The 130315-nt window shown below is 37.7% G+C and overlaps 10 protein-coding genes across 14 annotated transcripts; 6 read left to right on the plus strand and 4 right to left on the minus strand.

Moving 5' to 3' along the window:
• The first annotated feature begins 10928 nt into the window (after nt 1-10928).
• Nucleotides 10929-38261, plus strand: LOC134822928 (dipeptidyl peptidase 4-like). Its single transcript, XM_063834205.1, has 23 exons — nt 10929-11124; nt 15565-15657; nt 15859-16124; nt 18194-18285; nt 18864-18949; nt 19222-19261; nt 19400-19523; nt 21201-21284; nt 21433-21527; nt 21768-21839; nt 22293-22424; nt 22604-22748; nt 22888-22990; nt 23182-23373; nt 23486-23702; nt 23848-23969; nt 28380-28562; nt 29158-29326; nt 29538-29642; nt 29846-30007; nt 32138-32201; nt 36725-36852; nt 37006-38261. The coding sequence occupies exons 1-23, from the start codon at nt 10937-10939 to the stop codon at nt 37336-37338; spliced, it is 3195 nt and encodes a 1064-aa protein (XP_063690275.1). The 5' UTR covers nt 10929-10936; the 3' UTR covers nt 37339-38261.
• LOC134823064 (dipeptidyl aminopeptidase 4-like) lies at nt 24295-25173 on the plus strand. Its single transcript, XM_063834413.1, has one exon. It carries the CDS (start codon nt 24295-24297, stop codon nt 25171-25173), a length of 879 nt encoding a protein of 292 aa, XP_063690483.1.
• Nucleotides 38262-42047: 3786 nt separating the features above from the next.
• Nucleotides 42048-73033, plus strand: LOC134822537 (tyrosine-protein kinase SRK2-like). 2 transcript variants are annotated; one of them, XM_063833646.1, is made up of 12 exons: nt 42048-42159; nt 42740-42919; nt 43101-43274; nt 44061-44224; nt 46437-46535; nt 46782-46912; nt 47740-47861; nt 48444-48591; nt 56317-56454; nt 57793-57979; nt 60184-60403; nt 71447-73033. In XM_063833646.1, the coding sequence occupies exons 1-11, from the start codon at nt 42104-42106 to the stop codon at nt 60393-60395; spliced, it is 1611 nt and encodes a 536-aa protein (XP_063689716.1). In that variant the 5' UTR covers nt 42048-42103; the 3' UTR covers nt 60396-60403; nt 71447-73033. The 2 variants fall into 2 exon arrangements, with proteins under 2 accessions (XP_063689716.1, XP_063689717.1); XM_063833647.1 differs by lacking the exons at nt 57793-57979; nt 60184-60403; nt 71447-73033 and adding an exon at nt 56699-56870.
• Nucleotides 73034-75047: 2014 nt separating this feature from the next.
• Nucleotides 75048-78119, minus strand: LOC134823248 (uncharacterized). Its single transcript, XM_063834644.1, has 3 exons — nt 77972-78119; nt 76786-76903; nt 75048-75754 (listed from the first exon to the last, which is right to left on the minus strand). Exons 1-3 carry the CDS (start codon nt 78103-78105, stop codon nt 75620-75622), a joined length of 387 nt encoding a protein of 128 aa, XP_063690714.1. The 5' UTR covers nt 78106-78119; the 3' UTR covers nt 75048-75619.
• Nucleotides 78120-78754: 635 nt separating this feature from the next.
• Nucleotides 78755-89813, minus strand: LOC134823347 (epidermal growth factor receptor substrate 15-like 1). Of its 2 annotated transcripts, XM_063834773.1 has the most exons (15): nt 89690-89813; nt 89416-89560; nt 87328-87443; nt 86842-87150; nt 85916-86011; nt 85600-85738; nt 85041-85204; nt 83466-83623; nt 83043-83267; nt 82475-82733; nt 82145-82307; nt 81823-81984; nt 81380-81500; nt 80845-80976; nt 78755-80708 (listed from the first exon to the last, which is right to left on the minus strand). In XM_063834773.1, the coding sequence occupies exons 1-15, from the start codon at nt 89796-89798 to the stop codon at nt 79245-79247; spliced, it is 3762 nt and encodes a 1253-aa protein (XP_063690843.1). In that variant the 5' UTR covers nt 89799-89813; the 3' UTR covers nt 78755-79244. The 2 variants fall into 2 exon arrangements, with proteins under 2 accessions (XP_063690843.1, XP_063690844.1); XM_063834774.1 differs by lacking the exon at nt 86842-87150.
• Nucleotides 89814-89962: 149 nt separating this feature from the next.
• LOC134823348 (N6-adenosine-methyltransferase subunit METTL3-like) lies at nt 89963-96733 on the minus strand. The gene is made up of 11 exons (XM_063834775.1): nt 95867-96733; nt 95607-95765; nt 95251-95466; nt 94913-94997; nt 94595-94677; nt 94305-94477; nt 93488-93623; nt 92992-93139; nt 91591-91691; nt 91249-91372; nt 89963-90722 (listed from the first exon to the last, which is right to left on the minus strand). The coding sequence occupies exons 1-11, from the start codon at nt 96086-96088 to the stop codon at nt 90637-90639; spliced, it is 1533 nt and encodes a 510-aa protein (XP_063690845.1). The 5' UTR covers nt 96089-96733; the 3' UTR covers nt 89963-90636.
• A 3173-nt stretch (nt 96734-99906) lies between these two features.
• Nucleotides 99907-111320, plus strand: LOC134823349 (venom allergen 5-like). Of its 3 annotated transcripts, none has more exons than XM_063834776.1 (9): nt 99907-100018; nt 100223-100327; nt 101492-101618; nt 101863-102044; nt 103727-103776; nt 106185-106274; nt 106462-106604; nt 109080-109236; nt 110024-111165. In XM_063834776.1, exons 1-9 carry the CDS (start codon nt 99997-99999, stop codon nt 110153-110155), a joined length of 1008 nt encoding a protein of 335 aa, XP_063690846.1. In that variant the 5' UTR covers nt 99907-99996; the 3' UTR covers nt 110156-111165. The 3 variants fall into 3 exon arrangements, with proteins under 3 accessions (XP_063690846.1, XP_063690847.1, XP_063690848.1); XM_063834778.1 differs by lacking the exon at nt 100223-100327 and adding an exon at nt 100780-100814 and having other exon boundaries at nt 99978-100018; nt 110024-111161; XM_063834777.1 differs by lacking the exon at nt 100223-100327 and having other exon boundaries at nt 110024-111320.
• On the minus strand, nt 106780-107651 carry LOC134823066 (uncharacterized). Its single transcript, XM_063834415.1, has 2 exons — nt 107513-107651; nt 106780-107156 (listed from the first exon to the last, which is right to left on the minus strand). The coding sequence occupies exons 1-2, from the start codon at nt 107649-107651 to the stop codon at nt 106879-106881; spliced, it is 417 nt and encodes a 138-aa protein (XP_063690485.1). The 3' UTR covers nt 106780-106878.
• A 2789-nt stretch (nt 111321-114109) lies between the features above and the next one.
• Nucleotides 114110-115593, plus strand: LOC134823475 (histone-lysine N-methyltransferase SMYD3-like). Its single transcript, XM_063834944.1, has one exon. It carries the CDS (start codon nt 114120-114122, stop codon nt 115428-115430), a length of 1311 nt encoding a protein of 436 aa, XP_063691014.1. The 5' UTR covers nt 114110-114119; the 3' UTR covers nt 115431-115593.
• Nucleotides 115594-115771: 178 nt separating this feature from the next.
• On the plus strand, nt 115772-129451 carry LOC134823476 (structural maintenance of chromosomes protein 3-like). The gene is made up of 23 exons (XM_063834945.1): nt 115772-115824; nt 115964-116078; nt 116202-116421; nt 116587-116776; nt 116967-117088; nt 117232-117409; nt 117525-117653; nt 118649-118817; nt 118977-119197; nt 119391-119540; nt 124716-124852; nt 125489-125630; nt 125750-126076; nt 126267-126392; nt 126531-126644; nt 127060-127143; nt 127345-127514; nt 127782-127950; nt 128052-128180; nt 128295-128465; nt 128610-128925; nt 129060-129127; nt 129277-129451. Exons 1-23 carry the CDS (start codon nt 115810-115812, stop codon nt 129385-129387), a joined length of 3573 nt encoding a protein of 1190 aa, XP_063691015.1. The 5' UTR covers nt 115772-115809; the 3' UTR covers nt 129388-129451.
• Nucleotides 129452-130315: the final 864 nt, after the last annotated feature.

Consider the following 130315-nt stretch of genomic DNA (forward strand, 5'->3'; position numbering starts at 1 on the left):
TGATGTCCGAAATGTGACGGTTTTTGTTCAATTTCGCCATATTTTCGGACTGCCAAAATTTCGGTCGTCGCAAATTGGTCCGCCACAAAAAAGTCTTGTAAGGTACTATATAAGTGAGATTCTCACGCTGCATTATCTTGCTTAGAGATAATTTGATATAAAAGAGCAAGTTTCCTAATATTTTCTGCAGTTCATTTCTGGATCGTATAGTTAGTTCGTTCCCTCCAAAACCTCGTAAAGTTAACCCGGAGAACAATGATCTGGACAAACAATATGAGTACCACAAACTCGCCTCCTAGTACCTCATTAATTGTGGACGGTCATGACTGGGGCTTTCAGTATATATCGCCACTCAATATCACTATAGCTATTTATATCATAATCCAGAACACCATGATTGTATATGATTACCACAAGGACTGGTGAAGGATTTCGCACCTATTCTTCATCAAGGTTGCTGCTGTGGACATTGGAAGTGCATGTTCAGAGATAAGACGAGGCTCAATATCACTGCTGTGCTTGAAGGACCCGTCTTTGAGGATGCATCCTTGGACTCTTCTGGTCTGCCAAACGTTTGGTGTACTCTGCTATGTTACTTCCACATATTTCGTTCTTGCGCTAACGGTTGTGAAGACTATCAACATAATGCGTCCATTTTACAGTCTGAATAACCGAGTTTTGAAGATATTCCTTTTCATTTACCCGTCCATTCTCCTAGTCCTGTGCATTATTGATGTTTGGTCCTTGAATGATTTCATAACTAGTTTTAATGATAACCCAAAATGTGCTGTTATCGTAGGTCCATGGAACGTGATGACTGACATAGACACAATCGGACAATTCACAACACATCGTGTATTAGAGTTGATGATACGTTACTTGGCATTGTCTGATGGTGCAGCAACGCTTATCTACCATATCATGTACATAGTCGTGCCTTTAGTTCAGTTTAGTCTGCCTTGCTTGATCGTGCTTGTATGCATGATTCTTCATATGATCTATATAAAGAAAGCCTTTAGAGGTCACGAAAACCCACAGCTGAACACTGCAAGTTAACTTAACAGTGTTTCTAATCTCGTTACTGTACTTGATTAGCGTCTCTTTGTATTTATACAAAGTCTCTATGTCATTGTAATTTTGCATGGCTGAAATGTAACGCTTGATTTATATATATAATGATTAATTGAATTTTCAAATAATAAAAAAAATAAAAAATTGTGTGAATACAATCGCTGTCCGGGAGAAGTATTTCCTCCCAACACCCCTCGTGGTATTTTTACAATTCACCCTTCCCTTGATAAACGCAGCAGTGTTCCCAACCATCCTGATCCTTCGTAAACCAGAACTGAGAGCACGGTACAGAAAGTACATAACAAAAGTCCTGCTTCTACCACTCACTATCTATGGAAAAGTTCGTTATTTGGCTCAAAGAAGACGAGGATATACAGAGATCTGATCAGAACTACCTTAAACATGGTTTTCAATCTATGACATTGGATAATTTGACTTCCACACTCAGTTTTCCACATTAAGTAACTATTTTTGTTTTTTAATTCTGATTATGAAAATGATTAATAGATGATAAACAATAAAAAGTATGGGGTAAATTTAATTTAGATGGTTAAATTTTTCAAAGAAAGAATAGAAAAAATAAATTAATAGAAATTTAAAAAAGAGATGTATGATTGTTAAAATGATTGACATTGCATCGATTAAAATTATAATGATATAATAATATAATAATATTATAATATACCTTACTAGACATATTTATAACGTACGAAATGTGGCGGTTTTCCGAAAATTTCGCCATATTTTCGGACCGCCAAAATTTCGGTCGTCGTAATAGAATCCGTCGCATTATCTTTTAGCTTATTTCAATGACTGTGCCTTCACTGCTTTATTTTGTTTCTAAAAAGTAATATCAAGTAAAATAAATAAATAAATTCTGGCATCTTGGGACAAATTATCACCACACCAATGACGAATTGAATGTCAAGCAATACAGTTTAAATTTGCATTAAAATACATGTAAATGTGCTAACATGAAAGTCTTAATGATATCGGTTCAACACAATTTATATTTGGATTCATTTCTGTGCTGTTTTGTAAATCATTTTACGAATAAAACGTTATCTCCGTAAAACTATAAAAAGTTATTTGCTATCAGCAATATTATTTGAAAATTAACTGTTCAATGTTTTTGTATTGCATTAGACTTGTTTCTATTCATTTAATTGTTAATCTCTAATAATCACTATTTTTGCTTGGATTCTGCAATCCTTACGGCATACCATATAAATATTTTAAATATATCAGTACTAGTATTTTAGTATATATACTTAAACTTGATTCACGATGATCTACCGAAGGTGGTTGCGAGAAGAATTATTTGATGCGCGGCGCGACCCAGTAGTGCATCGCGCTATACGATGTATATACTTAATTGACGATGACAGATGTCAATTCATCGCAGCTCGGCGCGACACACACAGGAGGAGCAAATGGCAAAGTGCAAAGAAACTGCCACAAGCTGCTATTAACTGCTATAGCTACAAACTGGCACTAACTGCCACAAACTGTAACTGCTACTAACTGCTATAAACTTTGTATCACGTGGTGACCCCCACTGCCCATGAAAAGTTACCGGCTGGTGGTGGTACTAGAGTTGGTTTAATTTAAACAGACGGCTTGACCTCGCGCGCGACAACAAGCATGATTTGCACGCGTGGCGTATTCCAATGTTCAAGCAGCTTCCACGTGACACAATTCAGCCAACCAGAGAACAGGAATCCGCAAAGTTAAAGTTGCAAACTTTTGATCGGCCCGAAAGGGGACTTTTCTGGAGATTTTGAGATAACTCAACAATTACGTTGTCTTGAATTTTCCTCCTGGAGAGGTAACGTTACTTTTAAAAGAGGAACATGTTACAAAAAACCGGAAGTCTCCAACTCTTCTACTTTCAAAGTTAAGCCCCATCCGGTCAGGGTTCCTGGGTGCAGCTGGCTGACGCCGAGTAGGGTGTTTTGGCCGTTCTAACTTAAGACTTTTAAGAATTAAAGCAGCCGTATTGATCTTCCAAACCTACAACTTTCAAGGGCTAGAATTCGCTGTATTTTGCCGTTAAAACACAACTTGTACTGTTTAACTTCATGACTGGGCCGTAATTCAAAAGCAAATTGGCAAGAAGTGGTGCTCACGGTCTCACTTAACGTCACTTATCGCTCAGTTAAGAGCGACCATGGTCTTAAGCGACAGACAGCCTGCAGGCATATGATCCGGATACGAAATATCCTTGTGTTCGGCATTTAGTAGCCCTAATTGGTTACTTCGCACCCAGGAAAAGTTACCGGCTGGTGGTGGTACTAGAGTTGGTTTAATTTAAACAGACGGCTTGACCTCGCGCGCAACAACAAGCATGATTTGCACGCGTGGCGTATTCCAATGTTCAAGCAGCTTCCACGTGACACAATTCAGCCAACCAGAGAACAGGAATCCGCAAAGTTAAAGTTGCAAACTTTTGATCGGCCCGAAAGGGGACTTTTCTGGAGATTTTGAGATAACTCAACAATTACGTTGTCTTGAATTTTCCTCCTGGAGAGGTAACGTTACTTTTAAAAGAGGAACATGTTACAAAAAACCGGAAGTCTCCAACTCTTTTACTTTCAAAGTTAAGCCCCATCCGGTCAGGGTTCCTGGGTGCAGCTGGCTGACGCCGAGTAGGGTGTTTTGGCCGTTCTAACTTAAGACTTTTAAGAATTAAAGCAGCCGTATTGATCTTCCAAACCTACAACTTTCAAGGGCTAGAATTCGCTGTATTTTGCCGTTAAAACACAACTTGTACTGTTTAACTTCATGACTGGGCCGTAATTCAAAAGCAAATTGGCAAGAAGTGGTGCTCACGGTCTCACTTAACGTCACTTATCGCTCAGTTAAGAGCGACCATGGTCTTAAGCGACAGACAGCCTGCAGGCATATGATCCGGATACGAAATATCCTTGTGTTCGGCATTTAGTAGCCCTAATTGGTTACTTCGCACCCAGGAAAAGTTACCGGCTGGTGGTGGTACTAGAGTTGGTTTAATTTAAACAGACGGCTTGACCTCGCGCGCAACAACAAGCATGATTTGCACGCGTGGCGTATTCCAATGTTCAAGCAGCTTCCACGTGACACAATTCAGCCAACCAGAGAACAGGAATCCGCAAAGTTAAAGTTGCAAACTTTTGATCGGCCCGAAAGGGGACTTTTCTGGAGATTTTGAGATAACTCAACAATTACGTTGTCTTGAATTTTCCTCCTGGAGAGGTAACGTTACTTTTAAAAGAGGAACATGTTACAAAAAACCGGAAGTCTCCAACTCTTTTACTTTCAAAGTTAAGCCCCATCCGGTCAGGGTTCCTGGGTGCAGCTGGCTGACGCCGAGTAGGGTGTTTTGGCCGTTCTAACTTAAGACTTTTAAGAATTAAAGCAGCCGTATTGATCTTCCAAACCTACAACTTTCAAGGGCTAGAATTCGCTGTATTTTGCCGTTAAAACACAACTTGTACTGTTTAACTTCATGACTGGGCCGTAATTCAAAAGCAAATTGGCAAGAAGTGGTGCTCACGGTCTCACTTAACGTCACTTATCGCTCAGTTAAGAGCGACCATGGTCTTAAGCGACAGACAGCCTGCAGGCATATGATCCGGATACGAAATATCCTTGTGTTCGGCATTTAGTAGCCCTAATTGGTTACTTCGCACCCAGGAAAAGTTACCGGCTGGTGGTGGTACTAGAGTTGGTTTAATTTAAACAGACGGCTTGACCTCGCGCGCAACAACAAGCATGATTTGCACGCGTGGCGTATTCCAATGTTCAAGCAGCTTCCACGTGACACAATTCAGCCAACCAGAGAACAGGAATCCGCAAAGTTAAAGTTGCAAACTTTTGATCGGCCCGAAAGGGGACTTTTCTGGAGATTTTGAGATAACTCAACAATTACGTTGTCTTGAATTTTCCTCCTGGAGAGGTAACGTTACTTTTAAAAGAGGAACATGTTACAAAAAACCGGAAGTCTCCAACTCTTTTACTTTCAAAGTTAAGCCCCATCCGGTCAGGGTTCCTGGGTGCAGCTGGCTGACGCCGAGTAGGGTGTTTTGGCCGTTCTAACTTAAGACTTTTAAGAATTAAAGCAGCCGTATTGATCTTCCAAACCTACAACTTTCAAGGGCTAGAATTCGCTGTATTTTGCCGTTAAAACACAACTTGTACTGTTTAACTTCATGACTGGGCCGTAATTCAAAAGCAAATTGGCAAGAAGTGGTGCTCACGGTCTCACTTAACGTCACTTATCGCTCAGTTAAGAGCGACCATGGTCTTAAGCGACAGACAGCCTGCAGGCATATGATCCGGATACGAAATATCCTTGTGTTCGGCATTTAGTAGCCCTAATTGGTTACTTCGCATGCAGCTGGCTGACGCCGAGTAGGGTGTTTTGGCCGTTCTAACTTAAGACTTTTAAGAATTAAAGCAGCCGTATTGATCTTCCAAACCTACAACTTTCAAGGGCTAGAATTCGCTGTATTTTGCCGTTAAAACACAACTTGTACATACTGTTTAACTTCATGACTGGGCCGTAATTCAAAAGCAAATTGGCAAGAAGTGGTGCTCACGGTCTCACTTAACGTCACTTATCGCTCAGTTAAGAGCGACCATGGTCTTAAGCGACAGACAGCCTGCAGGCATATGATCCGGATACGAAATATCCTTGTGTTCGGCATTTAGTAGCCCTAATTGGTTACTTCGCATGCAGCTGGCTGACGCCGAGTAGGGTGTTTTGGCCGTTCTAACTTAAGACTTTTAAGAATTAAAGCAGCCGTATTGATCTTCCAAACCTACAACTTTCAAGGGCTAGAATTCGCTGTATTTTGCCGTTAAAACACAACTTGTACTGTTTAACTTCATGACTGGGCCGTAATTCAAAAGCAAATTGGCAAGAAGTGGTGCTCACGGTCTCACTTAACGTCACTTATCGCTCAGTTAAGAGCGACCATGGTCTTAAGCGACAGACAGCCTGCAGGCATATGATCCGGATACGAAATATCCTTGTGTTCGGCATTTAGTAGCCCTAATTGGTTACTTCGCACCCATGAAAAGTTACCGGCTGGTGGTGGTACTAGAGTTGGTTTAATTTAAACAGACGGCTTGACCTCGCGCGCGACAAACAAGCATGATTTGCACGCGTGGCGTATTCCAATGTTCAAGCAGCTTCCACGTGACACAATTCAGCCAACCAGAGAACAGGAATCCGCAAAGTTAAAGTTGCAAACTTTTGATCGGCCCGAAAGGGGACTTTTCTGGAGATTTTGAGATAACTCAACAATTACGTTGTCTTGAATTTTCCTCCTGGAGAGGTAACGTTACTTTTAAAAGAGGAACATGTTACAAAAAACCGGAAGTCTCCAACTCTTCTACTTTCAAAGTTAAGCCCCATCCGGTCAGGGTTCCTGGGTGTCGCTTCACTATTATAGTGAGCCTCATTGAGTACGCCGCGCGGCACAGTTACGCATCGCGCTACAAAGTGATTTCATGTATAAATGCGTACATTAACTCTGAATACATTGCAAAATAATTTATCTAGCTCGATTCACGAAGTTCGAAAGAAGTTACAATTATAAGCGCAATTTGGGGAGTGTACTTTTGGCAGATATATAAACTGCGCCCATTTTTGTTGTTTGTAAGGCGAACATTTTGCAATTAAAAACCGAAAATTTCTATCAGCTGTTTCGCTTTTGGAGAAAACCTTACTGGCTCCAGCCAGTACACAGTAAGGTTTTTTGGGTCTTGCACGCGAAACCACCTTCGTTAAATCAACGAAATGCATACCATTGGGCCACGCTGAGCTATAAAGGATTGACATCGTAGTGTACTTTGTTAAACTACTAGTAGCTATTCCATTTAATTTATTGAATATCCGAAATTTAAATTGAAGTCAAATGGTTAAAAATTATTTATCCTTTATCATTACAAAGCTTAATATAGTAATAGTTTTTTTGCCTGTTTCCCTCCTATTCAAGATTGGAAAAGAGCGCCGCACATAGGGATAACATTTATTTAAACTATATTTGATACATAACGATTGAGGGCACACCATTGATAGCAATCTTAAACGTTTTTCTATAATACAACTTTACTTTACTTAAGTTCCAACTACGATCAGTAATAGGTAATGCATCAAAAACTTGAATTTTACAAAAACTATGACATATAAAGAAAATAACAACAACTCAAATATTACAATGACAAGACTTTAAACATCAAACGTTGACGTATATTATGGTATGTGATAGGGGTTCATTCATTATTATCAAACACAACGTATAAGCCTATATATATAATAAGCCCATATATATTAGCCCACAATAAGTGCAAGCTGAATTACTGGGCAAATTACGATGTACCCTAACAACAACAAGCTATTTCATGCTTCCAAATTGTAGTTAAACAAAAATTTCACTTTTATGCCATTTATTACCTCACAGCAAGTAGACCAAAGTGGCTCTTGCTTGTGGAAGGTGAATCAATTACCTGTCCAAACGGTGGGCTGGGAGTCCCCCCCTGGGATCATTTTGTCTGTAAGTGTGATAGGGTATGAAATTCTGGGTGACAGCAGTGGTGTAACGCTGCAGTGACGTAAATAAACAAATAATATAAGCTACTACTGTATTTTATGTTTTAAGTATTGATATGTTTCAGATTTTGATAATCCAAGACTGATAAAATATCATAAATTAGGGAAAAAATGAATGTTCAAATTTGTCGCGCACGCAATTCAAGTCCAAATTTTCTGCCTAAATGTTTTATATTCCAATTTATTGAACCCAAACTTTTGGCACACAAATGTTACAACAAAGGTATGTTATGTTTAATGCATTCTCAATTATATAATAATTACAACATTTATAAACCGCCTTATAGCTAAATCATATAACTCGATATAATTTAATCCTGGAGATAAACTCCAGTGCTTTCTAAAGCGGCTCTTACATTAACTGAGCTTAGTTTAATTGAAAATTAGACATGACAAGTTCATTTTACCTATGTAAATGCAAAATCAATCAAATGCTAGAGAAAAGAAGTATGTTTTAAGTTTGGTCTTGAAAAATGTAACTGACTCAGCTGATCTTATGTCGTATGGCAAGGAATTATATACTTTAACTGCACAGTGACTAAAAGCTTTCTTGTAATGAGGTAACTTTCACAATCAAGGAGTGCAAAGAGACAAAATATCTTGGCCTCATTCTAGATAGTAAATTAAACTTCAAAAGCCATGTAGATTATATTATTAGGAAGGTCATGAAGAGAATTGGTGCCATGTATAGAAGTAAAGCACTGCTACCCATTAAATATAGGAAAATGTTTGCCAATGCACTCATGTTGCCACAATTCGATTATTTAGACACGATCTATTGTAGAGCTGGCAAGACAAAACTTGCTGAACTTGACACTCTGTACAAAAAGGTAGCCAAAATAGCTCTCAACGTTCCAAAAACAGAGAGCAGCCTTAATGTTTATAGAGACATGGAATGGTTACCACTCCATCTTAGACGACAACTCCATCTGTCAAATTATATGTTTAGAATCATCCATGACAATTGTCCTACAAACTTTATGAACAAATTTAGTTACATATCAGGAGGTAGTAGGAGCGGCGAAAGCTGCAACCTTTATGTCAATAGATCAACATCACATAAAAACTTTCAATACTTGGGGGCAAAATGTTGGAATAATGTTCCAACAGATCTACGAAATCTGCCCGATGTTAAAAGCTTTAGTGATTCGTATAAGAAACAGCTACTATCATCTATAACAACAGACCCTAATTATACCGTCGACAATTCATATGACAAATTTTACACTGCAATCATAGTCGCCGATAACTAAGTAACTTCTAATTCTTTTAAATCTGAGGCATATATAATTGATGTATCGAAAAGATATTCCCTTTTTTACCACCTTACCATTCTGATTGATTTTGCACATGACTGACATGTTTTAACTGGAGAAGGGGTTCCCACAGTGGTAGTTTTATAAACCACTTCTAATTTATTGACCTATTATACTTAGTGGTAGTTTTATAGACCACATTTAATTTATTAACTTATCATACTTAGTATTTTTTTTTGGTGACTGTATCACCCAGTTTTAACATTTGATAATTGTACAGTTTATTGACGACACATTGACTGAATGTTATTTTATATTCTAATTTATATTCTAGATATTTTATTTATTTTACAACAGACGACAACTTCCTGTTTTTTCTTCTATATTAGTTACTCATATCTCTTGTACAGACTTTTTTACAAGGACATTGACAAATGATACTCACATTAGGCATTCATTATTGCATCTAAATTATTTCACTTGCATTAGGCTTAGAAATTTATTCTCTGGTCAACAGATTTCAAATGTTTAATTAATTTGTAGTATGACAGTAAGGTATATAAGAAGTTATTTAATTTTGCTTGGGCTATTATATTGACTAGGTATTGAGGTTTAATGATGATATGGAATTTGAATTCTATATAAATTTACACTATGTGGTTGGGGCATTTTGCATAGTAAATATGGTTACTACTCATATATATCATATTATTTGATTGGTATTCGATTTCTGATTATTTCTCTAGGAATATGATTATTATATCTCAATTTGGCTTTAGGTAGGGTGCCCCGCTAAAAGAACTGGATTCTTCCAGGAAGCATCCCGTGCACAGAGCTTGGTCTACATATATATTAAATTATTAACCATTCATTCTGTATGTGCACGAAAATTTATTTCAATCAAAGCTTTCTCTGTGTTTACATAGTTAGGAGAGGGCGGAAAACTAAGGTAAAAATAATCATTATCAAGACGTACATTTTTAAAACTTTGCTGCCTAGGAGATATCAACTCTTTTAAGTAAGGAGGAGCTATATTATTTAAACACTTGTAGGCAAGTAGGGCAATCTTAAAATCTATTCTAAATCTAACTGGTAGAAAATGAACGTTCTTAAGTAGTGGAGTAGTGTGTGCCTTTCTTCCTCTCCCGAAAATAAATCTTACAGCAGAATTTTGCACCTTCTGTAAACGACTTAAATCATAAGAGCTCAGTCCAAAATATACGCTATTGCAATAATCAATTCTAGAGAGTACTAGAGCATGAACAAGCTGAATCTTAAGGTTAAAAGACAGTTTTGATGCAATAAACCACAAATTTCTGATCTGAATATTACATGCTTGAACCACTGACGTAATCTGATCACTCATTGAAAGATAACTGTCCAAATACAGCCCAAGACTCTTCACAGTTCCACTAACAACATGTGGCTCTTGATCCTTAACAATCTGTAGAGAGGCTGGAATATTTGTTGAGTCAAATTTAGAGGATATAACGATGACTTCAGTCTTAGAAGAATTCAGTTGAAGGAAATTGTTTGTCATCCATTTCTTGATATCAGACATACAGTGTTCCATATTGTGCTCTAGCTGTGATGGGTCATCAGAATCAAGAGTGAAATACAGCTGGGTGTCATCAGCATACAAATGAATACAGCACCCATGCATACTTGCAATGTTCTCAAGATCTTTGGTGTACAATATGAATAGCAGGGGGCCAAGGATTGAACCTTGTGGCACACCTATATTAACAAATGTGTGAATTCCCACAGTGAATGTCCTCAAATTGATCAATTCTAAACGGACGATTAATATAAACAGTTGTGATATGTCTCTAGAGACTATTTTGCGCTAGAATAGACCAATAGGTCATACTCTTTTCAGCTTTGGTTTCTCCCAGGTATATACATTATACACACTTCAAAGTTTGGCAAATTTGAATAAAAAATGGCAGATATTGTTCAACATGAATCAAATTTTTATGGATAACCAATTAAAACTGAATGATTTTCAAGGATGGACAACAGATATGGGGATGATTACAATGGAAGCTACATTCCCAGAGGACCGCCAAGTTATGCAGGCAGTAACCCACCTCAGGTGAATGGTAGCTATTCAGGGAGCATACCAAGAGGTCCACCAAGCTTTGCTGGAAGTGTACCTAGACCTTATGACAACAATGAAAAAGAGTTTGATGCTAACAGGTAAGAAATTTAAGTTCCAAAATTATTTTGTTTGATCCTTGAATTGTGTTAGTCAGATTCATAAACATGTAACAGGTAATGTTAACATATCTACAACAACAAATTCGATTCCATGTTATGTACCATAATGATTAACTAACTAGTAACTATGAACAACTTATTCTTGCAAAAATCATCTTTAATCATGCTATTGAGGGTTCACTTGCAATAGTTGACTCATTCATTTTCAGGATTCCTTATGCACAACCATCACACAACTTCATTCCTTTACCACACGGTTACAGTGCAGCACACAGTAACATTGTACACCCTCCCTATTACACTCAGTCAAATTGGTACAGTGAGCACAATGCACATCACAATTTGAATTATCCCTATGGCCATGGCCATGGCATCCATCCTCAAGCAGTCTCGCATGTACCCCAAAAACCCACATATTGGATATCAATGTGTGTAATATGTGTTGCAAGTATCCCAAAACACTTACCTAGTAAATGTCCTACAGAAATGGTGGATAATACATACATGTGGCCTTCTATATGTTACAAATGCAAGTCTTTTATTCCAATACATGATCATAAAGATTGTCCAAATGCTAGATCTTTGACTTGTACAGCTAAGAGCTTGGACAACTTTTTGCACCATACTCGTACAACAGAACAAGAAGCTATTGAAATACGGAAGAAATGCAATCGCAAGAAAGCTGTTAACTCAAGAAAGTCATCATTTAAGATAGCTTCAGATGAAAGTGTCACAGGAACCACATTTAACCCTAAAAAAACTAAGAAAACATTTGTTCAGAAGCCCCACGGTCCTAATCGTCCGAATTTACCTCCAATGTCTTCGTTTTTACAACCGATGAATGAAAATAAAGACTGTAACGGTAGAGAAGCATTTGCCACTTGCTCAGCTGCTAATACACTGAGAACTCCATTTGTTGTCGGAGATAACACTGGTGATTACACACTGCCAAATATTGAGAAAACAAAGAATAACACATACACCACAAAGCTTGATTTTGATGATTTGGAAGAGACACGGAGCTATAAGGAACAACCTGTTAAAGTTAACAGAATATCTAGAAAGTTTGTAAGGGCCAGGATTATCACAGTCTCTAATCCAACAGTACATTCAAACCATCTAGTAGCTTCCAAACAGGAAACCCATTCTCTGGCCGATGTGAAATGTTCAAGCTTGATAACTAACAGTGATGTTAAAAACAAGGACCAGCCAGTTGTTTGGAATGATCTGTCGTTAGTTTATTCTCAAGAGTCTACCAAGACAGCTGAACGAAATTCGTTTGAGGGAAATGATAAAGAAAACAAAATTCCTGAAGCTCAAAACTATCAAGTTATGCCAAAGTCACCTCTCCCAAGAGCTTCACGAAGCATCATAACCCTTGGTTCTGATTCAGAAGCAGATCTGTACTCTTCAAACGATGAGGAAGATGTCCTGATGAGCCACTCATTCTCACGCGTTAAGAATCTGAAGGATAATGTCCATGTAAAACCCCTTTCTTTTCCTCAGATAGAATCACCTGATTCACTGTCAAAGAAAGCTCTTTCTTATATTTCTCCTATCGATGAACAGACTTACGACCATAGATACTTAAATAGCAACGAGAATTTCCAACTACCTTTGGAGTCTTCAAAAGTCAGCCTGCAACAGTCAAAAAACAAAAGAAAGAAGAATGGAAAAGGTCATCAAATATGCAATTTCAGTAAGAAAACCCCAGGTTCTAGCTCTGTCTTAGACAATTTACTTTTACAAGCAGGTTGACACGATTCTGTTTTATTCCATTTTCTATTTGTTTAAAACAAATTTTGTTTCATTTGTTTCGTTACTTCGAATCAGTATCAAAGCACTATATTATAGTTTGACGATGTTATGTCATGAACTGTCATCCTGTTACTAATATCATGTTACGTGCGCGGTGCAGGAGGTTTTTAGTTTCATAAGTTCATAACATGGCCATCAGATGTACGTTTAACCAATAGACGACGTATTTGCCAGAATATTCGAGCAAAGAAGGCCAGTAATAGTGTTAAAATCGGGCCACATTAACCATCATTTTAACAACAAACCAAAATCGAAAACAACCGAAAAAGCATCCTTTCTCAATTCGAGAGCAGCTATGAACATTGAACTGTAACATGCATATTTTGGCGGGAAATGGTTTCTACAACATCACAAGCAGGGTCTAATAATGACAGATTAGCATCCTCCTTTAATGTGAGAGCCGCAGTACATTGTCCACCAGCAAATATACACTTTGTATTGTTGTGGTTCCATGATGTGTACTCCCGCATACTTTTAACTCCTGTTTTTCTTCTTGCTGCATTTTTGTGTGTAAGGTTCTACAATGATGTAATAAAATAAGAAAGTACATACCCCTCAGATACATATATATATATATACGATTAAAGTCATAAAATACTGATAACCTTAAATGTGCTTTTCTGATCGTCTCAGTCGACCTTTTGTAACATGAAATTAGTTTGATAAAAAATCCACTGAAATTAGCAATAAGTCACATTCCACAAACTGCACTTATTAGACGAATACTTAGACAGTAATACATGTACGTCTGCAACACTGAATATTGAGGGGTGTGCATTTCAAGTGTAAGTGTAACAGTCAACAGTAGTCAGTCGCCGGAAGTGGCCATTTCCCTCTGTCCCCCCAACATTTCATTTTGTTACTTTTCTGCGTTGTAAGACTTTCTCGTTATGAGCGGTTTGGATGGTGAGGGTTTTAGCGGGTTAGTGTCTGGCATTGTGTTGCTTTGTATACCAGGTTATAAGCCTTTCAGAAAGGAAAGAAAACTCTTGATTCTCCAAATATTTCTTTCAAGTAGAATAATAAAATCTTCGGTCATCTGCCATGTTAAACTCATAAACAGAAGAGCAGTCACAGATCTAGAGCTCAAGAACAAGCATAAGTCACACGAAAGCAAACGAAAATACGGCAGATTAGTATAAGTAATCACACGGATCTTCATCATGCATGACATTACTGTAAGTGTGAGCAGTCAGCAGAGGTTGCGTTATTGTGGTTACATGAAGGAAGGTAAATAGTTATCTAAACAATCCGCACACTGTACTCAGTACTGTACTGTACTGTCCAATGTCCATGTGCTTACTTGCTGTGTAATACAATAACTCAGGACTTCGTTTTAACATTTGACATCAAGTCGTTCCGATGATTTTGATCATGCTTAACAATGTGCTAACTTTGCTGACGTTCTCGTTCTTTTCAAGATTGTTGATAGAACGGATCTGCTCTCAATCTATGATAAGATAAGGCTGTTTGAATATTGCCACAGATTGGCCACCTTGACATTTTAGACTGTGCCCATGCCTCCCTGGGGAACGTCAAATTTTTCACGCATTAAGCGCAACCAAATGGTTTTGGCGTGCATCCAAGCTATGTAGTATGTAGGACCTAATAGATCTAATATTATACCATTATACCATCACTTATCATACCAAATAAGGTAAATTGTTTTAGATCCCCGTTTGTTCAGTGCTAGCTCTCTCTTCCCATCTTATTGTATCAGTTAAAGTTGTCATTTCTTGGCATTTGTTATGTTTCTGGCGACTTGTCCTCCACAATATTAGTTAGTTATGTTAGCAGTTTTCCTGTGAGCAGTGAGTGTGATGAGGTTATATTTATATAGTTATTTATTCAATAATCAATCTATTTCATATTTCTTTATATAATGTAATTCAATATGTTTAAATGTTTATTGCGTTATTTAAATGATTGGTGTTTCTGGTACCTTTCCCATTAGGCTGGTATTAAATGTATGTTTTATTTTCAAGTATGAAGTGTTTAAAACTTTTTAACAAACGTGTTCAAATGTTTGTATTTTTTGACTGAAACAGTCTTTTTTGACTGAAACAGTCTTCATATTGAAATTTAGTTTCGGGCTTTTATGTCCAATTTATTTTTTGGGTTTCTTATGATTTTAGTTGATTTGGCACAAGCCTAATATTGACTTTTTATTGAATTACTACCTGTGCAATTGTTGATATAGTTGCCTTGTTTTCTGCTATCCTATCATTGCATATTTTGATAGCTTATTAACTTATTTTCAATATTCCACACAATATCATTAATCATGATCCGTGTTTTCTTGCTTTTCCCCCGTATGTGTTAATGATCACACTACTATACACAACTCTTACATAAACACTTATCTTCTTCTGGTCGCTCAAAACAACAAACATTCACAATGTATCATACATAGTGCTATTTATATCGTACATCATAAATCATACACTGTGAGATGATTTTTTAGCTAAACAAACTTATGAACAATAATTTCCTAATATCTTGAAAATTAGGGGCCATCTTATCACGGCTGGAGGATACTAATTGATAACTAATTGATAACTAATTGATTGATCGTTTTCTAATCGGTGTTATCATTACAAGTCATCAAAGTAAGGATATGAGCCGCTATCCACGGGATAACAAAGGCGACTACACCCAATATAATCCGCACGATTCTGACAGAGGCAGCAACAGGTTAGCTTGTAATTAGTAGATATTTAGTTATTATTAATTATTAATCAATCGTATAAAATACTTGCTTCGTTTATTATTTATGTTTTTATTCAACTTTTATAACGCAACTCATTGATCTCTCGATGACTATAAATTGAAACTGAAATGATCTGAAATTTAAAATTTATTTGATTCTATGCATAAACGAGTTCACAAAAACAGGCCCGATAATGACCGTTACTACAACGATCGAGACCGCCCTCCAATGGAGCCCGGACGTGATTCTTACGACGACCACGGTTCATACAGACGGGACCCCAACGACGACCGTCGTGATCCTTACTACGACGATCGCGGGAGAGAACCGCACCGGGATGACAGGCGATATGATGATCGGAGCGAATCGTACAATGGTAAACCGTACGATCAGGCATCGTACAGACAGGACTCAGGGTCCTACAGATACGACGACCGCCCTCCACCTAGAGGTGAGTTAGTCCTGAAAATTTGTTTGTAATCAAGCAGTTATTTCCTCTGCTACTCCTGCTGCCTTTCGGTTGCCAATCTTTCTAAAACCTTTTGTAACCTCTTTTACTCTGATTTCTTATCACTTTTGCTGGTTCTGTGACTCGATAATGAAAACATCTTACCCTCTTCCTCAGACTATGAAGCGACCAGGGGTACAGTGCACGTTCCACCCCCAAATACCCCCGCCTCCCTCATCCCCTCCCACCACTTCTCAAACTCACCCCGCTCACCCTCACACAATATCCCACCTCACAACCACGAGACAAGATCCTACGAGTTCACTCCTAACCAACTACCTGAGCGCTTCTTTGAGAGGACTGACTCCTACAATTACCCCACAAGTTACCCCGAGTCTCCCGATATCCAATCCCCGCCCGTAGGTTACGGTTTTAGTTCAAACTCCAACTCTCCCCGGTCTCCCTCCACCAAACTTCCCCCCAAATCACCGGGCTCGAGAGCATCTGGCTCGGTGTTCCTGGCCACTTCACCCCTCACTTCACCGGGGATCAGATCCACAGGCCGTGTTAGGTCTGGGTCTCGTGACACAGCACGTGACACAGCACGTGACACAGCACGTGACACAGCACGTGACACTGCACGTCCACCCTCTGTCAGATCTTCTAGCAAACCGCTGTCAGGTGAAACTCGGTCAGCTACCGTGCAGCTATAGTGTTGCTATAGTGTTGCTATCGTGTTGCTATAGTGTTGCTATAGTGTTGCTATAGTGTTGCTATAGTGTTGCTATCGTGTTGCTATAGTGTTGCTATAGTGTTGCTATCGTGTTGCTATAGTGTTGCTATAGTGTTGCTATAGTGTTGCTATAGTGTTGCTATAGTGTTGCTATAGTGTTGCTATAGTGTTGCTACAGTGTTGCTATAGTGTTGCTATAGTGTTGCTATAGTGTTGCTATAGTGTTGCTATAGTGTTGCTATAGTGTTGCTATAGTGTTGCTATAGTGTTGCTATAGTGTTGCTATCGTGTTGCTATAGTGTTGCTATCGTGCAGCTATAGTGTTGCTATAGTGTTGCTATAGTGTTGCTATAGTGTTGCTATAGTGTTGCTATAGTGTTGCTATCGTGTTGCTATCGTACTGCTAGATCTGTGTAGCTACTGTTCTGTTTAGATATCGCCGGCTATCGTGGTGAATGGTTACCCTGGATTGGTGTCAGGGTTCGGGCCATTAACGAAATGCCATTTTCAGCATTTTTGTTGTGCCCTCTGGCTAGATGTAGAAATAATCACAATTCATGTATCGTTATATACATATTACATATAGTATAGATGTATCGTTTCATGTCTTTCTCATTTGTCAATTCATTTCCGTATTAGTTTGGCCTAGACCCAAAATTGAGGTCTCTGAAAATTCGTATATTTTTCACTTAGCCTTGAATTAAGTGCCACAACCTAAAGATATGAACAAATCAAAATTGAAATAACATTGCTACATATGCTCAATTTGCAGTGACCACCTTTCAATTCGTCCTTTAAAACATATCGATATTCGTATACTGTATCTGCTGGCTTTATGTGCTCAGTACAATGCAGATGTACACTATACACTGTTGTGCACTATAAACTGTACACTATGCGCTGTACACTATGCACTGTACTCTCTACAATGTACACTTCCGTCTTAACTCTACACTATATTATAATATAATGTACATTGTACAAGGTGCACTGGACGCGGCTGGACGCTATACAATACGCTCCACACAACAATAACTATAATTACACTGTGCCTCCTACTGATAGGAATGTGAAAGTGGAAGTTCCCGAAAGCAACTCATAGCTAAAATTTCAATGTAGCCTGTGTTATCATAATCTTTTTAAGAAGAAGATTGAATACGTCACTGAAAAGCTGCAAGCATTTAGTTCAGCCCTATTTCCTGCATAGTAGAGATGAAGAGCTTCAAATACTATATGATAGACCCGCACTGCACTGTATTGGCCAATTAGTAGCTTTTATACCATATCCTACATTAACCCGCCCAATAAACCCACCCAATAAACCCTCTCTCTCACCCAGGCGGAGGTAAAGAATTCTCCCAGTATGACGACGAGTATGACAGTAGAGGCGACCCCCGCTCCAGAATACCCCAGGAAAACGGAGCCACCGAGGTATGTGCGGAATCTGCGGAATTTCATCTCCTTAATTAATTAAACTAATTACCGCTAATCTGGTCTAAATATGCACTACTGCACTAGGTAATGTATCTAAATTGTTTATGATCCGAACACCTTGTTTCACTTTATTATACAGCTCAGTTCTACAATCTACATGTGTAGAATGTGTGGAATGTGATATCATCCTTGAACACTGTGTTGTGATGATTAATGATCCCGCGCTCGGTGTGGGTGTAATTCAATCATTTTCTGTGTGGAAACTTGAGCCTGTAGCAGTGAAATAAGGGGGGTTGATATTCAAGGGAGTGCGGTAATTTTTGCACTGTGTATTGTGATTATTGACGAGATATTATATCACGATCTGACGATGGTGTGAATATTCTGGAAACGAATATCCCCGAATCTGAAACTAATGTGATGATTCAATAACGTTGGTTGTATCATAACTTATCTGACTTGTAATTTCGTTATTATATTGGTAACCTATGTTATCATTGAGGGGAAGATATGATCATGATATCACGTACTTTTATTATAAAGTTTATTATAAAGTGTATTATGAATGTTTTCAGGTAGATGACGTCAGATTAAACGAACGTGACGCAAACCCGCGCTACGCTGCTCAGACCGGGGCCGTGGAACTTGCTTACGCGCCACCGTGAGTCACATTACGTCACGTGACAATGAGTCACATTACGTCACTTAGAAAATATGTCATGTGACATGACATGTTTATCTTATTTATTTTGTACTGATGGAAGGAGTTACCATTACTCGTCAAATTGAAAGTTCATCTTAGATAATTAATTAGATGGTAGGTTGGAGGTTGTATTATTATACTCGGAGTGCATCCAAACTGATACAATAACAGCGTTTTTCAAACCCTGAATTCTTGTTAAATACCCAAGATTCACTGTTACTCTTTTACAGGGAAGCAAAAGCGAAGAAAAAGCCTGTTCTAAAAGAGTTGGTAAGTCAGATAAGTGAACCAACTTAAAGTTAAACTTAGAGTTAATCTTCGAGAAAAGTTGGTCTGAAAAAATGTATTGGCCTGATTTGCATTCTGAACAACCCCATTTTCTCATACATTACCCTTGTTTCCGCTCAGAAACCGAAAGTGATAAAAGAGAAGTGGAAAAATAAACCCCCTAGAGAAAGAAAGAAGTACTGTGCTCTGTTCACATTCCTTATTCTTGCTGCCATATGCATAATCGTCGTCCCCATGGCTATATGTAAGTTATGTTCTACTGATTTATTACATTAAGCATATAGAGTTCTTTCATTTGTTTTGTAAGATTTTGGTATGATATAAGAGGAAGGTTCATCGACGACTGACATTGTGTTCAAATATTTCAAATATTACGAGCTTTTTATACCCTGCCGTTAAATCAGTCGTCCAGATATCTCAGATTTATTGAATAAATGAATTCTAGTACTTATACCAACCTTCGAAATTAATGGTTTCAATCGAACTTGAAATTCCGAAACATTTGCTGGTTTAGTTATTAAAGTAATCGAACAGTCTCATTTCGAAACGATATCACGATCGTGAATCTGTGATTAGACCGAAAAAAGCAGGTAGCATACATTACATGTTGTCATCATACCACTAGTGTACATCACGTGTATAAAATACTGTTGTGGGCCATTTCCTACTTTGTCAATTGGTAGAATGTATCTTTAGTTTCGTTTAATGCTTGTGTCAAGTTCGATTATTGCACGTGCAGTATTTACTTTACTTCTCGTCCCAAGTAAGTGTTTATTGCGCGTTTCGTTTAATTTCGTGAAAGGAGTATCTGTTTGGCTATTTTGTATTTTGTTCGGTTGAAATTAATTTATATTGAACTTCTGAAAACAATTAAATGCCACCTCAATGCAGTTTTTTGTTGGAATAGGTAGCCTCGGGGTTTTCGGGCTGGGGCTGGGACTGATGCTGTTGTTTTTGTGTGAGGGATATGGTTGTTGTGAAAATTGAAGGATGTAATAATTGTATGTCGAACTTGAACCGCACCGTCCACGGTGGAAATGTTGAGCTGAGTTCTTTATACACCCCTACAATGGTATGTGGCAGTTCCTTGTGTAGAGCGATCTATCTTATCTAATCTAATCCATTCATTAATTGTTACACTTACTATAATACACCATATCATTATATTTTTCTAACCTACAATAAAATGTGCCGAAGTGAAGTTATCATCACATCATGACCTTGTTATAAGTTATTACCATTAATATTTAATCTCGTTATAATATACAGTGCCCTGTCAACACTATTACTGATATGACACGTCGCTCAAATCCCCCAGGAATTGCACTATTTCTCTTTTATCTACTCAGCGTTCAGTTACCCAGCACTCTTAATATTTGTATAAATTGAAGGTTGAGTTATTAGCTGAAGGAGTTTAAATCTGCCTGCAGTGCGTATTATATTAGGGACATATAGATGCGCATCAAGTGTTGCGTTTGGTGAATAAATAACAGTTATTGTGTACCGACAGTTATTAGTTGCAAGTAGTGGACACCATGAACCGAATAAGAATGAGACAAATCAGGATACAGGATAATTCAAAAAATTCAAAATTGAATTTGTTGAACTGAGTATTGAAGTTGATAGAGGCCTCTGTGTTTCCTTTTGTTAAGAACTCCATAACAAACAAATACCTGTGCTTAAGAAGAACAACCTTCAATAAACTATCGACTTTTCATACGCTTCAAAGTTTAGAAATTGACTTCATTTGACTGTTAAACAAGGTATTTTCTTGAAACAAGACCGAATAAACAAGACCAAATTGCCAGTAGAATATGTTGACGAGGTTATGAGGGGAGAGCTGGATTCTCAAAAGTCAAAAGAAGCTGAAACAACAATGTGTAACCTGTAACAACAACCTGTAACAACCATGATATTTCAGATGTAAGACTGTGGCACAAGTTAACGTGGCAAGACATCAGGAACCTCCAAGTGGAACCACGGAATATAAAGTGGGGTCAGCACGGTAAGTGGTGACACAATCCTCCGTAAGTAGTGACACAATCCTCCGTAAGTGGTGACACAATCCTCCGTTAACTTTAGATCTGACTTCAGTTGTTTTCAGTTGTTTTTTTCTCTTCATACTTTTGGTGTTCATTTTTTGTAACTTCCAGGACAATATGTGTACTACAGAGATTTCAGTAACAACGTCATTGAAGTTGATTTGATTAACCATAGCTGGGACCCCATCTTTACATTTGAACAATGGGTAGGTTGTTTTTTGATTGAGCGTTTTCTTAATACTAATATTCCCAATTACAGTTGTCCTCTATTCGTCCAAGTTCGTCATTTTTATGTGTGAATTTTCTTTCTGAATCTAGCAATCCGGAGATTGTTAGACCAACACATCAGGATTCCAATATAATTGGTTCTAAATTTCGCAAAATGTTCTGTTTATTACTACCTCTGTACTCTAATCGATTCACATCCTCACAACTCCTTATTTTAGAACAAAGCTGGGTATGATGATTTCGACGTAACAGGACACAACAGACTTCTCATCTTAGCTAAGAATAACGGGGTGAGTGGACTTATATTCCAAACTAATTAGAATATTCATAGATATTATGTATTCTTGATGACGTGCAGTAAAGATTCGATCACCGGAGCAATCTAAGTATGTCACGACTCACGATTTGAAATTTCAATGTTCCGGAGTTTAATTGGTCCGTTATGTAAATTCAAGTTTTTTAATGATTTAAATATGACGAAATACCGGAAGTCAACAGGTTCAGACTTTTGGGGTTGTTTATCAGCTGTTATCAGTAATGACACAGTTCTGTAGTTCGGAGACGGTTAAGTAGGTATTTTCGGTAACGCGCGATAAACGTTTTTGTAATAAAAGTAATCATTGTAAACATTATTAGCGCGCGTTTTGAACGAAATTTGAATTACAAATCTTCGATCCGCCATGTGAAAATGCATGCGTACCATGTGCAAATTGGATGAATTAACGACCCACTTGTACTTTCAGACGAAATTTCTACACATGAACTTTGTTGATCTTTACAAGTACAAGATCGGAGATACCAACAACGAACCCCAGAAGTTTGAGAGAAATGTCGTCCATTGGTCGATTGCATCGCATTCCTCCGAGGACAGATTGGTAAGAACTCTTAACCAACGTTAAAAGATTAAAAAACACATTTTTCTCTGTCAAATGCCAGAGTAGAATCTAGCTCTCGTGATCATCCCGATATATTTATGGTAAGACTCCTTTACCAAACATTAAAGTATTACATATATTTCTTATCTAATGCTCGTTTCAATGTTAACTTTGGACAGGTATTCGTTCAACAAGATCAGCCGAGTAACTGTTACAATATCCGCTTACATGAGCTGGGTCCCGTTAGTAGAACTCTCAAGAATATCGGAGAGGTGTCCACCAAACCGTCCGTAATGCGAGGAGTCCTCTCATACCTCTATTCCGGTTATTAGCAGTCTTAATAGTTGTTGCACTGTTGCAGTGATTTAGCTTGCTGTTTAATTGTGCCATTTCATCCTATATATAAGTAATAGCAAAGAGTTTTGTGGATTAATAATTAACATGATCCGGGTATTTATTACAGAGGAGTTTTATGGGAAGTCGTCACAAGGATTCTGGGTGTCTCAAAATGGAGATTACATAGTTTACATGATAACTGACACCAGCAACATGAGTCCTATCTCTGTGTAAGTGAGACTTCTGGTTTATTGATTAGCTGTAGATTAAAGTCAGAGGGAACTTTTATACCTAATTAATATTGTCAGAAATTTTGCTACGGATAAAATGTTTCCAGAGCGAATGGATACCAATTTTATGTTTGATTAAAATTGAAATAATTGATCCAAGAGTTAGCAAATAATCCCCTTTTCCACCACAGACAATCACCAGAGGATCCTGAGAAAGAGATCGTGTACAACTACCCTACGGTCCAGAACAACAAGAACCCACTAGTCCGACTGCGAATGTACGACGTGTTGCGCGGTGAGATAATTACGGGAGCCGACGAAGCGCTCAACCCACTTGGGAAACAGGATCGGGAATACATCACGTCTGTTTCTTTCCCAAACGCGTAAGTTCCTTGGTGTCAATGTGAAAATCACGTCGGTTTTTTAACCATCAAAACTAGAGGAGATAAATTCCACAATCCAAAAGGCAAAATTAACCCTCAAACAACTCTACAGGAAGAAGCTACTGGTAGAGTTCATGAACAGAGAACAAACCCGGGCCACCACAGAGGAGTGCACCTTGAACCTCAGCCCGACATGTGAGGATCTCCGTGTCTTGAGACGGAACAGTCACTTGGGGTGGCTGCCACGGTATCCGGCCGTTGCGTTCCCTGCCCAGGAGGATCTCAGTACACAGCAGTATTACGTGCTTAGGCCAAGGGTTGATAAACAGGTACGTTCTATAATCTATACTGGTTCATTTGTTTGTGTGCTGAGGTGAAAAACATTTTTTTCTGGTGTGTGATCTTTAAATTGTGATTTGAAACTTTCATTTTTACGCAATTACCGAGTTGTTCATTTCTAAAATTTCATTTCAGTTCAATTTCACCCATCTCCACAAATACGAGACGACGAACGACCCAAACAGGAAGATAGCCATTACCACCGGGGAGTACGCTGTCACTGAACTGATAGGAAACGACTACACTCGCAAACACGTGTAAGAACTTTATTTTACATCTGTTAGTTTTTTATTGACCATACTGACAAACTGACTTATTTAAGACGGAAACACATTTAAACCGCTGAAAAACTGACAGAAATAATAAAATATTCATGTTGTTATAAACTATGACCGACAAACCGACGGACAGACCGACAAACATCCCAGGTACTACATTTCGACGGAGAGAGGACCTCACACACGACACCTGTACCGCATCACACCCTCCACCGGCTCCAAACATTGTTTGTCATGTGGAGTAGGCTGCTCCTGGGTCTCAGCCTCTTCCACCGGGATCTCACGTGACCTGCATCACCTCAAGATGACCTGTCTTGGACCAGGTCCCCGTAATCGTGTCTACCTCTTCAAAACTAGTCAGACTAAAAGTTTTATGATCATACGAACAAAGCCGGACAAAGAGTTGAAAACTCAGAACTCTGTAGTTGAGGAGATAAAAAGAGTCAAGTTGGGAGAAACGTGGTTTTACGTCAAGTTTTACAAACCGAGTAACTTCAACCCGAGAAAGAGATACCCGGTGGTGTTTGACGTGTACGGAGGACCCACTATGAACAAAGTCAGCACCAAGTATAAAGTCGGATATGACCACTATTTTGCGGGACGGTATAACACTATAGTTGTCACCATGGATGTGAGAGGTACTCCCGGAAGGAGCGACAACTTCCAACGAGCTATTTATAAGAAATTCGGCACTGTCGAGGTAACTGACTCGATTGAAGTTATAAAGTGGGTCAGTCGGGAGCCGTACATAGATTCGTCTCGCATGGGTATTATGGGAGCTTCTTACGGTGGGTACCTGGTGTTGAAGATCATTGAGGCGGAGCCGAAACTGTTTGTGGCGGCGGTGTCGTCTGCAGCGGTGTCAAACTGGCGGTGGTACGACACGGCGTACACGGAGCGGTTCATGGGACTGTACGACAGGATGGTGTACGAACGTGCTTCAGTGGTACCGGACTTGAAGAAAATACCTAACAACGTGTTACTCCTGTTACACGGACTATCGGACACAAACGTGCTTATTAGACATCACTGGGCAGTGGTCAGGGAACTAAACTTGCGTCATAAAATATACAGTCATTACGTGAAACCAGGCCAGACTCACAGACTAAAACGACTGTTTCACACTTTACTTTGGTTTAGAAAGAGGCTTTGGAATCGAGGAAGACGGTGTAGATTCGGATAAATTTACAAAACAATGTAACATGCAGTTATTTTTATAAACCGTACGATAACAAATTTACAAATCAATTATTATTATTATAAAACAGGATCTTACCGACAAAAATGATTCTTAAAAATACCTTAATGCGGTAAACTGTACCCTTGAAAAAGATTTTCCCAACATCTGTTGCATGCAGCTATATCTTTAATTTCGTTCAATTCATACAAGTTGTCCATTTGCAAACTTCTACTATTTAAATCACTTCTTAAAACCGATAACAAGTTCATTCTAGGTCTCCCCAATCTTCCAATGAATAAATTATCTGATTCAATAGCAAATGAGAGAGCCGTTTGGGCTGGGGTGTTCTCCATACTCCTGAGAATGTGTCCAAACATTTTCCACCGCTGGTGTTCAATACGCTTGGATAACTTTTCAACTTTGCACCTTTCATACAATGCTTTGTTGCTTATCATACCTTTAGGCCATTTGATGTTTAAAATGGACCTGAGGTGTCTACGATGGAGTGTGTCCATTTTCTCCATGGTTGCTTTCTTAGGACTCCAACTATTTGAGTTGTAAATCAATACAGATACAACTTGAGCATCGTATAACCTCAGCTTTCTTTCAAGGGATATTTTCTTACCAGACAGCCTTACTTTTTCAAAGTTCTTAAAAGCAATCTCAGCTAGGATTCTTCTTCTTTGAATGTCCTTCTCAGTACACAGTAAGGAACCTAGTGACTTGTTACTTCTCCATGGTTCGTTATTAGCTAATGGCTGACCGTTTGTATCTTTATCAGATTTTGTCGCTAGGTAGAAGGTACTGAATTCAGTTTTACTTTCATTTACTTGGAGGTTCCAGTCTTTGAGAATCCCCTTCACTGTAGGAAGGAAAATTCTCAGTTTCTCGATGTCCTCGTCAGCAAAGTCACAATCGTCTGAATATTCCCACTCAGTTGGAAAACCTAGTTCTGATACTGGTGGGTTTGGTCTCCCAGATACAGCTCTGAGGTGGTGTAAGGCTGCTGCAAGAATAAGTGTGAATAGCTTTCCAGATAAACTGTCACCTTGAAAGGCTCCGAGTAAACTTTCAAACTCTTCCGACAGTGAGGAGTTAACACGAACTCTAAGGAGAGTATTCGATAGAAGGTATTGAACTAAACGAATGTCGTCCTCCGAACAACCAGCATCTTTCAAAACATTGATGATAGTGTCCCTTTTCACGGTATCAAAAGCTCTACTCATATCAATACCCATTTTGCTAAATGTCCATTTCTTCCTCATTACAACAGATATGAGCATTCTCTGAGCCCACACAATGTCAGAGCAGCTCCTACCTCTCTTGTAAGCACTCTGCCATGGCATGGTGTAGTTGTCAATTCTACTCTCAACCCGTTTTAAGGCAATTTGAGTGAGCATCTTCCTCGATCCGTTTAACAGTGTAAGTGGTCTAAGGCTTGTGAGGGGACCCTTAGGTTTACCGGGCTTCTGTAGAGGAGTCACAATACCTTGTCCTATCGAACTTATGTATTTGTTCCCACTAAATGACTCGTTAATTGCCTCAGCATACTTCTCAAAAGTGATTGGATGGGCGTACTTTATCAGCTCATTCTGGAGATTATCTGGACCACTGGCACGGTTTGATTTGAGTTTACTTGCAGCAAGTTTAACTTCAACTGGTGTGATGGGGTTATCAAGTGGTTTTGGATCGCAGGTAAAAGGTTGCAGGCCAGCTTCAACTCCTTCTGTTAGTTGTTTTTCGAAGAAAGATTTCGCTGTGTTTGCTTTCCCTAAATCAGTACCAATAGGGTTGTTGTTGATATCATTGACCACTATGTTACCCGACTTTCTTATTCCAGCTAAAGATCTTGAAGCTTCAAACATCTTTCTAGCATCGTCAGTGTTATTTATTTCTTCCGCTAGAGCGTCAGCCTTCATGTTATTTATTTGCACAAGTCTCTTAGAAATGCTATTTTGAATCTTTCTAACTTCTCTCCTATCTCCACTAACATCACTACCATTTGGGGCTGATTTGATCTTCAGAGTCTGATCACGCTTTTTTGCAACTAATGAAGCTACTGTTAGATCACTGGAGAAATTTTTTTTTAGAGGATTTCCCTTTCAGTGGTATAGTTTCTTCAGCACACGCACGTATGTCACTAAAAAGTTCATTCATTTTCTCATTTGGGTCATCTGGATAAGTTTTACCCGATAATCTTTCAGCAATCGCACTTTGATATTTCTGTCTGAGTTCTTTATCAATGTAGAGAGTTGAACAGTCAAACTGAGTGCTATCTGATTTTTTGGTTTTGTGAATGAGAACATGATTTTTCAGCGTTAATCGAGTTACAACAGGTTTGTGATCAGATCGTAACTCAGCGCCTCCGTATGATCTGCTGTCCTTTATTAAAACCGTAGACCTCCTCCTGCAAAGCACATAGTCAAGTTGAGCGTATATAGGAGTATTTCTCTTAGTCCTGTGTTCACCAGTCCAAGTTAGTTTGTGCCTACTTGGATGATCAAACAAAGTATTGCATGCTGCTAGGTCTTCTTTAACCATAAATTCAAGCAAATGCTCCCCATTTTCATTTCTAGTCCCAATACCATGTCTACCTATCAAACCTTCCAGACCTAATTGTTCATCAACCCTAGTTCGTTTACCCAGCTTTGAGTTGAAATCTCCGCAGTGGAACATTTCCCATTTTGATGGAGTAGAGGATACATTGTGTAAACCCCTAACATTCCAAGAACAAACAGCGAAAACAAATAGCACAGCACACAGTGTTGATCCCATCTTGATTTTGGGCGTATCAAATCAATAGTTGAATAATACCTCATTTACATGTTTTTCAGTTATAATTAATATCTTGTTTGTATAGCAATTGGACCTTTTATTTCTGCCAAAAGAAAGATTACAGAAAACAGGATTATGACTAACTTCCGATTGGGAGATTTAATTGACTTATTGTTCACTATTAGTATATTTCGTTATTTTGTCCTTTAAAGGTCCATTATCCATGCTAACAATCAAGTAAATGCCAATCCACTTGCAATCACTTTTAGACAACTTTGTTGTTCGACAGACCCCCAAAACTAAACCAAATACTTCTCCTCCTATTTCAAAGAAAAATCTAACTACTTTGAGCGATGACAGCCTGGTACAGTTCACCAAACTTGCTATTCTCAACATATCACACAGTGCACACTAAGTAACCACTATACCGACAGATTGTACGTGAGAACGGAAGTGCTGAACCCTACCCACGAGCGAACCGCCTCCACCCGTAAGAGAATGTTGTGGATGTACAATGACTCTGCGAGTGGTGAGGCCCAGCACACTTGTATCTCTTGTTTGGAACCTGATGATAGGTGTGAGGTTGCCACTGCTACCATCGACAGTTCTATGCACTGGTCAGTTGGGTTAATTAGTTTCTTGTTAGTTTCTTGTTAATCGGCTTAGTGGCTCAGTTGGTTAATCCGGGCCTGGTATTGCTTGAGGTACCAGGTTCGATTCCCGACTCTGTCACTAGCCGTGGGGTGAGCGTCGTCGACGCTCAGCTAAGGATCCTGAGTGGTCTATGCAGCCCCCCGGTCCACTCAGCCAAATACTCGAGAAATCGGGTGTGAGGGTTAAATGAGGAGCTGCCCATTGCAGCAAAGTCTCGGGCGAAGAAAGTATGGTACACACTACCTTAACCGTCACTGGCCTAATGTATAATTGAATCCTTCGGCTTCCTGTAATTGGCTGGTTACACACTTGTGTAACAATGTGGCTGTTGGAATGTCCGAAGTAAAATAAGAGTTGAGATAAAAAAAAACGTCATGGCGAATGTTTTTATTTTGTTATTTTTGTTAGATTTTTGCACATTATTAATGAAATTCATATTGTTGGAATCGGTCCCTTTCATAATAATACAAATAGGTATTGTAGTGACCATATAATCCAGATTTTAGCCGTACAAACTGATAATAACCCCCCATTAACAAAATTCCACTTACGCTTCAGGTACCAGATATTCTGCCTAGGACCCGGTGTACCGTACGTAAGAGTAAAATCATTCGCCAACAACACATACAACATCTACGCAGACGATCAGGCTAACATTCAATACCAGGATCCAAGTAAACAAGCCCAGCTTCTTCAGAAGAAGTCACCTTCTGTACAGTACACTCAGGTATTTATTGTTTGTCTGTGGGCTAAGTTTGAAGTTTGAATATTATGTCCTTTCGCGTCGGCCACACTTCCTCTCCCTCTCATTTTACCTTTTTAATCAATATTTAAATCTTCATTAAGTATCCCTAGAATCCCTAGAGAGTACTGTGAAATTTAAAATGTCATGTTTATGGTGAGTTGCCGCAGGTTTTCTAACATTTCACTATTTTCAGGTAGAGCTGGATAAGAACACTAACATTTACGTGGCTGTAAAGAAGATATTCCCACTGTACTATGTTAAACACGCTAATATTCTTAAGTATCCGCTCCTTATTTGGGTAAGTTTTTTCCAGACCTACTTTCCTTATAAAGTTAAAATGGACATTTTTTCTGGTACACAATGTTACAATTTTTACAATCATAGCCCAAAAAGTACAGTCAATTTCATGGTAGTTTATCTATGATAGAACATCTTAATCATGCGAATTTACATGTTAATTAGTAATTAGTAATTAGTAATTAGTTAATCCCTGTGCCATAGGTCGACCCTAACCCTGAAGGCAACATGGCCATGAAGAAGTACAAGTTAGATCTGGCACAGTGGTTGGCGACCTCCAAAGACTGTGTGGTCGTGTATATGGACGTGAAGGGTACCCCAGGTCGGGGCCTCGCATTCCATCACTGGCCTTACAAAGACTTTACCGTAAGTCTTTCCTAAGTCTCTTTTTAGTTTCCTAGTGAATGTTTTTGTTTAATTGCAAGACTATTTGATTTCACTTTTCCGAAAAAATATCTTGTACGAAATCTAAATTCATCATAAAGTCGTATTTCGATTGGGCGACATCTGTCCGACAGCGACATCTGTCCGAAAGCTGAATTAGGGATTTCGGACAGATGTCGCTGTCGGACAGGAGTCGTTTTTGGCGACATCTGTCCGAATTTCGGATCATATTGTAATTTAGGTTCACATTCGCATTTCACAAGCTCACAGGTAATCTCGTGACGTTCTAAAGCTGATGTGATCCCTTAAGATCTGATCCATCGATACGTGATTGACTAGTTGAGAACAGGATCGTGCTAGCCGTACCCTAACAAGCTGTCGATCACATCACAGGACATGAGTACATGTAGGACAGCAGTATGGAGATCACTTATCGCAATCCACAATGGCAACCAATCTTCAGTTTATCCCTGGACGCAAACAAGGCTCGGAGAACCCTATCCTAAATGGCTTCAGATACGTCTTCGACAAGCGAAGTAACGACACCTCCTACTGGAAATGTTCGGAATTCCGAAAGGGTTGCAGAGCCCGCATCCGTACCGTGGACAGACAACTGATCACTCCTACTCCTGACCACACTCACCCTGTCCACCATGCTGAAACGACCGTCCACGTCAGCAAACAGAACTTGAAAAGAAAGGCTTCTGGTGGAGATCAACCGACGAAATACCTCGTATCTGAAGCAGTCGGTGGATTGGGTTACGAATCTAGAGCAAAGCTTGGCTGCCAGCTGTCATCCCTCAACAGAATGGTACAGAGAAGCAGAAAAGCAGCTAACAGACACCCTTCTAACCCGAGAGATCTGGAAACGCTCTCCATTCCTGCAAACTACATCCTCTCTACCGACAACGAACCAATGATGCTCTGGGACTCTGGATGGGACGAACGGACTCGTCGATCTTTCCTTTGGGGGACTCTTAAGAACGCAGATCAGATCCTGGAAAAACGACGACCCTCTACCGCAACCTGTTCGAGGAGATAGACACCTGGGCTTCTGGGGGCTACCAACCACAATCCATCCTCATGGACTACGAGCTCGCCATTCACAACGCAGTTGCTTCCGTGTGGCCCTCCACTACCAGACGAGGATGTAACTTCCACTACAAGAAAGCCCTCCTGAAGCATGTTAAGCAGACCAACATCTGGGAGGAGTACCTGACTCCAAACTCTCCTGTTCGGGATTTCTTCGCGATGACTGGAGCTATTGCCTACGTTCCGGAGACTGACGTCCCTCGAATCTGGAGACACCTGAAGCCCCTCCTTCCTATAGACATGGCTGAGTTTGCTTCATACTACGAAAACACTTGGATCGGGACATCAACCACCAATCCTAACTTCGCTCCCCACATGTGGAATCAACACGAAGCTGCACAGATGAGGATTCCATTCAATGCTGTCCTGCTCGAAGCCCACAATTTGGAAGTTCCTTGATTGCCTTAAAGCAGAACAAGCCCTTACAGACGTGAAGAAAACCAAAAGAGACGGGCGGGAACTACCTGAGCCACGTGCACCCAAATGGATCCGTTATGATCGACAACTTCAGAGAATTGTAGATGATTACGACAACTACAGCAACCCTATGGATTTCCTTAAAGCTATCGGAAATTTGACTACGCTTTAGATTTGATTCTGTGATATTGTATTATATTGAATTAATTTATAACATTTAAATAACATTGTCCAATTTATCGACATCAAATTAAAATAAACTGTGGTAGTAAACTATGGCTCAGATCATATCTCAAATTGGACATGTTACGTATACAATTTAGCAAGTAACAGTTTAGATCATGTCTCTAATTGGAAATGTGTCGTATTGAAATCAGGTCACAATTTCGGACAGATGTCGTTTTTTTCTGGTACCCTGATTCGGACAGATGTCGCTTTCGGACAGATGTCGCTGTCGGACAGGAGTCGTGTTACCTCGTATTTCCAATGTTAATTTCATGTTGTAATGGCCCCCTCTCTCTCCCCTCCCCCCCCCCCATCTCTACTCCTCTTTACCCCTCTCTACCCCTCTCCCACTCTTTGCTAAACCTGGGTACTTTACAGAGACTCGTCAACAAGGCTGAACAAGCGATCAGAGATATCAAGATGTACTGGCACGTCAACGACAGTGAGTAGTCTTAACTTCTTTAAACCGGCTCTTGAGATTAGCACTCACTCCAGTACGCGCATTTCTGTACAGTTGACACTGTTAACTGCGGAGTCCTTTTCTGTAAATCCCGAAATGATCGTTAATCCATAACAACTTTAATTGATACAACTGAATGATAAAAAACGATTCGAGAACCAAATATGGGAACTGGGATTTATCATTTAAGCTACAGGGTGGGCCAAAAGTCAGTACCCATAGGTTGGCCTTTATAGCTCAGTCACTGAGTGCCCAATTTAAATACTTCTTTCTGGTATGACTTAGTACCACCACTGGTTCGAGGAATTTGTCAACTCGAAAAATATTCGCGCTCATTTTTTTCAAATGGAGGTTCATTTTCACATTTATTTGATAGTTTGGATAGTCGGATCAAGCTAAATGTTATTGAATTGTGTTTGGCCATTCGAATTACGTTTGTCCTGAAAGAATTAGAACTGTAGCTTCTCAGATGACCGAGATATGAAGCATAACGAGTTTATTCATTACGTGTGATCAGGTGATTGGATTACCTAATCACGTGATAAGGTGCCCCCGTTAACTACCCCGTTAAACATTATGGGAATTGTTAAGGGTGCCCAATTAAGGTGTCGTGTCACGGTGTCACATAATCACCCAGTCAATATTGTTAACGAGATACAGAAAATGCTTGATAACTTCGTCATTTCTAATCCGTTTTGCCTCATGTTTTCAGATCATATGCAACATTTAATAATCTACCGTCTCTAAAAAATTAGGCGTTCAGCATGTTCAGAGAAAACAATATAGGTGTTTTAATATTGAATGGGCGTGGTCTAAAATATTCGAATTTTCAAATTTTGACGACAGAATCCTCGAACCAGTAAGTACAGTATGCCATCTGCAAAGCAACAGCTCTCAAATATAAAACACGGCGGAGCTATTAAGGCCAACGTATGGGTACTGACTTTTGGCCCACCCTGTATTTTATAGCTTCGTCTAAAATATCATACTTAAAAGATAAAAGCATCAGTTATATCATCAACCACAAAGTAAAATAAAACAGTACAAGGCAATTCATCCCAATGTTGATTCACAAAATATTTGAATCATTAATCATTGATAAATTAATATGGTTTGCAGTTAATAATCTGTATTTTAAAATTTGAAGTTTTAATGATATCTTACTTTAACATAATCTTTTAGTTTACCAAACAGACTACTACTATTTGTCTCATCAAGTATCGTATCATTAGAAAAATTAGGAAACATTATTACTGTGCACTTAACTCGTGCTCTTGACATGGCAAGATATAAAAGTTCTGGAATAGATGAAATTATACGCTTCTCAGTCAGTGTCTCGTTGTTATGATCAAAGAACGATTGCAGTGCTATAACTGCAGGCCATTCTTTTGAATATGTTGACATCACCCTCCTTGGTGGAATATTTTTTGAAAACAAAATATCTTCCAAAGTGGATTTAAGTAAATTGTCTGTGTCTGTAAGAGAGTGAAGAATACCCACATCATTACTATCTATCTTAATATCATCAAATAATTCATTCAATTCTTTGACTATAATATCATTTATAAGTTTCTCATCAAACTTTGGCAGAACATGTACGGTAGTTGTAGGTCCATGTATATAGTGCCCGGGGGCTTGTAAAATGGCGAAATCATTTCTAAATGTTGATACAATAATGTGTCCCTGCTCAATGATATGTTCTCGAATTACTGACAATGTTCTCGACAAATCAGAGGTGTTTCTCAAGTTCTTTGATAGACTTACAAGCTGTGTAGATGATAATGTGTCGGTAAAAAAATTGACTAGTCTATAGTTGGGTCTTAAAGTTACCTTCTCAACAGGAATCATAAGAAGAGGACTTTGTAGCATGTCACATGATATCCAAACGTGCCAAGAATGTGACAGTTCAAACAATGTTTCGGGTAATCCATAGTCGAAATTATTGTTTTCTAGTAGAGTGGAATGTGTATTGCAATCGAAATGTACCCGAAAATCGTCGTAAAAAACGTTAATTCCTTCAAATAAACGTATAATATCACTTTGTGAGCTATTTCCAAGAATCTTGAGACCATAGCACTCCCTATCATAATTAGCACTCCTTATCATGATTATGACAACTTGATTCTCTTCAAGATAGCCTCTTATTTTACGATATATTTCATCAGCAGGTTTTTCTGCCATTTCTGTAGCAAAAATAGAAAGGTTCTTAACATCTGCTTTGTCTAGCGGCTTATGTAGATGCTCTGAGGATGTCATCTCGTCATCAATGTCATATGTTTCAAGGAATAGCACAATTTTGTTGTCTTCGCTTGACAATGCTAGTTGTAGCATCTTAGCTAGTAGTACAACAGTTTTACCGGCTCCAGCGGGTCCATTGATCCACAAGAAATTCTCACTTGAATTTATCAAGTCGTACTGTTGTTTAGTCAAGTTGTCTATTCCTAAAAAGTCCTTGACGATCTTGGGTGATGGAATAACTAGAGGGTTATTGCTCCTGAAGGTAAATCTTCCTGAACGCAGTTGTTCGTCGATTTTTGCTATACACTTTCCCAAACTACATTTGGACTTATCACAAATGGTCTTGTCTGTGCACCATATAGCTAACAATAAGTTCCTAACATCTTCATGTTTGGTCCGAAACTCAGGATGCAAAGGCTCATTCAAGACAAAATCACTTATATTGTCTTTCCACCAATCACTAAAATATTTCAAATCTTCTTTGAAAATTATTGATGAAAGTTGATCTCTGCTTAGCTGAAAATCTTTCTTGGATGATTTTTCAAAGTTGGGGTAAACAGTAAACTGGAGAACTGTGAACCGCTTACAAAATCTTTTAACAAATTCTACCATCTTGTTCCTCTGGTCCAGTGATTTCTGGAAAGTTTTGGCAAATGCTTGCGACTGCAGGTGATCTTCGCTACAACCAGGGTCTAATTGTCTCCCGATATGACCCATATTCTTCACTTCGATTATAACAACGTAGTTTGGTGCTATCACTACAAAATCGCATTCGCCTTCTCTGTTAGTTGCTCTCTTCTTGCACTCGGTACATCTTCGTTTAACATGGGTTAAATCTCCCAGATAATATTGGAAATGAGTATATTCAAAACTGTGGAGAACAATCAAATCTTCACCACTCAGACTCTCTAAAGCTCTGTATACAATTACCTCAGCCTCATAGTTGAGTTGCTGGTTTCTGTCGTTTTCAAAACTGCATCCGGGCTGATCTTCAGGGTAAATGTCTATATACTTTTGTTGAGGAGCTCTGGGTAACATGATGGGATGTTTGTCTCCAGTTGAACAGTAGGTTTTAAATATCTCATTCCCATTCCGCAGGTATTTCTCGTACTGTGTTTCATTGGTCATTGCTCTCTTCGCCATCTTGGGGGCGGCGCCAAATCGTAGTTTTAATGTGGGACAATTTTGAAAAACTTAACTTAGGTACTAGCAAAACAGGGGGAAGCCTTTTCGGCGGGGGGTGCCAACAGGCAACGTTACGCCACTGCTTTGAAATGCACTGTAAATTGATAAACACAACACTAACAGCAAGTAAGTAATACAATAGAATAGTGGATTGTGCACGATCCGCGTGTCAAAATTCAAACTCAAAGTTAAACAAAAGTAGAAATGGCGGACAATTTTAATACGCGTGTTCGATGTTCGATCGATCACATGCTTGATTTGTTCCAGACTAATCTTGCGCATGTGACATTAAGTACGATCCTATTATTATGACGATATAAATTAAAATGAGGCGACATTGATTTAGACGTGTACGCTGTCTTTTTCAAAATTTTAAAAATTTATAACTTTTAAAAATGACTCATGAAATTCAACCGTTACGTATAGGGATCGTAGTCTGGAATTTTGTCATTGGGACCACTATTTAAAACAAATCTTTTCTTGTTTTAATGTTAGCAGATACAGGCTACAGCCTCGTATTTTTACACTTTTTTACACTACACTTCTTTTTCTGTGTATGTTGTAGTGAAAATTGTAGTAAAAAAGTACACTAAATTACATTTTTCTTAAACTCTTCTTTTTTCTATTATTTTCCCATCAGTTTTCACATTGTACATTTCCAAAGGCAAAACAGGGGTAAACGATACTGTTTGTCAGACAAAAATGTCACTGAATAACACTTTTTACAAGTGTAGTGAACTCGATATATGTGGAACTGGTTTGGGGTTTGGGCTATAGGAGAACCCGACCGGAAACTGCCGGATATTAATCTCATTTCCGGTTAAACGGATCTTAACTCTAAGAAACCGAATTGAGGGTCAAACATTTTATGTAGAATTAAAGGTGCTAAGAGATAAAGAGTAACCCGTACAAAGAAAAGAAAGACAACCTTGACCAAAGGTTAAAATTAATAAACTCATTAAGATTTTGTCTCTCACTTTTATTTCTTTCACAACTTTTATATCTTTCACAACTCTACCAACAATTCTAATAATGTCCCTCAAACACGGCTACAGTAGTAAACTAACGCACAAATTGCCCAGATAAGGTTGCGATAATGGGAGAGAAGATGGGAGGTTGGTTGGCTCTGAAGATGGTTGAGAGACAGCCTGACTGGTTCAAGGCTTCTATCGCTGTTAACCCTATCCTTAACTTTGAGCATTACATTCAAGTAAGCATTTGTATTGTGAAATGTTAACCGGGTGATTGTTATCATTTTTCCAAAGGCCTGGAATCTAGCACATTCTCCAACACAACAGTTTTATGGTTCATGACCATGTTGATTAAAAAATGCTACTCATGATTAATTATCGGAACCTTCCAGGCGTTCTCTGAGCGGTATCTGGACAAGTACACCGCCGGACAAACTAGCTCAATCTACCCCTCCGCCGCCATGGACTTAACCAAGTTGAGCACAGAAATCAGGAAAAAGACGGCTATATACTACGATCCGCGAAACTACGAGGTACCCAGTACCTACCAAACCATGAAACCCTTCCTGGAGGGTGATAAAACCACTGACTTAGAGAACTTTAACTTGTTTAACATTATGGATGTGGAGGAGAGTTTAGAAGATAAAGTGCTCGGTGACGTGTTCCTGGATATTGGGCTGAATGTCACTGCATTTTTGGAAGAGAGCCCGCATAATATTTTCTAAGTTTAGTACTCAGCTTATCAGAGGGGGTTGTTTTGTCGTTTTAGTGATGAGAATATTTGTTTTTCTGTTGATTTTGTGACAGACATCATTCAAAAGATATTGTACGCCGTGGTCAGCACGAATGCTCGAATGATATCACAAATTTTATATTTCATTTAGGTCTGCTTATATTTTAACCATGAGTTGATATTATCGAAATCAGTTATTTACATTTTTTGCATTTTCAAAGTGTGATAATTTTTCAGTATATTTGCGAAAATGAATTATTTTTTGCCGGGTAGGGAGATTTGTGACATGCTGAGGTATTGAATAAGGTGTAAGGTGATCGTGAATTTAGCTTTTATTTTCATTTTAGTGAAACTTATTATTTTGATCCGGTTCGAAGAATTCCCAGTTTGCGTTCACCATTAACGAGTACAAAATATATTTTATTATGAACTATTGTCATTGATTCATGGTATTGTGAATCGAATTTAAGTTTTGAAATTTCGTGCTAAATCATTCAGTTTACAGACCTTAGAGGTGGTTATTTTATGATTTTTATTTCTTTTTATTATGGAAATTCAGAGTTTTAAGATCTTTAGTTCAGAGCTACATGGTTTGTAGCAGTATTACATGATTTACAGTTTAGTTCAGATGATTTAATACAACCAGCTCTATAATTTTAAGATTAACTTGCGTTGAACGAAATAGGTTGTTAAACAGAGTTTTTTTATTCAGCAGCACAGAAGATGTAGCCTTTCCAAATGATTTGGTTTATTTTGAACGGAAACATACTAATACTATACCATTAACAGATAGAACAAGTTATTATTCAGATGATTTCAGAAATATCTAATAACGTTTCAATAATATTACGATGTATGACAATAGAATACAATGTTAATGTAAATACTTTTGGTACTTTTAGAAAACCATCAAAATTATCGAATTTGACTTTTCTGAACTACTGTTTAAACGGGTGATACTCGTAAAATATTTGTTCCAAACTCGACGCGCGTCCTGGTAGGATATATAATAAACCTACAAAACTACTGGTGTGACGATCACTCTATCTGTTTAATTATATTTATATTTGTATCCGGACAACTCATAATGATTCCAAAATCCCTGTTGAACTTATGTTATAGGCCCTATTAAAAGTAAAATAACTCGTCCAGATCCAGTCTAGTCTTAACAGTTAACACTTAACCTTAAATTGGCTTTAACTGTTCACTTGTTGAACTAGCTCTGATTGTCGTTAACGGGTGATACTCGTAAAATATCTGTTCCATAGTCGACGAGTCCAACTCGGCGCGCGTCCTGGTAGGTTGTAAACCTACAATGATTGTCGAGGCACCAACCCTTTTTGCTTTTATTTTTTCCCGATCCATGACTCAAAGTGCCGAAGGCACAAAAGAGTCAAGGACAAGGGTTAGCGATCGAGGTTTTTTTTGTATATGGTAGCTTTGCGACCGTGCGTGCGTGCGTGCCCTCGCCCCCAGTCTAGTTATCGCCCACGTGTCTGCCTGCGCAAAGTTATTTTGCGCAATCATCTGAATTAAACAATTGTTGGCGCGCGGTGCTGAAATGTTCAAGTACATTGTTAATTTTACCATGTACGCATCCCGATAGGGACTAATTGATAGCATTGTATTATTATTTTGAGTTAGTATTACTATTTTGCACAGATCCGTGTCAGGTTGCATAAACAATAAACATATAGTTACATAGAAATATACACGATTTTCAAATTCAATATAGAATTGAATTATATCAACTGGGCGGCGCTCGGCCTGTCACTCCGCCATATCTGCATGCTTATAAACAGCAAAGACTGGGGTCCCCAGGTGGTACTGGTATGGAATATGATAGAATACTTCATCCCGGATCGGGAAATTGAGCGGCCATCCACAAAAGAAAAGCGGCCGCATTTCTTGTTAGCTGGTAGATCTGCTGCGATCTTTAATGCTTCGAACTCGAAGTGAATCAAGTATGATATGCGCGCGTCGAAACGGCAATTTCCTTGTTCGATCCGATCCTGCATGCGCCATAACAAAATAAAATCGATTATTGCCAATTCCTGCGAAGGATTGACATCGAGAATCGTAGCATATGCATATAATCTAAATCAGCAAAATTTTAATAACATAAATAAGATAGTTTGAACCTAACCGCTGCGCCGCGCATACGATAATATAATATTGTATTAAATTGAGCAAATCTGAAACCCTTCCATTTCTTTGGGTAAAAATGAAAAAAGTAGTCAAACATCAAAACTTGCAAACTTTCTGCGTGCAATTACAAATTAATTTTGCTTTTGTATTTTGGTGCTATATTATGAGCAAATTTTTACATGATCTGTGTTAACAATAAACTTATTAAAATGTATGTAACACAACTATTGCCAAAAATTATTTTAAAATGAAACTAAAATTGAAGTCGCGCCGCGCATATTTTCGCCAATATACATTACAGTATGAAAATCGAGCGCTGAACCAAATACTGTCATATTTTCACAAAAATATTTCTTCGGTGTTATTGTTGTATCTCAGAACTACCTATTACATATTTTCGTGCATTCTCATTGATTAGATGTGGAGTCTCATCCATACTAATTCCTTGTCTGGGGATTTGCCTCAAAACCTCTTATAGAATCTCTTTTTGCTAAACAAAAACAAGGTATGAGGGCAGTTATGGCCGGAAATGTGAACTACTACTACAAGGACGGAAAACTGCCAGAGCACACAAAACTAGCATTTAAAGAACACGAGGTCTTAACCGTTCAAGGGGTTATCGTTAAAAACGCACTTATTTTACTGCACAAAGTTCGAAATATGTCTAGTTTGTTACCTAAATCGATTTCAGAACTTTTCCCTCCTAACACACCCAAACAAGGAACGACACACGAACAAAACTTAGACTGGTTATCAATTTACTCACAGACTGACCTGAGATCTAGCATCTTTTATAAAGGCCCAATGCTCGCTATTTCAGAGCATAACACTCGCATCACATGCCCATCCAGTATATTTTCTATCAACATATATAAGAATTCGTCAAAAAAAGTACTACTAGACTTACAAAGTGCTGGCTGCAACGACGAATGGCCACCATTTTTACTCCACAACCTACCTGGATTACGTAAATCACAAAGAACATTAATATAGTAATAATAGTCAATAATCACTCAAAACCAAACTCATACAGCTCAAATTAAACAATCTGAATTAGGACAACATTTCAAACCACCTGCCATTCTAACAGCACATTCCTTATTTCACTGCCACATAGCGCATATCTACACTGATAACACACCTAATTGCGGTGAGGCAGCATCATAAAGTTACTAATATCAAATATGTTTGCAGATCAGGGCCAGTCGACTCGACCAATAAAATTTTAATTGATTAGTTTTAAAGTTTTAATAGATAACATCACAATTATAATCTGCGTGCCCCTCGGGGATGAATATTTAACTTATTTCAATTATATATTACTTTTGAGTAAACATTGGCTGGTACTACGGACCAGTCCCCCAATCAATCAATCTATCGTTTGATCATTTGCTTGCTTTATCCATCAAAAGTCGACTCTTTGTGTGACATACTTTTTATCTTCATATAGTGAGGTAATGACATTTATTAGGAAGAGAGTAAGATTTGACCTTTTGAGAACAACAGTCATAGCTCTTAGAGGAGAGAGAGGGTTATAAAGTAGTAGTGCAGTAAAAATAGCAGAATTAGATATAAATTTGGAGCCAGTTCTTTAAACTGGCTTACTTATACTACTTAAAGGGTGTTTATTTAGTTTTCTATTGAATTTATATTGAATTTTTATATAGGGTAATTGTTATATTATGTGTATATTGTTTGAATAATTTTATCTTCACCATACTTTGTGATGATTTATGTTATTTTATTTTGTTGTTCTGCAAGCCTAGAGAAGCCTTCGGATAGTTTACTGTGGATTTATTTCTCAATATTGTTTTGTTGGGGATTTGATGGTGGCTTACGAGTCACAGTATAATGTGTTAATGTTCCTGTAGACGTTTTGAGCAGTTCTATCTACAAAAAATGTTTCTGCTTGGAAAACAAAGTTGTTCTTTCCCAACTTCTCTAGCTCTGCATATCCATAATGTTTCTGTGGGTCCATGAATTTGTAAATATAATTTTACCAAGAGCATGTTATTGCCCACTAGAAGTTAGTTAAATTATCAGCTATCCAAGATTTAATTACAATGTAGCAGAGGTTTTACAGTAAAATGTAACTTGACGTTTTCTTATGGTTTTCTAAATCAGGTACATTGTACAATGACTTGATCAGTATTTTTGCGTGTTAGATATCGATGGACTTCAAGTTTCGTGACAGATATTTTATCAATTATCAGCATTAGGGGCTAGGTGGCCTAGTGGTTAGAGCATCCGCCTTCTGCGCAGAAGGTTCAGGGTTCGAATCCCAGCGTCACCTAGTCTAGGGAGTATCTAAGGATCCATTGGATCTATGTGATCTCCTCGGTCGACTCAGCCGAATGATAGGAAACTTTATTGAGGGTTAAATGAGGAGGGGTACCTGTTAAAAGTTCAAGAAACTTCCTAGGATACCCCTTCAGTGCATACTGTAAACATAGTACTATTAACTATTAACTACTATTATATCAAAAGGGAGGTATGTGCTATATTTTATGCACCTTTTATTTTTATCGTATTATAACCTAAAATTACTACTCCAGGCCATGTAGAATTTTAGTTTGAGATATCACGAAATGTAACTGTAGACAGCAATCATGGGAAATCTTTTGTCATCAGAACGCAGGCCAACTTTTTCTTTACCCAGAAGGAGGTTTGATATTATAGAATACTTCATTAATTCATATTCTGTTTTGTATATCTTGCTTTAATTTTTTCCTTTTCACCCTTTTGAAAAAAGGCAATAGTGAAAGGTTACGAATGGACGTTTTTGCAGAAAAACGTGGATTTTGGAGATAGCGGTAGGTGGGTCAAATATATGTCGTGTTCCTTACTTACTTACTTGCTTCCGTTCGTTACCATGTCAACTTGCCGCGCGCACGCGCACAGGGATTGCTTGCGGAGATGTGGTGTATAGCTAGTCTGTGGTCAATGAATGCGCGGCACGAGCGTATTTTAATGTATACTAGTAATGTATAGTATTTTGTAATAAGCCCAACTTGAATGTGGCACGCGTAGTCTACTGATGTTTCAATATTATTATTATAAGGTGAGCTGATTATAGAGCTTATATTAATAGTTATAGTGAAATGGAAATCTAGCGTCCGCCAAAACGAAACAACGGGCGCAATTCTTGTTGATGATCAATCACATTACTTTTGTACATCGAAATCCGCCACTGATTGAATGTTCTATATAATACTCCTAGATGCTAAATACTTTCACTCTCTCAGATTATCACTAAAGAGATCTCGTAGAAAATCAAGCAACAAAGCTACAACATCCTCTGTATCCGGACCAGTACAGACAAACAGCAAGCCATGCCCTGGCCCGCCCAACATTGCTCCCCCACCCACACCCTCACTTGTTCCCCCTCAGAACCCAGCTGAACAGCTTGAAATTGTCATTGCTTTGTGAGTTTATAAATGGTTGTCATCTTAGTTGATTTCGCGGTGAGGATATTTTAATAGTTTTTTGATAAAGCACATTGTAACAACGCTAATTTAAGATAGTAATTGTTGAAATTAAGTTTAAAAATTAAGATAAATTCATTTGACGAGATAAATTCATTTGACGAGAGGATCTCCCGTCCAGGTACGATTATACACCCAGAACAGAGGGAGATCTGACTTTCAAGAAGGATGACCGAATGATTATACTAGACAAGAGGAATGGTGGCTGGTGGAAAGCCAGGAATCTTAGCACTAATATCGAGGGGTATATACCTATGAACTATGTGGCTGATGAAACTACTTTGGAGGCACAGAAGTTAGTGGTTTTTTTTTCCTTGACAGAAGTACATATTTTCAACTCAAAATAATTGTTTTTTAAATGTTATAACATATTATCCAGGTTCGTGATATAAAGGTAATGTTGTACTCTTTTCTTATCATGCTCTACTCATTTCGTAACTTGCTGGCTGCCAATAAATTTCTTCAGAATCAAGATCATATCCACACGGTCATTTCTTAGAAGTAACCTTGTGACTGTTCACTGTATTTAACACACAGTGGTGTGGTTAACACAATTATATGCCGTTATGTGAGCTGTAACCTTATATCTTCTTCTTCTTGCTGTGTTGAAAAGCAAAATGTCACGTACTACCCCTCTGTATTCTGTAATCTCCGCAATGTCTTACTGTGCTAAATTAGCTTATTTGGGGTAGTTTAATTACTTTAACACTGATCCAAGGTGTTGTACAAAGCTCTAATTGTGAATGCACGGGTGCTAATTCTGGGTGATTTTACTCTGCACTTAACAACAAATTGTCAAGTTTATATATTGTCAAGTTTTTAATACTACCGACACGAGTTGACCCTGGCCTGGCTTGTAGTGTATCATTCAGTGTTATAACCCTATTTAGGTTGAATATTGTATTACAAGTATTAATATCTAGCTACCTGCTACAATCTACATGCACTAAAAATAGCACATAAATCATATATTTGTAACAAATCTTGTCTTCTACAAAAACTCGATCTTTTAGCAAATTCTATTATCATATTATTTTAAATAATACAATTATTGACAACATCATAACTTGTCCCATTTCAGATGGTATTTCGGGACGTACAAGAGAGCAGAGGCTGAGAAGTTGTTAACTCAGTGTTCACAACACTCTGCGTTTATAGTGCGGAAGAGTGAGACTAACCCACTTGACTTTTCACTTTCCGTCTACGATTACAGCACTGTCAAACATTATCGCATCAGAACTTCTGGTATGAGGGAATTCTTTTAAACATCCTCCCGCCTCCCCATTTTAACAATAAGATTTTTTTCTTTCCTTAAAATACTTATTTTAGAAAATATGGCCGAAAAACGGTTTTTGGCTTGACGCAGTTCATAATTTCCGTGATTTTTGTATTTTAGCCCAGAAACGTCGTAGAGACTATTCCCACAACCAAAATGTGCCTAATAGCCATATTTATATACAACTTATGAAGCAATGTATACCTTAAAATACTTATTTTCGGAAATATGGCCGAAAAACGGTTTTTGGCTTGATGCAGTTCACAATTTCTGCGATTTTTGACATTTCCGCCTAGGAAGGTCGCAGAGACTATTCTGATACACTGAAATGTACATAATGGCCACATTTATATACAACTTATGAAGCAACATATACCCTAAAAGGCTTATTTTCGGAAATGTGGCTGAAAAACGGATTTTTGCAGAGCGAACAATGACAATATTCACAAATTTGGGCTATTGGACTGTTAACTAGAAAGGTCCTAAAGACTCATGAGCAACATAGCATTTGTCACAAGATGTAAGATGACTCACTTTGTGTCCAGAAACACCTAAAAAAATTGGAGAATGATCTACTTTATTGGGCATCTCTCTTAATGGGCCAAGTCGCTTGACCAATGACCAGTACCCCACTTTATAATTATAGTTGACTTCGCTGCCTCTACCAATATTGGTCTGAAATCCCTGGATTGTGATCTGTTGGCCGCAGACTGCAGTTTAATTTAGCTCATTTACCATAATAGTAATACCGCAAAAATAATATGGGGTCATTCTGAAGTAGGAACCAAACCACTGCGGTATTATAGGAAATTATCTAAATTTAACTGCGGCCAACAGATCTCAATCCAGGGATTACAGACCAATATTGGTCGAGGCAGCGAAGTCAATTATAATTATAAAGTGGGGTACTGGTCAACGGTCAAGCAACAATCTGACCCGGATCCATAATTTAAATTTAGCTATTTTCCTATAATGCCGCAGTGGTTTGGTTCCTACTTCAGAATGACCCCATATTCATTTTGCGGTATTACTATTATGGTAAATGAGCTAAATTAAATTGCGGCCAACAGATCTCAATCCAGGGATTACAGACCAATATTGGTCGAGGCAGCGAAGTCAATTATAATCATAAAGTGGGGTACTGGTCAGCTGTAGTCAAGCGACAATCTGGTCCGGATCCAGTGCCGAATTATTTTAGGTCCGGTATTCTTAGTACATGTCATAGTTTCATGGAACGAATAAATTAAAAGTTGAATTTTTGTCATTAAATTTTGGCTAAATTGGTGCCTATGAAAAATTGTTGGAGTTTTCACAAATCATGCAGTAGTTAAACTTATTTACTAATCACTCCTAAACTGAGCGTTTTTGAGTATATGTTGTGCAGGAGTCGGCAATTGCGAACAATTTGCTGTTAGCAGCTGACCCTTTGACCTTTACTTTGAAGTTTGACCTTTACTAAAGGACCCGTAATTTTGAAAAATTGCCCTTTCGTAAGACACAAATATGCTGCTGGCCAGGCCCATTAAGAGAGATGCCCAATAAAGTATATCATTCTCCAATTTTTTATAGGTGTTTCTGGACACAAAGTCAGTCATATTTCATCTTGTGACAAATGCTATGTTGCTCAATGCTCATGAGTCTTTAGGACCTTTCTAGTTAACAGTCCAATAGCCCAATTGTGAATATTGTCTTTATTCGCTCAGCAAAAATCCGTTTTTCAGCCACATTTCCGAAAATGAGTATTTTAAGGTATACATTGCTTCATAAGTTGTATATAAATATGGCTATTAGGCACATTTTGGTTATGGGAATAGTCTCTACGACGTTTCTGGGTTGAAATACAAAAATTCGAGTGACCGTGAAACCCTGAAAAAGGATGTGGCCGAAAACGCCCGTATTGCATTTAGTACAAAAATGCAATAGAGTCAAAATGTTTTAAGCATCATCTAGAGAGGTAATAACCGTCGAGAAATCGCTTTTAATACGAAAAGCTAACATGAACAAGATGGCCTTTTAGAACGGTTGGGATCCGACAATTGGTTGTGATTGACCCTTTTTTTCAAAGAAATAGTTTTTTAATAGATTTTAGATCCTTTCGATAATTTATATATTTCTTGACTTCTTATATGATTTTAAATTGAATTAACATAATTAAGCAGTAGTAAGTAAATTTATTTTCAGCTAACAAGTATTACATAACGCACAAAGTGAAATTTGAAACGATCCAACTTCTCATACAACATTACAGCACCAAAGAGGATGGCCTCTGCGTAAAACTGGGTAAAAACAGCTTCCTTCTACAATTCAGTCAATTAACTAGTTAACCAATGAACAGATAATTAACTTATTAAGATTTAACAAACATGCAAGACACAATATTCCTCTAATTCCTTCAATGTTATTCTGTCTATATTCTATAACGCACGCTTTAAACAAATCATTACTTTACACACTTGACACTATACGTTAACCAAGTGTTTTGATAAACATATACTAGTCCTGAAACCCCTCTCTCTCTCTCTGCAGGACAACCCCCTATAAAAGGACAAAGCACTCCTCAAACCCTGAGTTTGACACACAGCACACAGGATGAGTGGGAAATACCACGCTCTTCTATTAAACTAACAAAGTGCCTGGGTGAGGGACACTACGGAGAGGTAGGGGCGTGGGGCCATTTACAGTTTTTTTTTTGATTATTCGATTATTAAACACCATCTGGTACATCCGTAGCCACATAATAATACCTTATACCTTCTAATATCATACACCTTACACTGCACAGTGTTTTACTTTTTAGTGCCTTCATTTACTCATCTGGGTCATTATACCAAGTATGTGACTGAAGTTTAAGTAAGGGTCTAAGTAGTCTAATGTGATGAGTGGTTACTGAGTGGTTACTGCGATGAGTGGTTATGAGTTGATATAGGACACTTTCTTACTGTAGCTTTGGGCTTTTGGGTCGATGAACGACTTTTGAACGCACTACTTATAATACTTAATAAGTTAATATTTAACAAACAACAACATGATCCATCTATCTATGCACATATTTCCACTCTTCTTTCCCAAAGAATAAAATCTTAATTTCTCAAAATGAAGAAATAATGAAGTAAATTTTATGACAATAATTATACCCCTCCAGATTAAGTTGATCTGACCCTATTTCGTAACCAAAAATAAAGTATCGATACAAGTCGTAAAAATTAATTTTTCATTACCAAATGTGTTTAAAATCCGCACACGTACCCCACTCTATTTATTCAGCCATACTCTTTTCCAGCCTTGAATAAATCCCACAATTTGAATAGAATAATAAATATTTCCCATCATTATAATATTACGAAGAAACCGGGTATATTCTACATATTCTATATTATATTATCTCATATTTTACATTGTAGTTTATACGTTTTACAAGCTACACAACAAGACTACACACTGCTAATACAAGACTACACACTGCTAATACATGACCCTATTGCAGGTGTGGCAAGGTGAGTTTAACGGGACCCTGGCGGTAGCAGTGAAGCAGCTCAAGCCGGGCAGCATGTCACGTGAGGAATTCCTTAAGGAGGCGTCCGTCATGAAGAATCTCAAACATAACAAGTATGTAGAGTTACATTCTGGCCAGCTTTAAAGTTGGGTCGTGTTAGAAATGTGGCGGGGGAGGGGGCCGGGGGGGGGGGGGGGGCGGAATATATTGGTACATGCCAGATGCTTTATGAAAATGTCATACACTTTGCATTTGATACAATATGATATCATTGTTTTAAGCGAAATGGGCATTTTTATGATGCGAATTTAATAACGTTTAAAAGAGCTGAATTGACATTTAATTAATTAATTGACATTGGTCGTTTATTGGACAATTATGAATTTCCGATCATGTTATTTGCGAAAGAAAAATACTTTGGAATATTTCCAACGTTAATGTAATGAATTCGTGCGCTACCAGATAACAATTTTTAATTATGCCTTATATGCGTATTGAGGTATTGTGGTATGAGTTTACTGCTTTGAGGCCAATGTACATTTGTACACGGCACAGATTTTCTTAGCCGAGTCCAGCTGAAAAAAATTAAGATAGGAATAATCCCATACAACCATATTATTTTTGATAATCCAGGGATGAATACAATTTTAAAATGTTGTAATTAAATATTATCAATTAACTTAATTCAACTTCAGGTTGGTAGCTTTATACGCGGTTTGCTCGATGGAAGAACCTATTTACATAATAGAAGAGTTAATGGACCAATGTCTGAACAAGTACCTCCAGGAACAGACCACACAAGATAAGACCAGTCTCAAGGATCTCACTAACATGGCTGCTCAGGCTAGTTTAATGAATATTGAATATATTCCCAGTTCATGATGTATCCTAGTATATTCTAAGACCTCAGCGTAGTCAGTATTGGAAATTCTCTTGGCGCGGTGGTGTAGGGATAGCTTACAACAACTACCCAGTAACCATTAAAGAGTTAAACACCAGATCATGGTAGTTCTGAAATACAAAACACCATTAATAACACCATTACAAACAGAAGAGCATATTTCTGATAACATGTTTACACGTTGTCACGTGACTCTCTAATTGTTGTTTTTCTAAATTACTCCAAAATTCCCACGTGTGAAGGGCGGTTATGTCAAGTCTAGTTTTTAAGTATCAATAAATCATTCAAAACAAGCAGGTCTCCACTCTCCAGGTGACGCATCTCAAATAAGTTTCTCTCACACAATCTCGTTCCACAACGTAGCTACGCTCAGTAGTATGCTGAAAGCGGCTCTCAGCATACTACTGTGAGAATAAGTTGGAGCGTATCAGATAAATTATCTTTAACTCGAGATTAATTTTGATAAAAGCATTTCAGTGATGACGGCTGGCACCGGTCTTTAAGTGTCTCCCGTATCAGCTCATCAAATTATCTCTCTTTAGTTGGTGGTAGTCTGTAGGGGGGCAATGTGACGAGTGAAGCGGGGATTCTCCACCAGGGGGGGGGGGGGGGGCGGGGAGTGTTGTTAGCCAGGACGATGGGAAGGGGCGGCTTTTGTGAGTTTTTTCTACTAGCATTCAACATGTAGTTGTCCGATAGTTTCATTGCGTCATAATATAAAATAGCCCCCTCCCCCCCCCCCCCCCCCCCCCTTAGCCTTGTAAAATTAGATTTATATTTTAAGGGATATAAATGATCGGCTGAATGTGCGTCACAAATACTGCATTTCTGAAGAATCCGATCTAATTACAATTGTTTGAAAATTCATAACCCATATGATGGAGGTCCATTAACGGGCTGATGTAATTAACATATGCAAGGTTAAAGTGGCATTTTAGGATAGTTGGAGTGCTGCAATCATATTAATACGTTTAATTAAAGAGGGTTATCACGGCTGAAAGTTAAAATTGAGCCTAAAATGTAGGTTTAGCAAACTGTAATCTTATAGCGTAGCGACATTTGAGTTCGTCAAAAAATTAGGATTACATTTTTGTCAGTAAATTATGCCGGAAAGGATGCCGGAAATTCTGGACATTTTACTCATGGGTACTTAATTGTAATTTTGACCGGGCAACATTTGCATGACGTCATACATAAACATAATATGTAGTGTGCGACTTAACTGCGACTAGTGTGCGACTTCATAAATCTTAACTACATACATGCAAACCGAAAATGAACCTGTAGTAATAAAATTCCATTAAATTGTATTGTATCATATTGTGTGCATGTCGCGTCGGAGGCAAATTTTTCTGAAATTCAGTTTACAAACTTGAATATCACAAGAGTATTCTAATGACAAAACGCGGTCACCAAAAATTATCATAAATGTAAAATTAAGTTTGGGTTACACCGGCAATAATTTGATATTCAAGCCATGACTTAAAATGTGTCCTCCTACCGTCACATTATGGTTCGTCAAATCAAATCAATATTTTACAATTGTGTCCCTTTATTTTTGCGGTAACCAGGCTGAACTCCCTGACAGATGACCGTCAAACTGGCCTACTGACACCCAGAGAGTGTGTATTATTGCATTACGAGTATACAGTGAGTGGTACACACACACACACTCAGTATGTGATGCAATTATGGAAAGTGAAGTCATCTCAGGGCCGGGGGTAGTGTGTGTGTGTGTGTGTGTGTGTGTGTGTGTGTGTGTGTTTGTTTGTTTGTGTGTGTGTAACTGATATCCCCTAGTAGTATACTTCCTGCAGACTGCAGGCCCGCTCACTAGGTGACAGTAAAGATAAACTCTGCAATGTTATTAATTAAGTTATTAACTGTTGTAAAAAATGAAAATTGGTCTGAGTCTAGTTTGTATTGATTGAACACAAGCTCCCAAGGAAGAGCCGGTGTCATTAATCGCAACACAATCACCTAACAATTGTTCTCGGCCTGACACGAACACAACTCATTAATCCCAGAGTTGTCCACGCTAACTAGCCTTGGTCACGTGGGGGATTAAACTTGGTCACGTGACTACACTCGGTGGTCACGTGATGGATCATCATGTACCCTCTAGGCTTTACTCTATACAGGCTACCAACTTAAAGCAAAGCTTTTCAAGATATGGCACCGCGTTGATGAGTGATGTTTTGAATTTCTTGGAAACGTGGATCATAAAATGCGTCACTTAATATCAATAAACGTTTTTCTGAAGTTACAAAATCCATTAAAAGTCGTTAAATTGAACTGTGCTACATAATCCTGTCTACATCAGAGCTCATTTGCTAGGGAAGTTGGAATTTCGTGAGTCATCAAAGATTTAAAAAGTAAATGGTTGAGCTATTACATCTGTATTATATCTCATACCTTGCTGGGAGAAGAGACAAAGTTTGGAGATGTGCTTCGAGCCCGAACAGCATTAATTCTCTTCTGCTTCACTGAAGAAATAATTCAGTTAAGAATTTTTAAAGGTTAAATTGAGGACTGCAGTTTATAAATAGAGGGAGTGATATTTTTTGTTTGTTTGTGGTATTGATTCAAACAAAGCTGTATCTGCTAACATTAAAACAAGAAAAGATTTGTTTTAAATAGTGGTCCCAATGACAAAATTCCAGACTACGATCCCTCATCCATGCTAGACGTGTAGTTAGGGCAAGAATTGCTGTTTATGGGTCAATCTGTGAACAAATTCGTAACAAAGGTTTGTCTACAGGAATGTGTTGTCCATGGTCCCAGGAACCACCAAAAAAAACCGTCCAGCTGAAACTTTTGGGCAAAAATTTGTATAGTCATTTTTCTCCAGGAACCCATACGCCCCACCCCTAATATTGGTTATTCGGCTCCCGAAGGTCTTGAGATCTCCATAGGGGGTTCAAAATGACCGCAATGGCCACATTATGGCAGGCGAATGATAGTTTCAGAACGATTGGAGCTTTATTTTTCGAAATAAATGGAATTTTTCGAATTTTTTCTCAATTTTATTGAAATTTCGAAAAAAAATACACCAAATTATTTTTAACGCTTATTTCAAATCTATTTAAAAATTTATCTACAAATAACAAATACAGTTAATCTAAAATGTGTATTCTCAGTAAGTACCATGACAATTATTAATACACAGTTAATATTAATCAAAATTCGCTTGTTCTTCAGGGTCATCATGTCTAATGTTTGTGCAGTTCATACCATGGCATCGTCCACAAGCTGGCAAACAATTGAAGCCATATTTCCTACATGAACATCTGAAAGTCAAACAGGCCTGTTCCACATCGACAGAACAGTTACAACATATAAGGTCAAAATAGACTCTGGTGCAACTGGTTCGTAAGTGCCACCAGGAGCCAATTTCCAGCCGTAGTCAAGGGGATTCAGACTGTCAGCGTTAAGCATGACTCAGTTATGGTACTGTAAGTAAGCTCTAAGGATGTGCTCCGTTGCTGAAGCTATTGTTGGAGGTAGCCTATTCGGATTGAGACTCTTTTTCGCTACCATCCTATTGTATGCTAGGAATCTCAAAGCAGAAAGAGTCTTTTTCTTGTCACCATAATTAATGTACTGCAAGAAACAGAGGCCTGCCTCAATAATCTTTTCTTTTGATTCTCTCACCGAAAGTAATGTTGCCAACTGACCTTGCTCATCAAAGGTGAGAGCTTTCTTTAGCACTTTAACCTTGCTAAAACCAAACAGTCCACTGACACTATCACAACCTGAAATACTATGAATTAGAAGAAGTATCTCCTTTTCTTTATGATCTAGATGACTTGATATTTCTTTGATTGAATATTTACCCTTTTTCGTTGTTAGATAAATATCATTGTGATGGTCACTGTTGAAATGATGTACTAATAGACTTGAACTATATCGGTATCCTCTGCCTTCAATTCAACATCGCCAAGGAATGACATTTCCAATGTTTTCTTTGCAATTAAAGTATCAGCATCGTTACAAGCTCTGATCACTTCAATACCATTTACAGTAAAAATGCTTGAGATAAGGTCGATCAGTTCTTTTTTGTTATTGTTGTTGCTCAGAAATGTTGTTTTGGTGACAGTACAAAAGGTGAATTTCTTTACAGCAATATTAGCACAGAACGCTTTTACTCTCCTCTTGTGATCGTGATCTTTAGTAGAAGGCTCATATCCATCAAAAATCACAGTAACTTCCCGATTTTTAGGGATAAGCTTCAAGTACTCCATTGCTACCTCACCATAATTGTCCCACCCTTTAAATGAGCTTAGTTGGTGAATTAGCCAACCTCCATCAATGACTAGTGGGATCGTGAAGCTGCAAGATATAAGTGTAGATTGGTTTATACCAAGAGCAGCCTTATTAGATTTCCTCATCATCTGATATTGATCAAATAAGCTCATCGGCACCACAGTTAACTCGTATGTTAGGCATTCCTCTATTCAAGTCTCTCTATCAGCAACCAAGACTAGACGGTTAAAACACTTCAACGGATCGACTGCAACGCTTTTATTATTCACTTTAACCTGCTTTCTTAGTTGTGTCAAGTTCTTTGCTTTACCTTTGATACTTATCTTATCGATGAATGTCAACCCATCTAGCTCACGTTGAAGGACAGCCCCAACGGCCAAACATTCCTCGGGATTCACCTCATCGTTCCCAGGCTGTGATATAAGACCAGTCGAAAAAGATATTAACTTAGTCTTATCTTCGGATTCTGTAAAGTCGACAGTAACTTTAAACCAAGTTAATAATTTTCCAAATACATCACAGTTTTTCTTGATTGATGACTTGGTAAGATCTAAGTGGATGGCAGCTTTAGTTGGTACTCCTCGCTTCGATGAATTAGCTAATGAATCTCCAAAAGACTGATTTATTAAAGCCATCTGATTCAGGGTGGCCACCCATAACTTGTGAGCGGACTCACAATTACACATCCTTCCACTTGTTAATCCACCACTAGATTTAGCTGCCGTCATAAGACTCTGCTCTATGGAGAGGTCAGTCCACACTCCGGCCCACTCGTGGTCGTTGTAACTAACCGTGTGAAGCCCAGTTACTTTAAAGGTCTTTAAAAACGCCCCATACTTGACTTTAAAAATAGCATCCTGCTCCAAATACAGTCTTAAAGCTTTTGCATACTGTCCCCTCCCAGCTGCTGCGAAGTAGGGCAGCATCAAAGCTACTGCTGATAAATGCATATTGTAGTCGTGCAACCTCTCTGCTCTTATGAAGTCCTTTACTAGTGTTATCATGTTGTGGTAAGTAACCCATAGAGCTGCTGTTCTACTGTTTGAAAACAGGTTCTTTAGAAGCAGAGTTATTTTCTCTGATAGATCCTGAATAGATTTAGTCTTAAAGTTAACACCTATATTTTCGTTCACACATTTGTTGATGTAACCTTCCAAGTCTACTAGTTCATCGTCGTAAACTTCTTCCTCTATAATGAAACAACAAAGAGCGGCGTCGATCAGAAAGTGGGCTCTCAATGCTTTATACTAGTAAGATCCTCCATCCGATATATGCGTGACGTCTCCAGGATACACGAGTTTGATGAGCTCCTCTAAACCCGAGTCTGCCATTATATAGCCTATGCAGCCAAGAAAACTCGTGAGAGTGTGGAAGCCCCCAACCCTGACCACAATAGACATCCCAGTTTCCAGTACTATTCGGGTGGCCTTAATCCACAGTGGCAAATCGAATGTGATTATCATCGGCTCACTATAGGATAACTTAAGACATTCAACCAGAGTAGCATGTACCGTCGAATAGCTGTCTGGGGGTTGGTCAATAATCTGTTGTTTGTTAGTTAACCTTGATATTTGTTAATTGAAGTTATTTCCCGAGTAAAATTTGAAATAAGCGTTAAAAATAATTTGGTGTATTTTTTTCGAAATTTCAATAAAATTGAGAAAAATTTTGAAAAATTCCATTTATTTCGAAAAATAAAGCCCCAATCGTTCTGAAACTATCAATCGCCTGCCATAATGTGGCCATTGCGGTCATTTTGCACCCCCTATGGAGATCTCAAGACCTTCGGGAGCCGAATAACCAATATTAGGGGTGGGGCGTATGGGTTCCTGGAGAAAAATGACTATAAAAATTTTTGCCCAAAAGTTTCAGCTGGACGGTTTTTTTTGTGGTTCCTGGGACTATGGACAACACATTCTAGTAGACAAACCTTTGTTACGAATTTGTTCACAGAAAAATCAACTCTTGCCCTAACTAGTGAACCACTTTGAAAACTGCGAAAAATATGAGATGTCCTACACGCGGGTGTGTTTGTATGTGTGTGTGTGTGTGCTGTGTGTTTGTGTGTATGTGTGTGTGTGTTTGTGTGTGTATTTGTATGTGTGTTTGTGTGTTCCACCAAAATAACACACGACTAGTGTCTACTACTTGTCTATGTAATATTATGTATGCGTGTAACACAGACAATATGTTGGACGCTACAGAGTGACGGTTTTGTAGTAACCTGGCCTTGGTCCTCACTCACTCACTGGCCACTTTATGTCAGATGTCTGTCCTGCTGAAGTGGCCGATACTTTAATTTCGTGGATTCTCTAATCGTATTTTCAAGCAGACGTGTGATATCCCCCTCCTTTCCACACACAAAACTTTCTGTTTTGAACACGAAAGTAACGGATATGTGTATTAGTGTGCTTCCTCACAGATTCACGGGACCTCAAATTGCTTCTTAATGGATTTTTGTTGGGATCCAACCGCAAAATTGGACGAACGGATACAAGCATGGCCGTTCAACCTGTCTGTAGTCGGATTTCTCATGAATCTATAAGTATAAATAGACATTTGTATCCTCTATTTCAAAGTGGGCTAGATATCGACCACTGACCACCCGTCCATGGGAGGTTTTATGCTAAGATGGCAAGTACATACGGTACGTACCTTTAACTTAGCTGTACGGTACGTACTTAATAAAGTAGGCTGAAAGGTACAAATCCAGTTGATAGCAATGTACAAGCGTAGATTAAGGTTGCGACCTGAGCTAGCTGAAAAGCTGGTGTTCGTATTATATACTGCAACAAAAGGATGAAGCTTTGAGTTTAACGATAATTACAAGTAGTAGTATAGTGTAGTACCGGTTAATTTGTGTGTTTATTTTCGACTTCTAGTTCTGTCTCAAAAATTATGATGATAATACTAATCAAAAATTGCAAGTAATTCACTGAAGTTGATTCTAAAAATTTGAAAAAAAATTGTACCTTACAGTGCCTGTACCGTACGTACCTTTAAAAGTAGCTGTACCGTACGTACTTAAAGCCCTGTACCGTACGTACTTGCCATCTAAGGTTTTATGGTAATTGTAACATGCTGCTTAAGTAGACATAAATCGCTCTCTGCAGCCTATCCCATTTAAGAAAAGTCTGATATTCCCTATTGATCAATTGAGGGGTCTTTACATGCCAATTACTGCATGAATTTTTGCTATCAGATATCAAGCTAATAACCATTAATCACCTTAATTAGGATTCAATTAGCCGTGGAGACTAAGTGATAATAGGTACTGGACATACTGGGATCACGAATCAACCGTTGTAAACCGAGGAGATCCTAAATCCGTTCTTATATGCCAGTCATTGCTTTAATTCAATTCAAAATAACACTTCATTAAAACGACAATCAACCCTCAGGTGGCATCGGGAATGCAGTATTTGGAAAGCAAGAACTTCATCCACCGGGATCTGGCTGCAAGGAATGTGCTGGTGGCCCTGGCTAACAGCCCTGTTGAGTGTAAAATAGCTGACTTCGGCCTCGCTCGAGTCTTACACGTGAGTATTTATATTATTAGCCTCATCTAAATTTGTGTGTATTGAAGTTTAACTTAATTACACCGTTAGAAAGTACATTAGAAAATACATTCGTGCATCAGAAAAATACTTTTCATCAATTAAGATTTTCTTGCTTGACGAACAGATTCGCAGACAATCTATTGCCCTTATTTCTTCATTGGACTAAACCAATTATAATATTTCATTATGTTTCTTATCATTCTTATCATTTCTATCACCGCAGACTACATTTCATCACCTACAGAGTGTTCTCTCACGTACCACCATAACTACATTCGCATTCACCGCTGCGATCTTCTCATCGTTTTGATCTTTGGAAATTAACCCAAACTTATCCTTATTAGACGTGTTAACTGTTATTTTTACAACATAAAGACATTTATTTCATCCTTGAAATATCGTTGAAACTATGCGTATGTGACAGATTAATTATTTATCTTCTTAGAAAGTAAAGTTATTGTCCTTACTTTGACAGTATTAATTTGCCATCACACATCTAAACTGTGAACGACAAATATTCGCTGTCATTAATCATTCACAGCATTTTCACAGTAGACTGCTGTTACTAAGATTAAACATTTTCTTCGCATAGAGAACTTCTTTAAATTGTATTTTAAACGACACATTAAATTTACAGCATCACCTAACTTTGAATCGGATGATTCAAATTTTCAAGACAAATGTTTTACAATTTTTGCAGCACTGACAGATTTATGTTAATTACAGTCCGCTACAGTACACTGACCAGTGACCATAGATAAAACAGTACAGTAGTTTATAATTTTATAAAACAGTACAAATTTTATAAAATGCGTGCTCAATTGTCATTTCCCACAAAAACAACTTACTGTGCATTGTACAAGTAGCATTAGCTTGCTGGGAATGTTTATAAGTTTTTAACTCTGTTTAATTTATCGGACGGAATAACGTTACATCTATTGATAACAGTTTAAAACATTAATCAAGTAATCAGAAATCGGTGTTTTACAGCTCATTGATCATATATTTTCATTCTCATGTGTTTTGGAACGGAGAATTGATACATTGATTAATTATTGGTACCAAAGCAGCTACACTGCTAAATTCCATTCAATGCTGGAGCTCTCTAACTTTCTCTGAGTAGTGTACTGTGTACACCACAACACAGAAAAACAAACACAGTCGTACAAAATACAGATTTCTTGCGTGACAAAAATGAAGTGTACAAAAAATATGGAAGTACTACTTCTTTTCCGAACATACATTATCCGAACTTATTCCACAATCTCTTCGCACTCTATCTCCTACCATTTTTCTACCACTCTTTCCCCCAAACAGTCACACGATAAGATCTACGAAGCACAGAATGTCATGCACTTTCCCGTGAAGTGGACTGCACCAGAAGCTGCCACTCACATGAAGTTTACAATCAAGTCAGACGTGTGGAGTTTCGGTGTGTTGATGCACGAGATCTTCACTTTCGGGGGGACCCCTTATCCTGGCATGAGCAACCAGGAAACGCTAGGTATGTCAGATATGTGTGTAGATGTTTTTCTTTCTAAAACTTTTAGGTGCAGTATGGATATTATGATAAGCTTTACTGCACCTGATTTTATTTAGGTTACAAGATACTGGATTAGCTCAATAGCTCAATAATATATCAATGTTATAATTGAGTTATTATAAACAGTTTGGCTCTACTCACAACCCGGGTCATTTACAGCAAAAATGTAGGTGTCTGGACATTTCGAAACAGAACATTCCACTCTCTAAATTAATCCTTGATAAGATCACTCGTGTACAACTCATAATATCTGGTTTCCCTAATAGTGGTACCTGTTTCTGATATGATGACCTTACCTCCACTGCGAACAGAAACATAGTTATGTAGTTACATCACATTAACCAACAGCTGTTACATCAACTCTCTGCTACTATACCTGGTATTTCAGCTCCCCTGGGACCAAGTTGTTGACAGTCAAGTTGTGTGTCACTCATTGCTGACATACTTGACATTTCACTTGAAATACTTTCGTCACGTCACCACTTTGTTAATCACCCCCACCTTGTAGATTAGTCCAAATCATATAATTGTATAATTTTATAATTTAATCCTTATAATTATAACCAGACGTTGTATTTAAACTGGACCCATTTTAAGTGTCATGTTTAATATTCTGTTAGCACTAGATTTTCCACACATACATAACATTCCGACAATACCTCTGACTTCCCTCGAGTATTTTAAAAATGGCAGTACTTCATCCGTTTTATAATTTCAAATACACTTTAATCATGTAAAATACAGAAATAAAATTACCGCACAAACATATATGCCCTACTTACTGTGATAATACACGATAAATTTACCGAGCACATGTTAAACCCGATAGTGTATGAGGGAAGTAATATGAGTAATGGATTAATAATGTGACAAGTTCCCTGTGCTGTCTCATTAAGTAATTACCTTCTAGTCGTTGTTACAGTGTCCGGTTTCACACTTCTTTTTTTTCTTCTCGCACCTAATTTTTCCAACATTCTTGTGTACTTCTTTTTTTGGATGGATGTTTTTATCTGCACACACACACACGCACGCTCTCGGGTATTAAGGTATGGAAAGGTCGCACTTAATTAAAAGACCTGTGTTTCTCCTGTTTCATCTATCTTTTTACTGGCGAAATGTACACAATTTTTGTAAAGTGGAAGGTTGGACGAAAGCAAGTGGTTGAAATGAAATAAATCAGTTTGTGTGGCCAGTAGTTAACCGGTATCCAAGACATTTTTGATCCCGGAATTTTTCATTCGGCCCACCCCAATACTATAAATCTGTTGAAAATTTATCTTATAAATATTGTGGGTTGTCGAGAAAAGATATGTACAGGCCATGGACGGAAAAAAATTGTAAAAACACTTCATTTGCCATTAAACGGAACATGAAAAGTGCTGCATCATGATATTATAGTGATGCACCTGACATTTGTTAGTTTATTCACAACATCCTCTGGAGTCTGGAAAATCTTTCATGGTAAAATCCCGACCAGTCTAAATCTTGCTCTCCCGGTCCAGACATAAATAACCGGTGTAGTGGATCATTGGTAACATGGTGGTAAAATTGTGGTAAAATTGTGGTTACAGATACTCAAGAGTCAAGCAGGGTCAGCAGACCAGGGGAAAGATTTACCGCTGAGGAGTACTCCCTGTGAAAAATTACGGTCAGAGTCAAGGTTCATGACGTCATACATGATACTTGGCATTTCAGTTACTGCACAACAATACAGCAACACGTGTTCCAACCTTTTCACGGATCATATCCCAAAATAGATCCCCGAAAACACTCTGTACGATGGACTTATCTGGGAAATTGAATTTGGTGTAATATCTGTGTCAAACTGATCCATAACGAGAGATTCGTGCATCTGCTTAAAATTACAGAATAAGTGAGCCAACCAACAAAATGAGCAGTAATATAACAATCGGGTAGACGAATGATCAATAATCCATGATTATCGTTTACTGGCATAATTAGAGGGCTAGTGACCACGATTTGCTGTACATTTCAGGGGAATACTTTCAATTACTGAACAATGGCTTTTAGCGAGCTAATGTAGTACCTACCCGGTAGAGATACCCAGTATAGTTTGTGTCGACCAATAAAAATAGCAAGATGTTTCTGTATTTAGAAACAATATTCTGATTTCTAGGAAGCTAATATCAAATCCTTCATTTCAGCCCAAGTTGAGAAGGGCTACAGAATGCCCTGTCCAGTCATTATGACGGAAGAACTGTACGATATAATGTTGAGTTGCTGGAAGGCTCAGCCTGCCGAACGGCCTACTTTCGAAACCATTCAGTGGAGATTGGAGGATTATTATTATAACGATGAAGCGGGTCAGTTAGGTTACAAAGAAACTGGGGAGCTGAACGATGATGAGAAGAAGTGAACGTGAAGGTGGGTGTGGTATGTTATAATTAGTCTAGGAAGAATGTCACATCATCAGGTATTCCGCGGATTTTTAGTTGATTGAGGGTCTACTGGACTATCTTTTTTGGAGGGCGCGATGTTTTTATTTCTAATGTTCATCGCGCATATTACCATGTTTTTCGATATAATATATATGTGACGCGCCGCGCATGATATAACACGCGACGCGCGCGTAACGTAAATATTGCATGCAATCAATGCATGTTCATGCACACATGTTCACAATGCACAGCTAATAAGCGAGAAAGATTAAGAGAGAGATATCTGCGTTAAAAAACATTGAATTTGGTTAAACAGGACGTTTGAACATGTTTTGGGCATGTTCAGGGTATTTGGCTAAATTGGTCCTAATTTGGACCAAAAAGGCGCCAAACCGTATTTGGCGGAAATGGAGATATTATCCACAGTATCGATAGTGTCCTCTGAAGTACTATCAAAACGATGCGCGCTTGAAGTTGCTTCTTGTCTCTGGCCGCCTTTTAATGTACCCACACAATACATACCTGGCTCACAAGACGGAAGTTCACTTTCATCATCACACATCAGGACCTCCTCCCCCTGAATTTTGTACCCTGAAGCGCAGGATAGAGTGATAGGTTGTCCTCGTGCTAATGGCAGGGTCTCATCACTCAATCTCATCATCTTCATCGAGAAACTTTTACATTCTGTGGATAATGCAGGGGGCTAGACTAGAAGTTGTAAGGTTCGTTTCATGGGAAATAACTTTTGATGAAATGAAAAAAATCGGAATTAGCTGCTTAAAAAACTTACGCTTTTCAACTACTCTGTATTTTACTGACAGCAGACTTGCCACGTCACCTAACATTCTTTCAAGACTAAAACTCATCCTGCTGATCTGTCCACTTAGAACAGCAGATTCCCAATGGTTGACATGCGAATCTGCACAGTTCGAGAAATCGCCAAACTTGTTTTCGACTGTCTCCTGCAGTACGTACTTTCTCGTGACATCTGTAAGAGACTTTGATTCGTATCGTTGATTAGGAAAAAAAACTGATGAAAATTTGTCTTATGCGGAGACTGGAGAATCTAGATTTCAAACGATCCTAAGGTTTTGATGTATGAATGATAATTGAAAACAGGGATTCACCAACCAGTCCTAAAATCTGCTGTTTCGCATTAAATCAAGCTTGTGACAACTCTGTTGAGTCCTCACCCGTATAATTAAATACTTAAGCATGGAATTACCGATTATGAAACGACCGTTAAAGCTGTTCGTTTTGGACCACACTTTGTTGTCATCACAATACCTTCCTCCCGCCGTGTTGTACATGATAATCTGGTTATTGTTCCTGTAAGATTTAGTTGTATAGAATCCAAATAGACTTGATACATGCGGTATGTGGTATTAGTTTAAAGTTGTATGAAACACAATATACTGATGTGATATTTAGAAAAAAACAAAACTGCTAACTCTCGCATAAATTTGACCACTCCATTCGACCCAGTTCCAGCGCCGATCCCTAATTTGAGGTTCAAGTTGAATCTGATGCCTGCGGTAGATTCATCTCCAAGTCGTGTAGTTTCCAGCTCGATATAGTGGCTAACAGCATTAAAATCCTCCCAGCCCGTAGAAGTTGAACCAACTTCCAACGGTTTCCAATCATCTGAAATACAATGCCAGTTAATTACTCAGTATACGTTACTCATTATAACCACATCTCTTTAAATAGTTCACACTCATGTTATTTACTTCCCACTCAGTTAAAATGTCAAAATATTTCCCTGTAGAATTGTAGCTAACCTTCAGCGTGAGCCGATAGAGAGAGGACGAAGAGACAAAGCTGAGTGCGTATCATTGAAAGCTGCATTAAAACAAACATATACTGGATAGAAGACTAAGTTACAATATATTACCGATATCATTTTCCTTCGAAGAAGACAATACTAAAACCATGCTAAGCAAGCAATGAATGCACAGAATTAGAGATGTGTTAGATGTAAGGTTGAAATTGACCGACCATTGTTGTTAATTTGGTTTATGGGATGTGAGGGCTGACGGTCGACCCTGCTTAAAACAAAACTGATCCATAACAACCCCAAAAACTGTATTTTCACATTCGCCCCCCCCCCCCCCCCCCCAATTGTTGATCGACAAAATATTCTGAATTCTTGAGAGTCAGGTATTGAGAACAGAGAGAGTATAGGAGACAAAAGCATCCGAGATTTGTCGAATTTGTGTGCCAATTGTTTTGCTGCTTCCTTGTGGCGGCTAGAAGAGAATCTTAGCGTTTATAACTAAGGAGCATGACATTGTGACTAGAGAGTTTGCTACGGAATAAATTGGCAATTAACTCATTATTGGACGCCGTAGACGGTTATTTTATTATTGTTATTTCCTGCTAGGTGTATATTTTAAAAAGGTAGGATTGTAACGACTATGTACAATAGAAATGGTGACCGCCATCGTGCGACTGTGACCGCCACTACGCGATGGTGGGTTGTACCTTGTTCAGACGTCTTTGAGTCCGTGGCAATCCAAAATGGAATATTTCAACGGAAATGAACCACTATATTATATTTATACAACTCATATCATACTCTAGTAGCAGGGTGTAGTTAAGTGTGCACTTCGATGCATACGATACAGGGTCCTTCGTTAGGTCATTCTAACCCAAAATCGTTTAGGTACGCAATTTTTATCGCTAGACCCAACCCTATATACAGGGTACATTTTCTAAATTACCCTCAGTCGCGTATATGAATTATGACGGTAATAGAGACTTCAATTTGAGATTTTAAAAACAACCGCTAAAAGCCACATTTATATACAATTTATGAAGCAACATAACATTAGGTCTACAGTGCTTCGTTTTAAGATATATTGACAAACATCAGTCATTTTGGCTACACACGTTCAAGGAAAGATACTAAATTGGACACCTACTTTGGTCTTTTAATTGCCAATTTTTGCGCTCAAGTTAACAAGTTGCAGTTGTGGATCGGGTGTTCTCCTCCAATATGGGTTTCCAGAATAAATCCGGAAGCACACGGTACATAGGTGTCAGCCGTCAGGTGATGGGTGAGACAATTTTCTGAATTTGGTTATAAATCACTTTTTGCTCTCTTTGGTAGGGTCTGCTTTTTTCTGCTACATCGCAACGATCAGCTTTTATCCCCCTCTACATCATTCTCTTTAAGGTTAGAAGAGAAAGCTTCCTGGTGGAATAGCAGGATTGCAGTTAGCTTCCCAGTGTAGCGGGAAGCGAGGAAGTTTCCCATTATTTAGTGGCCGGACTTGAACTTCACTGTACAACGAAACTTGACAAGATTTATCATTTCTCATTGTAAGATATTAATCTTGAAAGCAAATATCCGAAATTTTTTCCGAGTGCCTACAATTTACACTTATTTCACCTGTTGCCAAGCCCTAACATATAATTTTAAAATCTCATTATTTGAATCAATCTTGAAACTAAGTTTGAAATGATCTCTATTGCCAAATTGCTTTTAGGCCTTCTGCGTGTGCAAGATGGTCAACTGTCTTCAAATTGAATTCCTGTCTGTGCGAAAGTTTATGATGTCTACACATCACAAACAATCATATAATAGTGTGAGAGCTGTTGAATTGAACACAAACTCAAACAGTTAAACTAAGATGTGGCGATCGCAATAGAGAGTAGAGAGCTTGCCCTCATTTAATGCTACAGAATATGCTTCGCATTAAACCCGGATGTTTACTACCATTGCCCTAAGCCAATCGTTACCTCGCTTTCTTAACTCTGAGAGCTCTGGTTGGTGGAATAACTCTATTTTTAGGTACGAGATGGGCTAGTGGTGGACTCACTCCACCAGGCAAGAGATGTAAGAAAATGGCGAGTGTTGCGTCCCTAAAGCTGTAATGTTATTCAATATAAGGTCACCAGTATAAAGTAAGGCCACTATAAGGCGGAAACGATAGGCCACTGTGATATGCTTCATATGGTTGCGTAAAAATAACATGTCTTTACTTTTTAGGCCAGTCCCTCTCCATCTCAACAAAGAAAATAGCCCTAAAAATATAACATTTCTGCTTTAAAACATCTTACTATCACTATGGGAAAGGTTATTGTAATGGAAAGGTTATTGTAATGGTACTAATGCCAAACTCGCTATTTCTTTGCGCTGTCTTATCGGGCCGGGCACCTAGATTCAAATAGTTTGATCACTAGCCCAGGAAAGAGACTGGTAACCACAAAGAGCCGTAGGTCGAGAGGGACCTTTACAATGGAGAAAGCAAGGAACGAGTCCAAAATATTGTACTATCCACGAGCAATGAGAATTACTTATTGGTTTCTAGGTGTCATCGGAATGCCTCGCCGAACATTCCTCGTCAGCGAACGATAGCCGAAGGAAAACTGGTGGACTAGCGAAGCTATGTGTGGGACACTTAGACACCCAAACGAAACGTTGATGTCGATCAAGTATAAGTTGAAAGGGCTGGAAAAGACGTTCAAAAAATGAGCCCGAATGGTCGGATCTCCACTTTAAGAGCCACTCGTTGAATCGTACGGGGTGCACCTGGATATCTGAGCTAGGTCGATCTCCGGTGCTTTACATCATTTATTTAAAGTTAGGCGGAATGGCACCTCTTTTACATCGTAATTGTTGTCTTAATGCTTAACCAAATTTTATGGTGATGACTCTGACCCTGGCCAGGGTTACAATCTGTCGGGCATTGTCTAAGCTGATTTGATGCAGGCTTCCTGGCTACTCTCTAGTTCGATACGTACCTAGTTCGCCAAACATAGAGGACACAATTTTCGATAATACTATCAATGTACCTGCATGGGCTTATACACCATCTCACTTCGTTATCCCAATCAAATACTTGTATGATTATGATCCGATAGCATGCAGCAACAGTTAAACTTAAATGAGCGGAAACCAGCGCGAAAAACAGTTTTCATTAATACCGCGCCATGATTTATTCATGAAGTGAGATGGGCTAATGGTAGACTTACTCCACCAGGTAAGAGATGTAAGAAAATGGCGAGTGTTGCCTCCCTAAAGCCGTAATGTTATTCACTAAATCGTATACATCGAAGTGCACACTCAACTACACCTTGCAGCTTGCTAGTACTAGACTATTATAGCCGACAAATAATTTTTGGTCATAATCCCTCTTAAGAGGTCTATATAATACGAACGGAAATTTTAGATGGCTAAAGACAACAAATAAAATGTTTATCCTTTTATCGCCAAATAAACCAATAGTTTTGTCCTTAAAATCGGTAATCAATAATTATGTTTTTTAGTTTTCATATGTTAAGACACATATAACTTAATAACTGGGATTTATCCCAGGGGCCAGGTGATAGTATTGTTTTGATCATTGTGCTTATTAAGTATTTATTTTCTCATTATTAGGATTCCTCCCACTAACTCTCATACGTAGAATAAGCCACTCCTTAGTCCTTATTTAGTAGTAGCAGTGCCCAATAAATCCTGTATTATTGTAAAGTGTATCAGTCTGCAACCACCACACCGTAATGGTGCATCTGATGAACCATTTAGTTACGGTCGTCGTGGAATCGCATAAGTTCCCGTAAGGCCACTATACGGCCACTATAAGGCGGAAACGATACGGCCAATGTGATATGCTTCATATGGTTGCGTAAAAATAATACGGGTAAATGCCTCACAGAATGGCTAGCCTCACAGAATGGCCAAATTTGTAAATGTTTTTGTAACTAATTTTTTATAAAAGACTGGTAGGTTTTGTGGATACCATATGAAACAAAAGTCTTCTGGCAACACTTCCTGTGGTGAAATCATTAACTAGGACCACATTTTCTGGAATAAATATGACTGTTTATGTAGAAATTTTGAGCACTGAAAAATTTGTTTTCAAATTTTTGAACTAAGTTTACATTTTGGTGAGAACTTCTGGCACCAGTATGACAGAAGATGTTCAAAGAATAGTATTCATCAAACAAAACGAACATTGTTCAATATAGGAAGAAAAAAATGCTAAAATGGCTACACGCCTCACAAAATGGCCAAAATATGACTCACAAAATTTGTTTTCAAATTTTTGAACTAAGTTTGCATTTTGGTGAGAACTTCTGGCACCAGTATGACAGAAGATGTTTAAAGAATAGTATTCATCAAACAAAACGAACATTGTTCAATTTAGGAAGAAACAAAATGTTAAAATGGCTAAACGCCTCACAAAATGGCCAAAATATGCCTCACAAAATGGTTAAAATTTAAAACTCCTTTTATTCAATGAAACCATAAGTCTAAAGTATTCACAAGCTATTTATCATACAATAACACCCCAGATGGAGTGTTTTTACAGCGGAATGAAGGTTATAAATCATGAAATCAGGGAATATGAACAACGCCACACAAAATGGCCATTTTTGGTGTAGGAAATTATGCCCATTTTATTCAGTTCTAAGAAATTTCACCTATATGGGGGTGTTAACAAGGCATATTAATACCAGCAGCATGCCTGAAACAAGAGCCAAAGGTTTTAGAAAAATAAAATTTTCTCGTTTTCTTTTTTTTTTGCCATTTTGTCAGGCATTTTTTCTTTTTTGTGAAATAATTTTTCACAGCTCAGTTTTTTCGTGAGTTTTAGGTTATTACCCCATTCCTTAATAGGTTTTCTAAGAACGTGTGGTGATAGAAATTTAAAAAGTATCTCCATCAACAAAATTATAGAAATTCAGATTTGGCCATTCTGTGAGGCATGTTTTTTTGGAGGAAGATTTTCCAGCCAATTTTTCTCAAAGAAAAAATGGTTATGAGATTAAATGAACCCCCGGGAAGAAAAATATGAGTGTCAACTTAGCTTCTTATGAGATAAAAACTGGAATAAAGTGTGTTTTGTGACTTTGAGAGACCTTCCTTTTGTTTGGCCATTCTGTGAGGCAAATACCCGTATGTCCTTCCTTTTAGGCCCGTCCCTCTCGATCTCGACAAAGAAAATAGCCCTTAAAATATAACATTGGGAAAGGTTATTGTAATGGTACTAATGTCAAACTCGCTATTTCTTTGTGCTGTCTCATCAGCCTGGGCACCTATATTTAAATAGTTTGATCACTAGCCCAGGAAAGAGACTGGCACAAAGAGCCGTAGGTCGGGAGGGACCTTTACAATGGAGAAAGCAAGGAACGAGTCCAAAATATTGTACTATCCACGAGCAATGAGAATTACTTATTGGTTTCTAGGCGTCATCGGAATGCCTCGCAGAACATTCCTCGTCGGCGAACGATAGCCGAAGGAAAACTGGTGGACTAGCGAAGCTATGTGTGGCACACTTAGTCTTAGACACCCAAACGAAACGTTGATGTCAATCAGGTATAAGTTGAAAGGGCTGGAAAAAACGTTCAAGAAATGAGCCCGAATGGTCGGATCTCCACTTTTAGGGTCTGCCCACATTACGCCTCTATTCCCCGAATGTCTGCCCACACTACTTCTGGCACGGATTTTAAAAATCCGAGCTCTGCCCACACTACGCGCCTCGTTGTGTGAATCCAGTTTTTTTGACCCACGCCATGTGGCCCGTCAGAACATGGCGTAGTGTGGGTAGACATTCGGGGAATAGAGGCGTAGTTTGGACAGGCCCTAAGAGCCACTCGTTGAATCGTACGGGGTGCACCTGGGTATCTGAGCTAGGTGGATCTCAGGTGTTTTACATAATTTATTTAAAGTTGGGCGGAATGGCACCTCTTTTATTGTTGTCTTATAATGCTTAAGTCTTAACCAAATTTTATGGTGATGACTCTGACCCTGGCCAGGGTTACAATTTGTCGGGCATTGTCTAAGCTGATTTGATACAGGCTTCCTGCCCCCTCCCTCTCGGTAGCTTAGAAAATAGAAAGCTCCTAAAGCTATTAATATTCAGTAGGTAGATGTTAACGTTAGACATGACACTCAGCATGATGATTACCTCTCCAAGCAGAGATATGAGGTCTGCAAACCAAGGTGTTATGAGATAGCATGTGAGTGCTTGGAGAGCAAGGTACAAATTTCTTTAAACTCGTTAAATTCTGTTTAATATCCGGCCAAGCACCTTCTAAACTACTTACTTTAGCCGTATAATCGATCTATTCCTAAATAGTATCACTATGAGAGTGAAATTGAGTGGATTTTGAATTAAAACATTGTCGAATTGGTATTATTCTAGAGGAAGAATTCAACCATAATCATTTGGAATTTGGAAATCCCCTTTCTGATTACATAATATGTGAACGACCCCTAAGTCAACAATTTTGAGCGTTTTCCTGGAAACCACCTTTCGGCTTTCTCCACAGTTCATATCATTCGCAAACTCAGGAGTCTTTATAGCTTGGTTGTTTCAATACAAGAAAAATAGCAGATTAAAAACGATTCTAAAATAGTGACCATTATGAAAAACAACAAATGTTTCCACAAATATACAATAGATGTAATAATGATACAGCTGTGATAACAATCTAATAATCTTGGTTGTCATCCACCAATTTATCAGATAAATCTGAATAGCGAATATAAAACTGAAGATAAAACATTAAAAACAATTTACTTTACATGCTACTTTTATAAAAAGGAAATCCATCGCTTGGATTAATTAAAATATTCGTACTTTAATTTTATAAAAATTGTACAATCAACGTTCCTCTTCAAAACTAACGAAAACAAAATCCCAGGGCTTATTCTCAGCCCGTATTAAAATACTGTCACTTCCAGAACTTCAAGATAGCGTACATTATCACAACAAGAACAAACAGACCACTGAGTGCCACTGAGTGGAGCCATCCAATCCCAGGGTGCAGAAAAGAGTTGAACGTCATCAGTACTACGCTCAGGAACATGAGGAGGCCATGAGTCCCTCTTCTTTTAGATGAGTTTCTGAAGGGTTCTTTGAGAGCGTGGGGTAAGAGGTTCAGCACCTGAAGCAAGCAGCTGTTTAGAGTAAAGGGGGGGGGGGGGGGGGGGGGGGGGGGGGGGGGGGGGGGGGATTTTGTAATTCAATAGTCGAATAAAATAGTATACAGCCAGTTATTTAATAGAGATGTTGTGTAAGAATGCTTTTCATACAAAGTTATAACAAAGTCTTCATGGAATGTATCCTGGGTTTGGACAGGATAATACCCGCTTAAAATATTTCGCGTTACATAATACTGAAATATAATATATTTACAATAAATTATGCAATAACAACATTATAATCAACAAAATAAATTTAATCACAGAATCTCATATGACATACCTGAGTGTTATCAGGCCTAAGAACTCCCGCTGCTATGGTTACACAGAAAATAGCGAGTAGGTACATCCTGTCGATTAGAGTTAAAGGTAGAGCTATATATCTCCCTGAAAATAATTCGGGATTGAGAACATTTTATTTTTGTATATAAAAATAAAATAACAGAGTTCTATATTATAACACTGACAGTAAATAATCTTTTAATTTTCAAGAATCTCTAAATTTAGACTCACAATATTTCGCAATAATATCAGAATAACAAACTCCAGTATGAGAACTAAGAACATTACCTGTAGCCACCACCATGATCGGGTGGATTGGTCCACAAATGAGTCTAGGTTCTCTGAGCAGCTCCTTTAACCCAGGCGGAGATCTGATGAACTGGGTCATTGCTCCGATTAGGGATATGGTGTGCAGGGTAGAGAGGGCTGCTGTGGAGGCTAGGTACAATGCTGAAATAGTGAGGGGATCACTTGTCAAATACCTTCAGAAGAATGCTGATGTAAGGAATTCAATTAATCTGTCATTTAGATGTGGATTCTGGTGGGACGCATATTTTCTTGTCACGTGACAGTGATTCTGGGATTTGCTTGGCAATAGTGGATGCTGATTGGTTAAACTCCATGCTTAGCTGTCTTGTGTCAAAAAAATGCTTCATATCCCAGATTCCACATCATGGAATAATCAAAATGTAATCTAAATTTATCATGACTGCGAAATGATGATCACCTGTTTGCACTTAGCAGTAACAAACAGACGTAAACATTGAAATGTCCCACATTTAGCACATAATTAGACTTACCGAGCGCTGTGACTAGCGTTTTTGTTTTCTGCTCTCCAAGAAACTCGTTATATCGGATTTGGGTGGCTGCCAAGACGATTATCACTAACGCTGTAGTTACTTGCCCTGAGGTGATGAAGCTATGTAATACTGGTGAAACTAACAGTGATAACATCTGACTAATGCTAATAAAGCAAACAAAACAATATTATTCATGTGTTGCAATTCAACTGAGCATGTAATACGATACAACTTGTCTGTATTAATTAATCAATGAACAATAAAAAGACTACTTACATGTGTAAGTAGGGAGTTGGTTCTGAACCAGTAACGAAATTAAAATCGCTAGGTCAACAGCTAGAGCTTCACCGTGTTTTTTAAAAGAGAAGGTTCTCAGATAAAACAATGTCAAGAATCTGGCAGCCGTGAGAAATGAGAGAAGGAAGCAAATTCTATAGTGCTTCACGGTTATGGTTGGGAACAAGGGCATGATCGAGCCGTCGGGGCATGAATCGGTTGCATTAAGCGGTATATTAAACATTGCGAAAAATATTATGCTGGGATATTTGTTGGGTGCGGTCTTATATAGCTGATTCTGCCATCTCCTTTGCCAGCCAACCGTACATTAGATCATCATGATTCATGTTACTCATGTTACATCTTTAAAATGTGCCACTCACTTCGCCAGCCAAACAGTAAAAACGTATATGCATTTTTTTCTTGAGTACACGATATTCTGAAGTACATTCTTCTTCAGAAGTGTTATTAATCAGAGTTTTACATATTAAGTTATTGTTTGTTGAGCTGACATTATATGCCTCTCTTGTATGTTATGTTCTTGTGGTGCTTCTAATCAACGAATGTTCAATGTTCAGTTCTATGAGTCTAGCTTAACAATAACTAGGATTAGTATGGAAGGAATTTTGATACATAATAATATGTAATCAGTAAAATTTTAAAATCAAGTACTCCTGTTATATTCGTGTTATGTTTGGTGATTATTTAAACTTGACACATGATTCTGTTTCAGGGGAGGCAACTGAAGACTCTGACCCCAACTTCTACAGTATGAAACAAGCTTGAAAAGATTCCACAAGATCGTCTTAATCGTTCTATATGAGTATACCCGATCGAAAAACATCATCAAGAGAACTCGAGAATTAATTCTGATTTAGGTGAATTAAAACGGTATGCTGTGAAAATAAACTGACTTTAGCTCGATTTCGTCAGTTGGATAAGTATTTAGTGTTTGTTTTTTGAGATCTGACTGATGATAAACATCGGAATATGCGCACATTTTTATTTGAAGGGTTGGCTGGTGTTTTTGTTTTGTATTTACAACTTTGCTCTAATAATATTCGCTTATGTCTAAAGCCGCTTTTTAAACGTGCATATGATTTTTTGGCGCAGCCCTGTTTATTAAACATGATGAAAATTTTATGTTATTAATTAGTCTGAATTAATTTATTTCTTACCGATGCTTTGAACGTTTTTAGTGCCCGAGATTTATCATATATAAAGAATATAGTCAATAGTCAATAGTCATCGCAATTTTATTATTTTATACAATCAAGATTATGCTTTTTTCTACCTGCTACCGAAAGTGAAGACTTAGAGTAACGATAAAATATTAACTTGAGATTTGAATAGCTAGTATTATTGGTGTGATACAGCTTGTTTACGACACTGTTAATAAGTTTTAAACCCGTTAATAAGTTTTAAACCCGTTAATAACTTAAATACGCTTTTATCACAACAGCTGTTTAAGTATGGGTACTATATCTAGATATAATGTAAGATTAATGCGCACTTTTCCAAGATGGAACAATTTTTGCCGGTTTCCATATTCCATATATATGTCGTATAACTATAAGCAGGTCTTTTTCTAACCCTAATGTTCATCTTTAACCTTGGTTTTATGTGCCATAACATTTCCCGTTTAAATATCAAACCAAGGGGTGTAAAACAAAATAATTGTTCCAGCTTGCAAGTTAAAGGGTTCCAGAAATCTTGTGCACTTACAGTTTATTATGTGATGAACAATATTCGTATTTGTACTACTATCGTTACGTTATGGTGTCCTTTTAAAAGTAGCAGTGGTATTAACTTTACTAAAACTATTTGTTAATGAACATGACGTCACGATAACGGAAGCCAGGTGAATTTGTTTTGTCAAGACCTTGAAGGTTCGTGTTTGACTTATCGTCGGTAAAGCTAATATTTACAGTGGGTCCGGTAACTTTCAAATGTTAAAATTTAGTTTCAAGTTTGTATCCCTTCTCGCGAAAGCTATGTCTCTATGTTCGGTTCACGGTAATATTTATATACACTTTGATACCAATTTTTAAGTGTGAAATGTTGAATGTTGGACAATCCTGCTAGTACATAGAGGTACCAATGAAGCTATCGCACAATTTCTAACCGGGGCATATTTAGCATCAACACACTTTTACTTACGAAACTGAGCTGTCGTGGACAGTTGTGCCTTTTTGGGCTGTGTTATATATAGGTCACTGTCAAATTGTGCTTTATTTCTGTATCTGAAACATATTGATATATAATGATGATTTAGAATGTTCCATCTGTGCAGTATGATCAATGTAATGTTATTTTACCAATTATTTGTCTCAATTTGTGTTAAATGTAAACCTAAAACGGTTTATCAAATTGAAATCACTATCAAAACTTTAAGACATAAACATAAATCCACAATCAAATAGTTTTGCATCACATACGAGTGCACAACTGTTTCAAAACCGTATTTATAAGTGCCAATTAACTACAGGGTGGCCCATAAAACACTACCCATCCTTATCTCTTAAAATTGTTACAGGTCGCTGAGATCTTGCTAACTATTTTATTTCAGAATGAAAAAGCGCCATAACTTACGTTCTGATTAATATTTTTGCTCCAAATTTTTAGAGAATGTCAATCATAATTAGACACAACTTAGTGCTAAGTTTTGTGTGAGTCTGAGCTTGTCTGACAAAGTTATATGCCCCTGACCGTGCTAGCTTTAATTTCTCACCCAGATCTGTTTACATTGGTTAGTAATAGTACTAGTAGGAACCACAAAAAATCCTGGGTAAAAAAAAATTAAAAAACCACCGATTTATTTATGTTTTACCAATTCTATTTACCATGATCCATCGCACATTCCATTATGGTACAGTGTACATATCCTATAATTTAATTGTAGCGCGATGCACTACTGGGCCGCGCCGCGCATATTCTCGCAACCGTAGATCGGCGAGATGCACCACTGGGCCTCGCCGAGCTAGGAAGGATTGACATCGTGAATCAAATATTTTAATTGTCATACGTTGTATGACCCGCCGCGCACGAGTGCAATTGCGCGGCTCCCCCTGTATCGTCAGGACGATAAAATTAAAGTTTAAAGTGAAACGACATATTTGCGGGTGATACTCGTAAAATATCTGTTCCATATAATAAATCATATATTGGACCGTCGACGAGTCTGGAGTCCAACTCGGCGCGCGTCCTGGTTTGATACATGTTTCGTATCCTTCGGCGGCGCGCGCTTCGCGCGCGAAAAGTGGCATGCAACGTATGTCAAGTCCTGGTAGGTTATAAACTTCACATAGCCATGTGTGACGCGCTTGTTTCACAAGCGAGAGGGCTCTGGTTAGAGCAAGTTATAAACCTACAAAAACGACAGTGGGTGAGTGGGGGTCACGAGGTGCTGGCAGTTTGATTCGGGGATCGGAGGAAGCTTTCACCTAACCATGTGCTTTCGCGCCGCTGCGGGCGCGCTTGTTTCACAAGTCGTGAGGCGGGCGCGCGCTACTGCAAGCGCAAGGGCTCTGGATAGAGCAAGAGGAAGCTTGCTGCAGATAGCTTAACAAAACGAAAATTCATATTTTCTAAATTCTGTCCCATTTTCAAATATGAAAATTTCTGAACACAAATTTGACAGATTGGATGAACTTTTTGCCCCCAGACTAATTAGTCAGTTAATTAATGATGGTATGAAACTAAATTACGGTTTTGGAAGTAAAAATCCCGAAGAAAATTAAAAAAATCATATTGTCCCAAATTCTGTCCCATTTTCACTTTATGAAGATGAAATTTCCAGGACCGAAATTTTACAGTTTTGACTGAATTTCTCACCCGCGACCAATTAGTCAGTCAACTATAGATCGCATATGACACGATCGAGGTGCTGGAAGTTTGATTCGGGTCGGAGGAAGCTTGCTGCAGATAGCTTAACATTAACAAAACGAAAATTCATATTTTCTAAATTCTGTCCCATTTTCAAATATGAAAATTTCTGAACACAAATTTGACAGATTGGATGAACTTTTTGCCCCAAGACCAAGATGATGGTATGAAACCAAATTAAGGTTTTGAAATCAAAATCTCGAAGAAAATTGAAAAATCATATTGTCCTAAATTCTGTCCCATTTTCACTTTATGAAGATGAAATTTCCAGGACCGAAATTTTACAGTTTTGACTGAATTTCTCACCCGCAACTAATTAGTCAGTCAACTATAGATGGCTTAGTGATACTACTGTTAACATGGGTTGCGGGTTGGTTCAGTCTGAGACCCATTTCTGATTAAAAAAACTGGATTTTTTCATCGAACAAAATAAATGAGTCTACTTTTACTTAGCGTATCTATCAAGATTGCACAAATAACTGTAAAAATCTTTTAATAATTTAGTGCTACCCATACTTAAATTACCGTAATAAATTAATTTCAAATATATTCAAGACAGTTTCGCTTTATACGTAGTCAATATAAATTATGAAGACGAAACCATGAAAACAACATTCGCTTAAGTTGTACTGTATAACCTTCAATATTATTGTTTTTAGTACAAAATCCAAGGAAAATGCTTCAGAACTAGAAGTACTCTCCTCGAAATAACCATTAAAGTTGATATTAATATTAGATCGATAGGTTCCTATTTTTGTTGATTTATTAATTTATTTACTCCTGATCTTTAGTCAGTAACTTATATAATATGTAATATCTACTGTGACATGACACATCACGGCTCCATACATAAAATTGTAGGAAGCAGTATTTCTACTCGAACTTATCCGGAAAGTTCTAGCATTTGCACAGTTCCGTGACACAGCACTGTCCGACGAAGAGTAAAACTGTATTCAATAAATGAAACGTTAACCGCTTTCCTGGCTCCACAACATTAAGAAGCTGTTCAAGATGTGGCCGATTATCCGTTCTGGAAGAATTGGTGGTCTGAGTGGGACTCCGTGGCATCCACTATTCTTCCTGTCTCCTCTTGCTCCTTCATCATTTTTATGTACTCCTTTATTTTAACCTTGTCGTACTCCTCTTTAAATACTTCCTGGACAATTAACTCTGTAATATTAAGATACATAATACTAATATTAAATTTAGATACAGGGTGGGCCAAAAGTCAGTGTGCAAACGTTGGCCTTAATAGCTCAGTCACTGAGTGCCAAATTGAAATAATTTGTCCTGGTATGACTTTCTACTACCACTGGTTCGAGAAATTTGTAAAATCGAAACATATTTGTGTTCATTTTTTTCAAAAGAAGGTTTATTTTCGCATTTATTTGATAGTTTGGCTAATCAGATCGAGCCAAATTTTATTGAATTGTGTTTGGCCATTTAAATTACGTTTGCCCTGAAAAAAAGAGAGTTCTAGCTTCTCAGATGACCGAGATATGAACCTTAACGAGGTTATTCATTACGTGTGATCAGATGATTGGTTTACCTAATCACGTGATTAGGTGACCCCGTTAACTACCCCGTTAAACATTATGGGAATCGTGAAGGCTGCCCAATTAAGGTGTCGTGTCGCGGTGTCACATAATCACCCAGTCAATTTTGTTAACGAGATACAGAAAATGCTTGATAACTTCGTCATTTCTGATCCGTTTTGCCTCATATTTTCAGATCATATGCAACATTTAATAATCTACCGTCTCTGAAAAAATTAGACATCTAGCATGTTCGGGGAGAACAATATAAGTGTTTTAATATTGAATGGGCGTGGTCTGAAATATTCGAATTTTCAAATTTTGGTGACGGGAACCTCGAACCAGTAAGTACAGTAAACCATCTGCAAAGCAACAACCCTCAAATATAAAACACGGCGGAGGTATAAGACCCAACGTTTGCACACTGACTTTTGGCCCACCCTACATTTTCAAATCGGACATACACATTTTACGCGGTCGTTTCTGTGCACAGAAACGACCGCGTAAAATGTGTATGTCCGATTTGAAAATGTAGGGTGGGCCAAAAGTCAGTGTGCAAACGTTGGGTCTTATACCTCCGCCGTGTTTTATATTGACATTATAGTGACATGTCACGTGGGTTTAGAGTGACATAGTGTTCAGCATAACTTACTGCTGCTTCGTGTTTGCAGTTAAACCAGGTCATTGCTTTTGCAGCACATTTGAAGTAGAAGTGGTTGTTGAGGCACTGGTTGAGATCTTGTAAGAAATGGTGACATTCAACTGTTGCACTGAAAATTGGACTTTAGGTACAGATTGAAATGGCACAATGCCAAATATTCATTTAAAATAATTTTGCATATACAAACTTGTTTAAAAGTAAATCAAATTAAATGTAAAAAGAGGAACTGCCTAGTCCAGTTGTCACATCTTGATGAAGCCTATCATCTTTAATCGGAATTATATGGAATAATAATAATAATATGGAATTTCTTGCCCTGCAAGCCCTGTTTCTTGTCTATACAACATATTATAATTGTGTAATAAACATTGATTGTAGCGTAGGATTGTTTGAATTTCTATTTGCTAATTCATATAATATACACTTTATGATTGTTTCTCCCATTTTTCTTCCCTTGCATTGCAAGCCCTGTCTCTTGTAAAAACAACCACTTTTGTAGATACACACAGTCTCTACGTCTTTATCCTCTGGTCCCTAGGGTCAGCTGACTCCGGGCCAGAGGAAAATTACCGATTGCCAAGGTTTGATGCCTAGGCACTAGGCAGTCGAGACCTCTTATTGAGACCCGATATAATATGGAATAATGTTTCAACTTTTTTGTAATGAAGCAGAAAATTTGAATTTGAGGTTGTGGCACCAAACCGTAACCGGAGATTTGTCTGCATATTATTATAATAATTATCCTGTTAATCATAGAGATTTGTTTTTTGCTCAGCGTTGAAATTAACCTACATTAGTTTTTTAAAGTCCTTATTTTAGTTTGCAAATTATGGCTACAAAGTACAAATATTATCTGCCAGAGGATCATTCACATAATTATTACGAAGCCAAATTTCCTCTATAATTATGCCATATCAGTGTAATATTAGTCTACAAAAATGGTGAAAATTTTAGAAAATTCTTAATATCAGACCATTTGTGTATTTGTAAATATCTTATAGCATGTATAGGGTGTACAACTGTTCTATGATTATTATTAGCCCCATTTCTCTCAAAATTTCTGATCGTTTTTCTTGCCCCTCTATTACGAAGTGGTTATTATACCACGAGCTTGCTATATTACGGATTGTTCTTAGATAGCAACGGAGCTCCTCGGTCTCCAAAATAAAAAACTCACACTTTCTGCGACCACATATTCCTCTCTTCTTTGTACTCCTTCCTTGCGAGCTGAGTTCGTATCTTGGTCATGTCTGCCATGTTGGTAGCCAGAGACACGCCACCGTCACTTGTTTCACCCACTACTTCAGACATGTCGGGATTCGTGCTAAATTGGAGGGGGTTCCTTCAAGTCTCGTACTTTTATTGTCATTGGAAAAATGTAAATTGTATTTTTTTCAATAACTGTTATTCAATTCATTGCTGAAGTTTGTTAAAATATCATTTTAAATTTTCTATCTACCTTGGGAGACATAATTTTGGGAATCGGAATTCTGGTGGTGTGATACATAGCCTGGATAGTGGATTTGTGCTTTTCTGTATAAGTATGTAAGAGTGGTAAGAAGATGTGAACTATACCAGGGGTCCTTTGAAAAGCTTCGACAGCATTTCAAAGGACGCCTTTTAGACAGGTATTTGGCAGCATTAATTGTGGCAGCATGCCTAATGCCTATTGAATTTGGCAGCATGCTTATTAACCTCCGACAGCATACCTATTAATTGTCATCCTGTCACATGTTTCCAACATTCTTCCAACTACTTGCAAGTAGAACACTGCTTCTTATACCTCCTTATATGGCAGTAAACATCTGACGATTGAGCACTTAAACTATGTAAGTATTCCCAACTTTCCTTGCACTACTTACACCTCATAATCTTTCCATAATTAAATGGCTCAACATTTTTGATATTTGGCGTGATGTTGGAATCTGTTTCACACTGACAAGGCGCAATAAAGAACGTCTTTTATAAAAATATCAACGGTCAAACTTGAACGCATAACATGAAAAATCGTCAATTAAAAACAATAATTCCTATTTCCTATAACATCGAATTGAAATGTTATCGTTATATCAATAATGTTATTTCTAACCTGATAGAAACGAGAAGTTTCACAAATTAAGTATAAAATTCCCAAAAGACAGTCCCAGTCTATCATAAACCGTTTTTGTATTACCAAAATCCAAAATCTTTTCAACATCAGAGATTTGTTTCATATTAGACAATAAGTTGAAGTGGTCCAATTAATACGATGTTGCGATTGGCATCTTCGACTCAAAAAGTTTTGCTATGCTTCATTCTCAATCATATGTATATCAACAACAGAAGTGTAAAATGTTAAAAAAAGACTGGACTCCTTTTTGAATAGATAGAAGTTAAACACATGAAACAGAAACAATCTACAAAATGTGGTCAATGTTAACATGGTTAAAATAAACAAGTAGATAAGGTCACTAGGAGAAAGTAGCTGTAAAGCCACTCTGACTGTCAGGTGGATCAACACTTCCATTCCCTGCAAACGGGTCAAATGGATCGCCTGTTTTTTGGTTGACAGAGAAAGGGTCTGCCGCGGTCGAGCTTGCAAAAGGATCGTTGTCATCAAATTTGGCCGTAAATTGGTTCGTAGATGATGTTCCAAACGGATCATTTGCATCTCCACCCGACCTAAAAGGATCGTCAGAAGAATTACCGAATGGATCTGCATTAGCTGAAGAAAATGGGTCATTTTCTGGACCATTTGTTGTAGCGAATGGATCAGATCCAAACCCGGAGCTCTTAAATGGATCTGCAGCAGTATTAGAGTTGGTAAAAGGATCGCTGTTAGGAGTGGAGAAGGGGTCCTTACCACCAGCAGGAAACGGGTCGGGGGTATCATCAGGGGTCTCAAATTGATCATCCGATTTCGAAGATTGGTCGTTGAAAGCACCATCTGTAGGGGGTGCCTTGGTCACTTCAGTTGATGGATTCTCCTCGGGTGTTCCTTCGTCCGCTGATTTGACTTGAAGTTTAGGTGATGAATCAGCAGTATTGGATTCATTCAGCGACGTTTTGGACCCTTGAAGGGAGTTTTTGGATCCAAAATTCTTAAAATTATTCAGTGAGTTTTTGGAACCACGCGTTCCCCGCGACGCCAAGGATGTATTGGAACCTTTGAACAAATCAGTTGACCCGGCAAAGGGGTCAGGAGTATTTGCAAACGGATCATTTGTATTAAATGCGTCAACTTCAGAAGCAAAGAGGTTTTTCTCTTTAAAAGGATCGTCGAGATCATCGAATGTGTGAGCACCAAAAGGATCCTGATTACCAGAATTCCCAAAAGGATCTCCTGTCGAAGGGGTTGCAAATGGGTCTTCTGACGGATCCATTTTACTGCCAAAGGGATCTTCACTAGGAGCTGCTCCGAAAATATCCGCAGACCCCTCTTGAAAAGGGTTACCTTCGAATGGATTTTGCTCAAACTCGCTTGATTTGAATGGATCTGCACCACTCTCGAACGGATTAGAAGTTCCACCGGCAGGAAATGTGCTGTCTTTTTCTTCCTCAGTTTTTAGAGTTGCACTCTCAGAACTTTGCTTTTTTCGTCTGTTCATTTGAGGCGTGTTGGTCCCTGACTGTACCTGGGGTTCCTCATTCACTCCGCTACTTTCACTTTCTTTACTCGATCCCACACTCGGCTTCGTTTTAAAAGGATCTGTTCCACCGAATGGGTCCACGTCTGCTTGAAAGGGATCACTTGAAGGTGGGCCAAACGGATTAGAGTTCTGAACCGTTTGTTCGGTCTTGGCTTCGTAGTGTGTTTCCATATAACTGTCGACACTGAACCCGCTCATACTGGATACCGGGGAACTACCAGCAGTTGCCCGGGTAATGTCTGACATCTGGGTCACGTCTTGTTCTTGACGCCTCAGCTGGGTCACCTGAAACACATTACTGCTACAGTGAGAGTTCTAGTTTAACGAAAGGAACTCCTACAAGTATTACTGTCTAAAATGTATTTGAATGACATGAAATTTGCATATTGGATCACTAATTGAACAAAATTTAAGAACTAACTTCGTGAATATTGGTGAGAATTGATGGTTTTCCTTCAGATCCAGCATATCGTCTACCAAAGGGCGCCAATTCCGCCAAGGCTTTGTCGATCGTTCGGTGGGCTGCTTCGATTTGCACCAACTTTGATTGAGTCTGAATAAATGGACATCAGTTTGAATGGTCATTCAACAGTTTTTTATCCTCTTTTTAAGCTAATGCGGTTATAAGTTTGTAAAAGGCATTTTTCTCAAGTTGTTTAAAACTTCGATCGATTTAAACTGGACTTCGTTTATTACATGTATTATGTATTATGTATGTCAGTGGGTTTAAGTAATAAATTAGCAAATTTTGAATTTCAAATGTTCGCCACATGATTACCCTGTTATTATTCAAGTCTAATGTTATTGTACATTTAACGTGAGTGGATCGATGCAGAAGTGTAATTTCACCTTTTTTTATTGGGTCTCAAATTCCTCTCCATTCAAAAGCCAATTCAATAAATCAGTTTTAAAGCAAGATAACGGAAATTACAAACGATCTTTAAGAATTATCATACCACATTCGTATCGCTTTGAACTATCTTCAAATTTGCTATCAATGTGTCGAGCTGCCTCTTCCCACTTTCAACCAAATGAAGGTAGTGAGATTCTTCTTGCCTCAGCTTTTGCAACTCATCTCTAGGATTATTTTATTTAGATCACTGCCGCTTTAGGGGAGGGTTTGAATGTGCATCATAACATGATCCGATACAATTGGTGGTTAACACGCTTAAAATGTAATCGGGAGGAACACTTTGAAAATAGTAATTTCAGCTCAAGCCAAAATAAGTGCGCGTTAGCAAGCTGCGCGCGCTTAGATGTCGCTGTTGAATGTCTTCAACTTTGGATACAAAAAGGGTAAAATTTGCTAGTCTAAAAAGTTGCAAAAATGACAACCGGTTTTTGCTGATTAACAAGGCTCATTTAAAATTGTAGTACTGACAACAAACAATAAACAAACCTAGCTTTCTGGAGTTCTTCCTCTTGTGATTTTCGGAGGGCATCTTGTGATGCTATCTGCTGCTGTAAGCCTTCTATCTGATGTCTCTCATATAATGCTTTTTTATGCAGCTCTGATATAAGTTCCTCATACTTTCGTCTTTCGGCATCAGCTTCGTCGAGCCTGAGTACAATGTTACATCAAGAGAACGCATAAAGTGAGCTGGTTAATGACGTACAGCAGGGTATCTTAATTGTGAAGGCGTTGAAAATATTGCGTAACATTTTATTTAATAGCAAAGGTTTACGGATTATAATAAGTAGTAACAATGACTGCAACAAACCTAGCTTGAACTTCATCCCTCTGTTTCCTCGCCTGTTCAACTTCATCCTCAAGAGAACTTAGCTGTTTCTTCATGTCTTTTAGTTCTTCTCCTGCCATACTGAGACCCTCCTCTGCTGACTTTATTTCTGTTTGCAAGTCTTTCTTTTCTTTTGTTAAACTATCTGTGGATCGGTTGCTCTTCAGTTACAAAGAAAACAATTGGTTATCAAAACCAAGGACAAGACTTTAGAATGATTAATTGAAGACAAGATACACACAATCCATTTTATAATATTTTTATTTTGCCATTCGCGATTTTATAACATATGGTAATTACAAGTTAACCTACCAGATTCTTTGGTGTAAGTATCCAACTCTTTAATGACAGAAAAGTCGGCATTATCTAGGCCAGAGCCCAAGTTAAGAGAAGCCAGTTCGTCAGGGATACTACTAGCAGTACTGGGCACACTGGCGGAACTGGCACTGAACGGGCTGCGAGTACCGGCCAACAGGACTGTGCTAGTGTTTTTGGTTGCGGGTGTCGGCACACTGGGTGTGGAGGCGGCGATCGGAACTGAACGCGTGTAACTTTGTGCTAATGTTGCTGTCTGTAAAGATTAAGGAATGTATTAGACCAATGATGATACAATAAAAGCTGATACATTAGCTAAACATAGCAAAGTTGTCCTTGACAGTTATTGCCAAGGTCAAATATTTGCAATTAGAAGTTCCCTGGTCACAATTGAAAACGGGATAATTATATAAACTTCGTCATGAGCCCCTAACTGCTTAAAGTTCCGAGCAATTACTTTAAAGTATCTAGGATGTAAATTTTACATTCTACATTGTAAAATGTACACTCTGACACAAACCAGCAATATCAACAATATTACTGTTCTTAAAGACAGCATCCAAACCTTATCATGGATGAAACGAGGAGGAGGTTGCTTAGCGGGGAGTGTTGCAGTACCACGTGGGGGTAGGTGAGGGGACCCCAACACCCCCGCTCCCCCAACAGCTGCTGGGGCAGGTACTGCTGCTGCTGCTGCTGCTGACGTTGCCGGGGTTCCAGCCCCTGCGCCCCCAGCTCGCAGTGTTGGGGGCACTAATTCAATAGGTAGCACTTCAGGTAGCGTTCCTTTCTGGAAATATGGGATCTTTAAACCTCGGATGTTAAAACGTGTAAATAACATGTTATCGAGACATTTAGCACTGGTGGACGGTAGAGCATTGAAATAGCTATCGAATTTCAACTAAAAACAATGAAATATTTCCTTCACATTACCCCACCACCGCCCCAATTTAGGGCACAATAATTAACTTTATTAACAATAATTAACCTTGTGAAGATCGATGAGATGAAGGGCCAGTGCGTATTGTTCCTGGTTTAGTTTGCCGGTGCTGGTGATATCACACAGTGCCCAGATCTTAGCAAGACCCAGCATTGGAACTCCTTTGCTGACCAGCAAGGGCCGCAAATCTGCTCCTGTCAGCACTCCTGAAATACCACGTTATTATAAGTGTACTAGTGTAACCCGGCCTTCGGCAGGGATTTCACTGCCGCAGTTAAAAAGGGTAGGAGTAATTACCCGTTGAGTCAACCCGCATTAGGTGAGTATCTTAAACAATAATCAATAGAAATTAACCCTTAACACCACACCCGCCTATCATATTTGTGAACACGCATAACATTGTCGTATGAAAGTATGAACTCTCTCTGCAGTCCAAACAGTGCCCCCTCCCCTAATAAGATTATAGTATAGACAGCGAATCTTACCCGGGTAACTCAATTACACTAATTATGCAGCTACATATGCGAGCCCCGTAACTCTTACCGTTCTGCTCAAGCCATTTTATGTAACATTTGTGGTACAAAACCATCAATTAAACCACTTACCAACGACCGATTTAAAAAACCTTTATCATTTAACTTCGTCAGAGTTTTGTCGGCACTTTACCGAAAAAATCAGTCCCGCAACTCTTACCGTTTTCTTGATTAAGCCGCTCGGAAATTACAAACAGACAGACAGACAGACAGACAGACAGAAAACACACATTCTGGGATTATTAGTTAGATACTGTACAGTTAGCATGATGTATATAATTAATCTGACATAATTATAAGTGTTCGATAAACGTTGTATATATGTACATGAAACTATGTACATTGTACATGGTTATAATACATTTTACATTATGTATGTACATCATTGGATCATATTTTGTAAGGAACTTATCGTAGTATTACCACGTCTACAAGGGATGGATCAAATACTGCCCATCAAGACGTGTACACGAAAACGTACACAAAAGTACATAGTACATTCCAATAGTACATTCCAATGAGCGTGACGAAATAACACCTTAACTCCAGTGGGTACTGGGTAGTTAAATCCGGTTAACGCTGTGATGCAGTATAAGTGGCGGGTTTAAATATTATTTAGTTACTTGACAAATTCTAAGTTACAGGTGCGTTGGTTGAAGTGAAAATAAAGGGCTCGTTTTGTGAAAGTTAAAGTAGTGATGTAAGGGGGGGGGGGGGGGGGGGGTGTTGCCCCTCACCCTAATGTACTTTGGTTTGGTTACGACTCTAACCACATAACAACCGATTTTATAAATTAAGCCTTAGGTTTTATTCTACGTTTATAACTGATCTCCGCGTCTCATTTAAAGTACTGATAACTCTGTACTTGTAATAACCATCATGATCAGCAGAGGACATTTCCCATCAATATTACTCCTAATGATAACGGTTTCTCCTATCTTGATTCCAGTAATCCGATCATTCCTCTGAAAATCGCAGTTCCTCAACTCACCTAATCCCCGTGTGTCATCCACAGTAAACTCACCTAATACGCGTGTGTCAGCCACAGTAAACTCACCTAATCCTCGGGAATCAGTCACAGCAAACTCACCTAATCCGCGTGTGTCAGCCACAGTAAACTCATCGGCAGCAACTCTGCGTATAGGGTTAGGGACCAGCCAGTTGACTTTCTGTACCTTGGTATAAACCACACGGTGGCAGGGAGGTATGTAGTTGGTGGGAAGAGAGGTGGGGGTCTTCTCACCTTGCCGTGCCCTATGGTACAGAGGGGGAGAGTTATTGTATGTTATTGAGGACGTTACAGAAGGAATTAAATTAATGTAGTCCGAGGAGTTCTAACTATACTCGTGTCCTAAGATAGCGTTTCTCTTGTCTCATACAATGTCAGAATATAATACCATTTCTTTGGAAACCTGTTTCCACAATTTAGCTTGCCTAGTTTCAAAACGATTCCATGGAATTGGATACTAAATGTCTAAATGTCTAAAGGAGAACGTGACAGGAGTTTCAGGGTAGTTTTTAATTAATAAAGTAATTTACAACACATATAACATATCTAGGTGTATGTAATTAACGACACATATAACATATCTAGGTGTATGTAATTAACAACACATATAACATATCTAGGTGTATCTAGATAAACTAACTTGTTCAAAAGGAACATTGCCAGACTGAACTCCTCCATGTCCAGGTGACCGTCCCTGTCTACGTCACTCAGTTCCCAGATTTGTCCTAACAAGCCCACGTGTAGACCTGATTTCTGCAGAATAGGCTTCACTTTCCCTCCTGAAAATTAAAAACGTTCAGATATCAAGAATGGGTTTCATAGGCAGGGGAAATGTGTACGTTCCTACAGACACAAATGACTTGGGTGTAAACAAACTAGCCAATTAAATACAAGGATCGTGGTCATGAGTCCAAACAAGCGCGTGTAAACAAGAAGAAGACTGGTAGTACTAGTACCTGATAGCTTGCCGTTGGTGGGGTTGAGGCTGTGGAATATGCTCTCATACTGAGCACGTGACTGGGGGCTCACCACCCACGACTCACCACTTTTATCTGAAATTGAGAACATTAAACTCTTACACAAACGTGATCACACACTTGGACTCATACAATTTGTGTTGAGCAGCTTCAGTTGTTGGAGAAAGTGACGATTATTTTGAAAGATTATCTCCTCAGATCACCGTTACACGGTCCTTTTATTTTCTTGTATGTACGGCCCTACGTTTGTATTATACAGTGCTCTAGGGTAAAGTTAGTGAGAACTACTACTAGATCATGAGACAAGTGCTCAAAGTGTAGGAATCATATTGAATCGCTCTCAGATCTACTTCTCGTATTTCATCTACTCATAGTGGTATGACGTGATGGAGTCAAGTGGTTGAAGTTTAACTCGACATATTAATGTCAGCCACGAGTTATTTTCGTATCACTAGACGAAATGAAAGTCAAAGGCAATAGGTAAAATTCAGGAAATAAGGCTCCGCCGTATCGTAAAATCCATGGAGAAGAGGATCTATCAAACATTATAATTATTGAGTAGGATCTTTGAACGCATTTATAAAAATAATTCGATAGATTAAATATTAGTCAATAAATGCTGATGATTAATTTTGAGCAAAAAAATCAGATTGTGTTTGTACGATTTTCAGATTTCCATGTTTAAAGATCAAATTTCGAACAATGATTTGTTACGAAGGAAAGTGATTAGTAATTTGTTGTCATTCAGACGATTGAACGTTTTTCTGCATTTGAAAACTATAATCGAAAGAAAGAAAAGCCATCAGATTGCAAAAACTGATCAAAAAAAGGATCTTCTGTGATCACAAGAGACTCAAGAGAGTTGAAAAGTGATCATCACACTTTCATCGTGTATTGAAGCAGACCTAAGTAAGACCGCATAATGAGAGGATCCCTGGAAGGCTCGACTACACTGCTCTTATTCGTGTCACGTGGTACTGGTTTAGTATCTCGTGGAACAATTAATGGGCTCTGATTGGCTGTATTCTGGTCACGTGGTACTATCATCAGGCTATGATAGATTGAGTTCGCTCCACTGCGTATGGAAGATGGAACAGATCCGCTGGGTACCTCAATCAGACTACTCAAGTCCATTTCAAGGACGCTGGACCGTTTTTGAGGCGGAGTGTTGGAGGGTCGAACCGGCTTCTGCTTGTGCTCAATTCCCGTCCTCGCTTCAATGTTAGGGTTATGATATGTTGCAAAATACAGAGAAGGGGAGTTGAAGTTAAATAATCACACGACACTGAGACACTCATCGTAACAATACATAAAGTGAATAACTGTATCATCTCTTATCAGCAGATACTGAAATTAATTATTAATTAAATAAACACAGATATCTGCCTCACCAGGGAGAGTAGGACGAGAGGGGCGGGAGGGCGGTGTCCCCACTCGGTCAGGGGTACCGGGACTACTGCTCGGGAAGGAGGGGTATCCAGAAAACTTTGCCGCTGGCACATTCATTCTGGGAGTTTGTAGTGAGGTTGCTGGGTTATGAGTCATAACTTATGAGTTTAATGAGTATATTAATGATTAGAGTAGTGTATAGTAGTGTATAGTAGTGTATAGTAGTGTATAGTAGTGTATAGTAGTGTATAGTAGTGTATAGTAGTGTATAGTAGTGTATAGTAGTGTATAGTAGTGTATAGTAGTGTATAGTAGTGTATAGTAGTGTATAGTAGTGTATAGTAGTGTATAGTAGTGTATAGTGGTGTATAGTAGTGTATAGTAGTGTATACTGTATAGTAGTGTATAGTGGTGTATAGTAGTGTATAGTAGTGTATAGTAGTGTATAGTAGTGTATAGTGGTGTGTAGTGATGTATAGTAGTGTATAGTAGTGTATAGTGGTGTATAGTAGTGTATAGTAGTGTATAGTAGTGTATAGTGGTGTGTAGTGATGTATAGTAGTGTATAGTAGTGTATAGTGGTGTATAGTAGTGTATAGTAGTGTATAGTAGTGTATAGTGGTGTGTAGTGATGTATAGTAGTGTATAGTAGTGTATAGTGGTGTATAGTAGTGTATAGTAGTGTATAGTAGTGTATAGTAGTGTATAGTAGTGTATAGTAGTGTATAGTAGTGCATTGTAGTGTATAGTAGTGCATTGTAGTGTATAGTAGTGTATAGTAGTGTATAGTAGTGTATAGTAGTGTATAGTAGTGTATAGTAGTGTATAGTAGTGTATAGTGGTGTATAGTAGTGTATAGTAGTGTATACTGTATAGTAGTGTATAGTGGTGTATAGTAGTGTATAGTAGTGTATATTAGTGTATAGTGGTGTGTAGTGATGTATAGTAGTGTATAGTAGTGTATAGTGGTGTATAGTAGTGTATAGTAGTGTATAGTGGTGTGTAGTGATGTATAGTAGTGTATAGTAGTGTATAGTAGTGTATAGTAGTGTATAGTAGTGTATAGCTGTAGTGTATAGTAGTGTATAGTAGTGTATAGTGGTGTATAATGCAAGGGACAACAATGTACAGTTTAACATGACACTTACACGAGTGTGGTTTAATACATGATCACATTTAGTTGTAATTAGTTGCATGTCATAATTTATCATGGTAATAGGTAACATTTGGCACTCTGTCTGTATTCATCTAAAAGTAAACAAAAGATCACAGCAGAAATACTGACTGCTTTCTTTATGGCCACCTGTTCAACTTTGGCCTTGTTTAGTGGCTGATTGCTACAGAATAAACATGACATAGTATGCAATTACAATGATAGATGTTCATAATTTACCTTACGCAATAGTTATCACAAAATTCAAAATCAAGACAGACAGAGTGAGATTAATCAAATAAACGTTGCAGATTAAGATAGAGTGTAGGTCAGTAGGTAGGGTATAAGGATATAACGCTGAGTGAGCAAAATACTCAAGGTAGTATTTGATACCATTCACCCCAAAATATTGCCTATTTGGCTCTCTCTCTCTCTCCCTCTAGCTCTCTATTAGATCTATTTCTCTAGTCATTTTTCGTTCAGATGTCAAAATGTTTATTAAAAACCTAAACAGATGAGGTTGATATTTTGCATCAAAAATACGGTCTGCGGAAAAATCGATTGTTGGTGTATGAGGTGAAAAAACGTCCAAACTACTCAAGGCAGTCTATTTGGCAGCTCGCCAGCTCGGCTTTGGCAAATTTGAAAGCTTTTTGTACGACTTTATATGGTTGTGGGTCTTGTGGGTTGAATTGCTGAATTTCAAATTGAGTGGCGAGTGCATAGCAGTGTAATGACTAATGAGTTCAGAAAAATTCAAATTGAAGAAACTACTGATAATACATTCCCTAAAAATTTAGTAAAGTGATTAAATAGCTAAACCACAAAATCCACGTTTTTAACTCGTTTCATCTCTAAACAACAACACAACCGAACTGAAACAATTCTGACAGTGTTTTTTTGGGTACAATAAATCACACCAGTCTGGTGTACTTACTTTAGATTCTCAGCAGTGGGCTGTATTCCGTTCTGGACTAACGCCACAAGTTTAATAGCAGTTGACAGGCCCAACAGGTCCAGAGCTCCTACTTTGTTTCTGTCCGACAGGTCCCATATTAGGGCCAAATCACTCGTCGCTATCCCTGGGGTGGCAATGATACATCTCAGGTAATTTGCTACTGATTCATTTAATATATCAGATACCCTCAGTCTTGAAGAAGAAAAACACTGACAAATTAAACGATATAAAATGTGGGGGAAAGGGTGCCAACCTGAAGATCTGAGGAAAGTAGCGGCATCAACAGCCAGTATTCGTCCCGTCTTGTCAGGATCCAATTGCTCGAAGAAGTACACGGCAGCGTTGTCTACAAATGAGCCCATTTAGCATAGCTATCTTTTGAGAATATGTACTGTTAGCTAACTTTTAATGTTGGTTATTATTATAATAACATATTATGTGCTTTAATGTAGTTGGAAATGTGTAATGATGTATCATCGGTTATAATATTATGTTAGGTGTTCTGCTGTACTGTGAAGATACTTCTGACGACGGAAAGTTGATGCAGATTAAGCTTAATTTTCAGTTCAAACAGTAGAAATATGTAAACATATCTCTAGCATAAGAAAGGTACAGACACATGCAATGGATAAACAATTCCATCACAGTTCATAAATTAACATCAAATAATATAATATCTGAGATTTAAAAACAATAAAAAAGAGCAATAGGAGGTTTTATCAGGAATCCATCCTCGCATCTTAAATTCGTGTGCAAAAATCGACACAATTTGCAGTGTGACATCCAATATTCTCTTCATAAGATCACGATCATCCGTGGTGACAGACGTCAGTCATAAAATCAGGTTATAATTTCAATCAACAACGATTGTTGCAAAGACCACGCCTGGGGCTAAAAATAGAGCACTGTGCACCATATGATAGCAGCACTAAATTGAATTAATTGGCACTCCTGAAATAAGTTGTATTTTGTGCGCATCTATTTCCAAGACCAGGCCATCCAGTTCAGTTATTATTATTACAAGTCACAGAATATGTTCACAGTGCAAAATTTGCCGCTTAACAAAACCATGTTGTAAAATGTAGCTTTTTGAAGTTTAAAATTTAAAGTTGTCAAATCGTGCTCCGAGTGATCACTGATCATGACGGATGGAAATATCATGAGGTAGAATATTGCAGAATGGAGATGGTTCTAGAATGTTTAGAAGGGCAGAGACATTCCATATCGAGCGAAATACTTCTGCTTTACATCCTCCCATTCAAGATGTACTCCGTCCAACTGGTTACCTGAGGTTTACAGTGGTTTACAAATGCGAAACAACATTCAGTGTAATCCAAAACTCAGAAATCAGAATCCAATATTAACACAATATTTAGTGTAATCCAAAACTCAGAATCTAGTTTAGTACTAGAAACATTGCTGTCTGCTGGAGAAGTGGAAATATCTGTGTCTCGTGAAGTTTGACACTAACATGGTTCTGATCACACAACCTCTACTAGACACAAAGTGATGTCATTAGTAACTTGAAACGGGCGTCAGAATATGTACAATTTTGTTTACAATGTAGACTCTACATGAAGTGTGTTTGGTGAAAATGGAAAAATAGAAGATGAAAAAAGGAAAATCGCTTATTGTACATATTATACGTCTGTACGTAGAAACCCATTAAAAATGCCCGACGCAACAATTATACTAAAAACCCAACAATATTGCCCTACAGTAAATTATCTTAACCAGCCAAAAAACACGGCAGTAAATTATCTAGACCCACCCAAAATACCCGGTACTAGCAAATAAGTTTTAAATACCCACCTAAAGTTAGCCAGTTGTTCTGAGTGTTATGCTCACGACCAAACAACTCTAACTTCCTGGTTCCGGGTGAAAGTCTCTCGATCATCCCGTATATTTCATCAGGCTTGTGAGAGGTGTCTCGCACCTGGTGGGTCAAGTTATTATTGGTCTCTTTTAGAGATCAAATAGAATATCAAACAGAATCAACTAGAATGAATAAAATTCTTTAAAATCCTTTTTCCCTCGCACAACTGAAAGGGTAACGTTGGAAAACATTCACTGTCAAAACTCAAAGGGCTCAAAGCGATGAGATTAATTAACATTTCCGCTGTAACCCGATTACAACAATTAATATTTCCGAACCTCGCTGACTATCAGATCACAGTCCAGTCCTCTGTTGAAGTTTTTAGGATTTCCTTTCACCCCTACCAGGCAGTGTTCTTTACCGTGGTTTATCCAGTGGCCTGGGGACAAGGTCATTACTTAATTAATTAATTAAAAAAGGTCATTATACTTACTCGATTAATTTAATCAATTAAACAAGTTTTTTGGTTCTCATGATTCCACTTAACTGTAACAAATGATATTTTGAACTGATTATCCTAGAGGGGTTCTTTATAAGGTTCTATAAGATTACCCTAAATTATTATTTTGGGTTATGAAGTTTTGACATAATATTATAATATAATATACAATAGTAAGTTGATACAAAAAAAACAAATTTTACGTTTAACTAACAACCTGTTAAAACAATTATTACAACCAGCACCAGCACAGTATACCGTGTACTTACAATTTACAGTATACTTGCTCTGTACTTACAGTGTACTTAAAGTGAACTTACAGTGTACTTACACTGACTGTACTTATACTGTACTTAAAGTGTACTTAAAGTGTATTTACAGTGTATTTACAGTGTACTTACAGTGTACTTACAGTGTACTTACACTGTACTTACAGTGTACTTACACTGTACTTACAGTGTACTTACAGTAAGTTGATACAAAAAAAACAAATTTTACGTTTAACTAACAACCTGTTAAAACAATTATTACTGTTTTATACTGTACTTAAAGTGTACTTAAAGTGTATTTACAGTGTACTTACAGTGTACTTACAGTGTACTTACAGTGTACTTACACTGTACTTACAGTGTACTTACAGTGTACTTAAAGTGAACTTACAGTGTACTTACACTGACTGTACTTATACTGTACTTAAAGTGTACTTAAAGTGTATTTACAGTGTACTTACAGTGTACTTACAGTGTACTTACAGTGTACTTACAGTGTACTTACAGTGGGTACAGTGTACTTACAGTGTACTTACAGTGTACTTAAAGTGAACTTACAGTGTACTTACAGTGGGTATAGTGTACTTAAAGTGTACTTAAAGTGAACTTACAGTGTACTTACACTGACTGTACTTATACTGTACTTACAGTGTACTTAAAGTGTATTTACAGTGTACTTACACTGTACTTACAGTGTACTTACACTGTACTTAAAATGTACTTACAGTGTACTTACACTGTACCTACAGTGTACTTACACTGTACTTAAAATGTACTTACAGTGTACTTACACTGTACTTAAAATGTACTTACAGTGTACTTACACTGTACTTACAGTGTACTTACACTGTACTTACAGTATACTTGCTCTGTACTTAAAGTGTACTTACAGTGTACTTACAGTGTACTTACACTGACTGTACTTACACTGTACTTACAATGTACTTACACTGTACTTACAATGTACTTACCAGTTCTGCCTGTTCTGATAAGCCTCTGAAGCTGGTTGGTTTTAACCCAGATAATATCGTCAACTCTGTCATATCCCCAGATCTGCAACAGCTCCCTCCCCAGCTCTACTGCTCTACCTGTGACCCACAGGAATATAAACCCGTCATCCTGGGAGAAACAGTTTGTTACAACAATCTGATTTGTTTATATAGTGGTATTAGAGTTTATAATATTTTCCGCGAATTATTTCCCCGAAAAGTCGTGGACACTGGTAACCGATAATTTCCTGTAAGGGTTGCAAGAGTATTATGAGGACCGACTGCGAGTACCTCAGACTGGCTTGCGAGAAGTTTCAAAACAAATAACAGTGGCGCAATATATGTTACACACTATATTGTATCATGCGCACGTATCACATTACACATATTCTAATCAGAACCGGAAAAATCATAACAAATAATTAGTTTCGTACTCGGGCTCGGGTTTCTAATTCTATCTATTTAGACAAAAACTAACCTGAACTTTTTCCACTCCCATGTTCCTCATCTCATCATCTGTCATAGTACCATATGGTAGCTCCATGTGGATATCCCAGGGTGGATCAGCCATGATCACCGTGAACTTCCCGATCACATCCTTGTCTAGTTTCCTTCTGAAACACATTCCAATGTGTTATTATTTATTCAGTGGTGTCATTGCCATGATTTTCTTTTGGATTTATCGAGTGGAAGGCATAAATTGTAATAATCAACATAGAGAACCATGACGAAGATCATAAATTAATTAATTAATTAAGTTAATAGCGATTACTCAACTACAGCCTTCTCAACCAATTCTTCATGAACTTTAGTTAGTGTATTTCGAGATTGCCGAGAAATTTCTCTCAGATTGCATGGTAGCTCACATTAAGCTCGATGTTTTCAAGAAAATGAACTGTAACATACTCGTGTACAAGAGTTACAGTCAGGACATCATAGTAAGGTGTAATGAGATAAGTACTATGATTTCACATTTGTTAAAGTACGAACAGCTCGGTTAGTGACTGTTTTTACGGTCTATCATTACATTTGCGATAAATGCAACCTACTTATTATCAGAATATAACGATCAGGTTACTTAGTCAGAAAAAAGGACATTCTTATATAATAAAATATGAGGAAATATTGCAGATGTTTACATTATAATTATCTATTGTTTTGGTTTCTGACTTGGCTATTCCTAAGAATTGCACATTTACGCAATATAATATTCAATAGGGCAGCTGCCTAAAAATGTATTGCTCACAAAAATGTATTGCATTTTTGCCCTTGATTATATTTAAGCAAACACCTACATGTCACACTGGATCCATTGAGGGGGTGTAATGGTAGTCGCAGTCATGGCAAGACTCTTGCTATCACTAACAAGCATTGCAGCGCTGTTTTTAGCGCGCGTGTTCATCGCCTCCTTGTGTTGACGCCTCATGTGTACGCGCTGGTCGTCCTCGTCTATCGCATAGTGCACATACTGGGGGAAATTTAGTTCAGGATCCTCATGGTTTCGGTAGAAATAATCAATATTTTGCTCTTAATTTGGGCTGTTTCTTGTGAAAATAGAAGGAATGATTTGCATAGATTGTCTTACCTTGCATGTGTCCATGTGAAAGCAAGTGTTGAGAAAGGAGCAGTCACCTAGAGAGGTATCAGTATGGCTGTGTATCAACTTTCCTGGAAATAATAATAATTGGTGCTTTCAGTTCAAGTTATTAAATAGGCCGTGTACGTTCTTAAAATGATTAATATAAATTACTAATTCTATCTAATTAACCATATTGACAGTATTGAGTTTAAAACTATATCATACCTATAATATTTTAAAATTTATATTGAAAATTAAGTTCACTACGTCTTGTTAACAACATTTCGCCGTTTATCGTCAAGTCAATAATAATGAGTTACTCACTGAAATGAAGTTTTTTGCATGACCCAAACTTGACATTTCCACGCTTACATTCCTGACGTGTGACCCACTCGCAAAACTCTCGAACCTAAATGTGACGGTTATTTTCTTAAAAATTTGTACCGAGTTTAAACATGAAAATAACAAATCTGTAGTATAGGGTTACATATAATTTGCCCAATCTTATATAAATAACCATGAAATGTTTGAATTTAATTATAATTATAAACTCTTAAATTATGTATGACCGAAACCCTAAAGTCAGTATCAAATTGGAATGTGACCTTGAATGTTATTCATTATTTACCTGATATTAAGTTATGGCAATTGGCAAAACAAACCTGAGCTGTTTTGTTACTCTTCAAGTTTTCAATAATCGTTTTTTCACGTGCACTCTTGTGATTTAATAGAGCTTGAATCTCCTCGCCGAGCTTTTTGCTCTCAGACTGTATCGCAGACGGTTTGTTAAGGAGAAACTCTGCACTTTCGGCAGTAAGGGCGGTGTTCAACTTCCTTCTCTTTCGTTTCTTGTCAAACCGACCCAACAGTGAGTTTATCTGAAACATTTTCAGCTACATGCTATTGAAATTATATCATAAATCAGGTTATGTTAAAACTAAAGAAGTTCTTAGGTAAATAATGTGTGAAAAAAATTATAAAAGGATAGATAGCTTATTATAGTAATAATGTTTTGTACCTTTTTTGCTTCAATGGAAACAACATTTAGCTCTGGGGAAGTTTTCAGGGTAATTAGACTTTGATAGGATAACTTTTGAAGAGAATTGTGAAGAACTGCATCACTATCAAGACAACATTTCTCTTTGAGGAAGTTCATCGACATTGGAACTGTTTCTGCCTAGAATTGATATTTTAAAAAACCTTGATGATGATAAGTACCAAACAAATTTCCATTCAATTTTATACTTTAAAATATACATTTGCTAAGTAATAACTCACCTCTAATACTGTCAACAACTTTTGGGTACCATCATCATCGAGTAATTCAACATCTGGTAATTGAACCATTACTTCATCCTGGGCATCCCGAGGATCTGTTCCATCACACAATTGCTTGAACCTTATACGGCGTTGAGCAATACGATTTTTCAAAACATCCACAGTGCTCTGATTCTTCTTAATTGCTTGCCAAGCATCAAAGACAGTCTGTTGAACTTGCATGACACTATCTCAAGGGAAATTTTACTAGTATCACAAAATGAAAAGCTTTATTTAATTTCACTTGTTTAAAATGATATAAGATTTATGACATAATAATCGTGACATGTCAGTCAATAATGTTCCATAATTTACATTCCTTCAATAACACACCATTCTTGCAGTGGCATGACGTTGCATGTTGATTGTTGGCGCCACTGCATTCTTGCAGTGCCAATAAACAAAAAGATTCAATAAACTACCGACAAATTCTAAGTTAACAGTTTATACCATGTAATAATAATTAATGTTACAGTATTTAGCTATATGAAATAGGGAGTTAACATTATCTGAAGTTTGGTAATATCCACATTCCACATTACATTGTACTGTAAACAAAGTAATATGCTATATTTAATTACGATTGTAAATGAATCAGTCAAGTGATCATTTTTATTACTAGTAATGAAAACATAGAAAAGGTCATTCAAACGATATATATATAATCAAACAATGCAAACAAACAAGCAATGGTCATTGTCTGTACCCTAAACAATATAATAAATTAAATAAATTAAAATAGTCAAACTTGGCCAAAAATGTGGTAACAGATATTGTGATAGTCTTGAAAGTTGGATCCCTTTGAAAATAAAACGGTCCATTGAAGACAGCGGCTGGATGATCACGAAGGGATGAATAAGGATGGGCATTGCTACAATATTTAAAACTTTGTGAGTCATGTAATCTTTAGTACACACGAGTTGAAGCTAGTATACTATAAACTTCTTCGATCGAAATATGAAAGGGTGATGCACAACTCATAAGTGGGGTAACTGTAAACTATATCAATCCACAATAAGGCACCACTAATTGGAGAACCTTTACAAAAATTGTAAGGCAAATGAGACGAACAACTCAAACCCTAATGTCATTAAAAACATTAAACTTTGAATAGCAAAAAAATGTTATGTAGCGCTCGATTTTACATTTATGAAAATAAAAATTGAATTGCGCGGCGCACTTATGACTTAAAATTCTTATTTACTAAATTTGTAAATTTAGTTTACAGCCAATGCAATGTGCAATTTTTAAACATTAAAAATTACAATTTAAGTTTTTAGAAATGAAAAGAATGCAGGTAAGATATGCAGGTAAGAAGAATGTTTTGGTATGTTGTCAATATTTTTGGTTGCGAAGCATTGCTATGCATTAAAAGCATTATTTGATGCACGGCGTAAACTTGTATCACGCGGTGACCCCCACTGCCGCTTCACTATAGTGTAGCGTCTTCGACGCTACAGGGGGAGCCGCGCACTTCGTGCGCGGCGGGTCATACAACGTATGACAAGCGTAAACAAAGTTTGTCATACGTTGTATGACCCGCCGCGCACGAGTGTGCGGCTCCCCCTGTATAGTAAAAACTATACCATAGTGGAAACTCTACTATAGCATATAGTGAAACAACATTGTGGGTCTTACTGGGCGGCGCTCAGCCTGTCATTCCGCCGAATCTTTATATGTTTATGAACATAATAGCCTGGGGTCCCCTGGTAATGGGGGTCACGACGTGATACCAGATACACTGCCTCGCCGAGCTGCGATGAATTGACATCGTCAATTAAATTGCATTACAATTAATTATTTACCAGCTGACATCTTTTGAAAATTGAAACTACTGTGCGATGCACTACTGGGCCGCGCCGCGCATCCAATAATGCTTCTCGCAACCACAGATCGGCGAGATGCGAAGGATTGACATCGTGAATCAAAGATTATAGTAGCACATTGCACAACAACTTAAAATGCACAGGTGTGCCACGAAAACAAGTCAGAATACAAAAAAACCTGAAAAGCAATCCACATTTACGTTCCAAACCATAAAAAATTTTAAAGACTTGGCACACTAAATTACAAAGTTAAGGGTGTGCACTTAATAGTAGCAAGTAGAAACATTGAAAAAATAATAAAGTAATTAATATCATAAGCACGTTTAAAAAGAAACGTTTTCAGATTCACTATAAAAGATTCCAGTGACGTTTTTAATTTCAAAAGGCAGCTCATTCCATAATTTAGGGCCAACTTTTTAACGGGTGATACTCGTAAAATATTTGTTCCAATTATTAGGACCGTCGACGAGTCCAACTCGGCGCGCGTCCTGGTAGGTTATAAACCTACAACCAACTTTCTGAAACGATCTTTCTCCATACTGTGTATATATATTGTTTGAAAGGCCTTCTCTATATAATAAATGTATTTTTACAGTAAGGTTGACTCAATACAAGAAAACAGCGATTTGAATTTTATTCGAACTGAGAGCCAGTTTTTATTCTAAATTAGCTACCACTGCTTACATTAATTTTTGAATCATCCCCTCTGCTCTGATGATACTTGTAGATGTGCACCAATATAATTACTTGAATATTGTATTTCTGTAAAATAATACCATCAAGTGGGACTGTCTTTTAATTTGTATACTGAATTCAGAACCGAAGATTTATATTGCTCTGGCGAATATCAATTTTTTGAGTGTTCTTAAGTTAAGCGATTCAATTTGAATACCATGAGCTCTGAAAGTCATTTACACCAATCAATCTAGGACTATCAGTGTCGGTGGTGCTTTTATTCGGTACTTACTTTTATACTTTTATACTTTTTTATTTTGATTTGCCCTACGAAATCTACACAACCGGTACTAATTTCAAATTATTATATTTTCATTGTATTAATGCTTTTTAGTAGAAGACCTTACAGGCATTTTCTTCTACCAAGGCCTTCTATTGTGGTAAGGTTTAAAGGGATCATGAAGTGTCCCCGACTTAATCGTAATAACGTTTCACATATATACTATCACATAGAAACACTAATATAAGAATAGGGCTCTGAATTCCCATATTCATAACTTAATTATGTCGCGTGAAATCGATACAGGAAGATTGCTCTAATTTGTTGGATTGCGGCAAACTGTCAGACACTGCAATAGAAACAGTGTTAAAATGCACATTTTTAATCATGTGCTGTGGCGCCAATTTAATTGATAAAATCTTCAAATTAATGACACTTGATAGATTTGACTTTTATCTTTCGACCATTGTGGTTGTTTAATGTGCATAATATACACAAGTGTCAAATAATTGTCTTATAAGTTTACTAGTAGAAGCTCTTACAGGCATTTTCTGCTTGATACGCTAGGGACTCCAGATACACCCTTCTAGACGTACTTTTGACCGTAGAATCGATTTTTGGGCCAAAAATATGCCAAAAAACCATGTTTTTTGAATTTTTGAGCAAGTTAATTTCGTTGGCATATCAGCAAAATTTGCATGAAGATAGCTGAAACACAGCGGTAAATAATGGCATTAAAATTAAGCTATTATTTCAGGATTTCGTGCTACATTCAAGTTCCATGAAGTGAGCTGCCTTTAATTGCTTGTAGGAACTAGATTAATCGCTGTACACCAAATTTAGGAAGATATGTGAAATATAATGGTTTATATCCGTTGTTAATCTTGTCGGTTCAAAAAAAACCAACAGAAAACTTGTTATGGACGATTAAAATCAGGTGTATTTACACATACCGTACCGTATATTTCATTGCGTCCTAGTATATGCTTTACTGTCACCTTGCCGCAACATGGAAAAATGTAATTGATATGCCCCGTATTATCTCCGTTTGTGAAGCAATTATGACGAAAATTGTCCTTGGATTGATTTAATCCATCTATTTCCATGACTTTCAAAATGTATCGTCGACATGGAACCCACTTAACCTTCCTATATTTATGAAAGGTTGTTCCTTTGACTAGATGTCAATTTTGAACTGTATAAACTTTTTATTTTCATAAAGTTAAGAAAGTCATGACTTGTCTCTCACTTGAAGAACTTTATTCTTAGGTTCAAGAAACAGAATCTTCATAACCTTACATTTAGGTATTATGGATTCCTCGACTGATTATGGTAAGTAATCCTATATTGTTTAATCCTATATTTTGTTATGTTAACATGTAATCTGTTGTTTATATTGACTTTTATAATCCTGTCCTAGCAAAATTTATGCTCAATGGTTGTTAATTTTGTCAATTTGAATTAGTAAATTGAATACTGCGTTTTCCAAAAATGTGTATAGGATAAATCTTTTACGTTTACTTTAAATCCATTTAGAGATTTGTGCAGAATGCGAGAAAGAAATTACAGACCCCAAAAAGGGTTTTCACATAAGAGGAAAGAATCCAAGGGCCATACACAAAGCTTGTTTTGATGGATTTGGTAAAGATTATCTGTCAAAAGTCACGTCAAATGTTAATGTGGCTGAGAATTTTACTGATGCATATTGAATTTTATCCTTAGGTGTAATTTAACATGATAGTTTTTGAATGAATAATTGTCTTCTAATGCTGCTGCTCAACACCATCTGTCACTGATATAGTTTGGTGCTAGTTTATTGTGCTAAGTTACAAGTTCATAATGGCGATAATTGCATTTACATGATATTGAGATGCCAAAACATTGCATTCATTCGAAATACTTGTAGTACTTCAATGTGTCGTTGTTCTAATCTATTTGTTCGTTGTGATTTGTATTGATCTGCAAGTGGCTACTAACAATGTCCTAAGTTCAAGAAATTAAAATCGTATTCATTCCCTGTTTTCACCGATAAATGTGTGGTACTGTTTTGTATGATCAATATCTCTACCTGCTGTAGTAAGAATGTTTTACAGGACCTCAATCATCAACCAGTGGCGCATGTGTGAGTGTAAGTGAGAGTGAACCAAAGCATTTGACAGCACTTAAATATCCTTTACTGCAATTTGAGAGGAGAAGCATAATTTGTGTTTTTCTTTTGATTAATCACTTTTGAAAGTTGAAGAGTGAAAAAACGTGTGATTCTGCTTGGGAGTTTTGCTGCAGTATTTTTAATGATAAATCATGAATTCTTCGGATTGTTTATTTATTAAACTTGAATTCAAATTTATCTTTAAATCTGGTCTGATTTGATTTGGTCTTTGATCAAAGCAGATTCAATTTTGATATATTTCATTCGAATGCATTATTCTTCTCAACATAAATCTCAAACGTCATAGCATTATTATATCTGATAAAAAATAAATGAATATAAAATCTTATACAATTATTCCTCCGTTGTTATCCAGTGGGCCATTACAGATATATTAAACCTTTTAATCTTCATACACCTAAAGCCTGAACGATGGGAGACACTTCTTAAATAATATATATTATATATACAAATTATATTTAATGCAAATTATATTTGCTCTCGAACTAAAATTCGATTTAAACTACCTTTAACTCTACACTAATTACTGCCTACAATATCACAGTTGCAAGAGTTCAGTATTGCATTCAAACTCTGTGCTTGATATTCAGTAAAGAGTCTAATAACCTTGTCATGCAGTGTTGATATCTTTACAGTGTGTGCGGGCTGTAATGAGAACATACAGAAAGGATCTGTATCTAAAGCTCAAAACAAGAGGTGGCATCAGGAGTGTTTTACATGTGATAAGTGTTTGAAACCCATTGACGGCTCATTCTTGACCAAGTAAGTTTATTGGTGAGTGGACCTATAAATAGAGATAATGTGTCTACTTTACATTCCTGTTCGTGTTTAGGCTTAAAATAATAATCCTCTCATCCCACATTAAAATTGAATAATTCACTATCATTTTTTACAACTTGAAATGAATTACGATGTTCATTGCAACTATTGAATATATATAATAACGGAATAAACAATGTTTGTATCTGGATAAAAATAAACTAACAAGCGTACGTATTTCCTCTAGAGGTGATCAGAAGTTCGACAAAAAGTGTTACAACCAAGAGTTTGGTGTACAATGCAAGGTATGCGACGACTACATCATGGGTCACATACTCAAGTACAACGGCGAGGGGTACCACTACGGCTGTCTCAAATGTGATTACTGCAAGAAACGTTTTCATGATGGCGCTCATCTTAGTGTGAAAGGTAATTTATATAATGTACCCAATGTAGCTTAATTGTTATCTACTTTTCAGTTCACGATTAATTATAATTATGTTTTAAACAAGTGAGCTTAGCATTTAAATGCCTTTGTGTTTTGAATGACGTATAGTTTTATATGAGGTATATATTATAAATTATTATTATCTAACTGTCTAAAACCTGTCTTGTATGTTCACATTTAAAGTTGTAGTCTCTCAAACATGAACACTACAGTATTAATTTAAAAAGACTCTTAAAAAACAAATGTTATTAAGTATTAACATTTATCCACCGTTATCACTAATTATTGATCATACTAATTACAAGTTATCCATTATAGGACATGTATGTTTTGTTAGTTATTACATAGAACTGAAGCTCACAACATCAAGTCTCCAACATCCCGTCATCATATTTTAGATAGTAGTAATTAGTATCAATGTTCGTGAAAACTTTATTATATTATCTATTTCAGTAACATTGTGAAATGTGTCATCCTATACTGAATATGTGACTTCTTTGATGTCATCTAACGGATCATAATCATAATAACCTCATCATTGTTTATTTCACAAACAGTCACAAGAATGTACCGGAATGTACAGGAATGTACAGACCTCATTCCCTCTCTTTTCCTTAATTCAACCTAATCTAACCTACGTGATGATGACTAAAGCAATAAACATCTCTTCCAAGAGCACATACTCTACACGCACTACACTGTTGGCTCAATACTTTATCATATATTATAAGCTCATTGTGGTTTGCAATGTGTAAGCCGAGGGGACAAGTTTTGTATCCTGATAAATTACAAAGTGATGTTAACAGTAAAATAGTCAACAACATAATACTATATTAGTTAACCTAGCTGTATTACTGCTCAGCTAATGACACCAGTAAACTGTACACAGAACAAGAACATGACTGTACTAGAACCTTCTTTAGTCGACAAAGATTCACTATATTTCAATGCTGCAAGAGCTTTAGATTTAGAAACGATTCCATGTGTACACTGTACAAGGACGAAAGGCATTTTGAAACGTTACATTGAGATTATTAAATGTAAACGGTCGATTTTACCACATTGGAGTTAAAGTAAAACTTAACAAAAATTGTTGATCCAAGTACGTAAATCCCGGATGTAAATATAATCACGGAATGTTTATTGCCCTTTGTATCTCGTAAAAGTATGTGTGTAGTGTATACATACAATGTAGGGTTCTTAAGCTAACTGTAGATCCAGGATGTAACCTAATGTACATTGTGTGTACATTGTGTGTACATAGTGTGTACACACGCTATGTTGTGTACATTGTGTGCTGGCCTATTGCTGGCCTACTGCCTATTCACTAGACTAATTGCTGTGTAATTACTATTCCCTTGTTAATAACTACCCCTACATGGAGCTGAGTATACTAAGAAAATAATATAAGAATGTTTCCTAGTAAATCTTATAATATGTATATAATGTTATAATATGGTACCGATAACGTCCTTACTTGGGACACACAGAGGATGATCTGTCTTGTAAATCACAGCATTATTTCTGTCATTGTCACATATATATTTATTTTAATAAGTTTCAACTTGATTTGTTTAACATGTTAAAATAATTTAATCATCATTTAATTAATAACCTTTAACTTGATATTTTTAACGTGTTATAACCTAATGATTATTTTCAGGTGGGAATTTTATCCACAACGACTGCAAGGTGCAGAAGAAAGGTGCCACGGTAAGTCAGGGTAGAGGGACCTGTCGGTGGTTACTGGTTATTATATATTTCTGAGCTCAGAAGTCTTACAAATTCTTTTTCTTACAAGATACGTCGAATGCCTCACGTCCGGCTTCAGAAAATTCTTTGTCATAATTTTGATCCGATGTAGGCTTAAAATCAAATTTAGCTGGCAGTTGCATCATCTTACTTAATCATGGGTGTTATTTTAGAATATAGGTATCATTGAATATTACGTAATTACGAAATTTAAAATACCAAACATTAGAATGAATAATAATTGATTACATTAATGTCATCACGTCATTATTTACCCGAATAATAGTGGTTTTTAGTCACATTGTAACATCATCATACACGGTGGATGAAACGTCAACATAAAATACATGCCAACTACATTCATTACAACACATACCAGTAATATTCGCACTTCTGTCATCCCTAAATTTCTATTCGAATGAACCACGTGCTTGGTGTTTTTTTGGTTTTCCATTGACATTTAATTTTCAACCAGCTATTTTCTTCTAGTTTGTTTGTAAAATTCTCGACGAATTCTTAAATTCTATTTTTATAAAGTCCGAACTTTTGAACCTTCAACCACGATGTTGCAGCAGATAAGCAACACTTTGAGAAGGACCATAAGTTCCGACACTCCCTCTCGCAGCCTCGTCTCTGACTTCAAACTTCAAGATGAAAGTCTAATCACCACAGATCCTCACTCTTCAACCCCGGAACTCTCCCAACCCACCTCCCCGACACACAGCAAGTCCACAAGCTCGGACCCTCTCTTTCCCGACCTCACTCCTGCTGAATTACTGAAAGACAAGGAGGACTCTCCCAAGAAGGAGGAGGGAGGTTCACTTGGAACCAAGCTTAGGGGGATCAGTCGCCAGATATCAGGGGGGAGCAAGAAGAAGGGACGGAGAGTGAGCGCTACTGGAAAAGGGATGAAAGGGAAGCCACAGAAGGTGTTTCTATGTGTCACGGCTTTTTGCCAATTGGCAATTTACTTATGTACGTGTTTTTTGATATTTTGTGAGCGTAACAAGCACAGCTACAATTACAATTTACATATAATATGCATATTTTCGTTTATTGATTGTCTGCAGTCTGGTGTATTGCCAATATCATGTTTCGAGTAATTAAAGACTTGAACTGGCGACTGTCTTGTAAAAAATAGCAGCTTCTAGAAGTAGATGATATTAGTATGGGACAATACGGACAGAAATAGGCCCCGTCATAAATTTACCTATGGTAAGAGAGCAACCGAACCATTGCTTGAAGGATCTCTTAAATTCCTCTGAATTTAACAAAACGATACTAATCACGAGATGGTTAAATATTTTTCGACCAAACTTTTAAAAGTTAGAATCATTTTTAGCACTCCTATAAATAGTTGTCAATTGGGGCTTTCCTCTCAGATGTTATCGCATTTTGATGTGTTACTTCACAGTTTTATAAATAAGTATTTGTCCGTTTAATTTCGCGTTTTTAATCTGCAAACAGTATCACACATTATTGTGTACACTCGAATTTTCGTTAGTCTATAATAGTTCGTCGACAATGGACCACTGCATAAATTCTGCATCACATTTCAAACTGTTACACTGTCCGGTAAAAGGGACGGCCCCAATTAAATAAACGCAAGATAATTAATTAGCAAGACCAGCTTTAGATATCTTACATTTACAGCAACTTTCGTGATTTCGTTTTTAATCACCGAACTCCAAGTTCTGCTGTCCAAAATTCCTTTCTATCGAGTAGATATCAAAATTGGACTGAACCACCGCCCTAGCTTCCCATACAGTTTTCCCTCAATCACTCTATTTATTAATGATGAACATCACGGCTCATATAATTATATTGCACAAACTTTAAACACCATCCCATCACCACCAAACACCATCCCGATATCAGATATCCACTCACAAATTAATTGCATCAACCATTTGGCACCACAGTGATCTCAACTCGGAGTTCGGACCATCAAGTGTTTCTGAAATTCGAGCTTAAAGAGATGTCTCCACAGCGAAATTGGGACACAGTAAAACCAGCTAGTATTGTGTATATTGAATTACATTCCACCACGTGGCTGGAATTCCATCAGAACACTCTGAATTGAGTACTGTGATCCATGAAAAGTCGATCAAATCTCCATGATTACGAGGTTACAATATAGTAATTTGAACAGGGGGGGGAGTTTGGCAGGCTATTAGACTAATAGGGCTAGTTTTATACCAGACAACTGTCATGGGTGTCTGTCTTGACAGAGACTTGTAACACTTATACATTTTAATGTATAAACACTATAAACACTATACAACACACACTTATACAGAGACTTATTGCCCTATTAATTGTAGTGTATAGTAGTATGTACACAGTAATATGTACATTCTTGTATTCAGAAAGGAGATTACGACGCCGTGAAAGCTAACAAGGAACGTATCGAGAACGAGGGACAGTACGAGGACGATAATCTTGTCGAGTTCGAGAGGGTACGTTTACACAATCATTACAGGAGGATTGGCAATAATTGTGAATTCGTTTTGATTGTTGCAATAAGTATTGTACTCGTAAGGGTTTTATTTTGGGGTCTCTCTCAAGAACCATTTAGTTAGAACGACTGGAAAAATACGTTTTAATCACATTTTAAACACATTTTAAAGACCATCTCTGTTACAGGAATGCTTGAAGGAGCACAACAAGAAGCGCGCTGATCACCACGTCAACTCACTAATGTGGAGTGAGGAATGTGCGCAACATGCGCGCAACTGGGTTAAGAAACTGCTGCAGCAGGATGCTCTCATTCATGATACTCAGAGCGGGTTTGTGTTTATTTGAAATTGAAATATTTACTTATTTTCCGAGGATTTCGTGATGTATATAATATAAACTATAAAGAGACGTCAATAAACTTGAAAAAAAGAGAAAAAGTGATTAAAAAAGTGGTAAAATATTCGGAGTACCGTTATTAAACTACATTAATTAAACATTTTGTAAAGGTCTCTGAGGAATAGTTTTTTTTTCATGCACGTGAACAAATCGATCTTATCCTCAAACTGTTCAGATTCAAATCGGTTTTTATTGTATCGTCCTTTCTTAACAAGTGAACCCAACAGCCACCCACTCGATATTCCACAAATTGTCATCCAACTGGCTCTTATCCAATCCGGCATCATTGTTGTTGAGGTAGACTCGGAAACCGGTTGAGGTTGTACCGTAAACGCTTGATGCTCCATGAACCATCCAGTGATGGGAGGTTCCTTCCACAGAGGTCACCACATTAGGAATTTTAGTAAATCCACACTCGCTCATGTCAACATCAACAAACACGTTCTTTCCATCAGAAAAATCCTGGAACACTGTCGTAGTACGCCCTGAAATTTAACAAATTAAGAATCAGCAGGGTGTTTTAAAAGTCTTGCGTGGATACGTACTTTTTGGATAACTTTTTATCAGTTACATAACTTCATTCTGTAAAAAGTTATTGGTAGTTCTAAGGTTAAATGCCAAATGGTGACTTTTCAAGTTTTTACGTATTAGCCGGACTAAACTGCCGTTTCATAAGAAAATTAAAGTAAAGCCTGATAAAATTCATTACGTTATCATAGATAGAGAGATATATCTAGATTATCAACAATAAGATTGTGAGCTGTGAAAAGAACGCTTAGTCACCTTCATTTGGCAAGATTACTTCAAAACTCTGTTAGAAATTGATAACTTTCTATCATACCTGTTGAACCCGAACAGACCATAGCACAATCCTGCTTACTGTTGTCCTCCTCTCCGTTTATTATTTTCACTTTAGGTGACTTCTTTTTAGCCTCGATGGAGCACACAACCAAGAGTATAACTATTGCAGTTTTCATCATCTTTGCTCGTTATTGCTAATTGGAGAAACATTTTAAACATAATATCTTCGTTCTTGATTGAAGGCGTGATTTGGTGCTGCCTTACAAAATTCAAATATCAGTAAAACAGGAAAATATGTCAAAGTCATCGGTTACTTTTCATGGTTACGATACACAACCAAACTTCTTAGGCGAGAAAGAATTGGAAATAGTAGTGAGTTCAGTTGTCTGAGTGGTATAGATAATAGATATAGTCTGCCAGTCTATATATAGATATAGTCTGGGCGAGGCGGTTTTCTTGCACTTCAGAAAAGGGACATTTTATCATGTTGAGTCAACATTGCTGACCGAACATTCACCTCATGAAAGTTAACAATGTCAGCTGTTAATCTGTTTTTTTAAAAGTGCTGCGATATAATCTGCATTTAACTACAGAGTTGTGACCATCTTCCCTCATTTAACTTCAGACAATATTAGTGGGAGTTGACAGTTGTTCCAGTTCCCCTTATATTACTCTAAGTAAAACTTAACTAATGTGGCACGATGATGTTTCCTCACGGAAATTATCTTGTCACCAATGAGAAGAGGTTTATCGGTGTCTTATGAGTTACGAACGTCATGTTAATGATGATGACGCTTGAATTACGTGTTTACTAAACTGTATAGCAACAGACTAGAATAGTCTTATTGTTAAATGGAGCGCTGTGTTAATCAGGGAAATAGAGGGATAACGGTCACATTTTCTTTTGTTCCGAATGTATACATAGTACTACGCAATAGTACTGTACTATGTATGAACTGAATAGCCACCTTCTCTGTTGGAATCAAATTTCGTGCCAAATTCCGGAAACACTGGCACGCTGTAGGTTGTGGAGATATAAAAATCGCATTCCAAATAACAAGGGACTATCTTTGTGAGTTGTGATGACATCATCATTACATCATAACCTGTGTGTATAATCGCATTTAACATCGTCATCGCCCACACACCCTTAGCTTAGTATGTAACCTAATTAGAGGCCCCATTCTTTGCATTCCAGCCAATTGTACCTGTAACGCTTTATTCTGCACAGCGCCCAGCGCGGCGGCATTATGTAAAATTAGCGGGTATTATTCAAAACTTATGATTAGTCAACTAAGAATATTATACGTGATTATATGATGTGTAGTAATATAATTGGCCATTTCAAGGTGTTTACTTTATTACAGCAAACCAGCTTCATTGTATCGGATAAACTCGATTATGTAGGAATGTAACCGGAGTTAATTAAAGTTTTCATTAATGATCCCTCCCTTTCAACCCACTATATTGATGATATAATAATAGATTATTATTAACTTCATGTGGAGAAACAGATTGAGAGACAGATTAATTTGACAACCGATTTGAGACCTCAAATTGTCGTTAGAGCTTAATAAATTAACGTAAAATTAACATCCGATGTGCAGGATGGGAGAGAATTGTGGGTACTTCAACAGCAGCAGCGCGCCCAGCAAATCTGACACAACGTGGGCAGTCAACGTGTGTAATATGTGGTATAACGAGATAGAGAAATACGACTTTGGGGTTAACGAGTATCAGCAGAGAACTGGACATTTCACTCAGGTTTGTGGTGCATTTTGTGCGGAAAACTGGACATTTCACTCAGGTTTGTGGTGTATTTTGTGCGGAAAACTGGACATTTCACTCAGGTTTGTGGTGCATTTTGTGCAGAAAACTGGACATTTCACTCAGGTTTGTGGTGTATTTTGTGCGGAAAACTGGACATTTCACTCAGGTTTGTGGTGCATTTTGTGCGGAAAACTGGACATTTCACTCAGGTTTGTGGTGCATTTTGTGCAGAAAACTGGACATTTCACTCAGGTTTGTGGTGTATTTTGTGCGGAGAACTGGACATTTCACTCAGGTTTGTGGTGTATTTTGTGCAGAAAACTGGACGTTTCACTCAGGTTTGTGGTGTATTTTGTGCGGAAAACTGGACATTTCACTCAGGTTTGTGGTGTATTTTGTGCGGAAAACTGGAAATTTCACTCAGGTTTGTGGTGTATTTTGTGCGGAGAACTGGACATTTCACTCAGGTTTGTGGTGTATTTTGTGTTGTGCTACAAACAGTGAAATAGTGGTTTGGATGTTAATCAACCTTTCCTACGCTGTTTACTTAAAATATTATTCGATGGTATTCCTGTACGGCTTGATCACTGCAGTAGCAGAGTATATATATATATTATATATAATATATAGTATGAGCATACATAGCACAGTTAAGCATACATATAACACAGTACTATTTTTCTGCAAATAATCCTTGGCAGGGTCATTCCGAACCAATATCATCTGGATACGAAGTTTTAAAGATAGGTGTTACTTTAAGTTAATGTGTAATTAATTGCAGATGATCTGGAAAAGTACTGAGAAGATGGGATGTGCTATTGCCAAAAGAGGAACTCGTGTGTACGTGGTGGCTAACTATTATCCTCCTGGTAACTGGGTCGGAAAATACAGGGACAATGTCAACGATGTTTAGAAAGTGACGTCATAACGGCAGTGCTGACGTACTTCGTGACGTCATAGAATCAGTCACGTGATGTTTAGGTGACGTCATACCGGGAGGTAGTATCATTGGGACTGTGAGAGTATTAAACTTTTGAGTATTAAATGATTAGCGAAATATTATTTTAGAATTGTGATCGTGAAATGTGGGCTTTATGCGGTGGGAATATAACGGGACTTAGAATGAAATTTATTACGTTGTAATTTACAACCTTAAAATTTTGATGTAGTGTTAGAATGATGTCGAAAAGCATCTACACATATTTTGGAGTGGGAATTTCTTAAATTTGAGTGTAAACAACGGTATAATGATAATTATTACGGCTGTCATTATGGCATTAATTTTAATCACTTTATTGATCGATTAGAAGGAGACTATTTGATAGAACGTTATACTTTGGAATCAGTTTGAAAGTTATAGTATTGAAGTATTTTATTATATTATAAACACTATTTGATTACTGTATCTAAATGAATGTGTAGCTTTTGCCATTTTGATATAATGTTATGTGCGTAAAGTTTCTATATGCGTTACATTTTTTTTGTTATCTCAATTTCTTTAGTAATTTTACAGTTTATAATTCAATCTTCAAAATAGTACAGTCTTGCTCTTAAATGGGTTATGGGTTCACTAAAGCGATTTCTAATGAAAATGTTTACTCTTTAAAAAAACGTACTTTTCTGAAAAGACATTTGGAATTTTTATCAGCTTGCTTTCTTTGAATTCAGATTTTGACCAGTTTCAAACTATATATAATGTAATACTTTTTAATTCTTCCGTATTATGTAAATACAATTTTACTCTTGAATGTGACCAGAATGTTCAGCTCAGATTTACTCTTAGATTTAAACTAAGAAAACAAATCTTTCAGAATCAGAATTATGGATATGTTTTCACAGTTTATCATTCAATATATTGATACTATTTTATGTTTTAATGTCAAGTTTTAACAAGTGCATTTCATTTTCCTTTGAATCATATTAACAAGTTGTTAATTTACTGACATGACCAGTCGTGCTCTAAGCTGTTAAAGTGTTGGTTGTTTACCATAAATAATAAATCATGACATAACTCAAATACGCCCAACTAAGTCAACAAAACATGATCATCAAAGGATGTTTTTTCCGGTGGGCTAAATAAACAATCGTTTCAATGTTAATTTGAGGTAAAAATAGATGGCTTCGCACGATCTCACATCGTGTTCAATTTAACTTACTACTATAATTGTTCAACCATTCTCTGTGGCAAAGATTCCAATTCAATCCAATTCAATACATAGCTCAATTCGATCTCCTGTTTACCCCTAATAAAAAAAGACTTTCAAGCCGAATTATGTTTGTTCCATGTAACCATCTACATTCTACAGATCTACACTCAGTGCATACCCCCATTTACCGAGCCCCTTTATCAAGTTAAGCGTGAGCCTGACTTTACTTTCTCCAGTGCCACACATTTTCAGGAGTAGTCTAGTCAACCCAAACACACAAATGGATTCCCTGTTTAAAAGCTCCTTAATTCGTAACAATCCATTAAAAATATATAAAATGTGCCGTTTGTATGTAACGCGCAGAAGAAATATATATGACGACTATCGCGCGCGGTCTAATCTAGCTCGTCGCGTCGCGTGCGCGCACTGCACGGCATGGAAAATATATATTGGCCATATATTTCACAGATTTTAATCTTGCAACGATTATCGCGGGTTAATCGTTTTATATCTCAGTTTATATCTCCGCTTAACGAGTGATACTCGTAAAATATCTGTTCCATATATTGTGGTGGAAAATGTTTGGACACATTCTCAGGAGTATGGAGAACACCCCAGCCCAAACGGCTCTCTCATTTGCTATTGAATCAGATAATTTATTTGATTCACGATGTCAATCCTTCGCATCTCGCCGATCTGCATACGAGGTTGCGAGAAGCATTATTTGATGCGCGCGCGACCCAGTAGTGCATCGCGCTACAAATAATTTATTCATTGGAAGATTGGGAAGACCTAATATGAACTTGTTATCGGTTTTAGTTTGAAGAAATAAGTGATTTAAATAGTAGAAATTTGCAAATGGACAACTTGTATGAATTGAACGAAATTAAAGATATAGCTGCTTGCAACAGATGTTGGGAAAATCTTTTTCAAGGGTACAGTTTACCGCATTAAGGTATTTTTAAGAATTATCATTTTTGTCGGTTAGATCCTGTTTTATAATAATAATAATATATTGTCCAACTCGGCGTGTATCCTGGTAGGTTATAAACTTACAAATCTCCGCCAAAAGCACACTCCCCAAATTGCGCGCATTGCTGTTACTTCTTTCAAACTTCATGAATCGAGATAATTTATTTTGCAATGTATTCAGATTATATTTATATGCATCTATTACATACTATACAAATTCACTTGGAATACTTTTGAAAAAGACTAACAAGCTCAAAAACGCTACTGACGTATTTCTCCATAACAAGCACAATCAACAATAGCGTGAGAAGTATTTGTCGAGGTTCCTCAAAAGCGATCTCAAACGATTCCCCGTTCAATTTAGGTCGAGAAACGCCAACTTAGTGCATATTCAAGCAAGTTATAGACATATTTCATACATATCAAATTAAATGTGCTTTTGGCGGAGATATAACATGCGCCTTAATTTAAATAGTTTGCAGTTTGACTTTCGTTAAATTTCCTTGCCAAAAATAAACCATCTAAAAAATTTAACTGAAACGCAAATATTCGAATGTATGTCTAACAAAATTTTTAGTGTGCCGCGCATTAGTACTAATTCGTACGATCATATATCGATCATATGAATCGAGCGCCACTATGAAATACGTTTTGAGAAATCTTGAGTTAAATTTATGATTTGGCTAATTAAGCTTGTAAGTTGTAATTACCTTTCACTTTTCGGCATCTCTGTTGTCTGAAGAGTTTTTATTAATTAAAATATGACCGCAATGATATTACTAGCTTGTGGTTTCTCTGTCATGATAGTTACAGCTAAGTGTTTGAGTACCAAGAGAACGTACATGGTTCTTGAATAGTCTTAATCTTGATCTTTTGGCCATTCTTGGTCTTCTGGGCATTGAGAGAAAATCGTTTTTTGTGTGACTATCGACTGTTCGACCAATTTTTCAACTCTGTTTATGTGAAATTTAATGAACCGTTTTAAAGGATCTTTATTGCTTTGGTTTTGTCTTTGCCCTTGCTTACATGGAAGAGAGACGATGATATTTGTTGCAAACGTTTTACGTGGTTGATTCTTGAGGCAGTCTGCTCCCACTAAATCGCTCACCTCAATAAAAAGTCTTTTGAAAAGGCCCTGGGGGTATGAAGAGATTGATTAGATCAGATTAAGAATAATGACATAAACATCATCACTAGTTTTAAACATTCTTCCTGATTTCCTCATTATCAGAACTGTGAACATTTCACAGCCTTCGTCATTAAAAAACAAACAAATTCTAACATAATTGTCATAATTTATTTAGTAAGTTATCTACATCGGTGTATTTTTAGGATGCTGTTTCCGAATTACTCCCATAAGTTTGGTAAAAATGCTTCCCTGGAGAGTTGTGTGCTAAAAACTGTTTTGGTCATGTGACAGGCTAGTCAAACACAAATTTGATTGATTAGGGCTCAGGCAAGGGTTAGGGCTGTGGTTAGGGTTATGGATAGCTTCGTGGTTATGGTTAGGATTGGGATTAGGGTTTATGTAAAACCGTTTTTTTTGTTGCTGCAAAACCGTAATAACAAAAGTTATGTGATATTTTTTTTAGGAGAGCGAATTAGTAAAAGCCGAGGCAGTCATTCAATCTTTTAAGATGATGGGTTTTTGATGTTGTATTCTCCGTAATATTATTGGCTTAACGACTATTTTGAACATTGACTCCATAAAGTAAGTGAGTTCCCTACTTACAATTACATCTCATTCCCTCAGCTGACATGGTACTATACCGGAAGGAATATATAGATGACACCACAGGATCGGGGTTGTTTGCAACATCAAAGATAAAAAGCAGCACAAACATTATTAAAACTAGTAATATGGTGACTTCCCTGGATTCCAACTTTTATAAAATGTGTTGTAGTCAGTGCCTGTGTGAATCATCATCATTGAGGCGCTGTTCCAAATGTAAGCACATGCGTTATTGTTCAGAAAAATGTCAGCGAGAAGGCTGGGAGATACATAGATCTGAGTGTGGGGGCTTGTGTCAAGTTCCATCATCGAGTCATGTTCCTTCACTGATACGGCTATGTGCTCTACTTTTGTCAACATCAGAGCTGAAGAAAAAATTTTCTATTTCCAGTTTGATGAAACATGAGAATATTGAGAATGACCAAATCCAGGAATACTACCCATTTGTTCTCAAAGGTGTAACTGAGATGCTAAAAGGCTCTTCATCAGCAGATCCTGTTGAAATTTATGAGTTGTACAATAAACTTGTTGTCAATCTTTTTACATTAGAGGATGGTCAATTGAAGACAATTGGATCTGCCCTTATTCCTGAGATATCTAAGATCAATCACTCTTGTGAACCAAATTGTGTTTTATCATTTAACGGTAGAACCGCCTACATTACAGCAATCAGAGAAATTCCTAAAGGAACTGAAATCACGATTTCATACATTCCACTCCCCAAATCTTTTTTGGCCAGAAAGGAACACCTCCACAGACAATTCAATTTTACTTGCTATTGCTGCTTGTGTTCTAAGCAAAGGGAAGAAAAGGTTGATCACATGTTGATGCGAGAATGTCCTGGTTGCCAGACTCACTCCCATCCTTGCATCGATCTAGAGAATGATGATTTGACATGTCCTTCTTGTGGAAGTTCATTGCTAAAATCTTTGAAAGTGAATGATCTTGTTTTGAAAAACTTTGATTCTGCAATATCAACTAGAGCACAACAAGATGTTGAAATAATCAATCATCTAGTGGAGGACACAGAAACTCTGATTCTTGAAAAGCATTGGGAGCCAGCTTTAAGAGCTGGACTAAAGGCAACAGTTGGGTTGATGGATTGGGCACAGCTTTATCCATCAACTGGATTGTTCATTGCTAAACTGGGTAAGCTTTACCTGGAACAGGGATACTCCGATAAAGCTGTCTATATTGACAATATTAATAGAGCTATTCAAATGTTCGACATTTCGTTAAAGTGTTTGTCGCTGTCATTGTCACGCAATCATGAACTGTTTCTTGAAGTAGAACGCCTTTATCGATTTACCCAAGAAATGTTACAAAAACAATTATGACTTTATTTGTCACCTTGACGCAAAGTAATTTTGTTGAAGCTTCTGTGGAATTTTGTATTGTTGATGTTTTTTATCAATCTTTTATTTATTCCTGATGACATGCAGAGGGTTTGGCCAGAAAACTGATCATTATGAATTGTTCACATTTTACGTCCTATTTTCACATTCTATGACTTATTTTTGAGCCAGTTTTCCCTGGCCCAGGCCCCTTCTGTAACAATCCAACCATTGACACAGTAAATTTAGAGGTAGCTTGTAAAAAAGAAGTGATAATTGCTTTCAGGAATTATAGTATTAGAATTATCAACAGTATCAGGAGTTATAATTTCATTTTAAAATCTAACCTGTAATATTTTAATAGCAAGGGCAGACCCCTGTCATGTTTATCAAGCAGGTAATCACATTTTCACATTTACATCACGATATTCCGTCAGTTATCTCCTGAATTTATTTTTTTGCCTAATAATTTGCTCAATATGCCTAATATTAATTTGCCTAAAATTGTTAAAATTGTTAAAAATCACTAATTCTAGGTGGTGATCTGTGGGTTTCGGAGCTACAGGAATGAAGTGGTCGTGGAACCATTCCATCCTCACCATAACTGTGTTGTGGGAAGGAACGGATCTGGAAAATCTAACTTTTTCTTGGGTAAGATTTGGCTTTTATTTACCATTTTTCATAATTCTATCACAGTTCAGCTAATCTGTCAAGATTCTTTAAAAATGGCATTATTTTCAAAGCTAATACTTTATGAACCATGATTCTCTGCAGCGATCCAGTTTGTGCTGAGTGATGAGTTCAGTCACATGAGACCAGAACAACGTCAGCAACTTCTCCACGAGGGTAGTGGACCACGTGTAGTTAACGCGTATGTGGAGATAACGTTTGATAACACTGATAACAGGATACCAATAGAGAAGGAGGAGGTCACTATTAGACGAGTTATTGGTTTTAAGAAGGATCAGTACTTCCTCGATAAGAAGAATGTCACGTGAGTCATTTTGTTGTTTTTTTTATAGTGTTAACCGTTTTGTTTTGTTTTACTGATTTTCTTTCCAGAGATTTTGAAAAAGGTTTTATCTTTCGAAAAATGAAGAAGAATTATTATACTGAGCCTGTGCTATTTATTTTGTATTGACAAAGCGATCTTTCTCAGGAAGACAGATGTGATGAATCTGCTTGAATCTGCTGGATTTTCCCGAAGTAACCCCTACTACATCGTGAAACAAGGCCGAATAAACCAGATGGCTGTTGCACCGGACAGTCAGCGATTGAAGTTGCTGAGAGAAGTAGCTGGTACAAGGGTTTATGATGAGAGGAAGGAGGAGAGTTTGGGTATTTTGAAGGTGCGAATAAATGCATTCTTAGCATCTTAGATATGTTCTTGTTCCTATAATCTTTATCATTTCTCTTTATCTTTTCTTATTTTTTTTGTCATAGAATAGTGATCTGTGGTTTGTCATCGAGGAAACAGTAAAGAACTCAGATTTATCATATAAGTTGGTGAATGTCCCAATAACTAACACTATCCCCCAGGACACAGAAGGAAAGATAGAAAAGATAGACGAGTTTCTGCAGTACATTGAGGAGAGACTAAAAACTCTCGAGGAGGAAAAAGAAGAGCTGAAGGAGTATCAGAAATGGGATCGAATGCACAGGTAGGAATGAACAATCCACAGGCAGGAATGAACAATGCACAGGTAGGAATGAACACATATAGGAATGAACATGTATTGTAATCAAATTCAGTTTCAGTCGTCCGATTACAGCTAATGAATTACACCGTATACTAAATTCTCAGGTCACTTGAGTACACCATGTACGATAAGGAATTAAGAGAGGTTCGGGATAAGTTGGAGTCGCTAGATCAGCAGCGGCTCGAGGAGGGAGACAGGACGAAAGACTTTACAATCCACCTTTCTACCACTGCCAACGAGATTAAATTCCTAGAAAGGGATCTGAAGGAGCTTGAGATTAAGGTATCTAACACCGCAAATATGCGTGATCATATTTTAACATGGATCCAAGATTTTTATTTATTTGATTAATTTAAAGGATGACTAATTATGTATTAATTAATTATGTATTCTTCAGACTGCGTCTACTCGAAGTGAGCGAGATCAGTTGGCTGATGAACGTCAACTTCAAATCAGACAGAGAGCCAAGCTAGAACTCGATCTGAAGGATCTAGATGAGATATGTAATGATGATTTAGCCACCAAGGTAGGTCACAGTACGATCCATTACCTTGGAACAGATATATTGGGAGGGGGGTGATGCAACGTCAATTAATGTCAGTATTCCATAAAAACCCCAAACTGACATTGACATTAATTGACATTAATTGACATTAATTGACATTAATTGACATTAATTGACATTAATTGACATTAATTTGTCTTGAAATTTGAGATTATCATTATTCGATAAATATTCAAGATATTCACGTCTATGTAAGTTAAACCGGTTCAAAAAAACAAAATGTCCTTAAATAATTATGAGTATGTTTTTATCTGTTGATCCTGAGGTTCAAAGACCACCAAAAAAATTTCAGCTTCCAACTCTTCCATCTTCGGTCCCCACCGGCCACGCCCATATTTTATTGGTTTCTTATACAGGTAAAATATCTAGAATCGGCTTTTTTAGTATGAAGGAGTAATGTTAGCTGTTTAAGATTCGTTATTCAAATATAAATGTCATGAAGGCATTTCGTTTAATGTGGGTTTTAAGTTCTGATGATGTTGAGAACCACGCCCTTGGATGGCCACGCCCATTTAAGAAAATTAAATTTAGGAAAACCGTATTATATTAGTTTTATTGTTTAATGATCTGAATTTTTTTCACATTTCACATTTCCATATGTGATAGTAGTGAATAAATTGATGATATAAACGTTCTAAAGTGCTAAAAATATGGTAGAACTACATAATCTCTGGTCGAAAAATATCGTGTCAATTAATGTCAGTATTCCAAAATTTTGCAAAACTGACATTGACATTAATTGACATTAATTGACATTAATTGACATTAATTGACGTTGCATCACCCCCATTGGGAGAATTAGTAGAACCAGAGTCATTGGTATGATTGGAATTGAGCAGACTTTACATTTGTTGCATCAGCTGTTTGCCCAGTTAATGTTCGAGATGAGTTAAATGTTTTAAGTTATGTTTTAAGTTGACACCCATTACCCATTTAACCGACACTTCTCTTTTCAGGGTACCTCAGCGGAGGAGCTAGCCCAGGTCGAAGAGCAGATCAAGACAGCACAAGAAGCACTCAACCAAGTAGTTCCCCAGTTCCACGAACAGAAGAATCTAGAAGAATCCTGCAACTCTCAGCTGAGGATCAACGAGCAGAGAAGGACGGAGCTTTACGCCAAGAAGGGTGGGTTTTCTTTTAAGTCTTGTGTTTAATGATTATTTTGTTTGGTTGTTTATTTTGAACGTAAATTTAAAAGAGAAAAGTAGCTTGGAACGCTAGACCCAGCTCAGGTAGGAAAACATATTGTTTTAGAGCTTAATTTTATTATTTTTTGGTGAACAGGAAGAAATCTGGAATTCACGGATCAAAAAAAGAGAGATGAGTGGATAAGTAGTGAGCTGAAAACGTACGGATCAAATCTCTCTGACAAGGAGGAGCAAACCAAGACTGTTGAAAAGGAGGTTACAGACACTAAAGAAAAGATAGAGAAGATAACAGAGGATATAAAGGAACGAAGTGAGAATCTTGAGGAAAGAAAGAAGGAAATAGAAGAGACGAACAAGGTTCATTTTACGCTGAATTAATTTCAGATGTACCAAATCTTATAGCACTTACGATTCATTGTTATTTATAACCCTGAGGCCTGATGTGGTACCTTGTAGAAGATATTATGAAATCGAAAATTTCTAGTAGACCAAATGAGTTGGGTAGTTAACAACTTTCCAATATCTCTAAAAGTTACAAACATTTCTCCAGGAGCTGGGAGAAGCGAAGATTAAAAGAGACGAGGTTCAAAACAAACGAAAGGACCTGTGGAGACAGGACAGTAACTTTGAGCAGAGTCTCAATACCAGCAAGGAGCAGCTGGACGAGGCTGAGCGTCAACTCCGCTCCACAGTCAGCAAGGTCAGTCAATTCAATAAGAATCTGGTACAATTTTTGTGAATTTAACTTTTTTTAGGTACAAATACAATGTGTAGACAAATAAATAGTAAATGTGTAAACACATTTAAAATCTTTAAATAAATCATGCGTGAATCTGTGATAATAGGTTTAAAAACAGAACAGTGTGAGACCCATACTCATACTCTATTTGAATTTTTGTAAATTAGGTATTCTTCGCAGATTACCAGTATCCGATCCTTATCGGAAAATATATGACGTATAAATAATGATAAATAAATTCTAACATTTATTACACGCTTTCTATAGAATGATAATAGTGATATCGCTTATTTATATTATCAACTATTTATTTCATCTATGTTCCACCTACTACCAAACAATTTTGTCATCCGGTTTTCTGTTTTGCTTTTCATCCGTTTCCCTGGTTTATTATTGGAAATGATTACCTCCGGACAGTACAAAACCTTCTTATCCGCCGCTTTCAATCTGACAAACAAATCCTTGTGTTCTAGATCTGCTAGATCGTTGCTCCACCCACCTACCTCCACCATATCACGTGTTCTGACCAGGAAATATTTTGAGGTTAGTTCACATCTGACACAGGTCGGAAAATTTAGGATTGTTTCGTTGACTTCTTCACAAGTTTCGGGAGATACAAATAATCTTCTTGTTTTTCTTTCATTCCTTGTGAGGTACCCAAAGTTGATGAAGCCTGTATCTGCTTTGTATGAAGAGTCAGCTCCTCCCACCAGACTTGCATCTGTTGTGTCTAAAATCTCCGCAAGCAATTCTAAATTTGTCTTCTCGGTAAACATGTTGTCATCGTCCAATAATAGGAGATATTTTGTGTTGACGTGTTTTAATGCTGAGTTTTTACCCTGAGCCATCCCAATTTCTTCCTCCTCCCCAATGATATACTTCAGATTAGGACAACTCAAAATCTCCTCCATGATTTCGTCAGATAACTCCCCAACACCACCATCATACGCGATGACTGACAGATTCTGGTACTTTTCAAACTTTCTGATTGACTGAATCATCCTCAGTACCAACTCAGGCCTACGAGCAGTATTGATGACAACAGTTACACACTGAGATACATCATGACACCTTTCTACTTTCTCCGTCGGGAGGAGGGCCACAGGGACAGCTACCTTGTTGATCCCACAAGCAGGGAAATCACAGTTAGTTTCTGCTTTAGGAAAAGGAAGAAGCAGATATTTGACACTCTCCTGGAAGTAGTTCTCTTCAATAAGATTTATTCTAGAAGCTTCTTCATGGCAACTAGAGAGAGATACAGGATCACGGTTTTCAGGGCTAAGGTTAGGCACCAGTCCTTCGTTAGACTTGCTTATCGGTGAAATACATCGTTCTTCATTACCCTGCGTATACAGATGCTGGTATACCTTACTGTTCTTCTGGAGTTGCAGGTACGAACCATTAACAAGATCCAACCTGATAGTGATCGCTGAGCTGCAGTCTCCGAGCATTAACCTGGTCTTCCCCATTCCTAGCTGCACACATTTCCCCTCAATCCCGCCACCGTTACTCCCCATACTACCGAACACCAACCTCCCATCTGGTAACAACTGGAAATACTGCTCCTCCCGAGGGTTACAGAACATGACTCGTAACCTACCATCCGGAGAGGAGCCCACACATTTGCCTTCGTACCACAGCTGTATTCGGTGGGATAGCACCGGAGTGCTGGCCAGAAAGAGGTGAAACTTTTTGTAATCCTCAAATTGTAGTCTGGTGTGTGCAAAGAAGAGAACTAAAGTGACGAGTAGAGCTAGTCCGAGAAACAGCCGTTTTCTTTCCGGTAAGGTGGCTGTCAGCTGTGTTATCATTGTGTTACATAACTTGAACTGAAAAATTGTGACACTTTTTATAAGAGTGTATAATGCATCTTCAGTCAAAGTGAAAGCGCGTATATCCTTACATAAGTTAAAACTGAAACATAGTTAAAATACGAAATCACAAAATACCCAAAATACACCCCGACACAAATATGCATGATAAATGGGTTATGTGTAGCAATTAACATCCTCACAAGTACAAGTGGATAGAGTTTCCCCTTGTTAAACTTTCCATCTTGTTGTAATTGTTAGTGGTTTGTATTTTATTCCAAACAGTAGCCATCCTCACTAATCTGTTATTTTGGTGTGTAAACTTATGCTTACCATGATAATTGAAACGGTACCAGTCATTGGAGCCAAATAAATATACAGGGTGGGCCAAAAGTCAGTACCCATACGTTGGCCTTTATAGCTCAGTCACTGAGTGCCCAATTTAAATACTTCTTTCTGGTATGACTTAGTACCACCACTGGTTCGAGGAATTTGTCAACTCGAAAAATATTCGCGTTCATTTTTTTCAAATAGAGGTTCATTTTCACATTTATTTGATAGTTTGGATAGTCGGATCAAGCTAAATGTTATTGAATTGTGTTTGGCCATTCGAATTACGTTTGTCCTGAAAGAATTAGAACTGTAGCTTCTCAGATGACCGAGATATGAAGCATAACAAGTTTATTCATTACGTGTGATCAGGTGATTGGTTTACCTAATCACGTGATAAGGTGACCCCGTTAACTACCCCGTTAAACATTATGGGAATTGTTAAGGGTGCCCAATTAAGGTGTCGTGTCACGGTGTCACATAATCACCCAGTCAATTTTGTTAACGAGATACAGAACATGCTTGATAACTTCGTCATTTCTAATCCGTTTTGCCTCATGTTTTTAGATCATATGCAACATTTGACAATCTACCGTCTCTGAAAAAATTAGGCGTTCAGCATGTTCAGAGAAAACAATATAGGTGTTTTAATATTGAATGGGCGTGGTCTAAAATATTCGAATTTTCAAATTTTGACGACGGAATCCTCGAACCAGTAAGTACAGTATGCCATCTGCAAAGCAACAGCTCTCAAATATAAAACACGGCGGAGCTATTAAGGCCAACGTATGGGTACTGACTTTTGGCCCACCCTGTATTTATATATAAATTTAAGTTTATAAACTTAAATTTGTCATAAATCATAATATGATGTATGGATCCTTCATAAAACACTACCTAAAAATATCTGTTGCTCCTTCATTCCCCATAAAGTAAACATTGACTGGTCTCTATGAGGCCAGTCCTTTAACCATGGACTGACATTTGTCAACACGATTGTCCAAGTTAAAGAGTTAAAATCGACCTATTAAAATCGATTTGTTCCTTTATAGATGTGGATTCTCGTGGGGAGGTGAGGTACATTTTTTAACTTTAATACAGTAAAACCCCGATTTACCGCGGCCATTTCCTTTTCCCCGAATAGGGCTTAACATGTATAATGTAAACAAACAAACCCCGATTTACCGCGGATGTTTCCTTTGCCCAAAACTCCGCGGGGGAACTCGGGGTTTTACTGTAGTGAGGTTCTGTTTAGTACAAGAAAGAGGTGATGCACATTTTGTAACGCTTGTAACGCTTGTAACTCTTGTAACGCTTGTAACTCCTGCTATCCCCTCTGGAGGTTTAGATTTATTTTCTGAACGAAAGCATAGAAATAACCGAGAAATTGTCCTTGTTATTAACTCATTTTTATGTCTTTTCCTGACCTAAAATTGCACGGGAAATCGATTTAACTTAACTAGGTCTCAGAACCTACAAACACTTCCTTATCCGGGCTCAAAATTGATATTTTACAGTTAATATGAGCAACAAGCAACTTATATTTTGATCTTTCGACTCAACTCATGACCTAGGGGGCTAAGCTGAAACCGAAAGATTAAGGCAATCGTCACCTTAACTGATCGAACAGGTACAACACAATTTTCAGAGAGAAATGTTTGTTGCAACTTGCAATATGTCTATTGCAACTTTGCAACTTGAGCGAAGAGCAGAGTACGAAAACACACGCCTCGGATCGAAATCCCTCGCTCAACAGATTGAAATTGAGTCACTTTATATTCACATTGTTATCGTTACCACAACTTGGCTCGGCAATTTCAAGGTACTATCTGCATCGTAAACACGCGTTCGCCATGATTACGTCATAAACTATAAATAATGTGAACGTGTAACTGTGTTAACGTACAATACGAACCGTGGGGGGGGGGGGGGGGGGGGTTTAAGATAGGCAACCGATCTTGACAGTGTCGAGGTCGCTCCTCCAACTGACTGTGAAGTGTCGGTGATGCTATTTAATTGAAGGACATTTTATTGTTAGGTGAGGAACAGTCACCAAAATGAGTTGCTTACCTGCCGTGTGTCTTCGTACTCTGCTCTTCACTCAAGTTGCAAAGTTGCAACAAACATTTCTCTCTGAAAATTGTGTTAGTACCTATTCGATCAGTTAAGGTGACGATTGCCAAGTTAATCTTTCGGTTTCAGCTTAGCCCCCTATGTCATGAGTTGAGTCGAAAGATCAAAATATAAGTTGCTTGTTGCTCGTATTAACTGTAAAACATCAATTTTGAGGGATAAGGAAGTGTTTGCGGGTTCTGAGACCTAGTTAAATCGATTTCCCGTGCAATTTTAGGTCAGAAACAGTCATCAAAATGAGTTTAATAACAAGGTCGATTTCTCGGTTATTTCTAAGCTTTCGTTCAGAAAATAAATCTAAACCTCCAAAGGAGGTTTAGGATAGCAAGAGTTACAAGCGTTACAAGCGTTACATGATACAAAATGTGCATCACCTCTTTCTTGCGCTGTTAAAGTAAAGAAATGTACCCACCTGTTAAAGTAAACAAATGTACCCACCTCCCTACGAGAATCCACATCTATTAATCAAGTGAAAGGTAAAAAGAACCTAAAGATTATGCGAACATGTAAGGTAACAACAAACGTTAGTAATGTTAATCATGGAATTATACTAATATATACTGTTGTGTAAATTTGAACCTCATGGAGATACAGTCATACGTGTATCTTGACATAGGTAGTTGTAGGTGACATACATTTTAAACGTTCATTATTTACTCAACTTTCAAATGAGCCTATTTCCGTCTTCCACAGTCTATATATCTGGATTGTGGTGGGCAGGTGAAACATATTTTTCCTGACACGTGAACAAATTATCATCCAGCATTGAATAAAATTCCAGAATCAATGTCCCACTAGAATCCACATCTATCAGTGCTTCACCTCTGTTCAATTCCCTGTTTTACTTTGTCTACTTCTTCAGGCGTTTAACAACGGTATAGATGCCATCAAGAAGATTGTACGTGAGAAGAACATCAGTGGCGTGTATGGACCCCTTATAGAGAACTTCAAATGTAACGAGAAGTTCTTCACCGCTGTTGAAGTCACCGCTGGAAACAGGTAACTTAATTGATTAATTACCTAATTGCTAACAATACTACTCCAATATCATCCAGGGATTATTTTGTATCGTCTACTTGAATAACCAATTATATCGTGAACAATTTGTGCTTATTTTAACTATTAATCGTGAATGAATAGTTTGATGTTTCGTCGCCTTCAAAAGTCTCATCGTCACAACATTACTATTTTTATACTGTTACTCATTCAATACAAAATGCACACAAGTAGTTATTATACATGTATTAATTATGTATTGTACTAAATCATGATATGCAATGATTCGGTCTTTGTTTCATTTCCTGAAAGCATATAATCATCGTCACTTCATATTATCTCTATCTTATGTTCCGTCACCTCTATTCACTTGGTTAGTATCAATTTACACCCAACCAATACGTCAATCTACAATTTTAGTGCATGTGATCACAGTGCACATTTAATAGCTGATTGCCCGTCTTTTACAAATGTTCATCAATGACCACTTAGTTACCAAAAACCACAGAAAGCCACCAACACTAGAGTCTAGAAGTGTATAAATCACAGTACAATACTATACGAGATAATGTATCACCTCCCTGTCATTAGCAACATAATCTCAAATATAACTCTAACTAACAGCCCCCACCTTAACAGGCTATTCTACATCATAGTAGACACTGACAAGACAGCTTCACAAATACTGAGCATAATGAACAAGAACAAAATGAACGGTGAAGTTAACTTCCTGCCTCTTAACAGACTCACCTTCAAGGAAGTCCAGTATCCCACATCCAACGTAGGTTTTGTTCAGAATTTATCAAACTAATTGGGGTAATTTACTAATTAGTTACTGTAATTAGCGAATTAGATATTGAATTATAATCAGACTATTCACACATTCCATCTGGTCACCAGGACGTTATCCCGATGGTAAGCAAGTTGGAGTACAACCAGATCTTCAAACCAGCCATGGAAACAATATTCGGCAAAACTCTCATCTGTCGGAGTCTGGAGATTGCGTCCCAGTACGCGCGTAACGAGCACATGGATTGCATCACCCTTGACGGCGACCAAGTGTCTCGCCGTGGTGCGCTAACTGGGGGGTACTACGACAAGCGTAAGTCTCGTCTGGACTCACAACGCCAGGTGTGGTACTGGCAGGCCAAGTTGGCGGAGGAGGAGACAAACGCTGGCAAGATAAAGGGCGATATGGAGGAAGTGGACTCCGAGCTCTCAAAGCTGGTTGGTACAACTTTGTTTAGGCTATTAGCGCACCAATTAATAATAATATTAAGTAATAATAATTGATTATAATTATCCCGATTATGATCTTTTTAATTGTTTGATATGCAGGTGAAATTATCACGAAGTGTTCGTAAGTTTTCTGCTCTGATAGTATAAATAAAATATAATAACAATCTCTTCTATAAAGGTAAGTGCAGTACAGAAGTTAGAAACAAAGCAGATTCAGCTAAGGGAAACTTATGAGAGACAGAAAATGGATGTTCAGAACCTCAATGTGGAGAAGAAACAGCTTGAAAAGCATCTTGACACCAAGGTAAATTTAGAAGAGAAGTAGTTTTTACTTTTACCTCCTCTTTTTACTTTATAAAATCTTGTGCTGTCTGATTCTTATTTTTCAACGTTTTGCTGGACAGTTTGCAGTATTTTGAAATTGACCCCGAATCTTGTGCAGACCAGATTAAAATTGGCGCTAGATGGAGATCTAACTGCACTGAGAGGCACCGTGGCCTCACTCCAGCAGGAACTGGGAACCGAGCTTCTTTCTCAGCTCACTGAGACTGAACAGGTTTGTACGATCACGTGTCATGATTAATGGTGTGACGTCACGTGTTAATGTGTGATGTAAAGTCTCTTTGAATCTGCTCAACTCCAATTACTTTCTGTCTGTATTATCCACCAGGCGATTTGGAAGGAAATCATATTCTAAATATGATTTATTATCTCTATTTATTCCACTAGCCATGATAGGCAGTGTAATTAATTCAGTTACTGCTAATTATTCGAGAATTTCCAAAAGTATTGTTTGAATATGCTCAACTCCAATTACTTCCTGTCTGTATTATCCACCAGGTGATTTGGAAGGAAATCATATTCTAAATCTGATTTATTATCTCTATTCATTCCACTAGCCATGATTGGCAGTGTAATTAATTTAATTACTGCTAAGTATTCGCGGTAATTGTACAATTTGTGTATTTCAGGAAGAAGTTAAGAAACTGAATAAGGAAATCGCCTCTCTTCAGTCTCAAATTAGAGATTCTCTCGAACGAAGGAGTAAATTAGAAGTATGTAAAAGAATTCGTTCTGCTATTTTCCGTCATCTCTTCTGTTTCCGCGCCAATGTTAATTAACCAAGGTGTAATTTTGTGTGTATAAATTAGAATGGTCGGAGATAACACCACAGAGACAAAATCCTCGACGTGCTAGATTACTCAGTGGTTATTCATATGCAATCTAGTCTGTGAATTTAATTGACAACACTTTAGGTAGAGAAGAACATGTACGAAAATCTGTTGCACAATAACTTATTCAAAAGAAGAGATCAGCTGTTGAGTAATATTGATGAGTTGGGAATGAGTGAGCGAAAACAGGATTATGATAGTAAAAGAGCAGAGTTCTCTCAAGCGACCGAGGGAATGGAATCCACGAAGAAGCGGTAAGGAGTCGCCAATCTTATCCTATTGTTGAAAAGTTCTGGAATAATGCCAAAATAGAACTTATGAAAACTGATACAGCGCTTGATGTTTACACGAAGCGGTGTACAAATAATTCCCGCCTATTGCTATTGCTAGTTTGCGCGCGACTTGTATGAATAAAGGACCTTACTGCGAGTAAAATTTGGCGCTACACGCGTTGATAATTTATTGATTTGTAAAATTCTTTAAACACATTTAAAAACAATTCTAATTTTTTGTTCCAACAGATTAGACTGGCTCGAGAATGAAATGGACGTATACACGAAGAAATGCAAAGAATTGGCGACTCAGATTGAACACAAAACAGGAAAAGAGAGGGAGATTCAGGAAAGCATTGAAGAAGAGAGCAAAAACATGGAGAAAATGGCAAACAAACGAGCTGTAAAGTTACGAAAGGTACTCGCCCTGAAAAATTCACGACTCGTAATTTGCAGAAGTTGACTCATTCCACCACTGTTCTAAACGTTGAATAGTGTATTAAAATACATTTCACTCAGAAAGAGGAAGTGATGAGAAAGATCCGAGAGTTGGGGTCATTACCAGCAGACGCTTTTGAGAAATATCAGAACATGAGTTTGAAGGAGCTGTGGAAGCTCATGAACAAGTGTAACAATGAGCTGAAAAAGGTGTGTTTTATGAAAATTTCTATTTCTAATTGGTGTGTCGAAATGTAGGAACAATGTTGCTGACGCCTGAATGTAAACTCATTTTGGTACATTAGTAAACCACCAACTTTTCAGTACGCTCACGTGAACAAGAAAGCTCTGGATCAGTTTGTAAGTTTCTCGGAACAGAAAGAAAAGCTTATAGAGAGGAAGAAAGAGCTTGATAAGGGATTGGATGCAATCAAGAACTTGATGGACGTTCTAGAGCACAGAAAACACGAAGCCATTCAGCTAACTTTCAAACAGGTACATGTTGTTCCTTAGTCTTCTTATTGAGCGAATAATAATAATCATATTCTTAATTCATTTTTAGATAAACCAAGCATAAAGAAAGATTGTATAAACATTCCTAAGGTAATGTATATAAATAACCGACTGTCATATTTTCAGGTGTCCCACTTTTTCACAGATATCTTCAAGAAGCTAGTCCCTGGCGGTACCGCTACTCTAGTCATGAAACGTTCAGAGTTCGACGAGGAGGGCAGTTCAGTCCCTCTCGTTGAGCAATTCACAGGAGTTGGCATCAAGGTCTCCTTCAGTGGAAAGGTTTCGGAGACAAAGGAAATGCAGCAGTTATCTGGAGGACAGAAGTCTCTGGTTGCTCTGACTCTGATATTCGCTATCCAGAAGTGTGATCCTGCTCCCTTTTACTTGTTTGATGAGATCGATCAGGCGCTGGATCCTCAACATCGTAAAGCTGTCGCAGGTAAAACTTAAACGTCTCGTCACCTCCATTGACTTATGAATTAAAGAGTTCTATTGATTAAACCAGTAATTTCCGATGAAAACTTCGATGACATTTCTTACAAATATTTTTCTATAAACCAACTTTAATTTCAGAGTTGATAAGCAAACAGTCGGACACATGCCAGTTCATTACAACAACATTCCGTCCTGAACTTGTCCAGGTAACTTATTTCCGACAATTCGTTTAACCCAGTGAGACGAAAATGGTTCACAATCAAGGATGTTATATTAAGGAATAACGCGCATAGTTTTACTGCTGATGACTTTGCCATGTCCTATATCATGACTGCTTACACTTTCCCTTTCCCAGGCAGCAAACAAGCACTACGGAGTGATCTATCGCAGCAAGGTGTCCCACATCCAGCAAGTTACCATGGAGGAAGCTCTGGACTTCATCGAGGATGAAGCACCTGACAAATAAACACCCAACAAACTGATCGAAGTGATTTCGAGTTTATTTTGACGGACCATCTCTAATTGGATTTGAGAGATTGATTAGATACCCAACTCATTTTGCCCTTCGTACCACAGCTGTATCCGGTGGGATAACACCGGGGGTGCTGGCCAGAAAAGAGGTGAAACTTTTTTGTAATCCTCAAATTGTAGTCTGGTGTGTGCAAGAAGAGAACTAAAGTGACGATAGAGCAGTCCGAGAACAGGCCAGTTTTTCGTTTTCCGGTAAGGTGGCGTCACTGTGTTACCATTGTGGAAGTTGATGAAGCCTGTTAATCTGCTTGGTATAAAAGTCAGCTACTCCCACCAACGTGCATCCGGTTGTGTTCTAAAATTCCGCAGCATTCTAAATTTGTCTTCTCGGTGAACATGTTTTCATCCGTCCAATAATAGGAGATAGTTTGTGTTGACGTGTTTTTAAATGCTAGTTGTTTTACCACCCTGACCATCCCAATTTCTTCTCCTCCCCCTTGATATACTTCAGATTAGGACTACGCAAAATCTCCTCCATGGTTTCGTCAGATAATTCCCCAACAAACCATCAAACGCGATGACTGACAGATCTGGTACTTTTTCAAACTTTCTGATTGACTGAATTCATCCTCAGACCAACTCAGGCCTACGAGCAGTATTGATGACACCATTACACACGGAGAACATCCATGACCACCTTTCAACTTTCATCCGTCCGGGAGGAGGCACATGGACAGCACCTTTTGATCCCACAAGCAGGGAATTCACAGTTAGTTTCTTGCCTTTAGGAAAAGGAAGAAGCAGATATTTGAACACTCTCCTGGAAGTAGTTCTCTTCAAATAAGATTGATTCTAGAAGCCGTCTTCATGGCACTAGAGAGAGAATACAGGGATCACGGTTTCAGGGCTAAGGTTTTTAGGCA

This window comes from Bolinopsis microptera, chromosome 11 (genome assembly GCF_026151205.1).
Source record: "Bolinopsis microptera isolate Bmic1 chromosome 11, MBARI_Bmic_1.0, whole genome shotgun sequence".
Classification (NCBI taxonomy): domain Eukaryota; kingdom Metazoa; phylum Ctenophora; class Tentaculata; order Lobata; family Bolinopsidae; genus Bolinopsis; species Bolinopsis microptera.

What these genes read in the sequence shown, in the direction of transcription:
- LOC134822928 (XM_063834205.1), top strand. Translation starts at nt 10,937, where the DNA reads ATGGACAACAGATATGGGGATGATTACAATGGAAGCTACATTCCCAGA. An exon ending in TCTTTACATTTGAACAATGG is followed by an intron (nt 21,528 to 21,767) that starts GTAGGTTGTTTT and finishes TCCTTATTTTAG; the next exon opens with AACAAAGCTGGGTATGATGA. An exon ending in GGCCAAGGGTTGATAAACAG is followed by an intron (nt 23,703 to 23,847) that starts GTACGTTCTATA and finishes ATTTCATTTCAG; the next exon opens with TTCAATTTCACCCATCTCCA.
- LOC134823064 (XM_063834413.1), top strand. Translation starts at nt 24,295, where the DNA reads ATGACCTGTCTTGGACCAGGTCCCCGTAATCGTGTCTACCTCTTCAAA.
- LOC134822537 (XM_063833646.1), top strand. Translation starts at nt 42,104, where the DNA reads ATGGGAAATCTTTTGTCATCAGAACGCAGGCCAACTTTTTCTTTACCC. An exon ending in CTTGAAATTGTCATTGCTTT is followed by an intron (nt 42,920 to 43,100) that starts GTGAGTTTATAA and finishes TCTCCCGTCCAG; the next exon opens with GTACGATTATACACCCAGAA. An exon ending in GAGCAACCAGGAAACGCTAG is followed by an intron (nt 57,980 to 60,183) that starts GTATGTCAGATA and finishes CCTTCATTTCAG; the next exon opens with CCCAAGTTGAGAAGGGCTAC.
- LOC134823248 (XM_063834644.1), bottom strand. Translation starts at nt 78,105, where the DNA reads ATGTCTGAAGTAGTGGGTGAAACAAGTGACGGTGGCGTGTCTCTGGCT. An exon ending in AATATGTGGTCGCAGAAAGT is followed by an intron (nt 76,904 to 77,971) that starts GTGAGTTTTTTA and finishes TCCAATTTTCAG; the next exon opens with TGCAACAGTTGAATGTCACC. An exon ending in ACTGCAAACACGAAGCAGCA is followed by an intron (nt 75,755 to 76,785) that starts GTAAGTTATGCT and finishes TTAATTGTCCAG; the next exon opens with GAAGTATTTAAAGAGGAGTA.
- LOC134823347 (XM_063834773.1), bottom strand. Translation starts at nt 89,798, where the DNA reads ATGGGCTCATTTGTAGACAACGCTGCCGTGTACTTCTTCGAGCAATTG. An exon ending in ATCTCATCGATCTTCACAAG is followed by an intron (nt 83,268 to 83,465) that starts GTTAATTATTGT and finishes CCATATTTCCAG; the next exon opens with AAAGGAACGCTACCTGAAGT. An exon ending in GAAGAACTCCAGAAAGCTAG is followed by an intron (nt 81,501 to 81,822) that starts GTTTGTTTATTG and finishes AAATAATCCTAG; the next exon opens with AGATGAGTTGCAAAAGCTGA.
- LOC134823348 (XM_063834775.1), bottom strand. Translation starts at nt 96,088, where the DNA reads ATGCAAGTTCAACAGACTGTCTTTGATGCTTGGCAAGCAATTAAGAAG. An exon ending in TATCAGAACAGGCAGAACTG is followed by an intron (nt 91,692 to 92,991) that starts GTAAGTACATTG and finishes CCTTGTCCCCAG; the next exon opens with GCCACTGGATAAACCACGGT. An exon ending in GTGATCTGATAGTCAGCGAG is followed by an intron (nt 91,373 to 91,590) that starts GTTCGGAAATAT and finishes TTGACCCACCAG; the next exon opens with GTGCGAGACACCTCTCACAA.
- LOC134823349 (XM_063834776.1), top strand. Translation starts at nt 99,997, where the DNA reads ATGGATTCCTCGACTGATTATG. An exon ending in GGATTCCTCGACTGATTATG is followed by an intron (nt 100,019 to 100,222) that starts GTAAGTAATCCT and finishes AAATCCATTTAG; the next exon opens with AGATTTGTGCAGAATGCGAG. An exon ending in CGCTCATCTTAGTGTGAAAG is followed by an intron (nt 102,045 to 103,726) that starts GTAATTTATATA and finishes GATTATTTTCAG; the next exon opens with GTGGGAATTTTATCCACAAC.
- LOC134823066 (XM_063834415.1), bottom strand. Translation starts at nt 107,651, where the DNA reads ATGATGAAAACTGCAATAGTTATACTCTTGGTTGTGTGCTCCATCGAG. An exon ending in GGTCTGTTCGGGTTCAACAG is followed by an intron (nt 107,157 to 107,512) that starts GTATGATAGAAA and finishes GTTAAATTTCAG; the next exon opens with GGCGTACTACGACAGTGTTC.
- LOC134823475 (XM_063834944.1), top strand. Translation starts at nt 114,120, where the DNA reads ATGGTACTATACCGGAAGGAATATATAGATGACACCACAGGATCGGGG.
- LOC134823476 (XM_063834945.1), top strand. An exon ending in ACTCCGAGCTCTCAAAGCTG is followed by an intron (nt 126,077 to 126,266) that starts GTTGGTACAACT and finishes TCTTCTATAAAG; the next exon opens with GTAAGTGCAGTACAGAAGTT. An exon ending in ACATCGTAAAGCTGTCGCAG is followed by an intron (nt 128,926 to 129,059) that starts GTAAAACTTAAA and finishes CTTTAATTTCAG; the next exon opens with AGTTGATAAGCAAACAGTCG.